Genomic DNA, 133,072 nt, shown 5'->3' on the forward strand with positions numbered 1-133,072 from the left:
TGGGCAGAGAACGTCTTCACTTTTTTCTCCTCTTTGCCTTTTGTTCACCTGTGACGATTTCGTGACAGCTTGGCCTGTCATTGCAAAGAGTTGCCAAACCCTGCTCTACACAAAGGGGAAAATTAGCAATGCTTCACGAGGAGCCAAGCTTTTTTCGTTACGGTTCTTGATGTGAAAACAAGCGTAGGATATTGATGAGGAGCGCGCCATCTTGGGAAGGTTTCTACGCTTGTCACAGTCTCCGATTAATGAGTCCATGTTATGACATACTGTGTGCTATGAAATGTTTTACAGTTAGAGGCCTATTCTGAAATGGCCAATAATTTCTGGAATCCAGTAAATGGGGCTGCTCTCTGAATGATAAGTAGTAGGCATGGGATCATCCCTCATTAGTATAGAATTTGAAGCAAGTCGCGACCTATTCGGCGTTATTACTCGGCTAGCATCGGATGAGATAAATCGAGTTGCACGAAGCGGATGACCAGCTTACGTTACTCGGCGTACCACGACGTGCGTGCCGGAATTTCAATGCACTTTTGTAGGATCCATGTGCAGAGACGTTCATTCTAAAGCAAAAAAGCGCTGCACGCTGCCGAGGCTTCTGGCAGACACAATTTACATTCCTGGTTGCACTTTGATCTTTGGGACCTTCTTTGATAACTTGTCACTACGTTTTACGTCGCTTTTTATAGGTGTATATTTTGTATATAGGTGGGCAAATCTCGTATTTACGCAGCCGAACAATGTTTGGATTTTACGTTCAGATGTGCTGCATTTTTTAGGCATCTTTATTATTCGTAGAATTTGTCTGTATGCAAAGTGAACAGAATAAATGATCAAAATACGACAGATTTTGTTTGCTGCAACGTGCCGAGAGTGACCGATAATAAATAAAACTGCGCCAAAAGGACACTGGGACGGTAGGAGAAGCAGCGAAACATGGTGCCGAAACCGAGTTGCTTCCTGCTGGAGCCATGCCTTTCCGTTTTTTTAGGTAATGTGAAACAAAGGTTTTCCCCAAGAACTCGGCCATGCGCGAGGCTCCTACTCTGCACATTCGAAGCTTGGCACTGGGTTCATTGGCACGAGTGTTGTCCTAGCACCAGGCTTTTAAGCAGTCTTGTAGAAGTCTTGTCTCCAGTATTGGGAGCGCAGGATCTTACAAACATCTTTAGCATGTCCACCTGTCCCAGTCTTTTTTTGTGCAGTTTTACCTCTTATCATGCACCAACTCGCCCAACTACACACCTTGGGACCCTGATTGCTCTATACTGCCAACAGCATAGAGCAGGTGCTTCCATAAATGGGACAGATTTTAATTTAATTCAATTGCATTTGTATATTTTCTGTCTGGAAGCTGTTGGAGGTCACAGTTTACTCCATCAACTGCCGAAACATACTGTCGGGCACCAATGAAATGAGAACGGCGTAACGCGTGGTCTTGCATGCTGTGCCACCTGGAGGTCCTTGAGAAATGATCTGTAACCTTAGTTTTTCTCCTGGGAACCGGTAATACTCCGAGGGTATCCGTCCTACTCCTGGTTTGTGACCCTCGCTCAGCACAGCCCAAGTGTCGGGCACTGAACCGGTAATTCCGTTGCAGCCATTGTTTGAAGCAAAAAACTTGAGAAGGAATGTCTATTGTTGTCCTCTTCTTGAGTCTTTGCCTCCGGAGGCCCTATGCTACACGGCGGGACCAAGCGGCATGAAGGGACCAGGACAACGCCGCCTGCTGCAATTTGTCAACGGCGCGGCACTGACCAGTTGCAGCAGACGGTGGTACGCGTCCGGATTTATTGGTTCCGCTCGAGACCGCTGTGTAGCACAAGGCCCCAGGTGGCAATGCCCGTTTCAAGGGCCATGCATTTTGTTTTCATTTCATCGGTGCCCTATAGAACAACTAGACCGGTGCAAACAGTGCTACATAGTCTTGCAAGTCATATGCAGCTCTACCAAAGGCAAGAGCTCGAGAGCATAGCGGCACAAAATGGGTTTGCACGGTCACTCGCTCCACTGTCTACTTTGTTCCCAGCAAGTAGTAGTGTGGCAGTATCGTTCAGCTAGGTTAACCTCAGTCTTCCCAGTAAAATTTTTCTCTTCTCTGCACTGCACAGAACTCGAGGTGAGAGTAAGCGAAGACTATGATGCCGAGAAAAATCGCTAGGAAACTCCACTGTAGATGGCGATGAAGCAGGAAAGCGGCGAAGTCGAGCGCAGTCTTCTCTTTGGTAACAGCCTTCATGTAGCAAAAGCAGCTGCGATCAGACAACACTGGGGTTTTATTGCGTAGTAGTTACATGTCCTTTGGGTAGCAGCACGTGATTCCCCCGCTGCGGTTGGAAGGACCGTCAAGCATCTAGGTGCCTGAAAGGATAAGCACCGATTATAACCCTGCCGCTAATTCAAGCTTGGTCGGCGAGTTCGCTTACGGGCTGCGGAGGTTCTACTGCTTGAGGAGCTGGTGACGCACGGCGAAGAAGGGCAGTCCGAAGCCGCTCCCGAAGAACAGCGCGAACTTGACGGTCAGACCGAACCTGTTGTTGATCTTGAAGGGCAGGTTCTGAAAGGGACAAACGCTATCCAACTGTTCTGTACGCATGCACGAGGAGCATTGCAAAGCAGCCCGGTAATTACGAAGGTCCGCAGGTATTTTTTTTTCCCCCTCTGAAGTCGTCGGTAGAGGGGTATCTTACCGAGCCTGGAATGCCTCCTTCGTCGTGGTGGTCGTGCCCGCTACGTCGAATCGCCGAAGTTGTGAAGTTACGAGCAGAAACGGCTAACCTTGCCAAGCGAGACATTTTCTCCTTGAAACGCAGAGGGCGATCGAACGCAACCTGCAGAAAAGAAAATTTCACAAAATTTATCCCCCCCTTGAAGAGGACGTGTACCTTTGGATGGTTTGGACTAAACAACGCGATCTTTACAGATGGCGGTAACGATTGGCGATAGGACGCAGGGACTAAACAGGATAGATGATAGAAATGCAGAGCCGCCAACAGTTTGTTTTTGTAAAATTTGTGGTAAAAACAAAATATATATTTGTTTCTATACCCCACTGCATTTTTTTTTTATCAATAACTACTGATTGGCGACTTGTGTCTGGAGACTGGAACAACGAGGTACCTCGTTGTCTACGAGATACTACGAGTCTGGAATCACTTTTACCTGGCCTGGAAGCATAGAGGAGCAACGAACGAGGTGGTTAGAAAGTAACAGGATACCTTGTTGGGCTGGTTGGTTCTTCATTATGTGGTTAGAAAGGTTAGAACACAGCGGCAAGAAAGATCATAAATATATTGAAAGCAACTAGCGTTGTGTGAAAGTGAAAAGGAAAAATTTCCACGTATTCTAAACGGCAAGTCTCAACCCTTACATAGGGTCTTTTTCGACGAATGACGACGAACGAGTAAAAAACGTGTCTGCAGCACGCTGCCGCCAGACTCTGCAACGCAAAGATGGCCGTCCGGTGGCTTCACACGCGCCGCAGCGAACAAGCGTAACGTTTGTAACGTTGGAACAAGCCTATGAGCGAGGTAGAAATGGTAGAAACGTAGAAACCATAGGTAGAAACAAGCGGGGAAGCGCGAGATCCAGCAGATCAGTGAAGTGATTCTGGTGCTGTTCTGGTGATTCTTCTTCGGTGCTGAACGGCCGACAAGCCAAGTCAAGCCCAAGCCTTTTAAAATTGACCGGCGTGTGGCGTAGTCAAAATGGCCGCCCAAAGCGTGGCGGTTAATTTGGCAGGCTCGTCAGTTTGGGCCCCGTTCAAAGACTTGAACTTCGCCGTTGAAGCCGTGCTCCTCAACAAGGATGTGGAAGCCGTTCCCGACTTCGTGGCCGCTCTCAGGCGCCACAAACCCGATTTCGCGTCCCTGCTGCAGAATCCTGCCAGGAGCGCCCAGCACCGGGATGCTGTCGCCAAGGCGTCCAAGGAAGGGATCCGCGTCGTGGGTCAGACGGCGCCGCAGGTGCTGCCACAGAGCATCGTGGATGAAGCGCTCATCATCAGCGACATGCTGGAGCTGAACGAGCTGGTGTCGCTCGAACTGCTGCTGGCGGGCCAGCAGCAGCAGCCGCTGTTCCCGGAGCTGACGCGAGGGCTGGTGGCGGTCCTGCTGTACTACGACGGGCGCCGGGCACTAGTCAACTCGCTGCGGACGCTCGTCCAGGTAACCGAGGGCCGCACCTGGACGCTAGGCCTCAACACCGACGTCGTGGCCACCGTGACCAAGTACACGGACGGCCTGAAGGACGAGGACGGCGTCTTCATGAAGGTGATGGACCTGCTCGAGAAGCTAGACCTCGCCAGGGAGCTGGACATGCTGCAGCGGAGCAAGGCGCTCGGCGGACCGCGCTACCGCAAGCAGGTCACCGACATGATCCAGGAGACGCACCAGTCGCTCTCCGAGATCGTCTTCTGCTGGAGCTGCCAGACGGTGCTGTCCAAGGAGGAGGCGCTGCGTCTGCTCAAGTTCGTCGCGTCGTCGGCCGACACCGCGGGCGACGGGTCCCTGCACGGCGTGACGCTCACAGTGCTCATGGCGCTCCTGTACGTGATGGACGTAAGCGTGCTGCAGACATGCGAGGACAGTTCTAAGGAGATCGACAAGCTGCCACTGGTGCAGAACCCGGACGTAGCTGTGGCGCTGCACCGCCACCTGTCGTCCGACGCCGCCTGGAAGATCGAGGGCCTGCGCGCCGTCGTCTGCTTCGCCTGGGCCCTGACGCTGCGCACTTTCTCGCAGTTCCCGCTGGTGAGCGTCGAGCCCGAGCTGGCGGCCTGCCTGGAGGACGATGAGAGGACCATGGACGCTGCCCTAGAGGGCCGGGCCTTCCCCAGCCTGCTCCACCTGGTGGTGCGCTCCCCGTTGCTCCACCGGGAGGAGTTCTTCCTCAAGCGCATGCACGGCCTCCTCGTCGACTTTATCGTCCTAATGCCCCTCCGGGTGAAGGAGCTGCGCAACCAGGGGGACGAGACGGCCCGCATCGTGAGCGCCTACTTGAACGACGGGCTCGCGCCCCCGTCCACCCTGACCAGACACTTCGAGCACCTGCTGGAGCTGATTGCAGAGGTCTATGCAAAAGACCCACTTGAGCTGCGCCTCTCAGAACAGTACTGGTGCCCCGGCGACGTCTCGGACCACAGCTACGCACCCAAGCCGTCTCAGCGTCAGGTGGCACTCTTCAAGTTCTTGCGCTTTTCTGGCGATTTGTTGCCCCCTTCCTTGTTCACGCCGTACGTCTCTGTACTCACTAGCCTTGCACAGTCAAGGACCGGTGCCCACCACTGCTTCAACCTGCTAAAGAACAACGGTCGCTACAGTACTGGACCCCAGGAAAGCCTAGTCTCCTGGGATCACTTCTTCGGGTCGCTCCGGTCGTACTACAACAGTCTTCGGCAAGAAGGTCCCCTCAGTGTCGAGTCCCACCTATACAGGCCACCATTTCCACGGGGAATATCTAGCGTCGAGGTGAAGGCACTCATAGCGGTCCTGCAGCTAGTGGAGACGGTCGTTCATTGGGACGAAGTGGCTCGCATCACGCTTGCGGAGAACCCGCACCATGTTCCGCTGGCGCTGCTCGTCCACCTGGTTGGGTGCGGGGTGGCCCCCGAGCTGAAGGCAGCCTTTCTGGGGACGCTGTCTGCCTTTGCGACGTCTCCAGAGGTGGCTCTCAAGATCTGGCAGTGCCTCGAGGGAGCCCAGATCCTCCCCGTCCGTCAGGGGGGTCTCGCCCCCAACCCACCACCGGGCATCCAGACGGAGCTGGAAGAAGTGGAAGCCCGCAACGAGGAGTTCCCTATCACGCGTGCGCTGCTCAAGCTCGTCTCTGCCCTGGTGGACCACCCGCTGCCATCCTCTGCTCACGGGGCGGTGCTCCTGCGGTCGGGGCTGGACCCTTACATGGACTTTGTGAGAGACGCAGTTTTCCTCAAGTTTCACATTCGAGCCTACAAGCAGGAGGAGGAGAAGTGGGAAGTGGCCAGGCTGTGCCTGGAGATCATTGAAAAACTGCTCAGGAAGCACGGTGTGGGGCCGGGCATCGACGCAGCCAAGCTTTTGGCTTCAGACACTCCCCCCCTGGGGACCCAAGTGGCCTTCAACCTTTTGGCACACCTCTTGCAAGACGGAACCTTCCTGCGTCTCATTCTCTTTGTCCTGGATGAAGGAGCGAGGCAGCTCGAGACCTACCTGCCTTTCCCCGGACAGAAGCAGCTCGAAGAGGCAGCCCTGTTGAGCCTGAGGATCTTACACCTTGCTCTGCTTCAACAAGAACCCTTCCTGCATCAGGTGCGGAATAGCAACGCAGCTCTCATTGTGAGCTCCATGAACCAACTTCTAATGGCTGCCAACCCTCGGACAGGCAGGCCAGACTACGGCTTGGTCATCTCGCAGTACGTGACATACAACACATTCCTTCCGTGGCACACCCTGGTTGCCTCTCGGATCCTTCTTTTGCTCTGTGGTCAGTCAAAAATGGCAGAACATCTTGCCACTGCATTCACTTTCGAGAAGATGCAAGGACTCCGCTTGATCCACGGCTTCGCAGAGTCTCTAGATGTGGACTTGGGTCCGGACCCTCCAGCAGGCAATGAAAGAGACTGGACACTGCGTGAAGTCCGCACTGCAAGCAGTCACACACTTCTCAAGATGCTTCTCAGCTGCCTTGAACACCCTGTTCTCAATGTGGGGCATTACCTGCTCGGCTTCGATATCAAACGTAGCATTGCCAAGACTACTTTGCAAGAGCCAGGTGTCCTGGGGTCTGCAAGGACTTGCCTTCATGCCATCCTCTCGTTTTTGGACAACTCATCGGAGGCCCGAGTACCCGGTGGACCCCCCTCGGTAGTTGAGTTAGGCTACAAGCTGGTTTACGTGCTGTGTGCCAACCCTGCGACCACTGAACCCACCATGCGTTACCTGCGGTCCACACGGGACTTCTTCTACAAGCACCTCCAAAAGCAGCCCAAAAGATACCTCAAGAGTCATGGGGACACAGATGTCAAGCTTCTCATGCAGCAGTCCTGGTTTCTACGAGCTGTGGCGCTAGAACTGCGCGTAACTGCTTCACAAAATCAGCGTTCACACATCCAAAGGCTCGTGACACTCCTCTTGGAAGACAATCCTCAATTGCTGACCTGCCCCATTGACGGAGCAGCAGAGCTCTCTAGCTTTCTGTCTTCAAGCGCTTCTATGCGTCCGAGTGCCTTTGCGGGCACCCTCCGGCGTAAGCTTCTCAAGCTTCTGGATGCTGTGGACACCATGAAGCACACTGTGCCCTCGGCTCCCACCTGGGAATACCTTGATTCTGTCGAGTTAGAGAGGGCCTTAGCAGAATGCGAGTATCAGGAGCCCGGAGGACCCATCATGATAGATGTCGGAGCAGTACACCAGAGGCTCTTGGAGGCATCTGCCAAGCTGCAGGGCTTTGTAGCATTGGGGCAGAAATCCATGGTGGTCCAAGAGGTCAAGGCAGTTCTCCAATACACTTTGGCCAAGAACCGTTGTTGCCAGGGCTCCTTTGCTAAGAGACACTACTTTCTGGCCTGGCAGCAGCTGGTGGAGGTGGTGGTGACTGTGTGTCCCCAGGACATCTTTGGAGGGGACCTCAAGATTCAGGTTCTCCTGGAGGTGGCTCAAGAACTCCTGAGAAGGCTTCTGGATGGGAACAGCCTGACAGATCTGCTAGCACCTTCTTCAGGAGTGCTACTTGTCCTCATGGCAGCTCTGCACCACTGCCTTCTCACCATGGTACCAACTTATTCGAATGACTGCACTAGAGGAGCTCAAGCACAGGTGAGGGTCATTTGCTTAGGATGAGTGGCCGTAGAGCAGACCATTGTGCAGGCTGTAGCATGGGTGAAGAAAGTAAGCTGTGTACTTCATTCTAGTTTTGCTCGATTGGGGCACGTAATCGAAGCCTTGGAGGGAAACACGGTTATGTTTATGTGCAATACTGCTAGTCCTTCTGGGCCGTCTCAGCAGTGTTCTATCTTAGAAAAAAGTAAATTAACTGTTCTGCAATTATCACTGCAAGTACAATCATTTGAGTAATGTTCCCGGTTAAACAGGAACATCATCAACAGTCATCCTGTCAACATCATGTAAAGAAATCTAGCATGTCCGAATGGCCAAATAACGCATTTTCAGACCTCGCTGCATTATCATCCTAATAAAAGGTTTGTCATCCAAATCATTCCATTTTTCAATTGTTTTTGCCAGAAAAGAGGATTAAAAAATATCAAGATTTCGATTGTAAGGTTTTACCCTAAACTGATTGTTAACTCTGGGGGACTTTCTGCTAGGAATTTTTTTTTATGAATCGCTTCAATAGAAGTTATGATTTCCATTTTATAGTTAATAGGAGTAAAAAAATTAACCTTCCATGGGCATAAGTTGATCTGTCTGGTACTGCACACATGGATGGCTATGCGAGACCAGAGACAAATGAATGCACATCTTATATGCATGCCTTTTTAACAGTAGGTGTAATTTTTTATCACACCTTTCAGAGAAATTCAAGGTTTTGAAAAGCAATACCACAAACATGATCAACAAGTGCATTCCAGTTCAAATTGGTGCTCCTGCAGTATTTAAAAGATTATGAGCCTTGTAATACTGCATCATTGAACGAGTACAAAAATCCGAGCACGTGGCAACTTTTTTTGTTTGTTTTGCGACTGTTAATAACTGACTTAAAAAAATTATTTTGAATTGTATTTCACACATTATTTACTAACATTTGATTGCTTCATGAATGTCCAATTTATGCTTCATGAATGCCCAATTTATGCGGTCACTTTAAAGTGACCGCATAAATTGGCTTGGTAACGTATCTTGCTACGGTTTACCACAGAGGTGCCCGAAGGTGATGGAAGAATTGCATCAAAGTTTAAAAGAACAAACTTACCGGAGTAAAAAGAAAAAACAAAAAAGATTTTTCCTACCTACAGCACCCCTCTGCTATCCACACACCCTCTGATTGGTGCAACAGCCGACAGATGCTGGCAGCGGCAATCTGTCTGTTCATCTGTCAGTTGTACCAGTCGGGGTGTGTGGACGGCAGATGTCACCATAAGTAGGAAAAGTCGGTTATCGGATTTTTACTTTTTACTTGGGGAAGTTTGTTCTTTGAAATTTGGATGCGCTTTCCACCACTTTCGGGCACCTCTGTGGCAAATCGTAGCGCGATATGTTACCAAGCCGATTTATGCAGTCACTTTAACCCCTTAAGTGCCCCCCGCCCCCCTTTTTTTTTTCCCGAAAAGTAACCTAAAAGTGCCATTATGTTTTTATTTAGAAGTTTTATTCCTCTTGATATACAGAGGAAATTTGAAAAGTTTATTACGCAAAAATCAGTGGCGACAATAAAAAAGAAAGCGCCAACTAAAACGAGTGCTGCCATCTTTGATCAGCGCCGCAAACTACTCAGATGAGTCTAGCTCATCCGTGGAATTGAGGGCTATCAAAAAAATGAAAGCCGTTTACAACTCCCTCTAACGCCGAATTAGAGCGCAGCTCTTGAGGAGGAGGAGGAGGGAAGGGTACTGGGGGGTGGGTCAAGTGACCTCGGGTGGCGGGGTCCTGTGACCTTGGGGGGGTCACGTGACCTTGTAGGGGTCATCTGACGTCGGGGGGGGGGGGGGGGGGTCACGTGACGATGCGGATGCCGGTGACGTCATCTGTGACGTCATCAGTGATGATGACGATGAGGATGTGGATGCTGGTGAGGTCATCAGTGACGTCACTGATGACGTCATCAGTGATAATGACGATGCCGATGACGTCATCAGTGACGTCACTGATGACGTCAACAGTGGCGATGACGTCAACGGGAGTCACGTGACTTCTGAGGGAGGGGGTCACGTGACCTGGGTAACCATCGTGACCCTCGTGAGGGTAACCCTAGTAACCCTTGTGAGGGTAACTCTCGTGACCGTCGTGAGGGTAACTCTCATAACCCTCGTGACCCTCGTGAGGGTAACTCTTTTCAGGGTAACTAACCCTTGTAACCCTTGTGAGGGTTACGAGGGTTAGTAACCCTCGTGACCCTCGTGAGGGTAATCCTCGTGAAGGTAACCCTCGTAACCCTCACGAGGGTTACGAGAGTTACTCGCGGTTACGCCGACGCCGCTCAAGCCAGGAACGGGCGCCTAAGAGCTGCGCTCTAAAAGTGAAAGCCGTTTACAACTCCCTGTAACGCCGAATCAGAGCGCAGCTCTTGAGGAGGAGGAGGGAAGGGTACTGGGGGAGGGGGTCACATGATGATGACAATGCTGATGATGTCATCAGTGATGATGACTAAGCGGATGCCGGTGATGTCATCGGGGGGGGGTCACATACCTCAGGGGAGTCACGTGACCTCGGGGAGGGGGGAGTCGGGTGCTTCCCCCCCCCACCCCCCCCGAGGTCACGTGACCCGGGGGGGGGGGGGGGAGGGGCTCGCGCGCTGCGTTATGGGACATTTCCTATAATGCACCGCGCGGTTACGCCGACGCCACTCAAGTGGGAAACGGGCGCCTAAGAGCTGTGCTCTAAAAACCACTGGACAAGTTGAGCTCGTCCATGGCACTTTTAGCCAAAAAGCGGCTGACAAGCTCAGCTCGTCCAAGGCACTTAAAGGATTAAAGGCTTCCCCTGGATTTGTGGGCATGCAGTACATTAGAAATTCATCTTGGTCTTAGCCTTCCCAGTAGGACATGCCGGTAGTGTTGATTTTCTGATCTTTTAAGGGGTGGGTAGGGGGTTACACCATGCTTCATAGGAAACAGTGCCAGATGTACATGTCTATGCCATTGGTATAATGGCAGTGGCACTTTGAACAGTGCTGCAGATTAATAGACATTTTCGAAGATGCATAGTAATTCAATCACAGTCATTAGAGTAATTTAATTATGTTTTAAGTGTTTTAATTTTATTCCTTTCAATAAATGTGATTGAAGTGGTAATTTAATCATTTTTAACCTTAATAATTGTGACGAAGTATGCTACCGCGAAAGGGTACATTTGCACAGTGGCTTGAATGAACCGTTTTCAATAGCTTCATTTTAAATTCAGCCTTGTTTTAAGTGCTTCCTTCAAGACCACCCCTATTTAGAATTTGAATCTTAGCAATATGACACATATTACGCAGTTCTCTGATCGGTCTGCTTCAGAGTTCTTTTAATTTTGAGATGACCATACGTTTGCAATGTTGCCCAAAAGGCAAAATATAGGTATCTAACTGGCAGCAAATGTGTTAACACATCTAATGCCAAACCGTTCTACTGCCCAGGACACCGCACTGCAGGTGTCCTTGACGACCTACTCTTCGTCCATCCTGGCGGTGCTCAAGAGTCTCCTCGAGTGCCTCATCCAGACTGGCAGTGGCTTCCAGCGCGTCAGAGCCAACTACTACGGCTCCCTCCTCAATTTGCTGCGGGTGGTCCACAGGTCGCCAGAGACCCAAGGAGCTCCCGGAGGTGGCGTGGACAGGGTGTTCGAGGACTCTTCTTCGGACGGCGAAAGGCTGCGCAAGAGCCACGCGGAGGCCCTTTTCAGCTACGGGGAGCAGCTGATGGAAGTAGTGTGCAGGGACGTGTGCGGGAGCCACGAGATCACCCAGATGCTGTCCCTGGCCGCGCTTGACGCAGTGGTGTCCCTCGACACCCACGGGCACTGGCTGTCCTACCTGTGCCGCAAGGGATACCTGCACCACCTGACGGACGGCGTCTCGTCTGCGGATGCCGACATCCGGACCGTGCTCGTCAAGGGATCTTCCAAGGGCAGTTCCTTGCGGAGCCTGTACGTCCTCGAGTCTAAGCTCTCTCTGCTGACCCGCCTGGCTGCGAGCCCTGCTGGTGCCCAGGCCCTCCTGGAGAGCGGCCTGGTGGGGAAGCTCGCCGAGTGCGAAGCTCTCGACCTGCACCCCAGCATCGCCGGAGGGCTGCCCGACCTTGCTTCTCGGTGGCCGTGTCCGCCGGCGACCAAGTGCTACCAACAGCTCTTCGTGCCGGTGGCGCAACTCCTGCTCTCGATCGCCGCGTCCCTGGGTCCCGGACACAAGGAGGCCGGCTTCCAAGTGCGGAACTTTCTGGGCGCGCACGCCCAGGTGTTTTCGGCCATGCTGCAGCCCAGAAACTTGGAGAACTCGGATTTGACGGCGCTAGAAGAAGCTGCGCTGGCGTCTGCGCTCGTGGCAGTGCTGGCTGACGGCGCGGAAGACGACGACGACGTGGCGCTGCTGGAGCATCAGGGGCACCTGAGGATGCTCCAGAACCAGATGCTCTCGTTGCTGTCGTGGCTGGTGCCCGAAGCCGACGCGGCGTCCCAACTGCCGCACGAACGAATCTTACGGCTGCGCATTTCCTGCAGTGTATTCCGCTTCTGTAGTTCGTTGTGCAGACTTGCGGGCACAAAAGACAGGAAGTGGTTCCGCATTTTGTTTGCACCGACGGCAAGCGTGGAGGCACCCCCGCGGAGCGGACGCAGCGGTGTGTCTGGTGCCGTCGCTGCTCCTCCTCCAGGGCTCGGGCTGCTGGTACGGGCGTTGCTGGCGTACTCCGCCGAAGCGCAGCGGACTGCGGTTGCCCGCGACTGTCTCGCCCGGAAGTTGGCCGCGCTCGACGACCTCGGGTCTGCGGAACTCGCCGAGCTGCTCCTCGCGGCGGACCAAGACCAGCCGTCGTCTCTGCAGCCGGGGAAGCTGCGCGAGGCTGCCAGGAGGCAGATCAACCGCGAGGCGGCGCTGGCGAAGAAGGAGTTATCGCTGCTTACAGTCGCCGTCGAGCAGGCGCTGTTCCTGCTCTGGAGACACCTCGAGTACTTCCTGGTGCAGTGCGTGCCGAGCGGGCGGGCCAAGAGGGGACTGGTCAGGCCGGCCGAGGCGCAGTTCGGAACGCCCATGCGCGAGGGCACGTTGGGGCGTGTGCCGGCGAGTGAAGCGGTCACCGTAGAAGACGTGGAGGCACTGAAGGCGGACGTAAAAGCAACCTTGAACGACGCCTTCTTCCGCGGCGTCCAAGTCAGGGAGAGCTACCTCCGGGAGGAGAGTGCGTCTTCGTCCAATCCCAGATTCTTCGAGGCTCTGTTGAGGAGGCTGAAGAGGCTTGCCACATTACAGGCACACTGAAGGTGGGTGCAGCAACCGGCATGTCACCTTGGAAGTCTGTCATGTGTGTCCAGAACGGAAAGAAACGGGGCTTGGGCTTGTTTGGTGGGCCAGTCTGCATCCTGGGTCTTCTGCAGTCCAAGATTTGTCGACGTGCACATGCAAGTCTGAGCTACGAAGAATGTTTGTTTTTTGGACTTGAAGCCTCGAGACAGTTTTAATTGCTTTGTGCTGTATACCTTTTGAGTTTTGTTATTGTTCATTTCATAATTCATTAACACATTGTGTGGTTTCTGTAAAAATAAATATCGAGAAGATTTTGTATGAGTCGTAAGAAATTGTTGAGTAGTGGGCACATTGAAATTGCTGATGACAAAGACTAACCTGGACACTTGGCGAAGAAGTCGGCAAGGCATTCGACCGCCAAGGTTGGCCGGCACCAAGGCCAAGCATGATGCCAGCCGATCTCGGCTTTTGGATTCCTTGCCAGCTCTAGATTAGAGCCCCTGGTTACTCTTGCCGATTCTCCTTCCACAGCTGTTCCGGTTTATAATGATGCAGGTTCGCTGGACTGGTGACCCTAGTTGAAATCATGCATTACTGATTGTCATCACATTCTTCCATCCTCATTCTTATCCCAATAGGGTAGCATTGCAACTCAAATAGGTAGGGTGGATAGCAAATATCGCAACAGCTCGGCAATAGTTTTGGCATGAAATACAACGCTACTGGAGTACTTAATTGAATGAGAATTATTACGTAGGCCCTACCTTTTTGAACTCTGAGAACGGTTGACTGATGAACCTCTTCTGGAAGTGGCACATTGCATCGGTCCTGTGCCTTTGTTTCCTTGGAGAAGAAGCTGCATTCCTTAGCTTGGGAATGACGCTGAGGGCGGTATTGTCGCGGGGGTGAGCAGACCAGATGGCTTGGCAAAGGAGGGACCGTGGAAGCGAGCTACGTGGCAGTTCAGTAACCCAAATGCTGGCCGTGTGCAGGCTGTGTTTATAAAGAAGCGTGCTTAGTCACGGAAGCCTATCCTTTGAAAGGCGAAGCATCTGCACGTGTGCCTTTCCACAGCCAGCATCACTGCCCTGATGCAATGTCAGGAATGCTAGTTGCTGTTCCAATGGACATCTACAGCTGTGGTAATCGTGATTTGGCTATAAGCGACATAATTGAGTGGAGTTCTTATACTGGATTCAGTATCTTTATACTCCTCCCAGTGATGCACCTACAGTATTTTATAGTGTCTTAACCATTTTTTGGTAACCAAGCAGTAGAAATATGAATACGTCTGGATGACTGAAAATGAAAGAAAAGATGGCAAGTGTCAAACATTTTGCAGAACCCATCAATTTAAATATTTACGGCGTAAGAACTTGTGCCCTTCCTATGTAAAATTAATGAATGGATATTCCTGTTGACTAGTTTAGTAAATAGTGAAAAACTGGTCTGGAGTATCTAATATAGTGTTTTGTTTGTGTACTTTTGCAGGCATTTTTTACAGCTCGGCAAGGAAGGCATTTGTTTTAACAAATGCTTTCCTTGCCGAATGGCAGACTTGCTTTCGACAATAATTATATTGTCGACTATTATATATAATATAATAGTCAACAAAAGACATAATACTATTTGTGCGAACATAAAATAATATTTAAAAAGTGTAACGACACACAGACAAGTAAGATAAAAAGAGAGCGCTAACTTAGACCTGAACTTTATATCCGTAGTCTTCCGTAGTATATATAACCGGTGGCAACAAAAAAACAAGCCAATGAAGAAATAAATGCACACTGTTAAAAGGCTAAAATAGTTAATCACTCATCGACCACAATACATACTGCTCCCCTTCGGTCGAGAGACTGCATTCTTTATCTGTCCATGGCACAGAAGAAGTGCTAGCTGACACACTGCAGCCCAAATCTACCAATTTAGCAAATTGTCGAAGAGTGATGTAACAATTCTTTAGTCTTTTAATGGTGTGTATCTGCGTTTCTTCATTGATTTGTTTTTGTTGACACCGGTTATATATACGACGGAATTAAAAACAGCGCGGAAAGACGACGACCAGACAAAGAAGTGACACGGACATAGCGCTACGTCCGTGTCACTTCTTTGTCTGGTCCTCGTCTTTCCACGCTGTTTTTAATTCCGAAATATGTACCAACTCGCCCAAGCCTCAACTTTAGTATATATACGGAAATAGCTTAGTTGTAAGTTAGTGCTGTGTCTCTTTCTATCTTCCTTGTCCGTGTCTCGTTGCGCTTTTTAAATATTATGAGTCGTCCACAATGGAGTCGTTCATTATACACGAACTCATCTCTGTTACGTCACGGCGTGGTGGTGGCGCGTCGGTCGCATTTCCGGTCTGAGGCTGTGGGCAGAAGTCCCCATGCCAGACGTGTATTCCTGCATTGTTTTGAAAGGAACGAGACAAAAACCTGCCTTCTCGTCAAAACGCCGCGACTGGGGTCGTACCAAAAGTGCCGAGAAAGGTTTGAAGGTCAGTTTTCCCGTGCTCGGTTCGTCCGAGAATATGGATATGTGCCGTGAAAAGGGAAAAGCAGACGCCGTCGGACAACGATTGCTTGGGTGGGAAGCACTTTGGGTTGAATTCACGGATAGCTGTGGTCATCAGATTTATTTGTTTTTTTCCAACATGAATGCCAGAAAACCGTCAAGTTGTGCGGACCGCCTGCAAACTACGTTCAGTGCGTCTTCAAGTTCAAACGGCCACCTGCTCGTTCGAACTGTCGTCTGCTCTTTCAAACGTGTCTGCTTGTCGTCTGCTCTCTCAGACGACGCCGGCCCGTAGACAGAATCTTGGCCTGGTACTTGCGATAAGAAGTAAGTGCACGCCTCAAAAGACCTAAATTTGAAGGTTGGTGAGCAGGCTCGATGTAAACAGTAGATACAAGGAGATGTTGATCATTGTTACCAGTGACCATCACCGACTTGCTAGGCCTGACTCGCATGGTCCGGTTCTGCTTTAGATTTTCAGTATCGACGTCGACCATCTCAGCTACGGTTCACGCTTTTGCAGCCCGAGCGACGTTGCGACTGAAAATTACGAGCGAATCTCATCATGCGAATCAGGCTTTAGCTACATTCTGCGGCGTCCACGCGGAATGAATCGCCGCATGTCACATTATTGACGCGAAGTTTTGCGGTGTAACGAGCCTTGTTAATTTCGCTGGGGCCGCTCAAGTAGTCAGACATTGCCAGGAAGACGTAGAATCAACAATTCGAAAGTGAAAAAGGGCAGGGGGACTCACACAGACGCCGATAACATCGCATTTCAATGGTTTGTTTATGGGCGACGGCGAGCTTCTTGCCCACACCCCCATCGCGCATGCGCGGCGCCGGTGGCGTCCGCTAGGGGCGCTCCGGTTTGTTTGTAAACATGAGTTGGTGTATAACTAGGGGTGTCGCAAACCGGCCGCGGTTCGAGTTCAACCAGGTTCGACTTTTTCGAACTTTTAGTGGAAAGTTCGACAAACCTTGTATCGAGGTTCGACCCGTGTGCGCATGCGCGTCAGGCTGGCTCGTTGGCTTCGGATTGGATGGTAATGGCTAAGAGATGAATTAAGTGCAGCGCTGATTGGCTATTTCAGTTAACACAGTACTAAAAATTAAGTCATTAACTTCTTCAGTGATTAGATTTAGTTTCTTTTAATTGCAGCTGTTCACAAAATAAAATAACCCTTTGCATAAAAAAAAATTCTCCAAACCTAGACATGCTTGTATCAAGGGCTGGCCACACTGTCCACAAAGTCGAACCGGTCGAATCTGGCGAAAAGTTTTAAGGTTCGTCGAACCGGTTCGACCCAGTCGAACCCTGAAAGTTCGACCAAAAAATCTGGTTCGGCAAAAATACCCAATTGACTCCGTAAGTGATGACGTCACAACATGGCGTCTGGGTCCAAACAAACCGTTGCTAGGGGCGTTGCTATGGACTAATGCACGGAGTCTCCACGTTAGGCTAGACTTTTGCTAACAAGTAAATAATTTTTTGTAAGCAACCTAACTTCTTGATAACTAATTGCGAAGATGTTCTTGTCTTCTCAGTGTCGCATTACAACGATGAAAGCCATTTCTGAAGTATTACACTCCGTTTTGCTTTGGTAGCAGACGACACGATATATGTTCTCTGGTTTCTGTTGCAGCGGGTGTCTTCAATGAATTGCGTCGGTAAACGAGCGACAAAAACAAGTGCATCGCCATGGCCGTAGAGGCCTCCGCAATGTGCGTTTTTTTCTGTGAAGAACCCAGCTTGGTTCAGAGAGATGAAAATGCCGTAAAATGAAACCACGCCATGCAGATCAGTTACGACGATGACCTGAAGTGCATTACCGGCGTAGTGCAGGCCGGCATGAGAAACAAATCGTACGCCGTCGAGATAAGTCGTTTGTTATTATAATTGAGGTTGTCGGGTTATTAAAGAATTGCATGTCTGTCGCCATTTCGCAGTATATTTTTTTCCTTGGTGTACATCGAATTTTGTGGATGTGCTCTTTTAGAAAAAATCTCTATCGAACCCGCGATGCGAGTACAATCTGTAATAAAGTCACCTTATTTTTTTTTTATTTTTTTTTATTTAGTTCTTTCGTGCTTTGGGGTCTTGCGGGATTCTGAAGAAACTGAAGAATCTTTCTCCACGCGATGCATGGTTACAACCTGGAACAAAGTCCGCGAAACAAAATCTGGGATCTAAACCGATCGACTGAAGTACTTTTCTCACGGGTGCAATGCAATATTCTGGGATCAACTCGATCGACTCCCGGACTTTCAATAAACCATATTTTGCATCGCACCCCACTATGAATTCTTATAAGCGTCTGAAACTCATTATATTTCAAACAGATGCAATATCAGAATATACTCTTTATTCACACAATTCAGACGCAGGCGCCGGCTTGGCCGGCGGGCGTGTGGCAGACGGCATACTTCTTGCATTCGTCGTCTGCTGCAGGCATCTTGAGGACCGGAAGTTCAGTCGCAAATATTTCAGAAACAAGCGATTACCGGCACATTTCTGTCGCAACATATACGACATTCAAGCTTTCTATATCTGTGATTTTTAGAAGTTTAAATCCTACTCCTGATTTTTGAACGGTCGGCTTTTCGTAGCGAAACCTAGCCACATGTATTTTTCTATAACAACGACCCTAGCAACGCTTTGTTTGGACCCATGACGTCACACTTACGGAGTCAATTCGTGCCCAAAGTTTTTGTCTATATAGTGGGTATAAAGTAATGCTATGACATGTATACACGAACTCAACTCTGTTACGTGTGGAGAATAGAAGGGTAGGAGAGGGCATGATGTCAGCCGCATAGCCTCCACAAGCCATGCTCCCTTGACGCCTCGCCTCTTTCTCATTTTCCTCCTTACTCTCCTCACTTACCATGCCAACGTGACCACATCACGTGACCGTAGCTAGCCTTCGTCTTGCTATGGGGTACTAGAATACACCACAGTCTAGCCTTTGATCTGATAAAACCTACCAGATGGAGCGCGCGCAAGCCTGCAAGGAGTCCTTCTAGAATCAACCATCCATCTCACACGCGACTTGTCACGCGCAACAATCGCCAGAGAGATCTGCGGTCACGCTGGGCACAAAATCGTTTAAACTTTTTATGACTAGACTTCACCAATATTGCAACGTGCCCCCTCCTAGTACTTCTAACCTCCTTGCTGTTACGTCACGGCGCGGTGGTGGCGCGTTGGACACACTTCCGGTCCGGGGCTGTGGGCGGAAGTGCCCATCTGAGACGTGTATGTATTCCTGCGTTGTTTTGAAAGGAACCAGACAAAAACCTGCCTTGTCGAAATGCTGCGACTGGGGCTGTACCAAAAGGGTCGAGAAAGGTTTGAAGGTCAGTTTTCATGCGCTCGATTCGTCCGAGGACGTGTGCCGTGAAAAGGGAAAACCAGACGCCATCGTACCACGATTGCTTGGACGGGAAGCATTTTGGGTTGAATTCACGGATACTTCTGGCCATCAGATTTATTTATTTTGTTTCAAAAGTAACGCCGGAAAATCGTCAAGTTGTACGGACCACCTGCGGACTACGTTCAGTGCGTCTTCAAGTTCAAACGGTCGCCTGATCGTTCGAACTGTCGTCTGCTCTTTCAAACGTTTCTGCTTGTCGTCTGCTCTTTTAGAGGACACCGGCCCGCAGACCAAACGTGGGCCTGGTACTTGCGATAAGAAGTAAGTGCAGGCCTCAAAAGACAAGTTTGAAGGTTGGTAAGCAGGCTCGACGTAAACAGTAGATACAAGGAGATGTTGATCATTGTTACCAGTGGCCATCACCGACTTGTTATGCCTGATTCACTTGGTTAGATTCTGCTTGCAATTTTCAGTATCGACGTCGACCATCTCAGCTACGGTTCACACTTTTGCAGTCCGAGCGACGTCGCTACTGAAAATTGCGAGCGAAATCTCATCATGTGAATCAGGCTTTAGCGTACATTCTGCGGCGTCCACGCGGAATGAATCGCCGCAAGTCAGATTATTCATGCGAAGTTTTGCGGTGTATCGAGCCTCGTTAATTTCGCTGACGCCGCTCAGGTAGTCAGACATCGTTAGGAGGACGTAGAATCAACAATTCCAACGCAAAAAAGAGCGCGGGGACTCGCACCAACGCTGACATCGCATTTCAACGGTTTGTTTATGGGCGACGGCAAGCTTCTTGTCCACACCCCCATCGCGCATGTGCGGCGCCGGTGGCGTACGCTAGGGGCGCTCTGGTTTGTTTGTAAACATGTGTTGGTGTATAAAGCATACCTCGGCAAACCTCACTCATGAGGGCCCTCACTCACCCTCATCTTCACAGGTGAGGTGAGGGTGAGTGAGTTTCTGAACCAAGAAAATTCATGAGTGTGAGGGTGAGTGAGGGCGGTGAGGGCCGTGAGGGGTATGAGGGGCGTGAGGGTGGTGAGTAGCGTGAGGGCGGTGAGTGCGTGAGGGGTGTGAGGGCCATGAGTGCGTGAGGGCAGTGAGTGGCATGAGAGGCGTGAGGGCCGTGAGGGCGGTGGGTGCATGAGGGGTGTGAGGGCCATGAGTGCGTAAGGGCGGTGAGTGCGTGAGGCCCCCTTCAGACGGAGCATCTTTCTCGGCAATTTTAGTGTTCATGGCGGGTTGTTCTCTAGCTTTCCCTAGATCGACACGAATTGCTGAGATCAGGTCCGGCTCGAAATAAGCAAGCAACTCGGAGCAATTCGAAGACGTTTGAAGCGGCTGCATCTAATCAGGGACGCAAAAGTTTCACGTGATACCTCGTGCTGGAGATGGTGACACCGAAAGACTTGGTTCTGGTTTGAAATCGATTGTTTTTGGAAGTAAACTGTTTCAGAAAGGTGCATTAGTATTCTTAACGGGATTTAGATGCATAAAAATAGTGCAAGAAAAATAAAATTTTATGATGTCAAATTCCAGCAATTGGCTGCTGCGTGTGATCGCGGGTGGCCCGTGTTGCTGGTGTTGCGACGTCAAGTTTCTGGGCGAAATCGCCCCATCTGAAGCTGGCCTGAGTGGCGTGAGGGCCATGAGTGCGTGAGGGGCGTGAGGGGTGAAGGCCGCGAGGGCGGTGAGTGCGTGAGGGGCATGAGGGCGGTGAGTGGCGTGAGGGCCATGAGTGCGTGAGGGCGGTGAGTGCGTGAGGGGCGTGAGGGGTGAAGGCCGCGAGGGCGGTGAGTGCGTGAGGGGCATGAGGGCGGTGAGTGCGTGAGGGGCGTGAGGGCGGTGAGTGGCGTGAGGGCTATGAGTGCGTGAGGGCGGTGAGTGGCGTGAGGGCGGTGAGTGGCATGAGGGCTATGAGTGCGTGAGGGCGGTGAGGGCGGTGAGTGGCGTGAGGGCCGTGAGGGCGGTGAGGGGCGTGAGGGCCGTGAGGGCTGTGAGTGCGTGAGGGCCGTGAGGTTCAGTGAGGGTGAGTGAAGGGTTGAAGGTGAGTGTGACTGTGAGGATGAGGGTAAGTGAGGGGCTGAAGGTGAGTGTAGCTGTGAGGGTGAGGGAGAGTGAGGGGCTTAGGTGAGTGTGGCTGTGAGGGTGAGGGTGAGTGAGGGCGACCTGAAATGCCGACCTCTGGTATAAAGTAATGCTACGTTGTCTGCCCTACACTATGCAGGGCTGACAACACTCGTCACCCTCCGCAGCACTAAGTAGTTCTTACAAGACTTGACTGTCTGAGAAAAAATTATGCTTTTTGCACTCGAAATCTATATACATAACAAATAACTGCAATTACCTTCACCACACAACGGGAAAAATTAGCGACAGTCCGCAAGAAGCCGAACCTTGTTAAACTACTGTTCTAGACATAAAAACAAGTATAGTTCCAGCTGTTAATTGACACGTCTCCATTATTTAATTTATGAACGAGGGAACAAGTTTACTGTTCCGTTCCACTGTGGTATGCTTGCTCCTGCCTTGGCTGCCAAATGATGGCTGACAGTAGTACATGTAAAAAACATAGGAACCGCATACCACAGGACTACAGTGGCCTAACAGGACCACAGCACCCCGTTGATGTGACGTCATGGTGGCGACGGTGGTGCTGTGGCTGATTTTGCACGTTCCACAGCGTATCGTAGCACCACAGATAGTTTGTTTTTCTGTAGAAACCAAATTTGAGCCGCGATATTTGTAAAACTACACACAATATCGAAGGAAAAAAACACCTTGCAATTCAGGGACATTGATTGAGCTGAAAACAGTCATAATTCCAAATTCGAAAATATTCACCGGAGCTGCCTTTTAATATTGGGCAGCTAAGAAATTTGCTGTCTATGGACATTCTCAACGTGCACAACTTGAAAGGTTCTACAGCAGTTCCACAGGGACTTGCTGCGGCACTGAATATAAATAGTAGACATATCTTGACGCTGTTGGAAGAAAAAAATGCTTTCATATCTGTTTTATGTTTTTCTACCACATTGTTGGAGATGAATATCCAGATGATCCCCATGGTTCTCCAGCAAAAAAATGCTCCAAGTGTCTGCTCCAAAGGACACACCGTTAGTGTTTTCCTGTGAAGTTCACTGTGGAAGCCATCACAATGTTCTGTAACTTACAAGTGTTTAAAAATTATAGAAGAAAAAAACTTTCCCAAACTTTGTTTTAAATTATGCATGTCAGAATGTGAGACTCTTAGCTTGAAACAAGATAATTCTGCACATTTTCAATGATTTTAAAGGCTAGAATCCACATGTTCAAGCTATGAAGGACTGTTGCATGAATCTTTTCCAGTGATGATGCCAGGTGATACAGCCTAACGATTCTAGTTGGCACGCTACATAAAACTTTACTACTATACAGGCTGTTTTTTTATTCTTGCAGATTGGTTTTAAAAAAAGCCATGAAAGGTACACTTATGCGGTTTGTGCGAGTGAGTTATACGCCGAGAGGGACATTTTGTGGGTGGCTAATCGTTGCGATGAGTCGGCTAATTAATTAAAATTCACTAATTAAATTTTAATTAGTGAAAATAGACATGGTTCCAATTAAAAACTTGTTGAGTGTCGTCCAAAATTCCTAAATCAGTCATTTTCAGAAACACTTTCAGCGCGTGAGAAGCGCAATAGTGCACTTAAGTTACCACTTGTGGAGCAGGTACAAAGCTAGCGGTTTCGGTAAGGCGTACGCGCAATTTTTCCGTCTCTTATATTGCCCCAGCCTTGTACCTGCTCCACGAGTGGTAACTTTAGTACAATACTACGCTTTTCACGCGCTCAGTCTTCCTGAAAATGACTTATTTAGGGGCTTTGGACGACGCTCAGCAAGTTTCTAATTGGAACCATGCGTCTATTTTCACTAATTAAAAAAGTTAATTAGTGAATTTTAATTAATTAGCCGACTTATCGCCAAGATTAGCCACCCACATAATGTCCCCCTGGGCGTATAACTCACTCGCACAAACCGCATAACTGTAGCTTTCACGGCTTTTTTTAAAACAAATCTGCAAGAACAAAAAAAAAAAAAACACCCGGTATATAAGAAACACTATTTACGAAGTAGTGTGCTTTCACAAATGCATAACACGACTGTTCCAGTCTGAACTTTGATTAGTGTCCAAAAGTAGTCCCCTGTCCACTTCGGGCGTCTACCAAGTCAACAGGCAACCTCCTCTGCCAGTTCGACAGGAGGCAGTTATATCAACTTGTACCTCCATATCCAAGACTAACACTGTACCGGCACTGAGCACTATATGGGAAAACTCTCGGTGTTGAGAGCTACTAAACATTGCTTATTTGAGTACATCCCTGTCAACTGAAATTTATTTAAAATACATCAGACTCACAACTGCCACCCTAGCACCATCTTCCTGGCCCCAAGTTCCCAAGAGACATTTTGCAAGGTGGTTGGGGAAACAGCTATTTGTCCCGATGTCGATCTTCCTGTTCATTGTGAATTTGAGCTTTCAGTTTGTAAAAAACCAGAACAGTGAACGCTAGTCTCGCTCACAAAAACAATGAAATTTTTTGCCAAGTTGCAGAGGTACATTCATGACAGGAATTTCTGGCAGACTCCAAGGTCCTCATGCTCTTTTCATGTGCAAAAAACGTTGGGCTTAGGTAGGCAGATGCACCTTTGATCCTACGGCCATGTTCAACCATTGCTCCTGCACAGCAACCCGTCAGAACCGACCACCTTTTTCTGTCTCAAGCTCAAATTCACCGGTTGCAATGTTACAGAACTCTAAGCATATTAGCGGATCCACTGGATGACAGGTGCAGCTACCTAGGGTGGTTAGAAGCATTAAGTGGCCGTCTTGTGCAGCAGATGATTACATACCATGGAAACCAGAGCTCCAAAGTGTGGCTGTAGTGAGATCATTTTATTAGAACATGGTAGTACTTTGACATATGAGCCCAGTCCTAGGAGCCAGGAAGGAGCTCACCTTACAGGCTTGTGATCTTTCACCCTTTTTCTCCAAAAACTTCCTTTACTCCAAAAACTTCCTTTAAACAAAAAACATGAAAAAACCAAAAAATACACTGACTAGAAATGCCTCCATACTTTTGAACACAGATTCGTTTACGTATACCAGACTTCTTGCAATATTTTGCATCCATATGTATTTCCAGGCAAGCTCCCGGCCACATAAAAATTTCTCGTAACCATTGGACAAATACAGATGCCTGAAGGGGCACTCCAAAGGCATGGGAATGATGCTGCTGAACGTCCATCAATAGTCGATTTAATTGAGTGCAAGTCCGAGGATGGTGCAGTGCAGATATCTAATCTAGAGCTGCGCTCAGTTGCGGTGCTTTGCAGCCACAGTTCAACAGCCTCACGCCATGGTCAGGTTGCCAAGCTTTTCAAAGGAGAAAAAGACTAGCCGGTCCTTTTTTTAAATTGCACAGTGAAAAGAAAGCTTGTGCATCAACACCTATAGGCTAACAGAACCCAAAACCATTTAATTTTTCCTCGAAGGACTGTCCAGAACCCCAATACAATATAATGATGTAGTAATGACCTCTGCTACAAAGACCCTTTCTCCTACAGATAGCAACCGTTTGCTTTCTGGAACCTCAAAAAATATTTTCTCCGAATATATGAACCCTCACTCCAAGACTTACGAGCTTGCCTGCACTCTGGCTTTAGTTCATATTTTTTCAATAGCTGGCAATTCTCGGAAGATTAGATCGATTTAACGAAACCCGATTTCACAAATTTCCCGATTTAACAAACAAATGCGGATTCCCTGCGCAGCCTATGAGCGAGGTCTTCCTTCCTCGATTTTACGAAGTTCCCGATTTAACAAAGTAATTAGCGGGTCCCGGTGACTTTGTTAAATCGAGGTTCAACTGTATGTGGGCAAATGAACTCCAACAATAAGTGTGGTTGTAGTCTGCTGACTAATTGGAGGTTGCAATGGTGGCTGCGAAAGCTGAAGGGCTTCATACCTGTATGGGGGCTACAAGGTACAGCAAGTAGGGCTACAGCTTGACCAGCCATGCTTTATACGCTCAAAGCTTTAAGAATAGGACCTTTTAAACCTTTATTGCACAAATCTAGACCGATGTAAACAAAATGCTGCCTGCCAGGGGCACCATTTTGTTCAGACTACTGTAATAGCTCGAGAGAATGCTTACTTATATTCCAGAGCAAATTGTGGGTAAATAAAGGGCGGGTTAACTTTCGAAGCGAGAACGAAAAAGTTAAAAATAATATTGTAGCCAAGCCGGGAATGTGCAGTCTTCTAAGGAATGTGAAAGTCGGTTTCTTTGCAGTTTACTTACCCAACTTGTCATAGATGCTATCATAATGCAAAAATTGCTTTATAGTCGCCAACCCATTTTTCGGACGTCTTCGTGGGATTACAGTCAACTCTCATTAATTCAAACTCGAGGGGGGCCGAAAATTTGTTTGAATAAAGCAAAGTTTAAATTATCAGGAGTTTCTTCCCACAGAGACGCATAGGATGGGACCTGCACGTTAGTTTGAATTATCCGAAAGTTTGAATTAAGAGATTTTGGATTAACGAGAGTCGACTGTATATCCTCTGCCCAGGGGGTTAATAACAAGGACTGAAAATTTAAACATTGTCCAAACCAGAAATTTTTTTGACATAGTTTGTACCATTTGCCCACAAGACTGCCGCCGTCGATTGAGCCGCCACCATTTTTCTTTCCCATTGTAGCTTTGAGGCCTCAATATCACATCCAACATCCTAGCAATAGAGAAGCAGCACTGAAGTCACGGTTGGACGTTTTTGTTCCGTTCTAGCTGCCATGCTGCCGTTTGGAAATGGCTCTTCTTTGCATGTTCCTTAGACAAGAGTGCTTTCTGCCGACAGACCTAGCATCGAAGTAACTTTGGTCGGTTCTAAATGGCCCCAACGAAGGCTTCGACAAGCTCGGCAAATACAGCTCGATAACAGTGGCTAAAGGAAAGATGGGGCGGTTCTGCATTTGAGAAAAAACACTTGAATTGTGTTCACTTGGCCGTTAGAATAACAGATATCACGATCATGTTTCAATGCAATGCGCCGGAGGGCCATAAGAGCAATTTCAAGATAGGGCTGAAGCCCCGCCTCCCTAGCCCTGGGCAGCCAAAAGATCCGTCAATGACGTCACAAACAGCAACTGTCTTTTGCGTTTTCTCGCGTCTAACAATACTTGCGCAGCAAATGGTTTAGGTATTCGGGTTAACGGAGTAAAAATACAGTGGAATTAACTTCCAACTCATTTTTTTCAAGAAGCTCCGTAGCGTCCCTTTAAAGGAGATGCTCCATTAATGCCCGAGTCCCCTGAGCAGCATAGTTTCTAGGAATGGACTATCTTTCGCTGGTTTTGGCACGAACAGAAAAGAAAATCATGCCTAGAACTGGGGTGGGGCTAAATTCCGAGGGTGACGCATCTCTTGAAATATTACGGTACAATATGCGCAAACTGGCAAAAATAAAAAAATTTTTAGCGCATATAGAACTTCATTAAGTGACCGTTAAATGCAGCTTTCGCAAAAAGTCATCCTTTACGCACGTTTAGAATGCATATTATAGTCCACCTAAAAAATATAACTCTTGAGTTTTCCACATGCAACGGAAGGAACCGTTGACTCGTCCACTAAGAGACGCCTCGAGAAGGCAAAGCTAAACAAAATGCCCAAAGCAGGAGCACACACCGGCAAAATGCTCACAAAGAGGAGCTAGAAACAACACTGTACACTCGCCAAACGTCACACAATGCAAGGAGGGGTCTTGTCAAGGAGATGACGGTGCATGTAGACACTGGATGAGCTACGCTTAGAGCACCGGCACACCATTTTCCGACTTTCTTACGGGCGCCACCATTTTGGTGCTTGGTGTGGAGCTTTAAACACGGTGTCGGGAGGTCCGGGCGACGTCGTTTCGCTCCGTCGCAGACCAGGGTAACATTTCTGAAGGACGGAAAAAAGATTCCTGCGATCTTGGATAAACCTTTGTACAACTGGCAACGACGACCTCAAGCACCGAGACGGCCAAAGTGTCCGTAACCCAAAGCGTAGCTCATTCGGTGGCTCCTCCCAGTGGTGGGAAAGCCAGATGGCCGCCCCTGGACCGGACGGGTCTCAGGCCAGGTACTTCTGGATGAGCAGGTGCAGGGTCCGGTTGGGGATGATCACCGTGTGCTCCAGCGTCTCGTTCGTCATGGGGCTGGTGTCCTTGCCGCTCTCCAGCCAGCGGGTGATGGCCGCCCGCTCGTAGCTGTAGCCATCTGCACAGAGAGACGTTGGGACTTTTCAACGTTTTCTTTGTTGGCCTAGAGAGTCATTCTGCAAGGGGTTCTCTAACTGGGTTCCCCGGAGCACTGTGGGGGTTCCCCCCATTTCCTCGGCCGTCTCCGATCCTAGCTGGAGTGTCCTTCCAGCTCAAAGAGTATTTTAGTAGACCCAAGCCATTCGTTGATGCGTAACAATGTGACAGACACTCCTTAGCGAGAGCATCATAGTTTACAAGCTCTGCAGGCTCCTTCACTGTTTTATTGCACCATTGCCTAGACTGGGAGGGGTTCCTCAGCTCACCATCGTTTCTCGTGATAGAAAGCTTCTAAAACGCCTGTGCTAGACTAAAATAATGACAGGCCGATACGCATTGCTGCACCCGCTGTTAAGGCCGGTGCTTGGCGCACGCGCGTCCTTCCATACTCGCAGGGATGCCGACTTTTTAGTTTTTGGCATCCTTGCTGTGATTCCCAATAACTTGCCGCGTGGTGCCGCTTCAGAAGCATCCGTGCGGCCGCGCCAAGCTGCGCCAGAGATCGCGCTAAGAAGCAGCGCTGGCTTGCTGGCCTGGCTGGCTGTGCCCGTGAATCAGCGGAAAAGAAGGATTTGTGTTTTTATTTTTATTTTTATGCAAATAAAAAAAACCACAGTATTTACTGCAATGCGATGCGTGACAACTGCGTTCTTAAAGTGTCTAAAAAGTGCCGGCGACGAAAAAAAAGAATAGCTGGAGTCGGAGTTGGCCAGAGAGTTGCCAAAAAAGCGGCGCTATGCGAGATCCGCAAATCCTTTTTTCCTGCTGATTCACGGGCGCGGCAAGCCAGGACCAGCCAGGTTAGAGTTATCGAGAATCGCAGCGCGGCTGCCGGACACAAAAGAATCGACATCCCTGCGACTGAGGAAGGACGTGAATGGGCCAAGCGCCGGTCTCGACAGCAGGCACTGCGCCATCAGGGGGCGCAGCAATGCTTATCGGCCGCTGCTCCCGTGGTCCAGGAACTTTTGTCCTCGACTGTACTAGTAGTTAAATAAATCAGTGCATAACAAAAAAACAAAAAAAAAGTTTTTTTTTTTGTGTTTGTGCCTTCCACCTGTACTTGTGTCCTTATTTACACTGTTTTATTTATTCTGGCTGTTTAGCACTACTACTAGGCGATGGTGTTATCATTACAAAATAGCTCACAGGGGGGGGGGGGGGGTGCAGATTCGTGGAGGGAGATTGTGCAGAGTTTCAACTGTGACACTCGAACCTTGAGAGTGGGGAGAGGAGGGACCACACAAAGGAGATTTCCAAACACAGGTGTGTTCCAGGAAAACGAATGTCACCTAGCAGGAAAACCAGTATCACTGGTGGCTCTTGTGATTCTATGTTGTTGGTTTTTGGCCTACTAGCAAATCAAATAAATATATGAAAGGTCAAACATTGCTAATTAGTTCCTCAACGTTCATTGGGACGGCAGAAAGGCCGTCCCGATGTCGTTCCATCACTTCCCCAAGGAGTAGGATTCTTCAGAGACCACTGGAGTCGCGAATTTCGCCTGTTCCAAACCTCCAATACTAAAATGTCATTGTATATCAACTTGCATGTATTGTTGCTTTTAGTTTAAATCATGGACATACACGTGACTCTTGTTCATCAACTTATAGCATTGCCCATAAAATAAAATGCAGTGGAATCTCATTAATTAGAACCCGAGGGGGACCAGAACTTCGTTAGAATAATGCAAAGTTTGAATTACAGGAAGTTTCCTTCCTAGAAACACATAGGACGAGACCTGCATGTTAATTCGAATTATCTGCAAGTTTGAATTAAGAGAATTTGAATTAATGAGATTCTACTGTAATTTAACATTTGTAATGCGCCAAATACAGATGCCGCAATGTCGCTCATGCTAATTCTTATTATGACGACTCCTGAGAAACTACGAGACACATGAAAAAAACCTTTATTGTACAAGATGTTTCAGCGAAAGCTTTCAAAAGTTCCTAAAAATAGGGTGGCTAAAAAATAAAGCAACTCTTTCCGGGAACAAACTGCCAGCCATGGTGGACGTCGAGGATTGCAAAAAGCATGGTAATTAGCTAAATGATCACCTAATAAACTTTCCAACGAGTGCAAATAAACATGGCTTCAATGAAAAACATGCTAAGCATCATCGAAACCTACCAAATAGACTAATTTTCGAAAGATATAAGGCAGGGGCAACATTTTACGGCGTTTCTAAAAAACACTAAATTTTGATGTGTTTCTAAGTTTCGGTTTTTTATAAGGGCGCATCCTTCCTTCATTTCATTCATTCATTTGTTTATTTTTTGTGCTCATGAACAGCTTAATGCCTCGATAAGGATGCACAACAGACTGATCACAGGATGGTCACAAACGCCACAAAAGTTGGATTAAAAACATCAACATCTGCTACGCCGAGGGAATTATACGAGTGTTGAATGCGGGTCACGGGACTGGTTGGGATGATTTGATTAACAGGAAAAGTCAGAGAAATCGGCAAAAATTGTCTCGGAACATGAATATTAATAGCTGGTGTGAGATCAGGACAATAGATTAATCCATGAATACATTTATACGGGAAAACTAGATCTTTTGCACGTCATCTAGAACTCTTTGCGCCCGTGGTCCTAACGCCTGGTGACCGAGGCGTGAAGCCGCTGCTCTGCCTCCCTCGTAGGATGGTGGGAAGCAGACGTGTTGCACGTCTCGGCCACTGGAGAGCAGGACCGCAGGTGCAAGGATGCGCTCCGATAAGAAACCAAAAAATGTGTCCAAATTTTGTGTTTTTTCGGTGTGCCGTAAAATGTTGCCCGTGCCTTATATCTTTCTAAAATTAGTCGATTTAGTGATTTCTGATGATGCTTAACAAGTTTATAATTGAAAACATGTTTATTTAAGCTAATTCAAAAGTTAATTAGCAATTTTTTAGGTCATTATCTAGATAATTTGTATGTTTTTTGCAATCCTAGACGTCCACTCTGGCTGGCAGTTTGTTCCCGGAAAGAGTTAATTTTTTTACTCAGCCAGCCTAGTTTTAGGGTTTTATGAAAGCCTTCACCGAAACACCCGGCATAATAAAACCTAAAATTCCTAGAACAATGCTTTTGGCGAAATTGTTAGTTATCACTCGGCTATTTTACATCATTAAATAAAAATCCCATATTGGTGAGCCAGTAGTTATCTTGAAAGTGCTTCGAGGCAGGTAAGCCCTCGAGAGTCTTTTCCCAATTCTGACCTACCGCAGAATTCCGCGCATCCGCCCATTCCACATTAAACGCCCATATCCAAATTTCTAAGATCTGAGAAAATATGCGCAGTACATTTATATGTAAAAATAATGACCGGACAAGCGCCCATCCCCCATTTTTTCGTTATCTCTATATTTTGAGTGGGCGCTTGCCCTGTATTTTACGGTAAGAAAACCAAGGCCCGTGACCGTGTGTTGACATAAGTGGGCTTACAAAGGCCTTCTCTGAGAATCTGGGAAGAGGTCAATCTAGTGCCACTCCACTGCGCTGACAAACGCAGTGATGTGATTGCTGCGCCAATTGTGCCAAACTGCGCCAAGGGGCTAATCCTGCTACATCCTGCTACATTTTGCCAAAATATGGGTAATCTGCGCCACGCCTGCGCCAAAGGACCTATTTCGGTTGCCTTTCAAAACCTAAACTAAACTGAGAACAGTAACTGAGCATGCGTGAGCTAGGTGGTGCAAGCGGCCACCCGACACAAAGTACCCTGCATCAATCGTCCATCCGGTCTTGCATGGTTTTTCCCAGTGGTTTGTCTCGCGTTTCGCGCTTTCGTCCCTCGTCGTCTCAGAAATCTCGTCTCGCGTCTTTTTTTAAAATTTTTTCAACGATAGACGCAGGCGTGTGCTGACGCTCCGACGCTAGTGTGCCGGGTGCCAGCCATGCCGTCATGCTGTGAAACAAAACCACGTTTTTGGGTGGCAAAAGTTACTTTGTGAGCTGAAACGCTCGCGCGAACACAGTCACCGTGGTCACGCGACGTCGGGTGTTGCCGTTCCCACGTCGCTGCAGATATGGCGCTTTCTAAATTTGTTCATCGACATTCCTGCCCTTTTCTAAATCATACTCTACTACAAAAGCTGCTTGTAGAAATATTGATTACCTAGGTTTCTCTCGGTGGGCTTTCTTTCGAGAGGGACCCTGGTACGTGAAAAATCTGCCGCGAAACAAAGTTGATGAAGAGAAGTGAGCTAAAGCAAAGAAGACAATCTGTGCATGTTGAACCCGAACATCGCGCTTGTTTGTCTCGAGTTTAGTCTTTGCACAAAGCGCTCCAAGAACTTTTTGATCCTGGCTCGTGAAGTCATGCATTGATGCGCTCAGGTTTTTCTTTTCTTTTTTTGTGTGCGTTTAGATTCTACCTCGCCTGCTGGCTTGGCAAGCACGCGCCGCCCGACTGTTCTTTCTTGTTTTTGTCGTACGCTGGACAGTTACATTTTGAATACTATTTTGGGAATCAGTTGGCGACGGAGGGGAATGGCATTATTTCGGTTTCGATTGAACAGCCGTTGTCTCCGCTCGCGCGACGAAGCACGTGCCACTGCAAGCCTGCTGAACTTGCCCTCACGTGCATGTGAACATGACAGCACCACAAAGGCACCAGCCGAGACGCTTGCCATTCATTGTTTTACTTTTGCTTCCTTTTGACGAAAATCTGGCACGTCGGGAACCAGTAAAACGGTGGCAAGCGTTCTTTTCGAGATTGCTCGGCACTGCCTACAACACTGTACACTTGTGGGATGTCTCAGCAGTAAAAACACAAACAGTGAGTTCCGTCACAACACAGCACCAAGTGCACTTTGTTTGTCGGAGCAGCAAAAGTGGCTCCAAAAGCCACTTTTGCTGCTCTGAAACACTGTTTTGGCTGCTCCAAAAGTCACTTTTGCTGCTCCAAAACACTGTTCTGGCTGCTCCAAAGGCCACTTTTGCTGCTCCAAAACACTGTTTTGGCTGCTCCAAAAGTGCTCCAAAATGGCTTAGGCCAATCACATCACTGCAAAAACGCCAAGGAACAAAATATAATTACAGTATTTGAAATTTGGTCACTTCGCTTCATTCGCCACCGTGCCGATAACGCAGAACCGTGACAGCCGCAGAGGCAAGGAGAGCTGTGAAGCGATTGATTCCGACTAGTTTACAAATTTTCAAATACGTGGCATCCATTCTGCTGGAGTGATCTAGTAAGAAAGCATCAACGTCCACACACGTGGACGTAGCCTAGTCGGGAGGAGAAACTACGTCACTTCTGAAGCTGACGCAGTCACATTCCCCCATCTTTGCAGCACTCGTGCAGGAATCAACTTCCAGATGGCCCACTGCTCTGCCGTGTGCTCGATGGTCAGCGATCCCTGCGTTCCAAGCCTTTCCAGACTGCTTTTTCCGACTGACTGTGCACGCGATTTTGACGAGTTTTCACGCTTGTTCGAAGTGTTCTCTTGACGTTTTGCACTCCGTATCGATTATATGTAGTGTTTCTGCCGATATTTTTAAGTTGAACCTATTAATTTGTTCAGCCCTTTGTGCACTAGCACAGCTGCAGCTCCGTGGTTCGGTGGTGAAGACTTGCAGCAGTATTTCCCATCAAATAAGCAGGTGGCTGTCAAAGCGCTGGTGTTTAGTCGCTTAAGGATTAGGAACTTGTTTTCCCAGGTGTCTCATGTCCTGTTTGATTCTGATGCTGTCGTTTCGCATGTTGGCACTAGCAACAGCAGCATTAGTGCTAGCGTGTACTTTGATAATTGTGAAATTTTGGAATGCAATCTGATGATGCAAACTGGCTTCCCTGCCATTCTTCCAACATGGGAAGGCAGGTTCATTAAAGTGGCAACGTAGCCGCGGTGAGATCCAGACATTCGTGCCTGCAGCACACATGCTCGCGAACCTTTATGATGATATAATCTCTCCAAAATTCTTGATCCACATAGTTTCCTCGGCAGCATTCTTAGGGTGACCAGACGTCCCGTTTTGGCCGGGACAGTCCCGTTTTTGAGGTCCGTTTCGGCCGTCCCGTCTTTTTGTCTCAATAAAGAATCATGTCCCGTTTTCACAGGAGTGCATAATTTCGAAATTTGCACAAAGCGAGTTGAAGCAAGCGGAAACTATGCCAACTTGTTACAAATATATTTAAAAAAAAAAAGAAAAAAAAAAGACGTAGGTACTTTAAAATATTTACCCAGTAAAATTGAGAGAACTGTTCTTGCCCACAAACACGTTTTTTGTATTGACTCGTCAATAGAAATATTTTTTTAGTATTTGAATACAGCACGCATGTAATAAGTTAACGCTTTGAAATAGTAGTTCTTGCATTAAATTTTTTCTCTAAATCTCAATCTTCAGTATGCCCCCCTCCCCCCTCCCTCCCTCTCTCTCTCTCTCTCTCCCCTCCCCCCTTCCAGGGTGGGGCCCCGTTCTCTGCCTTGAGGAATATGGTCACCCTAAGCATTCTGGCACCCTCTCTCATTGCAGTTACCAAGTGTAAGTCCAGCTTCTGCACAGCTCAAGTTTGGCCACTCCCAAGTTTGATTAAAAAAATATGAAGAAAAGGGAAGTGAAACACATTGTTTCTGATAGATGCTGTTAAAACCTTTATACATAAACAAATTTTGTGCGCTAGGTTGCCTAGGTTGTTAGAAGTGCCTTTGGTGCTCTTCAGTGATGCAATATCATAATTTGGGTGTCGTCATTTTCTTCATGCGTTGTTTCTCAAGCTTTCTCTACACCTTTAAAGGGAAAACTGATCATGTCCGTCAACAGCAGCTCCGTTTATTATATAAAAAAGACTCCTTCTTCAACCCTCAATGGTTTAGTTTTCTTGATCAAAAGCTCGTGGCAAGTGCTTCAGCATCGAATCCCCAAGCAGCACAGAGTTGGCCAGTCATCGGCCAATGGCTGGCAATGGTCCTTGGCCAAGTGGCCAGACAAAGGCCAGAGACTGGCCGGTGACTGGCCGGTGACTGGCCTTTATCTGGCCATTGGCCAATGGCCACTGGCCATCAGCCATCGGCCAAGCATTGGCCATTGAATGGCCACTCTCTGGCCACTGGCCAAAAGATCATCGCCAGACATTGGCCATTGTTTGGCCAAAATCTGTGCTGCTTGGGTCACCAGCAAACAAGACAGAAAGCATGTCAAAAATGCATCCGTGCGCAGAAGTCTAATAAATCCCCACATTAAAGTTAAAAAATACATACAAGAACACTACTAGATAAATGTCATCTTCCCAAAAAGCAGTAAGCAATGAAGAAAATGCTCAAAACCGGTCAGGAAAAGCAGTTCATCGTGAGCACAGGGCATTATAAGAGACCAAAGTGGAAGTCAACTCCTGCAGGGATGTAGACGTTATCGCATAGTATAAAAGGCATTGGGGTTTAAGGACAGCGAGGGCAAAAATAGACATTGGCAAGGTCGAGATAACCAGGCAGAGGTTATCTGATTGCTGGCATCAGTTGTAGGTATAATAAACATTCTTTTACTCATAAAGTTATTCTAATGTACGGTAGAGGTTTAACTGGCACTCGTGTCTATAGTACTTCTGGTTTCAAATAGACCATCTGCTATATCCCCCAAGCGCCCTGGCCCGCTCTAAAAGAAATATGGGAACGGTGTTCCTTCAACTCCTTAGTGATTGGTAATTTCGACCCTATCCTCGATTTCATAGCTTTTGAGCGTAATTCGGAGTCACCCTGAACGACCGCCTGACATACCCCAATAACCTGTCTTGTAGGATTTAAAATTTCTCCTCAATGTCAGCGTTTTTGATACTGTGCATGCTGTCCACCCTTCAACCTGGATGGGCTGCAGAAATCTCTTACCACTATTATCATTCTCGTAGAGCTTCAAAGCTCATATGAAGTTAGAAACGCTAAAAATGCTATAAACAGCCTTGCGGTTTTTGTTGTTGGGAATTCTCGGTTTTTTAACCAATTCCTGCTAAAACAACAATCACGAGAATGATAATAGTGTAAGAGATTTCTGCAGCCCATCCAGATTGGAGGGTGGACAGCATGCACAGTATCAAAAATGCTGACATTGACAGGAAATTCTAAAAGTGATATGACAGGTCCATGGGGTATATCAGGCGCTTGTTCAGGGTGGCTCCGAATTACGCTCAAAAACTGTGTAACCATAGAATAGGTCAAAATTAGCGATCACTAGGGAGCTGAAGGAACACCGCTCCCATGATTCCTCGAGTGCGGGCCGGGGCGCTTGGCAATATTGCAAATGGTCTATTGAAGCAGACATCAATCAGTCCACTATTGTGGTGGTCCTGAGCATTTGTATGGGAAAAGGCGTGTGCATTTTGTCTTTTTGCCGGAGAATAACTGGACATACCTTTGTTACTTTCGTTGCAGGGAATAGCAGGTAACTTATTAACATTATAAACGTGGAATTGCTTCAGTATTTTTCTGATCAGTGACCTATGTTCCACAGCAAATGTGTAAAGACAAGCGACGAATATAAGCATAACGGTTCAGAAGAACGTAGGGCATGTTCAAGGAGCACCAACATCCCAATGATGCGAATATCAATAACCTGAGAGATTTATATGCCGCTAAAGTGACTTCCCTTTATGAGCAGTGAAACGCGTAAAACTGTAGAAGTACACAGACTATAAAAGCTGTTTCCCTCTTTAGTATTGCGCCGATTTTACCGGGCAATAAGAGTTTTCTGGCTTTTCCCCATTTTAAGAGTTTTAGAGTATGCAGCTTTTATGTTTTGAACACTAGACCAAACTTACCTTTGAACCCATAAAGAGCAGAGCGAATAAAACAATTGCTATTTATCGAAACATGCACTCATTACTTGACTTTCACTTTATATTGCTTGTCTACATGCATGGGTATAGGTACTGATCCAGCGTTAGTGCATAGTTCTTGACGTCTCCCTCGATTTTTTAGACATTCTTCATTGCTTTGGCACGTAAACCCCAACGTAGAAAAGCGCCGATGCTGCATTCACGCCGACGGTGTTGGACAGTGTACATAAACGCACATACCAAGCTATTTTTGCACGATATCTAAAGCCATTAATTTGAAAACCTAAAACAAAAGAACCATAACTTATCAAAATTTTGATCTACACGACGGAGAAATGTTTTGAGCTATTACAGAATAATACTTCATAATATTTGCTTTATAACCAAATGCAGAAACAAAATGCACCCATCTTTTGCCACAGAAATGCATTACCGGAAGTCAATATTAAACTGGTTGCCGTCTGCTTCAATTTGAAAGCTTACACTAGCACCAGCTGAACCTCTAGTGCATGTTATCATGACTCTATGGTCTCTTGAAAGACACGTTGAACGAGGTCTGCGATTGCGAAGGCACACTTCCGTCGCGAGGAACGTGACGTTTAGCGGCATTATTACCGTTAAGGTGGGACACTACCCAGAAAAAACAATTTCTGGAAAAAAAGCTGATTATGAAAAAATTACATATTCACATCCACCAACATCTAGAGAGTACTTCCAGAAAGCTTCATTAGTTCACACTGCATAGTTAATTTTTTATAAATTATTTTCGGTCCACCAATGCTAAAGAAAAGGTAGGGGTTGGAGCAATTTGAATCAGAGGTCGGCATTTTAGGTTGCCCTAACTCATTCTCACCCTCACAGCCACACTCACCTAAGCCCCTCACTCACCCTCACCCTAACAGCTACACTCACCCTCAACCCCTCACCCACCTTCACCCTCACAGCTACACTCACCCTCATCCTCACAGTCACGTTCAGCTCTTCACTCACCCTCACTGAACCTCACGCACTCATACCCCTCACGCGCTCATGGCCCTCATGCCACTCACGCACCCATGGCCCTCAAAGCCCTCACGTCACTCATGCCACTCACCGCCCTCACGCACTCATACCCCTCACGCGCTCATGGCCCTCACGCCACTCACACACCCATGGCCCTCACGCACTCATGCCACTCACCGCCTTCACGCACTCATACCCCTCACGCGCTCATGGCCCTCACGCCACTCACGCACCCATGGCCCTCACGCACTCATGCCACTCACCGCCCTCACGCACTCATACCCCTCACGCGCTCATGGCCCTCACGCCACTCATGCACCCATGGCCCTCATGTCACTCACCGCCCTCATACCCCTCACGCGCTCATGGCCCTCACGCCACTCACACACCCATGGCCCTCACGCACTCATGCCACTCACCGCCCTCATACCCCTCACGCGCTCATGGCCCTCACGCACCCATGGCCCTCATGGCCCTCACGTCACTCACGCACTCATACCCCTCATGCGCTCATGGCCCTCACGCCACTCACACATCCATGGCCCTCACGCACTCATGCCACTCACCGCCTTCACGCACTCATACCCCTTGCGCGCTCATGGCCCTCACGCCACTCACGCACCCATGGCCCTCACACACTCATGCCACTCACCGCCCTCATACCCCTCACGCGCTCATGGCCCTCACGCCACTCACGCACCCATGGCCCTCACGTCACTCATACCACTCACGCACTCATACCCCTCATGCGCTCATGGCCCTCACGCCACTCACACACCCATGGCCCTCACGCACTCATGCCACTCACCGCCTTCACGCACTCATACCCCTCGAGCGCTCATGGCCCTCACGCCACTCACGCACCCATGGCCCTCACACACTCATGCCACTCACCACCCTCACGCACTCATAGCCCTCACGTGCTCATGGCCCTCACGCCACTCATGCACCCATGGCCCTCACGCACTCATGGCCCTCACGCCACTCACGCACTCATGGCCCTCATGCCACTCACACACTCATACCCTTCACGCGCTCACGCCCATTACGCACTCATACCCCTCGCGCACTCATGGCCCTCACGCCACTCACCGGCCTCATGCCACTCACCGCCCTCATGCCCCTCACGTGCTCATGGCCCTCATGCCCCTCACGCACTCATGGCCCTCACTGCCCTCATGCCTCTCACGCACTCATGGCCCTCACGCCACTCACTGCCCTCACACCACTCACGCACTCACTGCCCTTACGCAATCATACCCCTCACGGCCCTCATGCCACTCACACACTCACCGCCCTCACGCGACTCGCACACTCACTGCCCTCACGCCCCGCGTGCACTCACCGCCCTCACGCCCCTCACATACTCACGGCCCTCACTCACCCTCACAAATTTTCCTGGTTCGGAAACTCACTCACCCTCACCTCACCTGTGAAGATGAGGGTGAGTGAGGGTGAGTGGGGGCCCTCATGAGTGAGGTTTGCCGAGGTATGCTTTGAATGCATTTTTCTCCATTCCACTTTTCGGCATAAATTTCACTTTAGAAAAACTATTGTTTTCCTATTACACAAGGGAGAATTATTCTTAGGTGGTTCTCAGGGAGAGAATTTTGTGAGGAACGTGCCTGGCTGGTTAGTCTTTCTATTTTAACATTCTTTTATGCTAAACAAACTACATCTGTAAAAAAGTGCAGACATGGAAAAAGTTTTTAATATTCTTATGGGGCTATACTCATGAAAAACAATGGAATATGCAAAATAACTAGCTGGGTATGTGCTATGGGTATTCCTATGACTATATTACACATAAAAATCACAAATTTTTATTTTACTTTAGAACAACAGTTTTTTAAAGCAAACACACTGACTTCCATATCATGACACTTGTAACAAGTTTCAAATTTGACATAGGACAAGGAAATGTGGCAGGGATGGTCTTACCACTCATATAAACTTCCACTGCAAATTTGATTGAAATCAAGCAAGCGGCACAGAAGTTGACTTTTCTGGGTAGTGTTCCCCCTTAAAAGGCCTCGACGTTCCGTCTATTTGGTGGACAACCACCGCCGACAATAAAACCGCTGGCTAGAGGGCGCAAGGTGCCACCCCATCTAAAAAGCTCAGCCGCGCACATTCGTCCACGCCATGAGCAGGAGGGAACCTCGGGGCGTACCTGGGGCCACGACGGGGTCCCGCATGAGCTCCTGGGTGATGGGGCAGTAGAACTCCTCAGGGAGGCTGCCGTCCTCCTCAGGCATGCTGCAGTGCCGCCACAGCGGGTTCTTCAGGCTCTGGATCTCCCGCAGCAGCTTGTTGCGCTGGCCCAGGGCCTCTGCGGGACAATGGCAGACATCCTTTTTAGCCCTCCCGCTTTTCTCGACTCGCAATGAGGCCATAGGGCTGAACTTCACCGAAAAGACGACTTGCTTTTGCTGCATGTAAGGCTCTGCTACTCCCACTACCAACCTGGCAGAATACTTTGTTAGAGACGATTATTTATTTATGCGCCGGCTGGTAAGAGCTTGTAAGTGACGCAAAAAAGACTTCATACTTTTGCCATTTTTCTGCCGCCATCCCGGCGCTACTATCCGGGTTAGTTAAGCGGCGGCTTCCCTCTAGTTACCAGTCAAGCTATGGTTCTTTGCAAAAATCAATAATTTTCGGATCGCCAGATTGTTTTGCTTAGTGCGCTTTTCCGGGAAAGAAAACAAATAAAGGCGCGGCAAAATAAAACGCGCGTGAGTCCACGCGTGTTCGATTTTCAATGTTTTTAATCTACATACCTATATGGAGAGGATCTAAAACAAAAATAGGCAGCTTAGAGAAAAAAGGCGGAATGAGCAACGCGATCCGAGCATGCGAGCCAAGGAGGAGTTTGCCATATCTTGCACCCGTCGAGCGCGCATGTTAGAGGCCGGTGCGAGTGGACCGCGTCACTTCAACTCGAGCGTCTTGTGGATAGTTTAGGAACTTGAGCTTTATTTTAACTTCTTTACACCCGGGGCTTGTGCAGTTTTCTTAAAAAGAAATGAAGACCCATACCTCCGGTGACGCCGATTGCATGCAAGTTGAAGGACGTTGGTATATCTTTGTTTTTCTGACCAAGTCAGTTAAGAGTTTGTTAACGTAGAATCTATTGCCCCGCAGTTTCAGGATTCAAGGAAGACCGTCAGACGAGCGTCAACGTTTGGCTGGCACTGGTGTCCTCACCTCACTGAGTGAGCTGAACACAACACTGGTGGCACATCTGTGGCCCACACCTTGGGAGAAGACCGACAGAAAATCTCGCAGGCTCGTTAAGGCATGCAGCTGCCAGCTCCAAGGTTCCACCGGTGAATTCTTAGCGAAAGTAGCCAAAGAAATGTACTGCCTTCCTTTTTCTGGGGAAAGAAAAAAAAGAAATGCTGGGCAGCACAAGTTTTATCATGAAACCAAAAATTTATACTATTGAATTTACCGATCTAGCATTTATTGAGAACCACAAGTAACCGTAACAAAATCTGTTGGTGATTGCAGGGAGGTTCACGGTTTGAGTGGTTTCCACTTCCGACTTTAAGTTGAACAGGCTTCCGCCATTTGAGGGTGGAGCGCAGGGTTGTCGAAATTGGCACAGGGAAGCCGCCGTTGATGCCAGGTTGGAGTAATGTATAATATTTCGATGGGCTGTGGGTTCTTGTACGTGAGATAGACGAAATGGTGCCTAAACGACAGACCTCTCGAGCTCGCGAGGGCAGCCAAGAACAGTTTTCCGAATTCTAAGATAGCTTAACATGTGCAAATATGCGGTAATTGTTTGCCTGATTGGGGGAAAACTGTAGTGTTGAGCAAAGAAAAAGTTTATGCAAAAAGAGTCTCGAAAGAAAGAATGAGAATTGAGACCACAGGCGATTGTATCAGTCAGCCAACGATAACATTAGATGGAAGTCTCGAAAGTTCTTGCCGTTTTAAATTTTTCTTTTAAAGCTTTCGTTGCCGGGTTTGTTGTCGCCTTCTCAGGCATCAGTGTGGGGGGCCTGTGCACGGATGCATGAGGGTGCACTTGGTTTGGACTTTGGGGAAGGATGCTTTGCTTTGACTTGTTTCCTGTACCATTGTTGCGTACAAGAGGAGGTCTGCACCATGCTGGAAGGTCCCAAAGACATCTGCCAAATCCGAGACGTGCGTGTGGTGTTGTGTATGAGATGAGGTAGTTGCCTTGAACTGAGGTCGTGACGAGTTGTACCGTGGTGGAAAGTCACAAAGACTGCGAATTCAGGGAGACGTGTGTGTGAAAGATGATATTGTATAAACGGTTGTGTCCATAAAGTGTGGGAGCTGTGTTTGAGAAGTTTTGTGTTTGTCCCCTTGTCTGCCGTCTCCGTTTTTTTTTTTTTTTTTTTTTCAAATGAATAGACAACTGTTTTTCTTAGTTAGGAATATTTAGTTAGCTCCCACTGTAGCTCTTTAACCCCATTTCAGCCAAGGTCACCATTGGCAAGGGTACTGCAATCATTAGAAGTGGGCCATCTTTCGGTGTAATTGAAAAAAAATAGCAAACTGAGTAAAAAATAGGGGGCAAGTTACCTTTCAAGATATTACGGTACTCCAAAAACATTACCATCCATAGAGCACAACTTTCAGCTCCTTCTGCGGTTACGTCTGTTTGTGCATTTCCTTCTCATAGACGTGTGTACGGTAGACGTTTTCTATATTATCAAGTTCGGCAAGGTTTGGTTGGCAACACATTTCCTACGTCGCTTAAATTTGGGGGAGAGAGGTGCTTGTGTTCTCAACGAATTATACTCCCGAAAAACGTGCGCTTTCACTTTGAACTAAATAGATGAGGGAGCTATAATTTCTACCTCACTTCCCCGCAATGACCCATCTTCTATTCTGAGGATTATTGTCATCCTAACTGCATGGGACTGTTTGGATGCCACAGGAGCCAGGCAAAAGGAAACCCCCTGCCAAAGCGCCACACGGCGCCACAACACCCACGTGTTGAATGTAGCATCGAATTCAGCAATGCCATCTATCGCTCCCTCCCCTCTCAGTTTTTCAGCATGGGATTGGGCGTCATTCTACTGAGGCTGAGAGAGTTCCTCGAGCTTATTTTCGGTTCCTTTCTCGTTTGCTAGACAAGCTTTATTATGTTGCTCCGATTACCTTGTACACAAAAAGGCACTCAATTTCGGAGTTGGAGGTTTTTCTTTCTGTCTCGTCAACGAATTGGCTCCAAGCAACATCGCCGTGCCAGCTTGAATGGAAATGTTTTACCAGCGTGTCATCTGACAAAAACTTTACTTCTAGAGGTGGAAGTAACTAGGAACTGGGGGTATTTTCCTTCACGCCCGACGACCGATAGAAAAAAGATCTGCCCCCTTCCGGCATTACTGTGGCAAAGGCAGCGGCAAAGCAGAACGTATCGTGCGCCGCTTGGCGGTGATGTCGCGTCCCCGAAAGGTAGCATCACAGAAGCCAGTGCTCCAGTTGGAGAGGAATGTTGCGTTGCACACCCCAGCTTTGACCCATTCACGCAGTACAGTTTCACCGTGTTCGACTCTGATATGAAGATTTGCGTCGACTTACGGCCATGAATCACTGAGACAGCCAAGCCCGACAACCAATTCAAGGAGTAGCTTGGCACGCGGCACACCGACCAAACAAGTGCCAGTTACTCTAGGTTCTATCACTTGGTCAGTCTTCCAAATCTACTCAATCTTGATCCAAAGTACCTTTAAATACCGCAACGTGTCTCTAATATGATTTATTATGACTTAGGCTTTCCGATGTGCTGTCTGCATTTAACGCCTTTGCATCGTGGATTTATTTTTTATTTTTTATTTTGTGGAAGCGACTTCCGCCGTGCATCAATGTCAAAGCCCTTTCGGTGTTTTTGGGTATGCGATGATCATCAACATCAAAGTAAAGGTTTTGCACCTTGGCGATCGAAAACTTATATGACCCGTGGGATTTGGGTTGACTTGAGTAATATTTCGAGCGCAGCCAGCGTAGTTAAATGACGTTGTGTGCCGCCCCAATTGTATGGGGGCCGGCGAAGCCCACTCACCGATCTTGAGTGCGGCGCTCAGGCTGTCGTGAGTGAGGTGCAGGAGCTCCTGACCGTTGATGCACTGCTCCTCGAACACCTGCCGGTGTTTTCCGAGCCCAGTCTTCTCCAGCCACTCGCACACTTCGGACACGGACCACTTGCCGACCGTGGCCACACGGGGCACTGCTGGCACCTGCAGAGCCATGCGCCTTCATTGTTGTCATCCTCACACTTAAAGGGCAACTCAGCTTCATTTTTGTCCGTGAAGAAACAATAAAGTCCTCTTCAGTATCACCTAGGAAGACCACGCGTCAAGTATTACGACTTAGTTCTGTCAAAATGTTTCTTAGATGGTCCGACAAACTATGGAACGCACCAAGTTGCCGAAATCGTCTGATTCTAGCGGACAAATTGAGGTACAATCAACGGTGCAGTCGAGGCTACGGTGCTGATGTATCCAACATTAAGGTAAACATCCTCGTTGTTTGTTTATAGTTCTCCGGGCAAGCATAACAGGTGACGTCGGCAGCGTTTCCTGTCGGCATTGGCCAATGCGACAAACAAGTCGTCTGCTTCTTGCGCAGGAGTTGCGGTGATGTCAGAATGACGCCGAGCTCCAATTGGCTTTGATTGAAAGGATAGTGGGTAGGCCTGAATGCTAGATGCTTTGAGGTCTACCCACTATTTTTTTTTCAATCAGCCAATAAAAGCTCGGCGTTCTAACGTCATCGCAACCCCTGCACAAAAAGCAGACGACTTGCTCTCTGCACTGCGATGGCTCCGCGGTGTCCATGTAATTGGCATAACGCATCTGCACAGCATGCTTCTTGGCTTTGGGAGCCGTCCGGCCGTCCCCCCATCTCTCGTGTCCCAACCGTTTTTGCCGTCTCGCCGGCTGTGATAAGTGTCTCTCAAAGTTTCATCAGTTTCGTTCACACTAAGTGCACAGACTGATGCTACAGTTGTGCAGACGTCGTCGGATATCATAAGCAACCGAACGTGGAGGAGACTGAGGTAAAGACGACACTTGCGCCTTGCACATGCCCGCCCCAACGGTGGCCCGCACTGATCCCGCCCTTCATCGCCTGATAGCCATATTTTGGCGGTTCCATCGAGGCCTGTTGCCTGACAAAGCCCAAGTTTCGGTTTCTGTCCATGTTTAAAGTAAGATTTCACAAAATAAATGCCATTCCTTGCCAAGCAAATAAAGTAGTGCATTTTAATGTAAAATCACTCATACTCTCCAAAATTTTCAGAATTGAGGGGAGGTGCCCTTTAATTGGCATCTTAAAGGGGCACCGAAGTGCTTTTTGGGATCCTCATTTTATTGTCATAACTCAATCTACAAGCTCTAAGCATCCTATAAAAACCCAAAATTACATTCATGCGCAGCAGATTTGGGTATTAAAAGAGTAATTAGAGATCTCGACACTTACCGTTGGTGCAGAACAACAGATGGTGCTACTGAACCTTGCTGAACATGGTTGAACGACGGACTGAGCTTGTCAACCACACACGAGCGATGGGTTCCCACGTGGACAAGTGGAATTGGTCGGCCGCTCGTCCACGTGAAAACCGATCGCTCGCAAGTGGCTGACAAGCGCCGTCCTTTGTTCATTTATATTCAGCAAGGTTCGGTAGCACCATCAGTCGTTCTGCGCCAACAGTAGGTGTCGGGATCCTTAATTACTTTTTACAGCGGAGCTGTTAAGGGCTAGTTTCCCCAGTTTCGTGTCCGGTACCAAACAAATGTAGACGCAAAACTACACAACACTCTGGACAGCTACCGCCATTAATGAGCGACAGCGGCAACCAGACAACCAATCTGGTTGCCACCGTCGCTCATAGATGGCGGCGACCTTTCCAGCCTTTCCGTCAAGGTGCGCGATGGTCCAGTGGTTGCCGTCGTGCCCGTCTCCCCCACGACATTCGAGAGAGACATTGAAGCATTTATGATGGACGTCTTCGGCGGGGTCATGCTCGGCGACGACACATCTGCAGTAGTGACGGGCGACTTTATTGCTGACATTGCATGCCAGGAAGGAAAGAGGTTCACTTCATTTATGCTCGAGCGCTTCGGGCTTGTGTGTGTGCGAACGAACCTACAGAGCCCACGAACATGGAAACGAACATGTATACGTAGACCTTGTCTTCATGAAGAATGTGCCTGCCGTCAGCGTACATTTTATGGTGGTGTACCACAGCGATCACAAGGCCATGGTCACTGTGGTTACGAAGTAAAGAACAACCCTGGATCGGTATATATATGTCTGATTCTTTAATTGTTCAAATAACCAATTATCCAATCACACCTTAACCCTTACATTTATAAATACTTCATTCTCACCATAATACAGCTTTGCTGGTCTTCCTTATTCACCAGAGTGGAAAGGCCGACAGTTTTTTATTACGCAAATCTGCCGCGCATGATCGTAATTTTGGGTATTTTAGGATGTTCGAGCTCATGGATTGAGTTACGGCAATGAAATGAGGATCTCAAAAAGCACTTCAGTGCCCCTTTAAGGCTGGATCCACGGAGTTCTTTTAACGAAGATGCGCAGTATTAACTAGGTCCTGGAAATCGCTAACTTTTCTTAGGGCACCTTCGGCGGTTTCTCTGCCGAAGAAAACGCAAAATTGTACTCTGTGGTGCTGCAAGCGGTTTCCGTGTCGGCGGCACTCGAGCACTCGCGACGGAAAAGCGGCGTGGTCGTGTCTTAGCCTGATCGCTGGCTTAATCGCTTGTACAATGTCGCTGTCCGAAAGCGGACCACAGACTGTGGCATGTTTGTTGGCATCGGTACATTCGATGGACAATTCATCCCGCAGGACTGGGTAATGCCTCCTACCAGGCTATGCTGTAATGCCTCCAACCAAGCTATGCAGCGCGTGCTGCCGCAACTTCTGTGGAAATGACACCACGATGCTCGTGTCTGCAGCCACGCTGGCTCGGTTTAGAGCGGTCTGGCCACTGAATTGGCTTGGCCGCCTGGTGGCTCATTCGGATGCCACGCTCCTTCCCGCTTTATTCCGACAGCGCATGTAGTAGTTTTAAAGTGATTGAGTGTGTACGGGTGCAGTTTCAGCTTCGTCAACTCCAAGAGTTGCCAGACTTCTCGAGCACATAAAGAAACCCCTTCAAATTAACCAGTCCCAAAAGTCAAACTTGGAAGTGGCGCACATTTTTTCCCTTTTCCCATAGATTCATACTAGTAATTCCTGGAAGTGCACCCCCACTTCGAACTAACCAAAATTCAGATAAAGTGACTGAATTATCGAGAGCCGACGGTAGTGGATATCGGAGTGTCGACTCTTCCGATTTCGATTTTTAACGCTTCTCAGAATTGAATTCGGAAGATGAAAGCTCATCGTCCGATAAAGAAGCTCGGTAAAGTACCTCCGGTTTGGAGTTTGAGTCCACCAGGTGGAAGAGGACACGCCAAAATTAAACCGAATGCAGCAATTCCACTCCCGCACCAAATGCTCCCGAGGCAATTTCCTGCGCCGTTTCGATAAAAAACCGCCATACCCGCACACGCAGAGAGCCAGGTCAGGTGATATAAGAGAGGCTGCCTATTGTTCCAGCGTTGCTCCCATTATAATGTCAGCTTAAGGGTGGACACAGTACAGTGGCTGTGGTGTCAACACAGTCAACCACTATCAACTTTCAATGGCAAGTTCAATGAAGAAATAAAATTGGGGCAGGTGCTTCTTTCTGAGGCAAAGCCAAGCCTTTCCCAGAACACGACTAAGCTGAAAGGCATAAATGAAAGGCTGCAAAAGCTTCAAGAGATGGGCTTTGATAGGTTCTTTGTGTTCAAGATAAACTGTGCGCACTCTTGCACCGACAGTTGTGTCAATTTTTCTTTATATGAGAAATATCTGTTCAGTAATTTCTCACATTGGATTTCTGAGAAACATATATTTTTCATAGGTAAGCCCACAAAGACCAACATTATAAAGTGGCTTGTACAGTCTACAAAAAGAAAAGCTTGCTCTGCATGCTCAAAAGTACTTCGGAAAGGTGCTCAAAAAGGCCTCCGAAGTTTATGTCTACACGCTCCAAGCACTCCAAAAGCCAGTTTTAGGTGCAACAAAGTGCTAAGAATTTTGTTTTCAGGTGTCCCAAAACTTGCTCCAAATCCCAATTTTGCAGTAGCATCGCCGCGAACTGAAGAAAGGCAACAGCTTTCTATTCCCAATATTTCAATTTTATGCTTCTCAACCTGGACAGCTTGCAAGCACCGATGTATTCCCGTAAGATAATAGAAAAAAAAACAAAAAAAACTGCGCACTGGCTCTTCCATTGTACTATCCCTTTTGAAAAAAAACAAAAAACCCAACTGTCGGAGCACATTTTTTTGGGAAAAAAGCCACCCAGAAAAAAGTTTGAAGAGCTTAGGCGAGGGCAACGGGCCCTCCTGCGAGGGCGACCGGAAGCTTCCGCGGCGCGAGGCTCGCTCACCTTGCCGGCGGCAGTCGCAGGCCTCCCGGTGCAGGCGCCGTCCCCATGGTGGTCCTGGGGTTCCCCGAGGCCCCAGACGGCCACGGCCCGGTCGTTGGAGCCCGTGGCCAGCAGGTCCCCCTCCGAGGAGAAGGCGCAGCAGGGCACGTAGCGGCTGTGCTTCTCCAGCCGCTGCACCAGCTCCCCAGAGCCCTGGGGGGAGGGCCGCCCACCTACAATCCACGTTGCTGCCGGCACGTCTCCCAGAGTCTCGCGACGGGTGCGACGCTAGCATGTGGCCACGCCAGTCTCAGAGTGGTGTTGAGCTTCAGTGTGTTTCCCGCTCGAGGGATCCACAACGACGAGGTTGTGCGCGGGCCCCGTCTTTTGGGACATATTGCCAGAATGCGACTCTGATCGGCATTTTTAATGTCCTACGCCGCTCAGGAGTCAGAACCACTAGATAAGCTAAGCTTACAGTATCTACACCCTATTCCCCGACCGTCTCGTCTCTGTTGGAGATGCCACAGTTGGCAATGGCACGGTCCTTACTGGTCTGAAACTTTGGGCAGTTTCTGTCCCAGTAAATTTGGTCACCACAAGTGGCAGTCAGGTAAGTGGAAACAATTAAAAGTGAAAAGAAATGAAAAAGATTTAAACGGGAAGAACCTCGAAAAAGTTTTACGCTTCTAAAACAGGTGTAGCATCGTGGCGTTTCCATTATTAAAGAAATAATACGGTAGGCTCGCGAATATTTAAACTCTGATATTTCATACTTCCGGTTATTTCAAGCAAATTTCAAAATTTTGGTTGTCCCACTATGTCTTTAAATTATTCGTAAGCCGCTTAATTAGTACCACATTTTCGTGTAATTCACACTTTTTGCTCACGCGACCCCGTTGAGTGCGCTTCTTTCCCAGCACCAGTGCATTGCAGAGAGGCAACACCCGCGGAGATTGCTTCCGCTAGAGCCGTATAAAGAGAGAGCTTGGCCATTCACTGGGAAGTACAGGAGGCAAATGAGGAGGCGCCATTGGCCGAAAGCGGGCTGAGCGTGTTCCAGGGTGTCTCCACAAATTTCAATATGGCCAACTAGAAGCCGCGAATAATACCCTGGCAGTGGTCGCGAGAAACCAAACGAACAAGTGCGTTGGAGTTATTCACGCGAAGTCTTGCGGTGTAACAAGCCTCGTTAATTTTGCTGAGGCCGCTCAAGTAGTCAAACAGTATCAGGAAGACATAGAATCAACAATTCCAACGCGAAAAAGAGAACGGGGGCTCGCACCGAGACCGACAACGTCGCATTTCAATGGTTTATGTAAGAAGACGAGCTTCTCGCCCACAATCCATCGCGTATGTGCAGTGCCGGTGGCATCCGCTGGGGGCGCTCCGGTTTGTTACAGCGGAGCTGTTAAGGGCCAGTTCCCCAAGGATCGTGTCTACCAGCAAACAAATGTCGACACAACACTCTCAACAGCTACCACCATCTACAAGCGACAGCAGCAACCAGACAACTGGCTTGCCGGTTGTCTGGTTGTCGCCGTCGCTCATAGATGGCGGCCATCTTTCCAGCCTTTCCATTCTGGCCGCCGACTTGCGGCCGGTCATTACTTCATTCCCACCATAGTAAAGCTTCGCTGGTCTTGCTTCTTCACCAGCGTGGAAAGGCTGAAGGTTTTCTGTAAACATGACTTGGTCTATACATGGCTCTGGCTTCCCCGGATGCTGCTTCTCTGCAGTGCACCGGTGCTTGGTGAGGAGCACACTCAACAGGGCTCTAGCAGGCACACAGGAGCTATAAAAACGGGCACCACGCAAAAGTTTTTAAAGCAACTTGCATGGACGCTGTGACATGGCGGCATGGCACAGATCCAAGTAACAGCATCCGTGGAAGTTGCTATGAAAACTGCCGCACGGTGACCGCTCCCACATTAGACAACTTCTTGGCCCAACGTACAAACTTAATTTTGTTTTGAGTTGTCATGTCCTGTCTAAAAGTCCACGATTAACAACATTTTTGAGGAATAAATAAACTTACGTCATTAATTCAAAAAATGTTTTATATGTGGGATACCTGCGCATGATCAGTAGGCCTATGTAAAGGAAATCATCAAATATCTGCTTTCTATCTGTAGCCACTCCTATGGCAAATCACAATTTTATCTCAAAACAAATTAAGATGAATTTCTGATAATTCAAACGTCTTGCAATTCAAACAAAATTCGTGGTTCCTGGAGTTTGAATTAGCGAGACTACTGTACGATCCCTAGGCATCAAATATAGATGACGTTTCCAATCACCCATTTCTTCTATGGGTCCATCAGGCTATATGAAAGAGTAGACGCATTCGGCGAATTCGTACACATTGGCTTCTCCGAACCCCCGTCCACACCCGTTAAGTGATCCGATTGGTTAATTTCTGGTGCCAATAGCGCACTTCCGTGTCGGAGAGACTCCTGAGGCCATTAGGTAACGAGAGGCTACCGAGGAGTTGCGGAGGATGGAGCAGGAGGGCGTGATGTGACCCGTGAAGACACCTAAATGGGCCGCACCAATCGTTCTAGTAGTGGATCAGGATGGTCATGTTCGCCTGTGCGGTGATTTCGAGATACAACATAACCGCTTATAGTGCAGGACCGGATATAACGCGGTTTTTTTAAACCACCGGTTCGCCTCCCATAGAACTCCATGTAATTACATACCGCTTAAAATGCAGGTGCGCAAAGGGAAATACCGGTTATAGTGCGGTTTCTGGAACAGCCCGCCGACCGCGCCAACGACCGTAGCAGCGAGAACACTTCCCTGTGCGACACTAGATAACGGCGCGAGCCGCAACAACACCCTCGCGGGGCAAGGAGGTTGCTCGAAGAAGCGGGGAGAAGCGAAGAGAGAGGCTTCAGTTGCCATAGCAACGGAGGGACGCACGCACGTGTCGTTCACGTGCGTGCGTCCCTCCGCTGCGTTGGAAAACAACCGCAACGAAAGACCAATCGCAGGTCGAGGAGAAGTGTTTGCGCGCGTTGCATGCCGATCGTGGGCCGGCTTCTTCTAGCCGCAAACATGGCGTCGGTTGTGATCGTCGTCGTAGACGGCGTGGTGGAAGCTCATCGTTCCGCGTAAAAACGCTATCTTTAACTGAATTTTCGTTGTGTGTCGCTATGATAACCCAGCACGTACTAGAAGGGAAGATCCACCTACTTGTGCGGCAATGTCGTGGCGGCGCCAGTGGCGCTCTCAAGACGGCAGAAACGCCCGTGTCGTTGTGTTTGTTTACTTCGACTACAGTGGTGCTTTCTAAGCATTTGTGTTTTCGAACATCGCCCGGATTTCTTATTTGGCGCATTTCATGCGTGTGCTCAAGTTGAAGGTATTACTGGCGCGTACCGTATGAAGAATGCGAATTTTCACGCGTTTTCATCATTGCAGAAAAGTGATTAGGGTTAGCAATCCTGAACGCTCGCAACGTCCGTCCGCAACCCGCGACGCCGTTAAAAAGCTGCGGTAGGCAAAAGTCGCTAATTTCTTTCAAAACGTGTGACACACTTGAGAGAGAAGTGTACTAGTCTGGTGAAATAAAGACTTTCCTCAAACCAAGCTTTATTTTTCATCTAACATAAAATAAATTCTTTTACAAAGGTAAGTTGTCTCATGGCATGTATTTTGGCCTGAAAAACTGATGTTTTGGTTATAACGCGGTACCGCTTATAGTGCGGATTTTTGCGACTCCCGCGACATACGTTATATGCGGTCTACACTGTAATGGTCAATCCTGCGACAGTGTTGGAGACGTACCTCAGCCTTCGCATGGAGGAATTGTTTGCGAGGCTAGCAGGGGGCGCCAAGTGTACAAAGCTCAGCCCGAGATGTGCGTGCCAGCAGGTCAAAGACCGTGGAAGCGGGGAAAGCTCAAGGCGTCTTGGACCAAAGACTCCTCCTCGTCCTTTCTCATAATAAAGACGTTTATTCTCTCTCTCTCTCAAGCCCCGACATATGCAACACGGCAGGACACAGCCAGGTGCCTGATCTCCCATCTTTGACATCAGAGTCTTCCCGCCCAGTAGCTGTGCATGAAGAACCACGGCAGCCGGGAGCAATGGAACCTGGGGAGTCTCTCTGGCATGTGCCTACCACCACCCCTCCCAGTAGGAGCATCAGAGTGCACCGACCAGTGCTGCACTACTCCCCCTAGCTACCCAGGTACTGCTGTCCTGTTGCATTTATATTTTCCTACGAGTTGTCGTTAATCTTTTCGTTGGGGGTGGCAAGACTGTGATCAGTTTCAGCGAGCAACAACATGAGGACGTCACCAGAAAGGTTCATAAAAGCGCGCACGTGACTGGGCCAGTCAGTGCGTCTTACGTCCTCATTGTGGCTCGCGTGTCTTCAGTCGGGCAATGTGCTTGATGCGAATCATCAAACTCTAGTGCTTCACTTTGTCCCTAGGATAAACTTTCCCATGGCATGACGAAAAGATTCCGGATCAAGAGATCTATAGTTTGTTGCTGGTCAAGAAACGAGGTCAAGCTGCTCTCGCAAAGCCTCTTTGCACTCTAGCAGAGTGGACATGAGAGAGGAGTGTCTCAACACACCGCAGCTTGGAGCAGGTGGACTGAAAGCTCGCCTACAATCTGAGCGGTTTCATGACCAGCTGGTACGCGGATTCCTAGCAAAACGTGCTTGGCTGGTCCGATAGCGTCTGAAAGCAATATCGTCTCATGGTTCCTTTGTGCAGTGACACGGGAAATATTCAGGGAGAACGTAAGAACACTGGTGAAGCCAGAACATTTTTTCTCAGGGGCACAGGAGCTGCACAAGGCCCAGCTGCATCACAGCACAGAGCTGTACAAAAGACCCACGTGCACCCCCATGAGCTTACCGCATCCCACAAGATGATGGTCTTGTCACCACCCCTGCAAAAGAACGGGGCGAGTAAGCACAACCAGACGTGTGGATATTTTCCAGCTTGCAGGCCATACCGACGGAAACACCCGACCAGTCAAAATAGCTATACTCGCTTTCACCTCAAGAAAAAAGTATGTTTTGCGCGCATTGTTTCTACGCCGCACAAAGTAGTTCTTACGAGACTTGGTTGTGGAAGCAAGAAGCAATGCTTCTGGCGTATGAAGTGTGTACGTGCTGATAATATAACATCTGCTTGATCTAAAATGTACAGACGGGGAAAAATGAAGTGCGAACAAAGTAGAGCGTGACTCGCGGTACAGGCTGCACCGCCTGGAAGCGAGCATAGGGGCAAGGGTGCGTGGCCTACTCCGATGTGTTTAGGCCCTTCAGTTGGCACTCCCCAAGCTTCAGCAGTGTGCCAAAAGCTATCACCGCTATCTTTGCTCGCTCAGCGCGTGTGGCACAAGGAAGCTCGCTGCTAGTAGCGGCTCGAGGACGTGCTGGCTGAGCGCGCGCTCTAGCTGCTACTAGCGGTGAGTTTCCGGCTGTCGGAGGGCAGGACAGCTGCCGCCAAGATGTACTTTGATAAGCCGAAACCAGAGTATGCGTCAGAATTGAAGGGTACCGTGGTAAAATGCTCGACATGCTTTATACTTGTCTAAAAAGGGTCGATATAGGGGTTATTGATAATGCCCAGTAAGATTCTAATTGAAACTATGGCCTTAAAATGAACAAATATAAAGTTGCTCTCTAAAAAACAAAAACAAAAATGATTTTTTCTAAACGTTAATCTTTTTTCTAAATAGGCTGTTGGGCAGACACCAACATGGCATACATTTTTTTTCTGTGCAATGCTCAGATTTTGCACGAGCGATTTGGCCTGCACTTTTTGAAACACTCTGTATATGAAATCACAGATAAATCTATCCCATATATCATTTCCATAAAAAGCCTCTACATCAACAGCAGATTGACAGAATAGCATTTGCACTCATTTTATGCATATATTTACTTCTACGTGGTGCAACACAGCTAGCATGAATAATTAATTGACTAATTTCTGTACTTTTTCCTTAGAATAAAAAGGATGTCATCAAAGCTACTTTTGTAGCGGAAAATGGTCACACAGAGCACTAACCGAATCAGTCAAATTAGGTTGCAGTTATAAAACAATGTCATATTCGCTCTAAGTGTTGCGCAATGTATGTTAGGACTACAACTTCGATACTAATATGTTCTCTGCTCATGCCATGCTTGCCTTTTCACTGACCTAGAATGCTCCAGGAGAAAGAGAGCAAGCCTGTGCTCCAGAGAAAATCGGGGGACACGAGATAGCATGGACAAAGCTCAGGCGTGTGAACGGAGGAGGCTCAAACTTTGTATTCCACTCCCGCTCAAGCACTAGCTCAGGAAACTTGTAAGTACACAGTGCGGCCATAAGGGCCAGCACATTTGGCACGCCTCGCAAACTTTGAATTCCAAATGTACATACCCGAAGCTGGGCATGCAAATGACATTTTGTAAGAAGTTTTATGGCTATTTTTTTAGACCTCGACTCAGACTTGGTGAAATATTAAAAATTGTGCAAAAATGGCGGCCATGTATTTTCTATGTCCTATACCAGCCTGTTTGTTTTCTGCTTACTGGTTTGCGAAGAACTCGCTCCCAGGTGGCTTGCTGAAGGCAAAAGCGCTGAGAATGCCATGTAGAGGCTGGAGACGAGCCTGATTATTGCACTAAGTAATAATTTCAACAAAAATATATGAACGATGACCACTTGGGATCAAGCTCGCGAATCAGTGTGCAGACGACAAACATTCGTTACAGGACACTGAAAGTGCGCGGCCGCCGTTTTTGCACTATTTTTAGTATTTCACCAGCTTTGAGTTGAGCACTAAAAAAAAATAGACATAAAACTTTGTTAAACAACGTTTGAATGCCTAGTTTCAGGTATGTACGATTAGAGCTAGTATTTTTCAAGGCGTGCCAAATGTGCTGGTCCTTACGGCCACACTCTGTACAAAGACAGACACAAAGGAGGGGACATGGACAAGCGCTACCACCAACTAGTTTAAAGTAGCGCTTGTCCGCATCTCCTTCTTCGGGTCTGTCACTGTTTGCACTTACATGTTTCCAGAGCAATATGCACCGACTAGCCAAACAACTAGTTGAGATTGATACGTGCAGCAATGTTAGTGCCACCAAGGCATACAATGCATACCAAGTTTATCTGTGCAACATTATTGGGAAGCAATGCACGATACATTATGCATTACTGCTGACTTTGCCACAACAGTGCGGAAACGCTGCAAATTTTTTCTGGTGGGATGATCGCTTCGCTGCATTTACTTCCCCCCTAACTGCATTCCCCTCACAGGGCAACACCATCCCCAGATCTCTCCACCTGGGGACAACATTCTCCCCACAGGGTAACACCGTTTCTGCATTCCCCAACCAGGAACACCATTTTCTTCAAAGGGAAACACCGTCTCCGCATTCCCCAACTGCGGACACCATTCCTTTAGCAAGGGAATACCGTTTACGCATTTCCCAACTGGTACACCATTCCCCTCAAAGGAGAATACTGTTGCTGCATTCCCCTATTGGGAACACCATTCCTTGACTGGGGGAATGGCGTCCCCAGTCCCCTCCTTGGACAAGTGGCAACAACTCAAGGACAACAACCATTCCCCGGGGTGTGAGATGGGCACTCACGAGGAGGCAAGCAGGTTCCCGTCGTGGGAGAAGCGGCAGCACATGACGCTGGCCGTGTGGCCCTCGAGCACGTAGTGGGGCGTCAGGGCGCAGCGCTGGCCCATCTGGACGCGCCAGACGCGAACCTTGTCGTCGTTGCCGCACGACGCCAGGATGTAGGTGCTGTGCAGCGTGCCCTGCGCCACTGCACCGGTCCAGCCGCCAATCAACTCCGGCGATTAGATGTGGCCCTCGGCTCATTGTCGGTTGGAGGGGGGGATTCCCCGCCAATTGCTGGGATAATTCTAAAATTGCCATGCTGTGTACTCTGCCCAGTTGTCGCGAGATGGCAATGCTATTTGACAGCATGTAACGTGCTCTAGCGCTGCACAGCCAAAGTGAAAGCATCATAGATGTGCCCCGGCAATAGGGTGGGGTAATTAAGGTGCTGTCTGGAAGATATAATTTGGGGATTTCTATTCAATTTGCATAAAAAGATAAAAAGAAATCGGTACACACAATGCAACAGACAAGCTTCATGGAAACAGAGTGTACTGGCAGGGTTCGAGAGTCACTGACAGTGGCGTCTGGGGAAACCAGTGCCCCGGATGGCACTACTGCCTGACGAGGAGCGAGCTACAGAGGGGGACAGACAGCCTGGCAAGCTGTCTGTCCCCCTCTGACGAGGAGCGGCCTGTGCGGAGAGCGTCTGCTTCTTGAGCAGGAGTTGCGGTGACGTCACGACAACACCAAGCTCTGATGGGCTTTGGTTGAAAGGAGAGTGGGTAGACCTTAATGGCACATGGCTCGAGGTGTACCCACTATTTCTTTCTATCAGCCAATTAGTGCTCGGCGTTCTGACATCAGCGCAACACCTGAGTGCAAGAAACAGACGAGCTTGCACTCCGCATAGAGCCGCTCCCACGCCGACGTCACCTTGACCGCCAAATTTACACATTCGAGGCGTGGTGGAGTAAGCAAAAACTGAAACTACAGCAAATGCACATTCTGCTGCAGCTTACTGAGGGAGGAAGCTGGAAACAAATTTCTCAGCCAGGCTGAAAATGGCTTTGCACACTGGCTTTCAAGTGCTACCCAATGTTGGTTACACCACTGAAAATAGGCGTATGTGTCTGGCTGGGGCAAGACTGATTAAAAGAACCCAACCAAGCCCCAAATTAAGGGCCCAACGTTTCGAGATCTCCTTGGCCTTTTTTTCGGGGTGACCGTAGCAATGGTCGATGAGGAGCAGTATTAATGCGAAAGCATTAACTGTTCCATAGAGCAAAGTCAGTGTTGTCTGTAGCAGAAAAATGGCACCCAAATTCCCACTGGCTGCGACGCGTCATGTGGCTACATAGCAATGGTGTCATCGTTGCTAAGGAGCCAGCCGAACCGCTGGTGGCGTAGTGGGAAGGGGAACATGGGTATGTGCTGGCTTGACGTTAGGCCTATCGTTACGCTTTGAGGTCTAACGTCGTCAACCGGTATGCGCAGCTGTTTGACGTGGGGGGGAGACGCGGGTATGCGCTGGCCTGATGTTAGGCCCGACGTTAGGCCTAACGTTACGCTTTGAGGTTTGACGTCAACCGGTACCTGCAGCTAGGGCGATGATGATGATGAGAGGACACGTAATTTCAGCCAGTGCCGCGCCGAGCTTTGCACTCTTGCTGCTGTTTCACCCAGTGGCGCAGCAGACACCAGCGAGCCAGGGCGGTCTACGCGGCGCACTGCCGCACTCCCTGTCCAGCGCTGTGGCCGCTTCTGCTCCTCTCGACGCCGAGAATGCTTTTGCATTCACAACTCATAAGTGCTTAGGCGTCCTCGGAATTTTTTTGTTTTTGTTTTCTTCCATGGTGCTGCATTTCTCTATAGGTTGGTGATATTGCAAAGCCCAATGACGTAGGAGGACGGTGTAGCGCTGAGGGACCTATCTATGTTTTCTGGCATAGTTTGAATCTGCAATAATTCTAAGAAAAGACTTTGTCGGTGGTTCGGGGTGACTTTGGCGATGGCTGCAGTCACCCCCACAATAAGGAAGATAGTCTCAAACCACTTAAAGAATTGAAGTTTGCCGAGAAACTATCTCTGTTTAACTTTAAGTCAAATTGTAGCCGATGCTAAAATTCAGTGAAGCTAACCAAGCAAATGTGCACTGTCACGGTCTCTGCACGTTTGCCATCGCTGAGCAAACCAATCAGCAATCATGCACAGCGATTGCCATGAAATCCTCCACTTCCTCCCGTACGTGGTCGGTTTATATAGACAAAGATAAGGGGTGTCCATGACAATGCACTTTTGAGGCCGCTTGGCTCAGTCCGTCCGATCGTAGCGTCGGTTGCGGTGCGACTAAACGGGCAGGGAGATCCAACCATGTCCAGCTAGTTTTCCCCGCAGCTCCGTGTTTACCCAACTCCAGGCACTCGATTCTTTACTTTATCTTTCTTGATTGGGCACGACTTTTACCGCGCTCAGTCGAAAAAGATAAAGTAAAAAGAATGCACCAGTGCCGCATCCGCATTCGGCTTCACTGATCCAGCCCGAGCACCGGCCAAACGCCGACGCAACAATTGGGTATGTGGGCCGAGCGCCGCATCAAAACGAAATCAAATAGTCTACGTCGTCATTGACCCGAGGGTGTATTTCTCGATTTAGCCACTAGGGGGCGCGACGGCTGCATCTTCTCCCCAATACTCAGTTCTCGGATATTTCTCCATAATGGTCTTTTGTATCGTATTATGGGACACGGGTCGTACGGGAAAAAACACGCCCTTGACCGGCACGTTCACCGCGTCGTTAAGTCTTGTCTCTCAATTTCTGCCTGATGCCACCGTAAAAGTGTCGTTCTGCTGCAGTTCTGCTGCTCGAGTCCATAGAAGCCTCGATAGCTAGGGGTCGAGACGCAGCGACGACACTAGCGTCTGCTGCCCCTTTTTTCCGCAACTTGCACGCCCATCCACCATCGTAATGGTCGGGCACTCGGGAAGCCGTCTGTTGCCACTTGGGACGTAACCCCCCCCCCCCCCCCCCCCGGAGTGTGTTTTGGCACTTACGGCTGGCCTCAAACTGCGGGCTGAAGTGGCAGCCCGTGACCCCCAGGTCGTGGGCCTCCGGCCGGGTGAGCAGGCAGCGGCCATGGCCGTAGCGGGCGTCCCACAGCTTGAGGTCGCCCCCCGTTGCCCCCGAGGCCAGGAACAGGCTGTCCGGGGAGAAGGCGCACGCAGACACCATGGCCTCGTGGCCCTCCAGGGACCTGGCGGGGGGGAAGGCCTCCTTTTTCACCTTTTGACGGTGGGACTCCAGCTCGTCTCAAATACCATGCAGCCTGCTCTGTTCCGCTGTAACCAGGTTCTGCTGGCTACCTTGGCTGGGTTTCACCAAGATATTATTTTTTCTCTCAATAAATTGGCTTTTTTAAGCACATTTTTTATCAGTTTTTACCCTGTTAAAGGAGCTGTGCAACAATTTCACTGCTTTGCTTAAAAAATTTGGGAGTTGGCATCTTGACCATTTTGAAGTGAAGAACAAAAGACAGCTTTTGCCTGCATGTCCATGTTTTTATTTTAAAAATTGACAAAGATTGAGGTTTTTGGCATTTCTCATCTCCTTCACCAACTTCCGAGTCACATGCACTCTGACGTGACTTGGAAGTTGGTGTCTTGACCATTTTGATGTGAAGAAGAAAAAACAGCTTTTGCCTGCATGTCCATGTTTTTATTTTAAAAATTGACAAAGATTGAGGTTTTTGGCATTTCTCATCTCCTTCACCAACTTCCGAGTCACATGCACTCTGACGTGACTTGGAAGTTGGTGTCTTGACCATTTTGACGTGAAGAAGAAAAAACAGCTTTTGCCTGCATGTCCATGTTTTTATTTTAAAAATTGACAAAGATTGAGGTTTTTGGCATTTCTCATCTCCTTCACCAACTTCCGAGTCACATGCACTCTGACGTGACTTGGAAGTTGGTGTCTTGACCATTTTGACGTGAAGAAGAAAAAACAGCTTTTGCCTGCATGTCCATGTTTTTATTTTAAAAATTGACAAAGATTGAGGTTTTTGGCATTTCTCATCTCCTTCACCAACTTCCGAGTCACATGCACTCTGACGTGACTTGGAAGTTGGTGTCTTGACCATTTTGACGTGAAGAAGAAAAAACAGCTTTTGCCTGCATGTCCATGTTTTTATTTTAAAAATTGACAAAGATTGAGGTTTTTGGCATTTCTCATCTCCTTCACCAACTTCCGAGTCACATGCACTCTGACGTGACTTGGAAGTTGGTGTTTTGGCCATTTTGAAGTGAAGAAGAAAAAACAGCTTTTGCCTGCATGTCCATGTTTTTATTTTAAAAATTGAAAAAGATTGAGGTTTTTGGCATTTCTCGTCTCTTTCACCAGCTTCCGAGTCACATGCACTCTGATGTGACTTGGGAGTTGGTGTCTTGAACATTTTGACGTGAAGAAAAAAAACAGCTTTTGCCTGCATGTCCATGGTTTTATTTTAAAAATTGACAAAGATTGAGGTTTTTGGCATTTCTCATCTCCTTCACCAACTTCCGAGTCACATGCACTCTGACGTGACTTGGAAGTTGGTGTTTTGACCATTTTGAAGTGAAGAAGAAAAAACAGCTTTTGCCTGCATGTCCATGTTTTTATTTTAAAATTGACAAAGATTGAGGTTTTTGGCATTTCTCATCTCCTTCACCAACTTCCGAGTCACATGCACTCTGACGTGACTTGGAAGTTGGTGTCTTGACCATTTTGACGTGAAGAAAAAAAACAGCTTTTGCCTGCATGTCCATGTTTTTATTTTAAAATTGACAAAGATTGAGGTTTTTGGCATTTCTCATCTCCTTCACAAACTTCCGAGTCACATGCACTCTGACGTGACTTGGAAGTTGGTGTTTTGACCATTTTGAAGTGAAGAAGAAAAAACAGCTTTTGCCTGCATGTCCATGTTTTTATTTTAAAAATTGACAAAGATTGAGGTTTTTGGCATTTCTCATCTCCTTCACCAACTTCCGAGTCACACGCACTGTGACGTGACTTGGAAGTTGGTGTTTTGACCATTTTGAAGTGAAGAAGAAAAAACAGCATTTGCCTGCATGTCCATGTTTTTATTTTAAAAATTGATAAAGATTGAGGTTTTTGGCATTTCTCATCTCCTTCACCAACTTCCGAGTCACATGCACTCTGACGTGACTTGGAAGTTGGTGTCTTGACCATTTTGACGTGAAGAAAAAAAACAGCTTTTGCCTGCATGTCCATGTTTTTATTTTAAAATTGACAAAGATTGAGGTTTTTGGCATTTCTCATCTCCTTCACAAACTTCCGAGTCACATGCACTCTGACGTGACTTGGAAGTTGGTGTTTTGACCATTTTGAAGTGAAGAAGAAAAAACAGCTTTTGCCTGCATGTCCATGTTTTTATTTTAAAAATTGACAAAGATTGAGGTTTTTGGCATTTCTCATCTCCTTCACCAACTTCCGAGTCACACGCACTCTGACGTGACTTGGAAGTTGGTGTTTTGACCATTTTGAAGTGAAGAAGAAAAAACAGCTTTTGCCTGCATGTCCATGTTTTTATTTTAAAAATTGATAAAGATTGAGGTTTTTGGCATTTCTCATCTCCTTCACCAACTTCCGAGTCACATGCACTCTGACGTGACTTGGAAGTTGGTGTCTTGACCATTTTGACGTGAAGAAAAAAAACAGCTTTTGCCTGCATGTCCATGTTTTTATTTTAAAAATTGACAAAGATTGAGGTTTTTGGCATTTCTCATCTCCTTCACCAACTTCCGAGTCACATGCACTCTGACGTGACTTGGAAGTTGGTGTCTTGACCATTTTGACGTGAAGAAGAAAAAACAGCTTTTGCCTGCATGTCCATGTTTTTATTTTAAAAATTGACAAAGATTGAGGTTTTTGGCATTTCTCATCTCCTTCACCAACTTCCGAGTCACATGCACTCTGACGTGACTTGGAAGTTGGTGTTTTGGCCATTTTGAAGTGAAGAAGAAAAAACAGCTTTTGCCTGCATGTCCATGTTTTTATTTTAAAAATTGAAAAAGATTGAGGTTTTTGGCATTTCTCGTCTCTTTCACCAGCTTCCGAGTCACATGCACTCTGATGTGACTTGGGAGTTGGTGTCTTGAACATTTTGACGTGAAGAAAAAAAACAGCTTTTGCCTGCATGTCCATGGTTTTATTTTAAAAATTGACAAAGATTGAGGTTTTTGGCATTTCTCATCTCCTTCACCAACTTCCGAGTCACATGCACTCTGACGTGACTTGGAAGTTGGTGTTTTGACCATTTTGAAGTGAAGAAGAAAAAACAGCTTTTGCCTGCATGTCCATGTTTTTATTTTAAAATTGACAAAGATTGAGGTTTTTGGCATTTCTCATCTCCTTCACCAACTTCCGAGTCACATGCACTCTGACGTGACTTGGAAGTTGGTGTCTTGACCATTTTGACGTGAAGAAAAAAAACAGCTTTTGCCTGCATGTCCATGTTTTTATTTTAAAATTGACAAAGATTGAGGTTTTTGGCATTTCTCATCTCCTTCACAAACTTCCGAGTCACATGCACTCTGACGTGACTTGGAAGTTGGTGTTTTGACCATTTTGAAGTGAAGAAGAAAAAACAGCTTTTGCCTGCATGTCCATGTTTTTATTTTAAAAATTGACAAAGATTGAGGTTTTTGGCATTTCTCATCTCCTTCACCAACTTCCGAGTCACACGCACTGTGACGTGACTTGGAAGTTGGTGTTTTGACCATTTTGAAGTGAAGAAGAAAAAACAGCATTTGCCTGCATGTCCATGTTTTTATTTTAAAAATTGATAAAGATTGAGGTTTTTGGCATTTCTCATCTCCTTCACCAACTTCCGAGTCACATGCACTCTGACGTGACTTGGAAGTTGGTGTCTTGACCATTTTGACGTGAAGAAAAAAAACAGCTTTTGCCTGCATGTCCATGTTTTTATTTTAAAATTGACAAAGATTGAGGTTTTTGGCATTTCTCATCTCCTTCACAAACTTCCGAGTCACATGCACTCTGACGTGACTTGGAAGTTGGTGTTTTGACCATTTTGAAGTGAAGAAGAAAAAACAGCTTTTGCCTGCATGTCCATGTTTTTATTTTAAAAATTGACAAAGATTGAGGTTTTTGGCATTTCTCATCTCCTTCACCAACTTCCGAGTCACACGCACTCCGACGTGACTTGGAAGTTGGTGTTTTGACCATTTTGAAGTGAAGAAGAAAAAACAGCTTTTGCCTGCATGTCCATGTTTTTATTTTAAAAATTGATAAAGATTGAGGTTTTTGGCATTTCTCATCTCCTTCACCAACTTCCGAGTCACATGCACTCTGACGTGACTTGGAAGTTGGTGTCTTGACCATTTTGACGTGAAGAAAAAAAACAGCTTTTGCCTGCATGTCCATGGTTTTATTTTAAAAATTGACAAAGATTGAGGTTTTTGGCATTTCTCATCTCCTTCACCAACTTCCGAGTCACATGCACTCTGACGTGACTTGGAAGTTGGTGTTTTGACCATTTTGAAGTGAAGAAGAAAAAACAGCTTTTGCCTGCATGTCCATGTTTTTATTTTAAAAATTGACAAAGATTGAGGTTTTTGGCATTTCTCGTCTCCTTCACCAGCTTCCGAGTCACGTGCACTCTGACGTGACATGGGAGTTGGTGCCTTGAACATTTTGAAGTGAAGAAGAACAAACAGCTTTTGCCTGCATGTCCATGTTTTTATTTTAAAAATTGACAAAGATTTAGGTTTTTGGCATTTCTCATCTCCTTCACCAACTTTCGAGTCACGTGCACTCTGACGAGAAAGAGGGACGTGTGGGGTTCCGGAGAAGTGTTCTCTCTAGCGCCATCAGTGAGCAGCGAGAGCTCACCCGCTCGTGGCCATGTGACCACGTGCTTGCGCGGCACAATCAATATGGCGAGAGGGGGAAAGTCTCGTCCGGGTCCGGCTATCCCGTCCCCCTCCGGCTTCTGGCGGCTCTTTGCGGCAGCAGATTGAGCTCACGGTTTTGTTGACCTCTAATAGATGGCGCCACTAAAACTCCATATAGGGTGGTTTCATTTGAAATCAAACACGCTTGTCAGGGTGGGTATTTCGATTAAAAAAAATGTATATATGTGATTGCCCCTTTTCTGCAAAAAAGAAAACCGCTTTTTAAAATTAAAAAAAAAAATACTTTGCTTCACGGAAAAATGTTAAGTGTTTTTCTGTTTTTTACTCCAGGATTTTTCTACCCAGTTCTGTACGCTGGTATGAATACGAAAAGCATACCAAACTCGCAGTTAATTTTTGCACTCTTGTATGTTATTTCGACTATTTTTTAGTTCAAAGAAAAGTACTTTTGTAGTTTTGTTTATTGAGGTAAAAAATGCCAAATATCGTCTCTTTGACAATCTGGTGGCATCTTCAGAGCCTTGTAACTCATGAGTTATTATATTTCTCGCTTACCAATGTTATGCTGGTGCAGTCCTACACATGGGCTATTGACGGGCATAAGTTTAGTTTATTTTCACGCAATTGTTTATATAAAATTTAAAATATTGGCGAAAATGAGATTAACCAATATTTTGAACCTACTTTATCGAAAAAGGCCATTTTTTATTTTCTTCAATTTTTTTTGTTATTGCTGCCAATCATATGAAAGTCCGATTGGCTTGATGCGATTTCCCCCTTTTTTTGTTGTATCTTCTCTAGAAGTGATTGAAATCGCTCCCACTTTCTCGGAACGGCCAAACGCAGTTTCCGCAGGTTGGCTTCACTGCAGGCTGTACTGCATATTTTTGTGTTAAAATGCAGTGGGTAAATTCATTTTGATTGAAAACACTCATGCTTGGCTACATATAGTATTTTCTTAATTTTGTAATAATGGCAACTGACATTCCTTAGTCCAATCGTTAGCGGTGCAGTGGATGTTCCATTATCCGGTGCGTAAAGCCAGGGCATAAAGGGCGGAGAAAACGGAACGAGCTCTTCATGTAGCCAGACCGGGCTCATATATCTGTTTGTGCTATACACAGCTTGTAAGGCACGTACAGCACGCCCAGCCCTTTGCACTATTGGGCAGGAGATCGAACTATAGGGGGCGCTCTGACCCATTTGCTCCCCCACACCTCGGTGTTTACTCAACGCAAGGCCTGTGCACATGCCCACAGGCCTTAAGGGCATGTCCATGTCATCTCCTACAATAGAGCGCGCGGCAGAGTGTAATGTAAAAAAATACTAACAATCGACGAAGTGACGTTAAGTGCCGGATATCTCCCGACAGCAGTCGTCAGAGAATGCGAGCTTGACCCACTTGGGCTTTTGCGCTGAGCTGGGCACCGTGCAGGCTGCATTGTTCATGCAGGCTGGAGTGGAAACAAAAGAGCCCCTCCCCCCCCTCTCCGGAGAACACAAACTCCAGCCGAACGCCGCCGCCGCGTTCGGTTATGTCGACCGAGCGCCGAGCCATTGTATTTGTTGTCCCCATCCGTGTAGTTCTAAAGTTAACCGCTTGGGGCGTCACGGTCTGTCCTCCTCCCCGATAGGCCCATCTCCGTTACACCCAGGAAGCACCCGACACGGGCCGCCCATCCATGATGTGTCTTTTCGCGTGCGATCAAATAACCACGTAATTGCCTGTTCTTTATTGTCAGTGTGTATATCAAAAATATGTAATATCTCACGCCCCTCTTTAAAAAGGAAAAGCAGCTTACAGAAAGAAAGCGGAGAAAACGGACTCAGTTTACGTGAAGTGAAGACAATTTTTTGCAGGACACAATCACTAACTGGCGATAAATAGTCTCTTTTATTAATTAACGCTAATATATTTAGGATGCACTTGTAAAACAATATGTCGCTGTGCTTTAAATAGTCCAGTTCATGAGCAACGCAATATGCAATATTGGAACTTTTTGACAACAGCATCGGCGCTTGCCTCTGCGCAGACGATCGAGCGCTGGGGCGAGCTGAACTTTGTACTGCAGCAGTCGGATGCAGCCGAGAAGTTCAGTTCAACAGCGTGGTAAGTCGAGACGGACAGAACAAAAGCTGGAGCCAAAGCGGAGCGGTGAACCCGAGACGAGACCGCGGCCATTCTGTTTGAACCAGTGTGTGCAGCTAAAAATAAAAGTGTAGTGTTTTGTTCAAGACTGATCGATATCACTGATGCCAAGAAGCAACGAATGCCACATGCACAGAAGGCAGCACAAGCAGTAACTTAATGTCTCTGCAGACTTTTAGTTTCTCCACTTTGCCGCACCAAGCTTATTACAAAGATTGTACAGCCTTCTGGGAATATAGAAAAGCGATTTGACGATTTTATTTTAGGTTGCTACGCTCTAAAAAATAGGGGGTGTGCAGGGGTACACCCCTTGTCCCATATGAAACACCCCAAAACTGCATTTCAACGTTCTGTACACCGACGTCGAGCTGGCGATCCACCTTTTACGGGCGGCTTGATAGTTGAGCGATACAACTTATTAAAATAGCTAACATAGTCATTAAGGCTACATTAAAACAATCAAGGTCTTTTTGACCCAGCTGCAAAACCTCGGTAATCTTTTTTCTTTGATACGCACATTAGCTATTTAGTACGTTATACCCAACAGCTATCAAGCCGCTTGTAAAAGTTGGTATCACCAGCTCGACGTAAGTGGACAGAACGACGAAATGTAGTTTTGGGGAGTTATATATGGGACAAGGGGTGTACCCCTGTACACCTCCTATTTCTTAAAGTGTAGGGTAGATTTGCTTTGGCTAGGCACACATTGCTTTGGTATGGGAATAAATATATGTTTGTTCTATTTTCTCCTTCAAAATAAAGCACGTACAGCCAAGGCGAATATGTCTTTCATATTGCCGGAGACTGTACATCTCGTGCTAATGTCACCTTAGGTTCCTGGCCCGGTTCGCGAACTGTGCACCACACATGTGAGGAGTGTAATCCTGTGCGAGCACCTACTGAGCCCATTCTTCTTTTTTGTTTCCTGAATGTATCAATTTCTTTCTCCGGTAAGTCGAAAAGCACAACGCTTCTTGTCACTGTTTTAATTTTTTTTCGATGGAGTCCTTTGACGTCCGTATCAAGGAGCCGTGCTGCGAACTAAAATTGTGTACTGTGGCGAGGTGCTTCGAGCCTTACAACCTGTGTATAACACAAACAGATATATGACATTCCGTTCCCTCCGCCCTTTGTGCCCTGGCTTTAGACATTGGGTAATAAAACATCCGCTGGACCGCTAACGACCGGACTAAGAAATGTCAGTTGCCAACATTACACAATTAAGAAAATACAATATGAAGCCGAGCACGAGAGTTCTCAATCGAAATGAATTTACCCACCGCATTTTATCACACAAATAAGCAGTATAGTTTTTGCAGTGAAGCCGACCTGCGGAAACTGCGTTTGGCCGTTCTGAGAACGTGGGAGTGATTTCGATCACTTCTAGAGAAGATACAACAAAAAAAGGGGGAAATTTCATCAAGCCAATTGAAAGTTCATATGATTGGCAGCAATAATAAAAAAATTGAACGAAATAAAAAATGGTCTTTTTCGATAAAGTGGGTTCAAAATATTGGTTAATCTCAGTTTGGGCGATATTTCAAACTTTATATAAAAAATTCAGTAAAAAAAAAAAAAAAACAACTAAGCTTATTGTTGATAGCCCATGTAGGGCTACACCTGCATAGTATTTGGTAAGCGACAAATATAATAACTCATAAGTTACAAGGCTCTGAAGATGCCACCAGATTGTCAAAGAGACAAACAATGTTTGGCATTTTTTACCTCTTTGAACTAAATAATATTCGAAATAACATACAAGAGCACAAAAAAATTACTGTGAGTTTTGTATGCTTTCCATATTCATACCAGCGTACAGAACTGGGTAGAAAAATTACGGAGTGAAAGACAGATTTTCACCCTGCTCCACTCAATACTTTTTTGTGAAGCAAAATATGTTTTTAACAAATTTTGAAAAGCAGTTTTGTGCTTTGCACAAATGGGACAATTTCATATATTAAAAAAAAAAATCGAAAGACCCACCCCGACAAACGTGTTCGATCTCAAATGAAACCACTCAATAATAAAAGTTTTGTCGATGATACCAGGTTTTTATATTTATGTTGGAACAACAAGATTTATAGAAACATTACATTTTATCGATCAGGTATTTGCCTAACTTCTTATCTTTTTACAAGTCCCCCATTGACGTCACGCCGCATGGTTCTCATGGACGCCGCTCCAAGCCTGCAGGTCGGGAAATATTCAAATTTTTGCCTCGCGATTACACGGCGGTATAGCAACATTTCGAAGGAAGGAGAGGTGTTTTCTGTCCTTTGTGACAAGATAAACAACGTCAAAAGTAGAAGATGCAAATTCTTTCAATGTTAAAATCGTTGCACAGCCCCTTTAATTTATTTTCAATAGAATGAAGTCTGCAATGCTAACATGGGGACAATAAAATGAAGTCTGCAATGCAAACATAGGAACAATTTAATGAACTCGGCAATGCTAATGCAGGGGCAGACTGAGCCACTTTATCTTTCACTCCTTTACCCGCACCTCACCTCAACTATACATAACAAACCTTTACAAATGTCTACTTTAACAAACGACAGGTATAACAAATTTCTGTTTCTGCCGTAACACATTAGAGGAAACCACAAATTTTGAGCGAGGTGTTTGAAATGCTGGTTCACTTATAACAAACTCTCGATGTAACAAACAAATTCTGCAGAACTTTAGAGCTTGTTATAAAAGAGTTGTACCAAAGTAGAAAACCACAAATGTTTTGCGGAAAAATAAAATTTCTTTAGGTAGTTGACGGGCTGCCCATTGCAATTACATTGGCCGATTTCCTGGTTCTCATGTTTCAAATTTACCTCTCATAAGAGAAACAGACAAAGAAAAATCACTAGACGGATGTTTAAAGCTTTTGTTAGTAGTTATTGGTAGTTGTACAATCCATGACTTACTTGCAGTCTTGTAAATGATGAGATGAAAGCACTAATTCTTTGGTTGTATTCAATTACTTTTTATTCGAATTTTGCAGTGCTGGGAAGTACTTTAAGTACATCATACTGAAAGTACTACTTCAAGTAGGTTTAGAAAATTTGTACTTTAATTGAAGTACATTATCCGACTACACAGTTGTACTTTACTTAAAGGCCAACACACAACCTCAATTTTCTGCAAGGAAGATAATCCTAAGCTGCGAAGGGAGCCAAGTTGGGGCAAGGTAAAAAGTGGAGAAGATATTGTTACAAATGACAGATGATGAGGGAGGAGAAAATGAAATGAACTAAAACTTTAATGGGGGCCAACTTGTGCCAGAACCAAAAAATGAAAGCCGTTTACAACTCCCTGTAACGCCGAATTAGAGCGCAGCTCTTGAGGAGGAGGAGGGAAGGGTACTGGGGGGGGGGGGGGTGGGTCAAGTGACCTCGGGGGGCGGGAAGTCACGTGACCTTGGGGGTCACGTGACCTTGTGGGAGTCACGTGACCTTGTGGGAGTCACGTGACCTTGGGGCGTCACGTGACGTCGGGGGGGTCACGTGACCTGGGGCCACGTGACGATGCCGATGACGTCATCAGTGACGTCACTGATGACGCCATCAGTGATGATGATGATGCGGACGCCGGTGACGTCATCAGTGACGTCACTCATGACGTCATCAGTGATGATGACGATGACGATGCGGATGCCGGTGACGTCATCAGTGACGTCACTGATGACGTCATCAGTGGCTATGACGTCAACGGGGGGTCACGTGACCTCGGGGGGTATCCCCAGGTCACGTGGACCCCCCCCCCCCCGGGGTCACGTGACCTGGGTAACCATCGTGACCCTCGTGAGGGTAACCCTAGTAACCCTTGTGAGGGCAACTCTCGTGACCCTCGTGAGGGTAACTCTCGTGACCCTCGTGAGGGTAACTCTCATAACCCTCGTGACCCTCGTGAGGGTAACCCTCGTGAAGGTAACCCTTTTGAGAGTAACTAACCCTCGTAACCCTCGTGAGGGTTATGAGGGTAAGTAACCCTCGTGGAGGGTAACCCTCGTGAAGGTAACCCCTTTGAGGGTAACTAACCCTCGTAACCCTCGTGAGGGTTACGAGGGTAAGTAACCCTCGTGAAGGTAACCCTTTTGAGGGTAACTAACCCTCGTAACCCTCGTGAGGGTTACGAGGGTAAGTAACCCTCGTGGCCCTCGTGATCCTCGTGAGGGTAACCCTCATGAGATTAACCCTCGTAACCCTCGTAACCCTCACGAGGGTTACGAGAGTTGCGGTTACGCCGACGCCGATGCCGCTCAAGCTGGGAACGGGCCCCTAAGAGCTGCGCTCTAAAAAAAAAAACACACGTTGAAAAAGCAGCAGTGAGCGTCGACGGCGGCAGCAGCAAATGACGGTGCGTCGGCGTTACAGATGGCTGTTGGGAGAGAGACTCAGCGAATGAATGGGCAATATGGAGCACGGCTCCTTACCTACTATCCTTGTCGTCTCGAATATTTGACCTAAAATGTTTGGGAAAGAGCTAGGGCAAGACTGACAAGGCATCATTCTGCCCTCCTTATCTTTTATGCTCGGGGTAAAAGTGTACGAGAATCTTCTAGATGAACGGAGAAGCTACCTTCTCGACCATGAATGCGGCATTACTCCCCCTTTTAAAAGTGCATTGCCCCAAAACAATGCAAAAAAAAAATAAAAAATAATGGCAAGCTAAAATATATGGCAAGCTCATATATTTGTTCATAGCGGAGGGTAAGCTCCGTTGAGTGTCACCGAGCACCCGTGCACTGTGCGAAAGCAATAACTTTGAAGCTCGCGGGCGTTGCTTTTCCGCAGTACGCGGGTGCTCGCTGAGAAGCACACTCGATGGGACGAACACACTGCCATTATGCAAGCAGACCTGTCCCGACAGTCTGCTTTCATTATTTGTGCTTGGTTTTATTATTTTTCTGAGAAGGTTAAATTCGAGATTAAATAAAGCATATTTGCATACAGCCAGCAGATTTATAAATACCCCCGATTAGGATAGCTCCTAGGTGTCTCTTTAGATTTAATTTTATGCCAAATCTGTCATTTACATGCCACCCCAATGTAGGCACTGGACTTTCTGAGGCCACGGTTCATAGATGTAGTTATATTGAAACTAACTTAGCTTAGAAGTGGACAAGTGGAAGGTTAGGAACAACTTTTACGAGTTCAGAATTTTCGTTTCAGAATGGTACAGGGGTAGCAAAGGGCTTAAAAAAAGTATTCAATTAGAAAATATTCGGCCAAAACCACTATTCATTTCAAACTTCACCAATGTTTTACGGTATGTCTGGGCCTGTTTATAAATAGGCCCGTGTAAAGGAAAATGTAAAAAATCTGCTTGGTATGTATAGCCATTCCTATAGCAAATCGCTATAGATGAATTTCTGACAATTCAAACTTCTGATCTTTCAAACTAGAGTCTCTGGCTTCCTAGAGCTTGAATCAATGAGAGTCAACTGTATGTCAGCAGAAAATGCTGACATACTTTGTGCCTTATGTTTTGACGGGTGCTATTGTGAAAAAGTTGGTCAGAAACATTTGTGATAAAGTTGAGGTTTTCTTGAGAACTACAATAGATAGAAAAAAATTGAGCTTATGTTTGCGCTTAGCACAAGAACATATAGCAAATGTGAAAATTTAATACAAGTTAGATCAGAAATGACAGCAAAATGCTAAAAACCAGGGCTTCCCTTTAAAGGGATGCTGATCCGAAATTTGGAGCTAGCGGTGGGCAAGAAGTTGCCAAACTCAAAAACATCACTCACACACCGATACTACCTCCAACGAATGGCCATATTTTTGGAAACGTGCGCGATTGAACATGGCCGACGAGGCGGACAAACACGTCACATCACGATCCTCATTTCCCCGCCTCTCGAACAGGTAACCAAAGCAAGGAAGAGAAAAGAAAGGCCGCTTCCCTTCATTCTCAAGTATTCCAGGAGGATTGTGACGTCCCGTTCCTCGCTTGATTGCGCCCTTTTTTCCAAAATCACGGCCATCAGTTTGAGGTATTGATGTATGCGTGATGTTTTGGAGTTTGTAGCAGACTGTTTGATGCTTCTGCAGCCTTATGTAGCGAAATCCAAATTTTGGTACAGCATCCCTCTAAAGGGGTAAGGAAACAAAAATTTTGCACTTTTATTTCTTTGTTTAGATGTGGTCCATGTTGTGCCGGCCACCCAGAAACACTAGCCTAGACTAGTGTTTCTGGGCTGGAGGCAGAGAAGTTGAGAAAACTTTTAAAACGAATGAGCAGATTTTAAAATTGCGTCTGGTGGCGGTCCGCGAAGCTCCGTTGGAATGCTGTCACGTCATGAGCTTCTAAGAAGCAGCGCCAGTTTGCGGCAGTATGACCCTCTAGTGGAGTTACTTAGTCCCGAATGTGACTTGGCAGAGAACGCTCATAAGCTGAGACTGCAGCCAAAGCTACAAGCGCGAGTTCACCTGCTTTTTTGGCTTTGAGACACGCATTTCTAGCTGAGCGCTCGACTGTTCTGGGGAACAACGCTTCAAAGCAGCGACCTCGAGCTCTCGTGGCTGTGGCATTGGCTGCAGCCTCAGCTTCACAAGGCTTCTCCAACGTGCATTCCACACCATCGAGATCGCCATTCTTTGCAGACGTTAGGTAGAAGCTTGATCCGAGGGTGCGGGGACCTCTGCATTGCCAACTGTATGCCACTACTGGGTACTGAGTTATTTCTACTTACTGGTTCCCTCGAGCCACAACTTCTGCGGTGTGAAACTAACACGGAGACGCGAACGCTCATGGCACATAAAATACCAGCATGGCCGCAAATGATTTTACGGCAAGCTACATATAGGCCATTGGGCGTACCGTCCTCGGATATTACTACTCGGCAAGATTGTCACGCGTTAACGCCACCAAGCGGCAAGGCTTGCAACTACAGTACCCTTGACCGTGCGAGATCTATTGACGTCACGAGCGCAATAAGTATTGCGTTTCTCGCTGGCCAACTTTGAAGCGAAGGGTAGAGAGCTCGCGCTCCACGTCGTTCCGTTTCCGTACCTCTTTAAGGCTGGAGTGAAGTCAACTTTCCGAGGGAGGGGCAGTCGAGATGAATGTGACCAATGACGGCGGTTCCTCGGAGGTTGCAAAAAAATTAAAAGTTCTCTGGTCCGGCTCATTACAATGCAACGATTTTGAGTGACCTGAGCAGCCACGATCATTATGACGACAAGTGAGGAAACATTAATTGAAAAGACAAAGCTGCTTTGTTCCTGTTCTGAAGCGGAATCTTCTAAGCTCTCTTGTGCTGCTCAATTTGTGGACGCACGAGGAACCTCCCCTTCCTGCCTAAACAAAGCATGCCCATGCCTCCAGGTTGAAAGGTGATGAAGAACCGACCAGAGTGCTGATGTATTCGTGTGTATGCCCTGGCCCATCACTGTGCACTCGAACGGCATGCGTGTAAAGGTGCACACATCCAGCGGGCCGACGTGCTTGAGTGCAGATGCTGCGTGGCAGGCTGTGCTCGAATGTCTCGTCCGATGCGTACAGCAAGAACAGATTGCAGTAGGCATGCAGTAGTTGCTCGGGTTTGTTTGCCTAAACAAACCAGAGCGGCGTCCAGAAAAATTTCTTCTCGGCAGACGCTTCTCTTCCTTAGACAGAAAAATAAGCAACTACACATAATAAATCTCGAACTTAATGGGTGACCTAGAAGGAAATTTTGCTCTGCGAGAGGTGCCAGCCTGTCTGTGAGTTAATCAGCTATGCAGCTATGGTGGTGAAATTATTTTTCCCTCGAGAGCTCAACAAAAGATTGCAAGGATGTGTTTCACTTCTCAAGTATGGTGCTCTCCGACTAGACATGGTGTTAACAACAAGCTGAAATTGAAGCTTGGGCTAGTTGGTGTGACATTTTCAAGAGGTTAAAACAACGCAAACGACGAGGGACGAGAAGCAGAAGGACACATACACAGCGTCCTTCTGCTTCTCTCCCCTCGTCGTTTGCACTGTTTTAACCTTTAACAACAAGTTCCACATTCAGGAATATAGCAGACGACGACCCTGACAGCAGCCATTGACTCCTTCCCAAAGGAAATCACCAGATGGCTCGTTTTCTGTGCTCGACATGCTGGAAAATAGTCTCCGGACAGCGGTGCGCCGAATAGGGCAGTGTTGTTGCTTGCAACAGTCGCAAAGAATTTTAAAAGCCCTTTTGTGAAGTGCTCAGGACAGGTTTTTAATAGCACCGCCCCTGTTACAGTCTTTAACGTCGATGCTCTCGTCCGTAAGCACCGCGATTTCTCTTCGCCCTTGCTACTCGGTGTTGGAATGAGCCTCAACTCAATTCGAAAGCTCAAATCCGTACGACGGGTGATCAAAAAGTTTTGCCTCCTAGGCTGTAACTATTTTATTCAGTGATGAAATTGAAACTTGTCACATTCGAATGAAAGTTTTGAATCTCCTCTTTTGCAGGAGCACACAACTTTTTAAGTTTTGTGCTCCTCATCAGTGGCGATGCACTTGCGCTACCGGTGCACTTTTATCCGCAAGCTGTCATAGGTGACTCAGGGTGGCAGTTGATGACACCAACGGCACACTACATCACTAACCTCTCTGTTGGACGCAAACGTTGTACCCTTCAGATGTTCCTTTATAAAAAACAGCCGAAAGGCAGATGGCACGAGGTCCAGGCTATAAGGTGAATGAGGCAAAACATCTTGGAATTGCGGCTCCTCCGGCGCGGCGTCGGTCTCGTCAACAGTTGCCCTCAATCATCTACGACAACATACGGAGGGTAGTGCACCGGTAGCGGATTGCCGCCGGTGGGGGTCTTCTGAAAAGTTATGTGCTCCTGGGAAAGGGTAGATTTCAAGCTTTCGTTCGAATGGAACATCCTTTCAGTTCCATCACTAAATAAAAAAGTTGCAGCCCACGAGGCAATACTCATTGATCACCCCCCGTATTACGTACCTTTGTACGGTGGGCTTGCCGTTTTGTACGCGGCTATTAAATACGCTTCTGGGCAATTTTCACGACCGTAACCATTTGATATCAAAAATATGTAGGAACCATGTTTGAATACAAACAGGGAACCGTTAACGCTTTTCAATTTAAAATGATAAGACGCGTGACAGATGACAACGACAACTAGAGTGGCTTCTGCGAGAAAGACAGAGAAGTACTTCTTCTCTGTCTTACTCTCACTTAGTATTAAAAGCCAGTTGTGAGTAGCACTCTATCCTGTCTCTACGTTCTTCCTCCCTCGTCTTTGCACTAATTTTACCAAGATGTAGAGTCAACTATACTCATTTGCGCCTCAAGAAAAAAGGAAGTTTTGCGCGGTTTGTACGCAGTGCGAAGTATTTCTTACAAAATTTGGTTGGCACAAGGAGCGATACATTGGGCATTTGAAACGTTTACGTCTTGATAAGGTAACATATATCTAATCTAAAATTAGATATATGTTACCTATGGTTCTTGGGCTGAAAATGAGCATAGCCGTCCAGATGATTTTAATACGGGTATTTTCGACTTTGAAAGAATTTGCAGCTTGTAATTTTTACAATCTGTATCTTAGAAAAAGGGATAAAAAGCATAAGTTGGTTCTTTAAAATGTCCCAATTCCACTGCATAACAGCAAACCAAAAAAGACAGGAATGTTTTGCGATTTGCAACCACGAGCAGCAGCCATGGGAAGTATGGCGCCACGTCAGTCTGAGTGCCTCGTAATAAGTGGTCAAGATGTGCCTTTGTCTGCTTAATATAACACCATGTTTCATCAGTTTTGCCGTTTCGACATGAATAAATGCATCAAAAGCCTCGTATCCTCAACACAATTTTATTACGCTCTGTTGGTAACGCCATCCCTCTAAGGCACACAAAACCATTCTGTCCGCTCTGTCAAAGCACTGCTACCAGGATGTGCGGGCTGCCTACGCTCTCCGTGCTGGCTTTGCTATTTTGTGGCTGAATCGGCGCCGCTAGTGGCACCGATTCAGGCACTAAGGCACACAAAACCATTCTGTCCGCTCTGTCAAAGCACTGCTACCAGGATGTGCGGGCTGCCTACGCTCTCCGTGCTGGCTTTGCTATTTTGTGGCTGAATCGGCGCCGCTAGCGGCACGGTTCGCGATATTTCGTTTGACATTTCTTGACCATGAGCATTTTCCGCGACTGCAATGCCCAATGTTGCTTGCAGCAAACGGATGCGCGCAATGGGTTTCAGCAGCTTTCAATGACCCCCTCAATGCCTTATTTATTGTCTCTAAAACTTTATTTTATTTAATTAAAAAGAAACGGGCCAATTATACACTGACGAATACCCTTGGTTTGACTTTGCTCAACACATTTTAGAAGCTCGTTATCTCAAACACATTTGATCTGTTCATCAGGAAATTTGAATGAACACATTCAGACAGAAAAGGGAAGATGAAAGGGGTACACAACCTTACAAGGACCGTTCACTGAGCCTAGACACACTGGCTAAACCCCTCCAAGGCTGAACACACCACTGCATCAGGAGATGGGCAGAAAGGGAAGGATTCAATCAGATCGACTGTGTATTTTCTCCGTGCGTCGTCTGCTCGAAATGTGAAAACGCCGTCCTATGAAAAAGCTCTCTCACAGTGTTTCTCCTCCTGTCACGTGATTCCCCGCCGCAGTGTGAATGGTCAGCGACTTTTGCCACTCCGCCGCTCTGCCAAAGGCTCAAAGTAGGCAGGAGGCATGCGAAGATTTGGGAAACAGAGTTTTCTTGACCCTCCAAGTGTGCATATTGTATTATAATAACCAGAACAATGAGCTTATTAATTTCTATCGATTTGCTCTGTTTTTTCTTTATTCAAGCTCAGTTATGCTTGGCGAATTGTTTCACTTCACAGTTGTTATCAGTAGTTTTGCAGCATCGTCCACAGAATATGTCAGCTGCAACACTGCTCCTTTTGACTGTCCCAGTTGAGAGAAGTGCAGTGTTGCAGGGAACGAGCACTTGGTGGTTGCACAATGAGCCCAAAATTTCAATGGGAAATGGGGCCTGTATTTACACGTTTTCGGTTCCTGGTGCCAGAGAGCTCCTGTATTCAAAAGTCAGTCAATATTTTCCCAATGAAATTCTCACTCGTAACTTTTGAATAAAATATTGGTTTGTGCTGAAACTTTGGCATCTAGTTCGGACCTCTAGTGCCACCTTTGGGCAGAGAAAGAGCGTTCGGCGGTGCGCACCTAATTTTTCCAGGGAAAAAAAACGGCGTAAATATTTTTTGGGGACAACCTGTACCTCTGTGAGGTTAACACAGACCTTGGCTATGGTCTAGCTCTCACATGCATTCGCGAGAAATACTGCCGGCCAAAACTCCCATAGTCGGCCCGTCACTACACCCGGACCTCCCGTGAGTGGTAACCTCGGACTACTGCCGGGACTTCTTTGGCCAATCGCACTGCCAGTGGCCCCGCCCTGCTCCAACAGATCGGTATGGGTTTCCTTGGTCCACACCCAACGTCGATCACGAAGAACCGGTGGATTATCACGGCTGTAGACTAACTGACTCGATAGCCGAGACAAGGGGCTGCCTGTTTGGGACTGCTGCGCAATCTGCCAAGTTCTTTTTTGAATCTGTCAATCTCCGGCACAGTGCTCCAGAAGTCCCGATCACTGACCGTGGGTGTGTCCTCGTGGCTCAGCTAGCACGAGAGACTCCTCAATTAAATCACACCAGCCATCATGGAACAACTGCATATAATCCACAGACATGGGCTAACTGAGAGGCCTAAGAAGACAATCGCTGACACGATTGAAATGCCATGTACGTAGACTTGTGCGAGGAGCAGGGGCCCTCCTGCTGGCTCTGCTTGGAGGGAGAGACAATCATTTCTGCACATTCTCATCTCCTTCCTCAGTCTCGCACCGTTTGTTGTTTTGAGAATGATCTAAGCTCTGCCTGGTCTTTCGAGGAATCACGCAGATATTCTTATGGTCCTGCCACCCACCTGATGAGAGAGCGGGTGCTGATGTCCCAGATGATGACGGTCTCGTCGTCGCTGCCCGTCGCCAGGAGGGCCCCCGAGGGCGAGAAGCTGCACGACCGGATCGCAGCCGCGCTTGGGTGCTGCAGCTGTGCCATCATCTCCCCCGTCTGCAATCACGAGGACACTTTTAGGCAAATTTAACTTGACAAGGCACATTCGATTCAGTTACACTCTCTGCATTAGTATGGCCTCAGTTTACACTACCTTACTCAATTCAAGAGCCTATCTTCAAACATATAATGGACCTTATGTAACACAGCCAATCTTTGAGGATATAATAAACTTGAACCGACGAGGCTACTCCTTCTGTACCGGTGTAATTATAAAATAAGCCTATTGTATAGCCAGCTACTTGTTGGCAGGTTTAAATTAACTGTCCAGAGCCACAACAGATGCTGTTCCTAATACCTTAGGTGTGTGGTCCAGAAGCTCTGCTGTCATGCTGCGGGAGAGTTTTTTTCCCCAGGAACATACCGATCAGCCGCGGGCGTGTCCTCGGCACTGCGAGGCCAGAGCCACATGCTGGGAGAGTTTGGCAGTTTGGATGCGGATACAAAGTATGCAGATGTGGATAGGAAGCAAATGTTCAAACTGTTATCCGTGCAGGGCTCCAACTTTAAAGGGGCCCTGCAATCATATTAAGCATCTACCTTTTTAGCGGTCTCCACGTCTCTTGGGGTTGGGGCAAGCCAGCGGGCACGGAGAGAGTAACTAAATATCATTGCGTCATATTTTAACCGGACGACGCGGAAACCTCTTCCACCGACGAGGGCGACCCGCGGTACCAAAAGCGCGCAAAATGTGACGTCTTTGGTCCTGGGCTTGTCACAGGTCAAAGCCGCTAAGAGCTTTTTTTTAGTCGAGATACAAAATATACGTGCCGCGAACCGTTTCAATTATGTATGAAAGTAGTTTTTGTTCACTATTTTAGATCAGAAAAGAAACAAATGCAGTTTAGAAAGTACGGAAACGAGAAATGACCCGTCGACATACCCGCCACCAAGCGGCAGAAAAAAACGGCGCATACTAGAAAAGGTTAGTGGGATGAGGCTACGACAAACGAGGAGCGTAGAAAGGTCCCGGATGTACGCGGCGGCGCTGTGGTCGTATATTGGCTCAAGAATCCGACCGGTTCTGAGCGTTCCGAAAACCTTCGGCGCGGGCCCTGTTGGCGATTTGGCCATTCGGCGGTGCGTCAGCGCGAAGTAGCTCCCGTTCTGAACTGATCTTTACCCCGTGTTTGCTGTCGTTTGTAGCCAATGAAATGTTAGGCCGAATTAGTGTTTAGTCGCGCTGCAAATGCAATACGAGCTGCCCTGGCCGCCCGCTTCATACAGCCTATCCAACACGTGCTTTAGTGGCGCCCTCTCGAGCCGTCGACACGGAGTGCGGCAGCCATGTGCGCTCGATAAGCTCACTACTCCTCCTCTAGTTCAAGGCCACTCAAGGCAGGACCTACGATGTCATGAAGGAGGTTATTTTTTGCTTGTTTTTGTAATTCTAATTTGCCTATAACTTTTAAAATAAAGCGAAATTTGAGAAAAGAAAAGTTGGATTAAGTTACTACGTTCAGTACGCTCAGGTTCAGTGCAAATTAAAAACCAGTCCTTTTGCTAGTTACAGAGAGGACCGGCCACACTTATTTGGCCGAAGTCCGAAAATTGTTTCATGGGCCCTTTAAGTGTGAGCTCGTACCGAAAATGTGTGGTTAACAGTGCGTTCAAATATGGCATCCGGTGAATACCCTCTATACATGCTTTGTGCTGACCCACATGATCCATTTCGCACCACCAAGGAAGAGAGAGAGAGAGGGGGAAGCTGCTTTTGTATCAATTTAGAGTGACGTGTTAATCTTCTAGAAGGAGAATAGCGACGTCTGAGACACACCTAAGAAAGTCCCAGTGAGAGGGGAGTTCCTCCTTCCCCTCTTCTCTGCTGGTGGCCGGAGAGCTGACGGAATGAGGTCAGGTGCAAAGCATGCTTACATGTTCGTACTGCTACAAATAAATCTTAAAAAGTGACTGACAACTATTCTTTTAGGACCATTTGATTCCTCGTAAGTTTCTCCTAGCGTCTAGTTCTCGCAGCAGTGCATGCTCCGAGCCCACCAGTGCCGATGTCACGAGGCAGACAAAAAAAATTCACGCTTAGAAGCTTCCGTCTATCGTGAAGAGTTGACCTGGCAGAGGTTCGGGTATGGTTGCGGGCTCACCTGGGCGTTCCAGAGCATCACGGTGCCGTCAATAGAGCACGATGCCAGGATGGTCCCGAGCAGCGAGAACTGGACGGCGTTCACCCCGTACTTGTGGCCCGTGAGGGGAGACACGGCGGACTCAACGAAGCGACCGCTCTCGTCCAGATTCCAGATGCGGACAGTCTTGTCGTTGGAGCAGGTCGCCAGCGTGGTGCCCGAAAAGTCGCACCCGTTCACGTCGCCCGTGTGCAGCTCCAGGGTCTGCCTCAGCCTCCACTCCTTGAGCATCGTGGTTGTCGCTAGGGCTTTCGACGTCGCAAAAATTGCCAAGCTGCGTCCGCGCCCGCTGGGTCTCGACTGTCGATACTTCGATTCCAATTATGCCCCCCTCCGTTGGAGAAGCCTGTCTGTTGACGGCTGTTGTCTCTGGCAACGAGTGAGGATGAGTGTGATGCCACCGACCGCAAACAGCGCGCCGTTATTGATAGCGCCCGGGGTGACTCGCGCGGAGCCACAGCTTTCGATCATTTGCAGGGTCCACTAGGGTCTGTGCAAGTTAACCGACGATCCCGAACGAGAGTGGACCTCAGCGCAGAACGCTCTACGAACGTCCGATAACCGAGAAATTGTCTGTCCTTCATTTCAAAGCGGCGCGCCACCAAAATACAGATCAACCTCTGACAGCTGATCGCAGGTTCCAAAACTTCAACTAACTTCAGGCATCGACAACACAGCCACTCGACGGAGTTCCGCGGCAATCACAGCCATTTAGCGCTCCCAGGGCGGCGCCATTTTTGTTTTTCGAACGCAGCGCCCTCTCAACACATCCCGGAAGTTCAGTTCGCCGTTGCTAGGGTCGTTGTTATGGACAAATACATGTGGCTAGGTTTCGCTACAAAAACCCGACCGTTCAAAAATCAGGAGTAGGATTTAAGTTTCTAAAAATCACAGATATAAAAAGCTTGCATGTCATATATGTTTCAACAGAAGTGTGCCAGTAATCGCTTGTTTATGAAATATTTACGACATCAACTTCCGGTCCTCAAGATGCCTGCAGCAGACGACGAATGTAAGAAGTATGCCGTCTGCCACACGCCGGCTGGCCAAGCCGGCGCCGTCGTCTGAATCGTGTGAATGAGTACGATATTCTGATATTGCATTTGTTCTAAATATAATGATTTCCAGTAACTTAATAGAATTAATAGTGGGGTTTGATGCAAAATATGGTGTATCGAAAGTCCGGGCGTCGATCGAGATTATCGTCTGCTAAAAGGTCGCATTGGACCCGTGGGAAAAGCACTTCAGGCGATCGGTCGAAATCCCAAATTTTGTTTGTGGACTCGCGCTATGTGAGGGTGAGTCGTACCTGGTTGTAACCATCGCTGCAATAGTTACTGAAAAAAAACATGGAATTCTTTAATAACCTGACGACCTTAATAATAATAATAATAATAATAAACGAATTACCTTGACGGCGTACGATTTGTTTCTGATACTATCCTGCAACACGCCGGTAGTGCACTTGAGGTCGTCGTCGTAAATGATCTGCATGACATCAGAATTAGTTGGGGGGCTAGTTGGTTGAACATCTAGACGGTGGTTTTAAAAGCGCAAAGGACTAAGAAGAGAAGAAGGGGACAGGACAGAGCGCTTACTTACAACTGTCAAATTTAATAGAGCATCTAGAGAAAGACAAGGTGGAAGTGAAAAAGAAGAAAAGAAAAATGAAATAAAATTAAAGTCACTGCTGCTATTAAGAACATATTTGGTTTTAGAAATCGAAACAAAAATATTTTGACTTCAGCTGAAGGCAAAGTACTTGTCACGTAAAAAAAACTGTCTATACAGCAAAATGAAAAAATAATAAAAATTGAATAGTAGGAAAAAAGAAAAAAACATTACGCAGAGCAACCGGCTAAAGAGTCTCGAGGTAAAACACCGCTAGAACTGAAGTTCTTTTTGTGTTTCAAGTCTTTAGGGCATACACCGAAGGAACTGAAGTTCTTTCTGTGTTAGGGTCACTGATGGGGCGCTTATACACTTGTCGCCACTGGTGAGGATGACTTGAGCCTCGTACAGCTCTCTAATGTTTTTGTCACGGAACCGCTTCAGAACTTTGGTGTTGTTGAATGTTGGTGAGCATTTGCAGTCTCTGACATGTACCGCAAGATGTCCCGATGGTGCTGATTTCAGCGTTTGGGCATGTTCTCTTAATCTCGTCTTGATACATCGCCCCGACTGACCTACATACACTTTGCCGCAAGTAAATGGTATTTGATATATCACTCCACTTTGACATTCTACATACTTGAGTCGATGTTTTACACTGCATTCTTGCTGTTGATGCTGTTGGCAATTGATCTTAGGGCAGAGCCTTTTTAGTTTGTCCGGAGCTGAAAGCACGACTTGGACTTGAAACTTCGCAGCTGTTCTCTTCAAGTTGTGGGACAAGCGGTGTATATATGGCAGAACAGTCGGTCGGTGTTTCTTGTGTTTTTCAGTGTCATGTTTTTTATTTGAGGTCATCAAGGATTCCGTGACTTCATATATTATCGAACTGGGATATCCCGACGCTTTCAGTCTTTGTACTTGAGCATCAAAGCTTTCCCCCGTTGAGTGTACGCAAGACTGGTTTTCTCTGACAACCACGCTTGCTGGATGTATTCCCCTCGATCGAAGAAAGGTCTTTTACAGTAAGATTCGGCTCATTCCAAAATTATTAAAAGAGGAATTGCAAAAAATTGCCTGAATACAGCTCTTAAAAAATCTTGCGTACACTCAACGGGGGAAAGCTTTGATGCTCAAGTACAAAGACTGAAAGCGTAGGGATATCCCAGTTCGATAATATATGAAGTCGCGGAATCCTTGATGACCTCAAATAAAAAACATGACACTGAAAAACACAAGAAACACCGACCGACTGTTCTGCCATATATACACCGCTTGTCCCACAACTTGAAGAGAACAGCTGCGAAGTTTCAAGTCCAAGTCGTGCTTTCAGCTCCGGACAAACTAAAAAGGCTCTGCCCTAAGATCAATTGCCAACAGCATCAACAGCAAGAATGCAGTGTAAAACATCGACTCAAGTATGTAGAATGTCAAAGTGGAGTGATATATCAAATACCATTTACTTGCGGCAAAGTGTATGTAGGTCAGTCGGGGCGATGTATCAATACGAGATTAAGAGAACATGCCCAAACGCTGAAATCTAGGGTGCCTACATGTCTGTCTGTTTAAGGGTGAAGACATCCATTGTTGCCCTGAATGTGCCAGCGCGTGACGCCCTCGCGCACTCGGTGCTTGACTTGGGCGGTAAAATGGCGTCTATGCATTAGCCAAAGCTACGCGCTCGAGCTGAGTGACACCAGATTAGGCGCGCTTCAAAATGCATGAAGAAACGAAAGGCGGGAAAATGGCTGAGATGTCACCACTCAAGCAAAAGCGCGCGTGTGTATGAAGGCACTCTACTGAAATCAGCACCATCGGGACATCTTGCGGTACATGTCAGAGACTGCAAATGCTCACCAACATTCAACAACACCAAAGTTCTGAAGCGGTTCCGTGACAAAAACATTAGAGAGCTGTACGAGGCTCAAGTCATCCTCACCAGTGGCGACAAGTGTATAAGCGCCCCATCAGTGACCCTAACACAGAAAGAACTTCAGTTCCTTCGGTGTATGCCCTAAAGACTTGAAACACAAAAAGAACTTCAGTTCTAGCGGTCTTTTACCTCGAGACTCTTTAGCCGGTTGCTCTGCGTAATGTTTTTTTTTTTTTCTTACTATTCACTTTTTATTATTTTTTCGTTTTGCTGTATGGACAGTTTTTTTACGTGACAAGTACTTTGCCTTCAGCTGAAGTCAAAATATTTTTGTTTCGATTTCTAAAACCAAATATGTTCTTAATAGCAGCAGTGACTTTAATTTTATTTCATTTTTCTTTTCTTCTTTTTCACTTCCACCTTGTCTTTCTCTAGATGCTCTATTAAATTTGACAGTTGTAAGTAAGCGCTCTGTCCTGTCCCCTTCTTCTCTTCTAGTCCTTTGCGCTTTTAAAACCACCGTCTAGATCTGCATGACGTGGTTTGATTTTACGGCAGTTTCACCCTCTGAACTAAGCTGGGTTCTTCACAGAAAAAAACGCACATTGCGGAGGTCTCTACGACGACGGCAATGCACTTGTTTTTGTCGCTTGTTTACCGGCGCAATTGAAGACACCCGCTGCAACAGAGGCCAGCAAATCTATCATGTCGTCTGCTACCAAGGCAAGACGGAGTGTAATACTTCAGAAATTAAATATGCTCACTTTCTGAACCTTCTGAAGTACTGGAAGCACCGTGGCGAGTTTAGAGTGTGCGATGGGCTGCTCCTCAAAGGGAGTCACCTAGTCATCCCGTCGTCGCTTCAAGACGAGGTCCTCCTGGTCATCCACGAGGGTCACCAAGGTGTGAACCGCTGCCGCGCTCGAGCGCGTGACTCTGTACGGTGGCCAAGAATCAGCAAGCAGATCAAGTCTATGGTGCAGAACTGCGAGCAGTGTGCGACTACACGAATCCAACATGCAGAGCCACCTTCGTCCGAGCTGCCCTGGCAGCAGCTGGGAATTTACTTGTTTCAATTTAACGGCCAGGACTTCCTACTGATTATTGACTACTTTTCACGATACCCTCAAGTGATCACACTAAGGAGCACAACGTGCTCATCAGTGGTCGAGGCGGTAAAAAGTGTAGTGGCACGCTTTGGCATTCCAGAGCTCATCCGAAGCGACAATGGCCCGCAGTTTGCTGCTCAGGAGTTTGCCGACTTCGCACGTGACTATGGCTTCAAGCACGTGACGAGCAGCCCGTGCTATCCTCAATCCAACGGGGAAGTTGAGTGCGCGGTCCGGATGATCAAGGGCAGTGGCGTACCAACTTGTTTTTGAGTGGGGGGGCAAACCAGACCCCCCCCCCTTCCCCCCCCCCCCTTCGGGTCGCATATTTTTACTAGAGATGGGCCAAACTTTTCCCGAATCGAAAATTCGGCGCAACTTTTGCCGTCCTTTTCTGAAGATTCGGCAATGATTCGGCAAAAATGCAATATTACCAGACTTAACCATAATATTTAGTTTTTTTCTGACGAAAAAAGGTTAATTTTTTTCTTAACTTTAATACAACATGTAGTGTATGTTGACACAGTTATGACTAAATAAGGTGATATTCTACAAGAGTATCGATGTCGCTTTTGTGTGTTTACTAGCAATTTTAGTGTTTGCTTGCAGAAAGTGGCGTGAAAACAAGGTTGGGTATCCGGCGCAGTCCCGAATAACGCTACGAGAGTTTTGATTTTGAGGCTTCATCAGCGCACTCCTGCAAGTTTGATTACAATGTTAAAATAAAGGCAATCCCTGCGTTTTTACTTTTTCTGGGAGTCACCGTTTCGTGCGCAAAAACAATGCAATGGTTGCTTTGCCTTCACCAGAAGATATAACAATATTGTAAATATGCATGTTTTTCGATAGGAGTCACTTGACGACTGCTTAGCATGAATGTATGCGTTCCATATTCGCAACGTTACGTTTTTAATCTTTAAATTCCAGTTTCTGGTGTTAGGACACACACGGACGTTTAGGAAGTTGGGGAGAGTTAGGAATGTCGGATGTGCAACGTCCAGGGCATGATAGTTTGTTTAATTTTATGCAGATACATGGAAATTGCGAAATAATGCGAACTAAAAAGCAATATTATTCTGTTTTGGCACAAACTACTTGTGAGCTGAAAACAAGATTGTAATAATAATAATATTAATAATAATAATAATTTTATTTGCACATACTGGAAGGGGCCCATGTGGTGGTTTGCGGGGCGAGGCAGATAGGTGGCAGGGGCGGATCCAGACCTCCATTTTAGGGGGGGGGGGGGGGGGGCGGTTCCTCGGTGTAAAACGGCGGGGGGGGGGGGGGGGGTGTTTATATTTTTTGTGGAGTTATCGTCTTTACTGAACTTTGATAACATATTAGAGAGTTTTAGTAGATCGTTCCCATGACTCCGATAACGATACCCGATACTCCGCCACCGCCTCCCTTGCGCATGCATAGTATCGTTATCGGGGCTATCGGAGGTATCGGAACGATCTACTAAAACTCTCTAATATAGATCTTGAGAGCTTTTGCATCGGTTTACCTGTCGGGAATGAACTCTTTGGATTAAAACCTTTCGGGTGACCACGCTAGAGGTAAGTATCTAGAAAAATGTGTTGGCACTATCCTTTCTGAACACCATAACGCAAGGAATTTTGTAGTTCATAGGAAACGGGATTACTCCATTCGCGTGGCAGCGCGCTAGAAATAGAAAAAGAAGTTTAACTACTGGGGATGAATGTTTGGTGCTATAGCGGCTGTGACAATGGACTTCTTCCAAAACCGACGCGCCCCATCGCGGCGAAATACCACGCAGTGCACTCTGGGAACTAGTTGGCCACTCAGTTTCGGTTTCGACTGAGCAGCTTCATCTCATGCTATCACGCCGTGACCGAACGCGCTGCTTGCGTTTTCGATTATCTGGCTTTTCACGAATGAACAATACACTCATTCTCGAGCGATACAAAACGAAGACCGGGGCACTTTCCTTGGTTCGCGAAACACCGGATATTGTGCGTGCGTATGCGAACGTAGTAAGTCGTGGCTTAGTCACCTCACCCCACGAGTACATCTTTGAGCTCAATGTCAGTAATCCCGTCTAGTACCAGTGAACTACAACTGATATTTGTTCGTCTGGATCCTTACACGCATTTTGTTTGCCAAATGTCCGCTTCTCGTTACTTCATTGGGCGAAAAGTAAGCCGCATCCTCACAGGAGTATCAAAGCTGAACCCAGCGTTGACGCATAAACTTTTAAGAAAACGCAATAAATTCGACCTCACTACTGCACAAAAGTTACTATGATGTCTTCCTCGTGTCATCATATATCTCCCACTAGAATTTTATGCTCATAGAAGATTAACTTTTCACAAACGCTGAGATCGGCTAGCTACGACGGAGGCCCTAACAAGCGTCCTCTACTCCTCGCTAAGCCTTTTTGGACGAGCTTTTACTGACGCCCGAGATCTGTGCCGGGAACGGTGTGTCTGAAATCATCTCGGCATACTCAGGCAGGAAGAAAGCAAACACATAACAAATATTATGGCCATTAGCAGCCGTCAAATGCGCTTTGAATTCGTTCGAGCACTTGTCTGAAGAATGTCGCACCGTGCGCCGGACGGGCATGCATGAACCCCAATGCGGTGCGCATAGGGGTTCATGCCCGTCTGACGCACTACCGGCGAATGGTGCGACATTCTTCACACAAGTGCTCGACTTTTGCATTCTTAAAACGGCCTGTATGCGCTAGTTTGCCTATATGATTGCAGGATAACTTTATGCGCATACGCGATGTTGAATATTAGTGGAATGCAAGTGGGTGGGGGGGACTTACTTCGTGCAGTGCTGCGGGTCAGTACAGATAAGAGATAAGTGTGTTAAAATTGAGCTTTTCAATGGCACCTCCGAGTTTTACCTCGCGTACTCAGGCACATTAAGAAAAACAGTAATTGCAAAAAGTAATATTTCGCCTATGGACGCACGAAGCAAACTTCCCGGTCAACAACACTAATGTAAAGGCGCGAGCTCGATATATGCATACCTATTGGTTGCTACAGCTTGTTGATTCGTACACAAGCAAGATCTCCGAGCACCCGAGCTTCGCAGCGTCGAGATTCCCAGCATTGGCTCGTCCACATACCTCGATTGGAACGCTAACAGGAAGGCTCAAGTACAAAAATACGACAAGCATGTGTTAAGACAAGCTATACGTCTCGGGATTGTGCTAAAGCTTCGAGGTATGACCATTTAGGTTAATTTAGAGACCACAAATGACGCTCTCGGGACCAGAAAACAAACTCTTGTCGACGTGTCGATCGAAACCGAAACCATGCCACCCTCCTCCCTGGCCAACTAGTTCCCAGAGTGCAACGCGCGCAGTGTTGCATGCAGGGCTTTATGGAAGTAGTCTATTGCAGAGTGTGTAACTTGATGGCTCAGATATCCCCGGCGGGGCTACAACTTTTGGGCTCGTTACACCCGCAGAGCATGTACGGAGAGCCAACCTTTGCCAACTATACGGGGGAAGCTCATGCAGCTAATGACAATGCGAAAAATGTTTTAATTTAAAACTAGGCTGTTCTTTGATATTAAGCTTGGCATAGTAGTTAGAACTTTATATTCAGTGCCAAAATGCAGAACGTGGTTTTAAAACATACTTTTCCTTGTCGCCGGTTGCTTCAATGGAGCGAATACGTTGCAAACAAGCGACAAAAATGGCCCGGCGGCTTCGACGCTGCTCGCGGCGTCAAACCACTGTTGACGGAGCGAGCGAAACGAACGCTGCCAGGCAAGTTCGTCGGTTGTTTGCCGTATATTTGGAATGTCCAGAGCGCAGCGCGCAGCACATGCGGCATTGCCAACCCAAACTCGTGTTTTCACGTGTTCTGGATGCAACTCGAGAGAACGAAAGCGAATAATTGTTGAATATTTTTGAAAGCATGTTGCAGTTCGGCAACTATAACTTTTATATTTAGATGGATCCTTCCAAATTATATTTAATTGCACTTCGTCTGGATATTTTCTGTATGAAAGGAACACCTACTTGTTTCTGGGTAGTTAGCTTAAGGCCCGTTCACACTCTTGCGACTGCTTGCAACCTCTTAAACCTGGGTTCCTTAAAACTTCTTAAACCAGAGAACACACTGGCGCCATCTATTGGGAAGCAGTGTAAACTCGGCGGTCCGGCATATTTTTTTTTTATTTCTCGCGCAATATCCTTTCTTTTTTGGCTCGAAAAACTTTAGTCAATGTTATAAACGAGCCTTTCTATGGGTATTACGCACATTTGACCTCGGAAATCCCGCAAAACCTTCGCTTTTGTGAAATGCAGTTCTAGGGTCACCGCATAGATGGCGCCACAATGTCAATGTGTTCCCTCATTCTAGAAACATTTAAGAAGTTGTTAGAGATCTCGTCTCTCTCAGTCGTACTCGGTCGCAAGAGTGTGAACGGGCCTTTATTCGTCAAGGCCCGTTCCTTTAAGGCTCGCAAGAGTGTGAACGGGCCCTTCCCAATAGATGGCGCCAGTGTGTTCTCTGGTTTAAGAAGTTTTAAGGCCCGTTCACACTCTTGCGACCGAGTACGACTGAGAGAGACGAGATTTCTTGCAACTTCTTAAATGTTTCTAGAATGAGGGAACACACTGACATTGTGGCGCCATCTATGCGGTGACCCTAGAACTGTATTTCACAAAAGCGAAGGTTTTGCGGGATTTCCGAGGTCAAATGTGCGTAATACCCATAGAAAGGCTCGTTTAAACATTGACAAAAGTTTTTCGAGCCAAAAAAAAAAAAGGATATTGCGCAAGAAATAAAAAAAAATATGCCGGACCGCCGGGTTTACACTGCTTCCCAATAGATGGCGCCAGTGTGTTCTCTGGTTTAAAAAGTTTTAAGGAACCCAGGTTTAAGAGGTCGCAAGCAGTCGCAAGAGTGTGAACGGGCCTTTAAGGAACCCAGGTTTAAGAGGTCGCAAGCAGTCGCAAGAGTGTGAACGGGCCTTCAGGGTCGAGAGGACAGGTGCAGAGATATGATGGGGCAGAGCGGTTGTCCGGTCGGCGAATCTCAACTGGGCTAAAGGCCGATGACGACTGCAGCATGGATGTTTGGGAGTCGGTGTTCACTCGAACGGGCACAGGCACTGTCTATTTAATTTATGTATAGTCGCACTTTTGAAAGGGCTCTTTTTCCCCAAGTCTCTAGGTAGGGGATTCGAAGCCGCAGTTGCAAACCAGCAAGCCCCGCCTCCTGTTCCGTTCGACACACACATATTCGCTCCTGCAAAGCCGCACGAAAGCTCTGCCGTCAATCCACAGAAGCCACGTTTAACTCGAAAAGTAAAGACGGCGCCAAGGGGAGACAAGGGGTAGCTGGCGCCTTTCCTAAAATATGTCCCGCCACCCTAAGTTGAAACGGCATTGTATACAAATAAATGCCTACGGCGTCGGCTTGAGCACCCCGTGTAAGCAGCCTCCAGCCTTTAGAGTGCTCGTACCGTTTATCTTTCTTTTATTAGCTTCCCGCCGCGAGAAGTCGTACCGCAGGCAGTATGAAGCCCATTAGAGGAAACATCTCCCCTTTCTGGCGCTCGTCAGCTTCTTTCTGTATTCCGCGCTGCGGCCTATCCTCAGTGAGGGATGGAGGCGAGGACGAAAGCGGGCTTATGTTTAAGCCAAGGTCATGGGGAAGTCCGGAGCGTCTTCAGGAGAAGCTCAGACCCAGACTACACTGTACACCAGAGCATTTATTTATTTTTTATTTACATTGTACCTACATCGCCCTGTGGGCATTATTGTAGGGGGTTTTAGAAAACATTATAACAAGTGGAAAAAGAAAACGTCATTATCATCAATGGACACATCTTCCGGGAGATCGTTCCACTCTCTCGCGGTTTTGACAAAAAATGAATTCGCAAAACTGTCAGTCCTGTAAGTGGGAACAGCAACCTTTTTAGAATTATCACAACGGGTAGAAACGTAGGATGGCTCCATAAGATAAGTGGCTTTATCAATTCCTGTTTTGTTGTGAAAGACACGGTGGAAAGATTTTAGTCTTAGTTTTTTTCGTCTACATTCGAGTGTTTCCCATCCCAGCATGGCTTTCATATCTGTAACACTAGCATAAGGGTCATAGTTGTTCAGTGCAAAACGCGCGGCCTGATTGTGAATTTTTTCTAGTTTATTGATAAGGAAGTCGTGATAAGGGTCCCACACAACGCACGCGTAATCAAGGATCGTTCTTACCAAAGAAAAATAAAGTGTTTCTTTAACGCGTATCTAAAATTTCGACGGATAATAAAAACATTTTACTAGCCTTTCCGATTGTACGTTCTATATGGCTGTTCCATTTTAGGGAATCCGCAAATAGCACTCCTAGGTAAACATACTCAAACACAGTACATAAAACAGTCCCGTTGATTAGGTAGCTATAAGAATCGTGCAGCTTACTTCTCGAGAAGCGAATATGTTTGCATTTACTTAAATTTAGGCTCATTTTCTATTGATTGCGCCAAGAAGATAAAATATTTATGTCGGTTTGTAATATGGCCAGGTCGTCTGACGTGTTTATTTCCCTGTACAATACGCAGTCATCGGCGAACAGTTTAATATGAGACTGTATGTTTTCGGTGATATCATTTATGTATATGAGAAAAAGTAAAGGCCCTAAGACACTCCCTTGTGGCACTCCCGACGTAACCCGAGTTGATGTGGATATAGTACCGTTTAAAGCAACCCGCTGCTCACGACCTTCTAAATAATTTTGTATCCAATTCAGGACGTTGGGATCTATGTTTAGCAAAGCCAATTTATACAATAATAACTGATGGGGGACCGTGTCAAATGCCTTTCGAAAGTCTAAGAACACGCAGTCGACATATTTCCTGCTGTCTAGTGATCTGGATATATGATGATAAAATTCTACCAGCTGTGTGTTGCAAGAGTAGCCGCTTCGAAAACCATGCTGTGAGGGGGAACAGAAGTGTAATGAATCCAGGAACGAGTAAAGGTTACTGTAAATAATGTGTTCAAACAACTTACATGAGATCGATGTCAATGAAATAGGGCGATAATTTTCAACACTGGCTTTAGAACCCGATTTAAAAACTGGTGTAACGTTTGCCATCTTCCAATCCATTGGAACCATCCCCGTCTTTAACGTTTCACTGAATATAACAAAAAGATAACGCGCTATAGATTCACTGCACTTAAGAAAAATGACAGGGGAAATGCCATCAGGTCCGACAGCCTTGGTTGCATCAATTCCGCGCAGCAACTTCACTATACCATTCATGTCAATTGTAATGCTGGGCATTACGCTTTGCTGCGTTCGGTAAGCCACTGGAGATAGCAGATGCGGAGAGTCTTCCGAAAATACCGACTTAAAATACGAGTTAAAGCATTCAACCTTCGCGTTATCAGACACCACAGTATTACCATCAACTTTCAACGCAGGAATAGAAGTGTCTTCCTTTCTGTTCGCGTTGACGAACTTCCAGAATTCTTTAGGGTTTCTTTTTAGATTTTCGTTAAACTTGTCAAAGAACACTTTTTTGCTTAATTTTATTTGCAATTTGAGGAGCCTGTTAATCTTTTTGTACTTCTGCTCAGTTTGGACTGACCAACTTTTGGTCAGCGTTTTGTAAGCACGTCTCGCTTTACCTATAAGTCTGCGAATTTCTACATTAAACCAAGGCTTATTTTTTTTTACGCTTCCTCATTTGTTTTGATGGAATATACACCTCCGCAAGCTCTAATATTTTATTTCTAAAAGCATGCCATATAGTTTCGATGTCACTATTTTCGGACAGACGACTAAATGTATAAAAATAGGATTCAAGCTCTGCATCGATCGCTTCGTAATTACCTTTGTCGTACAAAAATACTTTCCGTGGACACTCCGCTTGCTTTCGCGTTCCGGGCACCGAGAGCTTAGCAACAACCGCGCAGTGATCACTTATGCCGGGAAGTACAGTGACCTCGGATACAACGCCAGGAAAATTGCATAAAATTAAATCCAAGACAGAATTCCCTCGCGTCGGTTTTTTAACATATTGTTCAAATCCAAATACACTGATTATGTCAGCAAACATCGAGTAAGCGCCGGGTCCATCTGTAGCAAGAACTTCATGAGACCAGTTGAACCCTGGTAGATTAAAGTCTCCTCCCAAGAATACACTATCTGGAATTGTCGTCAACAAGTCACCCAATTTGTCTATCGAGTACGCATCACTATCTGGGGGGCGATAAAATGTACCAAAAACTAAAGTGGTCCCCTTAGGTAAAACTACTCGACACCATACAGACTCAGTGTCGTTTTCGGAAAAAGCTAGTTCACTACTACTCCAGTCTGATGAAATTACTAAACACACACCACCTCCGTGTCTATTTCTATCTTTGCGGTATACGGAAAAACCAGGGGGAAAAACTTCGCAATTAGAAACCGAGTCATGCAGCCATGTCTCTGTTCCCATAATAACTTTGGGTCTGATTGTCTCGACTAGAGATAAGAAATCGTCCACTTTATTTTTTATGCTACGGAAGTTCACAAGTAATACCGAGACATCTACATCTGATAAAGCGGCATTTTGACAGATATCTCTCGCACTGCGTCAATCCTGCTGAATCGGTGGAGCCTTTTTACGAACGAGTATAGGCATGCTTTGTTCGAAATCCCAGGCGTACGTGTCTCCGTTGATAACGAGCTTGTCGTAGGTAAGATATACTTTGTTGTTCTTATCTTGTCGGTTTTCTTTGGAATAGTCCCATAGCTTGCGCCTTTTTTCTCTGACAAGTGCACTGAAATCCTCGGAAACGCTGTAAGCAGAGTTTTTGAATTTAAAGGCGGTGCGCATGATGTTGTCACGTTCTTTCCAATTTTGAAAGCTTGCTATAATCGGCCGACAGCTACGTTCCTTGAAAGTACCTAAACGGTGGGCCCTTTGTATTGAGGTGACATCGATATCTAGATTACCTTTACAGATGCGTCTAACAAGGGTTTCTGACTCCTCCCATGACTCTCGCACTGTGTCATCAGGTATGCCAAAAAACACCAAGTTTGTCCTGCGGCTCCGATTTTCAAGGTCGTCTAGTCTTGCTTCCAGCTTTCTTCTATTTACTTCAACATCTGAGATCCGTTGTTCAAATTGCTTGTTTTTTGCAATTAAATTCTCTATTTTATTGTGAATCTCTGTCTGTTTGCTTTCAATAACATTTAACTTCGCGAGGACACTTCTTTGACCGTTTTGCAGTTCAGTGAACATAGATTGTATGAGTTCCATTTGTTCCTTAGTTGCAGGACCAGGATTAGTTTCTACGTCGCCACTCAACAACAGCAACAAGAGCACAAATAACACTTTTTTCCTGTAATAGAGTTTGCGTCTATTACCCACTATGGCATGAAAGTGCTTATTCCTAGTGCTCGCAATCAAGAATAATTGGTTGGGTGGAGCTGGCAGGAAACCACCAACAGATCGGAAAGGGCCAGATGGCAAATCACTAACCTGCATCAAGAAAGGTTTTCGTGAGCACATGGCCTCGTTCCTGCCAGCTCCGAAACCCAGGGATTCCGTGACACGCGTCGGCTTATATGCTGACTCGAACAGTCCACTCGGTTGACTGGAGGGTGGGACGGGTGGAACCCTGAAGAACTCCGAAGAACTTGGAATCGTCTGACGGGAAGGCTGATAGGTCGTTGACGTCGCATGCAGCTGACGCTGCGCTGACGTTGGACTCAGGAAACTGATGCCAGCGGTGACGAGGCAGAACGGAACAATCGCCTGCATCAAGAAAGGTTTTCGTGAGCACATGGCCTCGTTCCTGCCAGCTCCGAAACCCCTTCTTGCTTCCTCTCTCAGTTGAGAAGAAAAGCAATTGGTCACCTGGTTGTACAAGCTGCATCCCCCCCCCCCCCCCCCCCCCTGGAACGTCGCCTCCTGGTACGTCCCCTCCTCACTTCCCTTGGCAATGAGCACACCGTGCCAATAAGATACCTTTAGTGAGCCCGTGGGCGACAGCATCTCAAAGCAAGCCAAAAAAGACATGCCAAAGACCAGCCCAGAACCACGAAGAAACCATCAAACGAAAAGTGATGAAAAGGCGGCCGCTAGAGAGGAAGGATAATCCGCTGTGTATACGATCGCACCCTTGAGGAAGGCTGCTTGGCGTCTGCGTTTGGGAGCTATCACGGCACAAATCTTCCCCAGACAACCTCCAAAGAGAGAGAGGGAGACAGAGATAGAGAAAGTGGACTAGATATGTTGAAGGTATTTTCCCCCCGTGCTCGACGTGCTGGCCTTGTTTGGAAGTGTGCCTGCAGTCGAGGACCCTGATATTTGGTGCGCCTCCCGACTGTCTCTCCACTTCGAAACCCCTGGCGCCGTCCCTATCGGGAAGACGTACCGTGATCTTGACGGAGATAAACCCCACTTTGGAAGCGCCCAGCAGGCGCGTCCACCCACCGCTGTTTTAATCTTTTGTCCCTCGCGTCGATTGCTTACGTTTTTTCTCCGAGCTGACGAAGAACCCTGGGGGGGGGGGGGGGGGAGAGGGGGGTTGCCTGGCGAGGCGTTTTGGGGGGAGCGATCGCCCCCACCGCCCCCCCCCCCCCCCCCCTTGGATCCGCCACTGATAGGTGGAAACCCTTACGCAGAGCTCCTGCCAGCCAAACTTATACATAGTTTTGTTTAACCCGAGACTGGGGTATTTCGGAAAAGGGACGAGAAGAAAAGAGGCCACAAGGAGGCCTCTTTTCTTCTCGTCCCTTTTCCGAAATACCCCAGTCTCGGGTTAAACAAAACTATGGTTAACTTCCACCAGCTCGCCTGCACCCTTACAATTTTTTCACGAACTTATACGTAGTTCAGCTACTTTACTCAAGTTACTGTAGTGCAACTACTTTTCTGGGTAGCTTAGAAACTTTCAATTACATTTCTATTTTGACTATGAGTAGTTTAACTACTTTTCCGAGTGACTTCTACTTGAATTACAAATTACGTTCGAATTTCAGTGGTTGTTTTGCCTATTAACAGAAATAAGATGTTGGAAGGTCAGCTGATATTTGCAGAGGGGGAAGCATGTGGCGTAGAAAAGATGGGGGTGTGGGGGGGGGGGGGGGAGGAGGAAAGTAATTTGTATAGTTCAAACCCCCAAAAATTTTAATGAGCCCCCCCCCTACTGCAACGCTGCTACGAGGCGCGGGGAGCGAACAGACACGACGCAAGAGAGGCCGAGTAACTGTGGGATTAGCGCCGAAGAGTGGCGTTTCTCTGCGTCCCGAAGCTCAAGGAGACTTGACGCATTTGAAGAAAAGGCTTGTCCCCGCTTCTCCTCAATGTAGGAATGCTTGCCGACTACAGGAGGGATACACACTACATCCTCACTCAAAAGAGGTAATAAAGTGCAGCACCCGCTCTGAAGTTCATCTGGTGCTCGTGTATAGCTTGTGCTGTCTTTCGAGACGTCATCTGGTCTTTCTCTGAGTGAAGTAATGGCGGCTATAAAACCGATGCAAAAAAGTGATTGTGTTAAATGGTTCGGCAGCGAGAATAAAGCAATTACTCTATGGCGTATTAGTTGCCGCCACTTCTAAAAAAAAAAAAAAAGAAGAAAAACTGATGCATTTCCAAATTTTCCGTTCTTTCCGAAAAAAACTGATGCACCTCCGATTTCCCCTAAAGGGCCGATTAAAAAACAAAACAAAAAAGAACGTTGTATAGGAAATGAAAGGGCATTCTGAAAGAGTGTGTTAAAAAGTACTTCAACTTTACTTTGGCATGACATTGTATTTATAGTACTTTAGTTCAAGTACATTGCATTCGGCGTACTTACTACTTTGCTTGAAGTACATAACCTCTCATTTACTTTGTACTTCCAGGTAGCTTTTAGACGTACTTTACGCATCCGTGTAAGCAATCAAACACTCTTTGCAAAATCAAGCTCAGGCAGTGCTAAACCTCAAAGGTGAAATGATACATCCGCAAGACGTCCTTGACTAAAAAGTAGTACACAACAATTAGGCATGCAGAAGCAGAACCAGCTATTAAAGCATTTATGTGAAAACACAAGCCGCTTTATATTCGGCTAGCAGAATTTCGCTAACGCATCAAAACCTTTTGTAAGTACTTCCTTGTTAGCATAGAAAAAATAAAAGTAACTTCAAAAGTAAAAATAGAAGGAAAGACACCCGATCGCTGGACTACCAACTGTTTTTATATATAAACCTCCTCTTCATCCTCTTCCTCTCCTTCTGCATAATTCACTTCGTTCCCCCCTTTTCCCCTTTGTTTTACGTTTTATTTTACAAGATGTTGACCCCCTCGGAGAAATAGTTTTTCGGTGCGCAACAAGGTGATTGAAGGTGCACTAACACACCCATCTCCTTTTTCTTCTATGGCAGCAGCTTCTAACATCTCCCGCGCGAGCTGGCTTTTGTGGCGTGCTACGATGTTAACTTGCGCGAGCTTCGCCGTGCACTTGCATGCTCGGCAATGCGCAGATAGGTGCCCCGGCGCTGTCAGGTTCTTTAGGTTGGTTGCGTGCTCACGTGTACGCTCGTTGATGCAGCGTCCCGTTTGCCCAATGTAGCAGCGCCCACATGTCAGTGGTATGCTGTAAACAACCTCTTTTTCGCACGAGGCGAATTGTGTCTTGTGCCTGGTGTTACATTGACTGATCTGGTTGGTCGATGACTGGTTGATCTTCCGGCACATTGAATACGCTTTGTTGGGTGCCGAGCACACAACTTGCACGTCTTGTCGCCTGGCGATCTTTTTTAACTTGTGGGTAACCCCATGTATATATGGGACCACCACAAAAGGTTTCCGTGCATGTTTCTTTTTTGCTGTGGGGTCGTCTTTCTTCTTGATGGTGCGAATGATTTTTTCGCAAATGGAGGCCAATAAAGACTCTGGGTAACCGGCGTCCTGAAGTCTTGAAACTTGTGTATTGAAGCTTTGTTGTATTTGGTGGGGGCAAGTCTTTTTGAGGCTGGCCAGAAGGGCCGTGGCGACTATTCCTTGTTTGACGATTTTGGAATGCTGGGACTCGAAGGGAAGAAACCCTTTATTTGAGCGCGCCTGGTACCTCCAACAAACATGATCTTTTTGAAACTCCAGCACCAGGTCAAGGAACCTAATAGTTTTTTTGATGGGAAGCTCATGGGTGAAAGTGAGGCCCATGCAGCTGTTTTGGAAGTATGTCATTATGGAGTCGAGGCATCCATTTTCTTCTTCAATTGCAGTGGAGCATAAAATAAGAAAGTCATCCACATAGCGAAAAATGACTGATATTCGTGGATCTTTTATGACTTTTTGGATAGTTGTTCCACAGGCAGCGAGAAAAATTTCGCATAAAAACGGAGCCACTTGGGATCCGATGCATACCCCACTCTTCTGCACATAGTGATGTTCTTGGTGGGCCACCACCGTTGCGGACAAGTAGAAGCCTAAAAGTTCCAAGAAGGTGCCCAGGCTCATCCCTGCTGCATTTTGAAACGTGGTAAGCCCTTGTTCCTCAATGGTGGTTTGAAGAACACGTAAAAGGTTATCGTGCGGAATTGAGTAGTACATATCCTGTACGTCAATCGAGAACCCAGAAACAATTAGGTTTCCTTGTTCATGAAGAAATGCGATCACGTGCTCTGAGTTAGGTATCCTGAAGGGGTCTTTTACTGGTATTTTGGAGAGTTGCTGGGCAAGGAACCTCGATACGCATGCTTGCCAAGTGTTTCTTTCGGATACAATAGCCCGAAATGGAACACCTTCTTTGTGAGTCTTGGCTGAGAAGAAGACAGATAGTTGGTCATTTTTTGCCCCTTTGATCCTGTTGCTGAGACTAGCTTGTTGGTGTTCGTCTAGCAACTTGAGAATGGCCTTCTTTGCTACTTTTGTCCTTTTCTCTGCTACTGGCATAAAATTCTTGATTATGGCCTGATGGGCTTTTTCTCCATATCTGTCGGACTCAAGAACGACAAATCCTCCCTCCTTATCGGAAATGCATAGCTTTAAATCCCGGCTTCTTAATTCTTGAATTGTAGACCCAAAGCTCACCTTTGGCTTAGCTTGGTGCTGAAGGCTGGAAAATACTTTGATTCCTTCATCAATAATTTGAGAGCTTCTTTCCTGTGGAGCTTTTTGCGGCAATTTGCCGTATTATGGCTACCTTGTCTACAGCTTCAAGCTTGGGAGCTATGGCAAGACCTTTGGTCCTTGTTCCAGCACCTTCCGAGCTTGTTCTGAAATGTGCACATTCCCCTATAAGCTGGAGCGGTGTCTTTTGCAGAACCGTCTTGCGTTGCCGGTGTAGTTCCAGATGATGACGCCAAATGGGGAGAAAGTTATTCTTCCAGAGGATCTCCGTTGTGTTTTGCGTCATGATGAGATGATTGGAAAATTCGTTGCGGGTCGGAGACTTGACTCGCAGAAAGTCGGTGAGTAGTCGCACTTGGCGCCATTTTTCAGATCGAAGAATCTTGGACACCCGTTGTGCGTGCGCGCACGCACAACGGGTGTCCAAGATTCTTCGATCTGAAAAATGGCGCCAAGTGCGACTACTCACCGACTTTCTGCGAGTCAAGTCTCCGACCCGCAACGAATTTTCCAATCAATAACTTTCTCCCCATTTGGCGTCATCATCTGGAACTACACCGGCAACGCAAGACGGTTCTGCAAAAGACACCGCTCCAGCTTATAGGGAATGTGCACATTTCAGAACAAGCTCGGAAGGTGCTGGAACAAGGACCAAAGTTTGCCATAGCTCCCAAGCTTGAAGCTGTAGACAAGGTAGCCATAATACGGCAAATTGCCGCAAAAGCTCCACAGGAAAGAAGCTCTCAAATTATTGATGAAGGAATCAAAGTATTTTCCAGCCTTCAGCACCAAGCTAAGCCAAAGGTGAGCTTTGGGTCTACAATTCAAGAATTAAGAAGCCGGGATTTAAAGCTATGCATTTCCGATAAGGAGGGAGGATTTGTCGTTCTTGAGTCCGACAGATATGGAGAAAAAGCCCATCAGGCCATAATCAAGAATTTTATGCCAGTAGCAGAGAAAAGGACAAAAGTAGCAAAGAAGGCCATTCTCAAGTTGCTAGACGAACACCAACAAGCTAGTCTCAGCAACAGGATCAAAGGGGCAAAAAATGACCAACTATCTGTCTTCTTCTCAGCCAAGACTCACAAAGAAGGTGTTCCATTTCGGGCTATTGTATCCGAAAGAAACACTTGGCAAGCATGCGTATCGAGGTTCCTTGCCCAGCAACTCTCCAAAATACCAGTAAAAGACCCCTTCAGGATACCTAACTCAGAGCACGTGATCGCATTTCTTCATGAACAAGGAAACCTAATTGTTTCTGGGTTCTCGATTGACGTACAGGATATGTACCACTCAATTCCGCACGATAACCTTTTACGTGTTCTTCAAACCACCATTGAGGAACAAGGGCTTACCACGTTTCAAAATGCAGCAGGGATGAGCCTGGGCACCTTCTTGGAACTTTTAGGCTTCTACTTGTCCGCAACGGTGGTGGCCCACCAAGAACATCACTATGTGCAGAAGAGTGGGGTATGCATCGGATCCCAAGTGGCTCCGTTTTTATGCGAAAATTTTCTCGCTGCCTGTGGAACAACTATCCAAAAAGTCATAAAAGATCCACGAATATCAGTCATTTTTCGCTATGTGGATGACTTTCTTATTTTATGCTCCACTGCAATTGAAGAAGAAAATGGATGCCTCGACTCCATAATGACATACTTCCAAAACAGCTGCATGGGCCTCACTTTCACCCATGAGCTTCCCATCAAAAAAACTATTAGGTTCCTTGACCTGGTGCTGGAGTTTCAAAAAGATCATGTTTGTTGGAGGTACCAGGCGCGCTCAAATAAAGGGTTTCTTCCCTTCGAGTCCCAGCATTCCAAAATCGTCAAACAAGGAATAGTCGCCACGGCCCTTCTGGCCAGCCTCAAAAAGACTTGCCCCCACCAAATACAACAAAGCTTCAATACACAAGTTTCAAGACTTTAGGACGCCGGTTACCCAGAGTCTTTATTGGCCTCCATTTGCGAAAAAATCATTCGCACCATCAAGAAGAAAGACGACCCCACAGCAAAAAAGAAACATGCACGGAAACCTTTTGTGGTGGTCCCATATATACATGGGGTTACCCACAAGTTAAAAAAGATCGCCAGGCGACAAGACGTGCAAGTTGTGTGCTCGGCACCCAACAAAGCGTATTCAATGTGCCGGAAGATCAACCAGTCATCGACCAACCAGATCAGTCAATGTAACACCAGGCACAAGACACAATTCGCCTCGTGCGAAAAAGAGGTTGTTTACAGCATACCACTGACATGTGGGCGCTGCTACATTGGGCAAACGGGACGCTGCATCAACGAGCGTACACGTGAGCACGCAACCAACCTAAAGAACCTGACAGCGCCGGGGCACCTATCTGCGCATTGCCGAGCATGCAAGTGCACGGCGAAGCTCGCGCAAGTTAACATCGTAGCACGCCACAAAAGCCAGCTCGCGCGGGAGATGTTAGAAGCTGCTGCCATAGAAGAAAAAGGAGATGGGTGTGTTAGTGCACCTTCAATCACCTTGTTGCGCACCGAAAAACTATTTCTCCGAGGGGGTCAACATCTTGTAAAATAAAACGTAAAACAAAGGGGAAAAGGGGGGAACGAAGTGAATTATGCAGAAGGAGAGGAAGAGGATGAAGAGGAGGTTTATATATAAAAACAGTTGGTAGTCCAGCGATCGGGTGTCTTTCCTTCTATCTCTACCTTTTCCTTAGTTCAGCTGGTTTTTTTCATAATGAGTAACCAACTAGCTCAGATTACACCAATCGTTCAAAAGTAATTTGCTACTTTTTTACGGTAATTAGTAATTTACTCAATTACTTTCTATTTGAGTAATTTCTACTCTACTCAAATTACTTTCGTGGATAATACTCAGTCACTTAACTTAATTACTTTTTTTGAGTAGCTTGTACATGTCTGCTGTCAGCCCGCCACCACATATGAAAAAAAAAACAAAAAAACAGAGAAATAAATGTACAGAATATACACACTACAGAAAGTACATAAAAAGGAAAGAAAAGAAGGAAGAAACCATGTATCACATTATGACGAAGATGCTAGCAGCATCTCATACATTCTGGCAAGCTCTCGTGACTCTGCCCCATTTGACGGTAGTGGGCTGTGCACTCTGATCGTAATTGTCAGTTGTCAGTCAATAGAGAGTTTTAGAATAGGGGCCCCCAAAGCTTTGGGGCCCCAAAGAAATAGGGGCTCACCACTGCGCATGCGCAGAACCCAAACTCTGTTTGGGGCTTTGGGTTGGCGCTTGGGCCCCAATTGCTTGGGGCTGGGTTGCGTCGGCAAACGTGGCGCTGACCTTTCCGCTCGCTTCGGAGCAAATTCGTCATGGTCGCTGCAGTATTAGCCAATTTCAATGCCAATGAATAGTGCAACCGCCTTTCGCTTTGGTTTATCTCGCTCAAATCACAAAGAATGAGCAGTGGGCTCGCCCCATTTTAAAGATCGTCCCCGACTGTGGCCATTTCTAAGCCTAAACATACGCGGTAACCGTTGACATGGCAACGTGCTACTCCGTGGCTCCGAGTAGATTTCGTTCGTGGCACGATACCTGCATCTTGAAAACAAGTATTTCAAGGCTTCAAAGGGAATTCGTCTTCTTCTAATTGCTGAGGGCAGACGTGTTTTCTTTTTTGCGCTCCGCCGAAAGCGATTTCTGTATCCTGTTTGGGGGGTGCTAGCCCCCCGGACACAACTCCAATCAACGAGGACAATGCATGGACCACCAAGGGACCCCCCGACCAGCGATTTTGAACCCCAAGGGGTCAATTTCGGCGAATTTGGAAATTAAGAACATGGATACCGTGGTAAGCCTAACCTCTGGCACCGGCGGTCCTCAGACCTCAACAGATCTGACGCAGCTGCCCACGCCCAACGTCACGACCATCAATATCCAACTTGACACCGGACTTCTCATGCATTTGGGAATTGCCAAGGAAGACAACGGAAAGTTGATAACTGGACTTCTAGTCAATTACGCTCAAGGGACATTGAACCTAACCAGAAGCTCAAGTCCGCAGGGCGCCGCGAATGAGCAGGTGAGCTCTTGTTTTTTACACGAGTTTCCGACGCTGGAAGAATCTCAAAATTTGGGAAAGCCCTTTGCTAAGGGAAGCAAAGTTCAGCCTGACGGCACTGGTACTGTCATGATGGGAGGGAATGCCGGAGACGACATCGAGTACCTAGTCGCGAATAAGCGCAGGAGGAAACGTCCGAAGTGGACCAATGTAGAATCGGACGACATAACAGCTGCGGAAAACACGCAGGAAACTCAGGCGTCCGTGCAAACCGTCGTTCTCAAGCCCATCTGCAAAGAGAACGTTAAGAACTTTACAGCGAGGGAAATTAGGCGAGCCGTAGCAGAGGCGGGAATCGCAGAATCCGAAGACTACAAGATTCAAATTCAGCCCAGAGCTAATACTATCGCGCTCACCACTGTATCATGCCGATATGGTACCGCATGCCAATCTTATCATTCTGCTTATGCTATGTCATCTATAGCACTGAGTCATGCCACAGGTACCGCCCCCCTGTTTCCGGCTATATAAGCGATGCCAAATAAACCTTGGATGTTGTTGCGTTCACGAAGTCAGCAGTGTCGGACTGACTTTCTTGTCAGCTGAGAGCCAGCTGATACATGGTGTCAGAAGTGGCCCACGCGACCACACCAGAACCGTCAGCAGGAGGCAGTCATGGAACCACTCAAGCAGCCCGACCCTTTGCTCCTGTCGGGAAACGTTCAGAAGAACTGGACGCTCTTCAAACAGAAGTTCGAGCTGTACCTGCAAGCGACGGCGCCAGACAAACCAAGAACGGAAGCTACCAAGGCGGCCACACTTTTGACTATCGCCGGTGATGACGCCCTAGAGATCTTCAATAACTTCGTCTTCGCTGAGGGTGAAAGCAAGGAGGATTACAAGACCCTTGTCGCAAAGTTCGAGGACTACTGCGCGGACCAGCAGAACGAGGTGTACGAAAGATACGTATTTCGGACAAGAACGCAAGACGAGGCGGAACCGGTGGAGCAGTTTATCCGCGTCCTCAGGAAACAAGCAAGGTACTGCAACTTCGGACAACTTTCAGATTCAATGATTCGCGATCAAATCGTCTTCGGCACTAACAACAAAAAGTTACGGGAAAAAATGCTTAGGGAAAAGGATTTGACGCTCCAGAAAGCAGAACAAACCTGCAAAGCCGCAGAAGCCTCCGCTAAACAAAATGAAGCATGGTATGCCCACGAAGAAAAGGTGGACTCAACCACAAAAGGCTACCAGCGCCGCTCAGATGCTTCAAGAACCGAACAGTGCTTCAAGTGCAACAGGAGGCACGAAAAGAGGAAATGCCCCGCTTTTGGGAAGACTTGCTATGCCTGTCAGGGGCGCAACCACTTCGCAGCTTCTTGCAACAAACAAGTCAGCGAGGTGAAGCACGACGACGAGGGCTTCGACATCTTGGACCTGGGTGTTTGTGGCATCGAGAAGGAACGGGACTGGATTGTCAAGGCCCAGCTAGCGGAGCAAGTGGTCTCGCTGAAGGTAGACACCGGCTCCCAAGCCAACCTGTTGCCCCTGTCGGTGTACAAGAGACTGCACCCTAAGCCGTTTTTAAGACCAAGCCACGCGGTCTTGCGCTCGTACAGCGGCAATATCATCAAACACTGCGGCGTCACAACACAGGAGGTTACGATCAACCAGCATCACTGTCGCGTCGACTTTTTCATTGTTAAACGAAGTCAGGCCATTCTCGGGCTACAGGCAAGTGAGCTCCTGGGACTGGTGTCCCGAACGGTGAACTCTGTAAGCACGGGCAGCGCCGTTCCGGTGACCCAAGAATTCGCCCACCTGTTCCAAGGCACCGGCTGCGTAAAGCGACGGTACCGAATGGTACTACATGACGATGCCGTGCCAGTGGTTCAGCCTGCACGACGGGTGCCCTTGGCACTGCGAGAGCCCCTGCGGGAAGAACTGCAGCGCATGGAGAAGGCCACCATCATCCGGAAAGTGGATGAACCCACTGACTGGGTAAGCCCTCTTGTTATTGTGAAGAAAAAAGATGGCAGCCATCTTTTTTCTTCACAATCATCAGATTCCAATGGACGAAGCTACGTCAAGGATCGGTACGTTCGGCACTCCGTTCGGTCGCTACCGTTTCCTTAGGCTTCCGTTTGGAATCTCGTCAGCACCCGAGGTATTCCAGAAAACTCTGAGCGAGATATTTGACCCATTACCAGGAGTAAGGGTTTACATAGACGATATTTTGGTGTGGGGAAGCTCTAAACACGAGCATGACGAGCGCCTCAAGGTCACTCTCCGTGAAGCGGAACGAGCGGGCTTGACGTTCAACTTGGCAAAGTGCAAGTTCGGCGTGCAGGAAATTTCCTTCCTGGGGGACGTGATAAGCGAGGTCGGAATCCGCCCAAATCATAGGTTGGCGAGTTGCCTGCGCGAGATGCCAGCACCAACCGATAAGCTCGGCGTACAGCGGATGTTGGGAGTGGTAAACTATTTTGGAAAATATTTACCTGCGCTCAGCGAGAAAACAAAGCTTCTACGAAGTTTAATACGTAAGGACACTGTCTTCGAATGGACAGAAAACCACGCACAAGAATGGACTGTGCTCTGCGAAGCACTCGGCAAAGAACCATTACTAGCGATTTTTGACCCCACAAAAGAAACAAAGATAACGTCAGACGCCTCAAAGGATGGCCTCGGATCGGCGATACTGCAGCGTCATGGTAGTAGCTGGCGTCCTATTGCCTATGCCTCCCGGGTAATGACAGAGGCGGAAAGTCGTTACTCACAGATTGAAAAAGAAGCCATGGGAATTACGTACGGCTGTGAAAAATTCCATCACTTCATCTATGGACGGCGCGTTTTCATAGAAACTGATCATAAACCTCTTATCGCTATTTCATCGAAGGACATAGGGGACATGCCACCAAGACTGCAACGTTTTTTCCTTCGCCTGATGATTTACGATTACAAACTACAGTTTATTCCAGGCAAAGAATTGGTCCTGGCTGACATGCTCTCAAGGGCGGCGCCTGCTGCGTCAGGGGACACCGCTGGCTTTATCGACGTTCAGGTACATGCTGTCGGCATTCTGTCATCCTTAGTAAGTGAAGCAACAAAACTGCGTTTCGCTGAAGAAACCCGCAAGGATCCAGAGTTGCAAAAGGTTGTCGAAAACATATCCAGCAATAAAGCCGTCGAAGGGGAACTTAAACCGTTCGCTTCGGACCTTTCCGTAGTGGAAGGAATTTTGTTGAAAGGGTGCAAAGTTGTCGTTCCCAAGAAACTACGACCGGAAATGCTCGGACGGATTCACGAAGGCCATCTGGGCTTAAACAAGTGCAAGGCTAGGGCACGACGTCTAGTTTTCTGGCCAGGCCTAAATTCAGACATTGAGTCGCTTGTAAGAAAGTGTGCCGCATGTACAACTTATGCATACAAGCAACCAAGCGAACCACTTTTGCTTCGTCAAGTTCCGGATTATCCCTGGTACAGGGTCGGTGTAGATCTTTTTCATTACGCCGGAAGTGCGTACCTCGCAGTGTTTGATGCACACTCCAACTTTCCAGAAGTTGAAAAGCTCGGCGACACGTCTGCAAGCACGGTTATCGGCAAACTGTGTGCCATCTTTTCAAGATACGGAATTCCGGTGGAGGTTTGCACAGATAATGGACCCCAGTTTTCGTGCCGGGACTTTGCCGCCTTTGCCAACCGATATGATTTTAAGCACATCACCTCAAGCCCCGAGTTTCCTCGTTCCAACGGTCTCGCGGAGAAGGGCGTACAGATTATTAAGAGGCTCCTAAAGAAAACTGGAGATGCGCGTGAAGATTTCTGGTTGGGCTTACTCGGCTACCGTTCTTCCCCTCTAGAGGACGGCCGTGCGCCGGGAGAGCTGCTGCAAGGCAGACGCCTGCGTACGCGACTTCCCGACTTCAGCTTACAGCCGGCATCCACCGTCAAGAAGCATCGCCAGCCAGAGACCGCGGGGCAGCGACTCCAGCCGCTCTATAAAGGACAAGTCGTCCGAGTGAGGAGTAAGACCTGGTCTTCAAAGGCTAAGGTCACGGGTACAGCGGCGCCCAGATCGTACAACGTGGAGACGGAAAGTGGAAGAACTCTACGGCGGAACCGTCAGCATCTTCTGGCAACACCGGAAACATTCAATCGCGACTCGTCAGCTGACAGCGATGCCAGTGACTTTGAAGACGCCGGAGCGGAAGTACAACTTCATCCAGGGGCTCAAGGAAGAGCCAACGAAACTCCTCGTGCGCAGACAACTCCTCAAACTGTTCAAGGAACACCAAACGCGGCTCCACCAGCGCCGAGAAGATCTACGCGAGCTACGGTTGCACCCAAGCGCTTGCAGTACGGGCAGCATTTCGAACAAATTATTTAGCATTGTTTCCCCTTGTCGTTTGTTAACCTAGGTTGTTTTATGTCTTTCTTACTAAACAAAGGGGGATGTATCATGCCGATATGGTACCGCATGCCAATCTTATCATTCTGCTTATGCTATGTCATCTATAGCACTGAGTCATGCCGCAGGTACCGCCCCCCTGTTTCCGGCTATATAAGCGATGCCAAATAAACCTTGGATGTTGTTGCGTTCACGAAGTCAGCAGTGTCGGACTGACTTTCTTGTCAGCTGAGAGCCAGCTGATACAACCACCAGGGACGAAAAGATAACAGAAAAACTACTCCAGGTGACGGAAGTGAAGAAAGACAAAGATTCATACGCCCTGAAACCGTACAAGGCAGTGGGACACAATCAAGTGCGCGGGGTTATCTACCTGCATGGAGACAACAGCTCTGAAACCTCAGAAACACTCATTCCAGATCTGGTATGTCGAACCGCGAAGATCGTCTTCGCAAGACTTATGGGCAAAACTAGCAACGTGGTCGTCATCACGTTCGAGGGCACTAGGCTACCAAAGAACGTAATGTTCAGCAGAGAGATCTTCACTGTGAGGCCGTACCGTCCCCGGCCCGTCGTATGTTACAATTGCCATGGAATCGGTCACAAGAGCGATGTATGCCCCATCAAAGAAAGCAGGTGCGGCCATTGCGGCTACACACACGAGGAAGATATGGAACAATGCAACAGGGAACCCAAGTGCCGAAACTGCGAGGGGCATCATGTCGCCACTAGTAATGCCTGCCCGAAAAGGAAGATACCCGAGAAAACGAAACTCCGAAAGCAGCCACCAAAACACCAACCAAGAGAAAGCTATGCCGCGGCAGCCACGGACAATCGAAGACCACCTGCAGAACAGCCCAGGGTCGAAGCCAAGCAAGGATCAACGCAAGGAATGATTCAGGAAGAGCAGGGCAAGTGTCTGGCCTGGATGCCCGAATGGGCCCAACCGAGGGCAACTCTGGTGCCGGCAACGCGACCGCTCAAATCACCCTTCGACGCAGAAACTGAGCACAACAAACTTCGAGAGGAGATATCACTTGGCTTCAAGATGATCTTCCAGACACTAGGCGAAATCAAGAAAGAGATAGCAGAGCTGAGACATGCACGACGTTAGAAGAATGACGACCGGACGAACAAAGACGGATGTGACCCGCATCGTACAATGGAACTGCAGCACGTTTACGGCAAGAAGTGCGGAACTTAAACTGCGCTTCGAACGACAAGCGCCACCAGAATTTCTATTACTTCAAGAAACGAGAAGCCCGGACACCGCTTACTTAACGCGTCGAGACCGTCCCAAGCCCCTGGGAGAGGAACCCGGTGACTCGGAAGGGATGGGCGGCTATCGGAGTTCTTCGGAATCTACCACAGGCGCAGCTTGACACCTCCGTGCTATGTTCTAGCGACAGGGAGGTCGTCGCAGCGAGAGTCAGACATGGCGGGCTCAAGATGGTACTCGCTTCTGTATACATCAGACCCAGAGCCAAACCAGAGGACGGAGAAACAGCAAGCTGGATCCGCGGCCTAGTTGAATTAGCCGACGGAGACCCACTGATTGTGGCCGGGGACTTCAATGCCCCACACAAAAAATGGGGGTACGCAACAAATACGAAAAAGGGCAGGGAACTGCTGGAAGCTATGAGAAGGGAAGGCCTGGAGCTTCAAAATGAAACTGGAGTGAAGACGAGGCTTGCTAAGCAGCAGAGACAGAATGATACCACACCGGATCTCACGTGGACCATGGGGAACCTGACCCTCGAGTGGAAGCCATGGAGGGACACGTTGGGCAGCGACCACTACCCCATCGAGTTGAAGGTACCACACTGCGCAGGGAGGAAAGGCCGAGAGATGAGACCTATCATCAAGTGGGATCGCTTCAGAGAGATTGTGACCCAAAATATTGGCAACGACAGGGACATCGAGGTCTGCATACAAGAGGCGCTCACGGGGTCGAAGACGCAAATCTCGGTGAAACGCGGGAGCCCCACGCCAGACACACATCTGTTAAATCTCTGGGCTAGCCGGCTCCAAGCCCTACAGAAATACAAAAAAGTTAGAACGACACCGCAAAAAATTAAACTTAATATAGCCACAGCCAAAGCCACCAGGTATTCCAAGGAGCTCGGCAGGACGAGATGGAGGGCACACTGCGGATCCTTCAATGAGAAGACCGGCCTAGGGAAAGCCTGGAGGACCTACAGAGGCATGGACGGTAAAAGGCGAAAGGCAAGGAATGCGGCACAAAACTTAGCCCTCCGACTAAACATAACCGAAGAAGAAATGGCAGTCAGGGCAGGCGAACTTTTCTTTCCACAAGTTAGCACAGCACCGCCGAGGACTAGCAAAACATCCGAAAGTACCCACATTCTTGAGGCAGCAGAAGAACCTGGGATGGAGGACCAGCTTAACATGGGAGAACTGTTGGAAGCCTTATACACGGCCAACACAGGCAGCGCACCGGGTCCCGACGGCATTACGTACCAAGCCCTAAGGAATCTTCCCGAAGAAGCCAAAGAAAAACTTCTGAATAGGTATTACGAAGTTTGGAACTCCGGAGTGCTGCCGAGACAATGGAAACTCTCGTGGGTAACGCCCATCCCCAAACCAGGCAAGCTCCAAGACAGGATAGAGAATCTAAGACCTGTCTCACTTACATCGAACATTTGCAAAACAATGGAAAAAATTGTTCTCCGAAGACTGCAGTGGTACTTGGAAACTCACAACAGGCTTGATCCCAGACAAACGGGTTTCAGGGAGGCGATGGGAACCCAGGACAGCCTCAAGCTCCTCTACGAGGACGTCATGGCCAACAAAAATCAGCAAGACCCACGCCTCGTCGTCGCCCTGGACATTAAGAAGGCCTTCGATGCCGTCCCACACTGGGCAGTCATAAAAGGAGCTAGGAGGTGCGGAATCCAAGGAAAATGCCTAGGCCTTCATACAAGACTTTCTGCGGGGCAGAAGGTTCCAAGTGAAGATTGGTAACACTAAAGGACCCGACACCCCGAACTGCAGGGGTGTACCACAAGGAGCAGTGATCTCACCGACACTCTTCAATATGGTGATGGCAGAGTTACCTACCAGGCTTCGGAATATCGATGGTCTGGGCTTCACCATATATGCAGACGATGTCACGCTCTGGACACGCGGAGGCTCCTTGGGAGACCAAGAACAGACGATGCAAGAAGGTATAGATCAGGTCGCTCGATATCTCTCTGAAGTTGGGATGGAGCCATCACCGGATAAAACACAGTACATGGTTGTGGCCAGACCAAGGGACCATAGGAAAGGAATAGCCGACCTGATACGACTAGAGATCAATGGACAGGAAATAAGTAGACGCCCACACATCAAGATACTGGGAGTCACCTTCGAGGAGACGGCGCGCACCACGAGGTGGATACCCGAGCTACAGAAGTGGTGGGCACAAGGTCTCAAGCTCATCCGAAAGATCACAAGTAAGTCCTGGGGCGCTGACGAGAAAACCCTCAGGATCTTAACGGAGGCAGTACTCACACCCAAAGCATTGTACAGCTGCAACTGGCTCAATCTGACCAGACAACACTGGAAGCAACTTGAAAGGTTGAACTACCAATTGATGAGGGCAGTCACAGGCCTTCCAAAATACACAGCTATAGAAGACCTGAGGAAAGAAGCCCAGATGAACACTATCGAAGAGCGTGCCGAGGTTCAGAACATTGCCCAATTTCAACGGCTCGAGAGAACAGAGCACGGACGGAAGCTCCTAGCAATTCTAGGATACGACATGCGAGACAGGCTCCCGCTAGAGGAACCGCAGCCTCCATGGCAAGATAACACCATCACCGACCACAAACCCATGCCGAAGACTCTCAACCAAGGGAAGCGGGCTCGAGCGGCCAGACTACACGCAAGCTGGTGCGAAACGCACGCGACAGAAGATGAGTTACGGTACACGGACGCCGCCAAGACAGAGGACGCCACGACTACGTCGTGGTACGATCCACGAAGAAATGAAGAGAGCACCGAAATACTTTCCGAAGGGACTTCTATCAGAGAGGCAGAACTGAGGGCTATCTTGGCGGCGGTGAAAGACGTGCTCAAGAAACAGACCCAGCCAGGCAAGGCACGAATTTTACGGACTCACAAGAATCAATACGTGCGTGCCGATGCAGCAGAACAAAGAGTCGCACGGTAAAGCAAATAAAGAAAATGGCAGTGGAGCTCCGCACGAGGGGCACCATACTTACAATCGAGTGGCTACCCGGACACAGTGGCATACCCGGGAACGAGAGGGCACACCGAGTCGCAGCGGAGACAGCCTGTAGCACTCGCTCCGCACCAGGCTCAACCTCTCGGGAGAAGATGAAGGCGGGAGCAATAGACCCGGAGGAATGGGCCGAACTCGCCAAACTGGAGAGAAAGGCCTACCTTCGCAGCCAGCTTCCGCCGACAGACAGCAATATGCTGGTAGGATACAGTCGGTGGGAAACCGTCAGGATTCGAAGAATAAGAACGAATACTGCACTTACACCATCCAAACTAGTATTTTTTGGACTGAAAGAAGATATGGACCCAACCTGCACGAGCTGCTCGGAAGGAGCCGAGGCAACATTGCAGCATCTGCTCTGGGCCTGTAAGGGCCTCGAGCATCATAGAAATGATGCTCTGGACAAGATCCAGGGCGTAGACAAGCCTACGACGCTCGAGGAGTGGACCAATCCAACGGGCACTCCTCAGCACAGGAAAGCCATCCTCGACTCCTTGATACAGTATATCAGGGAGTCGGGTGTACATAGCCTCATCTAAGACGTCACTACCTTGATCATGAAACCTCCCTCACCCCCTCACCCTTCACAACCCTTCCCCTCCCGTCTCAGGAGCACAACTCCATAGCGGGTGAACCCCTCATCAAATAAAAACATGTCTCTCTCTCTCTCTCTCTCAAGGCTTCAAAGTCGCTCCAGCTCAGATCTAAATAGTGCAGCTGCTCGCAGAGTATGCGCGCTCGCGTTCGTCTCAGTCTCGGCATAGTTCAAGGCCTAAATCTTCGGCTGCAGATGGTCAAAGCGCACACGAACGCCCAAAAAGTTCGAGAACGAGCCATACCTAAAACAGCGCGCAAGCACAGGAGGAAGAAAATAGAACACAGGAAAAGAGCGCTGACTCCCAACTTATGTATTGTGAAAGAAAGAGAAAGAGGAAGCTTCAGACATGAAGCCCACGCGCACCCACAAGGTAAAAAGAAGAAAGAATAAGAACAGGTACATTACTAAGTTGCAGTAGAAAAGGAGAAAGCTGACATTATAAGGTCACGACGAAAAAAAGATGAGAAAAAAGAGGAAAGAAAAACAACAACGTGGGTGACGTGGACTTCATATCTAAAGCTTTCTCTTTCTCTTTTTTTCACAATACATAAGTTGGGAGTCAGCGCCCCTACCTGTGTTTTGTTATCCTCCTCCTGTGCTTGTGCGCTGTTTTAGGTATGTCTCCTAAGTACCAACTAGCTCAACTCTCTATGTTACTACGAGAACAAGCGCCCTATTCGAGCGCTTCGGATTGGATTGTTTCGGCTACACCCAAAGCGGGGTGGCCGAACGAGTTTAGGCCGATCTAAGGTCAGAAGAAAATGGCGGAAGAGAAGGCTCCCGCGCGCGTTCGCTTCTCGATCGACGATGACATTTATGTGCTACGCGAAGTGTACGCCACTAACCCATTCCAGGATTCCAGGAGATGGACTTCAATTGCCGAAAGGGTCTCCGAAACAATCGGAAGAGAATTCTCAACGCGGGCCATCCTCGACCGGATCGACCTGCTGCTGGCACAGTTCAATACGAAGCACAGATTTCCCGGTGACTTTTCGTAACGTAACGTAAAAAAAAAAAAAAATAAAAAAAAAATAAAGAAAAGGTTTGCGTGAACGAGCTTTTAGCCACGGAGTAGCAATACGTCGCCATGTCAACAGTTACGAGGTATGTTTAGGCTTAAGAACGGCCAGAATCAGGTACGATCTTTAAAATGGGGCGAGCCCACCGCTCATTCTTTGTGACTTGAGCGAGATTAAGCAAAGCGAAAGCCGGTTGCACTATTCATTGGCAATGAAATTGGCTAATACTGCAGCGACCACGACAAATTCGCACCGAAGCGAGCGGAAAGGGCGCCGCCATGTTTGCCGATACAACCCGGCCCCAAGCAATTGGGGGCCCCACGCTATTTCTCGAATTTCACGTTGGGGGCGCGAGCCAACCCAAAACCCCAAACGAAGTTTGGGTTCTACTCATACGCAGTGCTGAGCCCCTGTTTCTTTGGGGCCCCAAAGCTTTGGGACCCCCTATTACAAAACTCTCTCTAACTGTCGTGCTGCTTCAGCTACAGGATGGGCTAAAAGCAAGCTACACCTACCAGCGTCGTGCCTGCGACCGGGGAATGGCCCCGTCGAGTTCGCAGATAATTCCATTGGCTCACATGATAGCCTGGTATTTGAGGGCGTGCACTTTCTTGTGACCAGAGAAGTAAATCTTCTGATTCGGAGACGGTCGGCAGATAGGTCTTGCTGTGCCGTTCCAACTGGTGTTACCGTCCCTATTATTTGAACCGCAAGCCACAATAAAGTGTCGTTTCAGCGCAAATGTTTTACGTTTTCATAATTTTTCACTGTTAAGAAGTTAGTTCGTTGTCCACAATGAAGCTGCACGCGAAAAAGGCGAGCGTGCCGCGTTGCGTCATCACAAACCCTATTCTATAAGCACGCTGCGTGAGGTGTCGTTGCGTTGGGTACCCCAAAGCGTTGTGTTCCCCAAAGCGTTGGGGCCCCCTATTCTAAAACTCTCTAATGTTTCAACTACCTCGTTGCATCAATGAAAAGATCAAATGAAAATCACACTCTCCAGAATGCACCGCATCATTTGTCGCTTGCGCAGTAGACTAAATTCTGGTCGATCTTCTGTTCTTGAGGGAGAAAGTATTGAAGAGAACCACACTCGCAAAAGCTCACAAACGCAAAGTTACCGTGTCGCCTACTCCAAACCTCGCAATAACCGCTGGTTGTACTAAACTGTGCGATGGTAACCGCGCGACTGCGCGGCCTCCACTCGCGATCCGTGGCCCCGTCGCGTTCGTGCGCGTGCGCAGGCATTTGCCAAATTTTTGCCGAATCTTTGCCGAACTTTCTTTTAAAATTTCGGTATTTGCGGAACTTTGCCGATCGTGAGTTCGGCAGATTCGGTCCATCCCTAACGTTTACGGTGTGTGTGTGTGTAGGCGTTGTAAAAGAGGTTGGGAGGGGGGTGGGGGGGAGGAGAGAGCAAATTATGTATGCGCACCGGGCGCTTTGGTCAGTGGCTCCTTTTACGGCGCAGGCGATAGACCCCCTAGCAACGACGCTCACGACGGATTGGCTGCTCGGCAACGCGCGGGAAATTAAATTTCGGTGTCGGATGGCGCGTGTATCACTCTAAGCGCGTTAACCCACTCCCTCGCCTACGTTCACGCCGCTTGGAGGCGACAGTGTGCGGCTGTTAATAACAAAACTATCAACCCACTTAACCCCCCGTACACGCCGCTTTGCGGCGTCCAGCCGGCAACCTGAGCCCAGCTGTCCCCCATGCACCTCCGTAAATAGAGTCCCATACGATTTAGTTCAGCGATGTTTCATTAACAACGCTCTTTATTTTTTCAGTGTTAATAGTAAAGAAGAAATGTCGTAAATATCGCCAAATGCCAGGACAAAACAAAATGTTCGAGGAAAAAACATAAAAGAAGTAAGCCCACACCATGGATAGAACCCGGGTCTAATACGTATGAGGCAGACATCTTACCACTAAGTTATGCTTCCGTTTCGGAAACTCGCATTGTAACCGCTGTCTATGTTGACGGCGGCAGCTCTTATCTCCACGAACCAGCCAATACGGCGTGAGCACCGTTGCTAGGGTTTGTATCACCTGCGCGTTAAAATATGCCCCGCGTGTCGGAGGGCGGTGTCCTTGGTATTCCTTGGGCGCCGCCGGCCAGTGTTTGCCTTGCCCAGTGGCGGCTGTTTCAGGGGGGGCAAAACACATGTTATGCCCCCCCCCCCCCCCCCTTACTCTGAGAACTGGGGGGACAAGCGCCCCCCTTTCCTTCCCGGTTGGTACGCCCATGATCAAGGGCCTCTTCTCCAAGAACGACGACCCTTTTCTGGCGTTACTGGTCTTCAGAAACACTCCTGGGCCATCCGGGTTCAGCCACGCACAGCTGTTGATGGGACGACGGCTGTGGACCAGCTTACCGAAGCCGTCAGAGAAGCTGAGACCCGAGTGGCCATCGACGGAGGTCTTCCTCAACAAGGACAAGGCAGATAAGCGTCGGCAGGCCACCGACTTCCATCGTCGACATGCGGCGAAAGAACTGCAGCGTCCGCTCGCTACAGGTGAGGACGTCTGGGTCACGGACGTCCAGTGCGGTGCCAAAATTCTGAGCGAAGCGCAGCGACCACGTTCTTATGTGGTGGAGACACCCCGAGGAGTTCTGCAGCGGAACCGGAAGCATCTGGTGCTGTACAAGCCTCCAGTGGCGCCTGTTCCAGAACCTCCTGATCTACGGGAGTCGAACGAGTCACTTGCTTATGGACCTCTTGGTCTGCAGCAGCGGACTCTCAGCCGTCCAGCAACCCCTGACGTCGTCAGTCAGAGACCCTTGGATCCTGAGTCTGAAGCAGTTCAGAGGTCTCGATATCGTCGGGCGATAGTCCGCCCTAAAAGACTCAACCTAACTACGGTCTGTGCTACGAGAGGAGATGTACACTTTCCAACGTTGTGGTGTTGTTGTGGTATTGTTGTGGTGGTGTTGGGAAGAGGTGATGGTTTTAGGGTTTTACGTTTTAGACGTCACCGGTATCTTGGGTCTTTGTTAGAAGGAGAGATGTACAGTAGCGTCACTTACCTAGAGGGCGCCACGTATTTGTTAAGTGGGTTATAAATAAAGCCGCCGGGAGCGAGTTGCTTCTACATCGTCACCGGTTCTCGGACCCTGCGTGTCGTGTTCCACTACAAACTTTCCATAAAGTTCTTTGTTTCGCCGATATAAGATGCAGGACATTTTAAGCAGGGGATCCTGTAAACAATTCTGTAGTATTTCAATTTTTTCATTTAAGTATTTCTCGCCACACTACCTAGATGGCGCCACTGTACCACCATTGCGCCCGTGTTATCAGGGTTGCGTCCCCGTGGCGCTCAACCCCACGTTGTTGACCGTTAAATAAACAGTTACGCTTCAACCACCGACCGCGTCGGACGTCTCTCTCTCTCCGTCCGGGGCTCCCGCGCCCGGCCCGCCGGTCAGCTCTTCGGCATGTGAGACTCCTCGTTTTTCCGCAGGCCCACGCAGGCACTGCTCTTCTTTATTTTCTCGGGTGTCCGCATTTTCTTTTAATTACTACATTTTGGCGACGATGATTTTCTTTTAATTACTACAAATTCCCGGTGCTTTTTCCTTCGGGGGTCGATCCTTTGGTCTTGGCATGAATCGTCCGAGAGTGGATACCGGTTTGTGAGCCACGTGAATGCCTTGTTTTGCGTACACCCGTGATAGTGCTTCGCTACACACAGCGAAAAAGTACACCCCTGGACGTGTAAACCGTTGTCCCAGGGCGGACTCCCCAAATCGTGTTCTTTTTACACGCGAGGTTCGGTGTATTTCGTTTGCACCCGAGGTCTCGTGTAAAATGAACATCTTTGAACGTGTACTTCGTTCTGCGATCACACGTCTAGGGGTGTTTTTTTACAATGGCGGCCGTTTGACGTAAGACAAGTTCTACGAGCGAGGCCCAGCGCTTTACACAGCTTTTCGCCGCAGCGAAAGTGTAGTTTGCACGTGTTCGTTCGTAATCGTCCATACGCGCTAAACTACCGCAGGCATTCACCCCCAAGCGCCGACGCCGTATCCATTACGGCGATTACGCGACAGTTGGAGCGACCATCGACTGCATCCAGCAGCGTGTTTCTCCATCGAGCAGGTCCGTTCGCGTGGCGGTTCAGCCGATCGCCGAGGCCTCATGCCAGTTTCATTGTCACCGACACCGGTTATTTCCACAGGAGGAATCTTTTCGCGACCACAGACATGAACTTTATTGAAAAAGCCCGTTTGCCGTGAGCGACGACGGATTGCTCCACACCGACCCGACCCTACCCGACGTCCCGCTCACCTCCTTATTGCGAGCAAAGTTGTACGCGACGTTTCGACGTATCCACTCATATCTCGTGTGTACGCAAATTTTGCGGCTTTCCGGGTACAAATCGGCTACTGAAACGGCCAGCGAACGAAGACAACCTGAACGCCGGCGATATGCGCCATTTAAACACGCGCTTACTTTTCTACTAGTCTGTAGCTATAGACCGTTTTACTGAAAGAGGACGAGAGTAAAAAGGGGAAAGGGCTACCGGCGCTTTCCCCCTTTCTGATTGTGTAGAAAGAGTGAAAGTCCCGGATGAGAGGCTTGGCCGGTGTTGGGTGTCTGCTGTGCCCCAACTTCGTTCGCGCTTTCTTTTCTGTTTTGAACTCGCAAACTTAATTAGAGTAACCGGCTTCGATGGCAACAGTTCCCCGGTCATCGGGACACCATTGCTCGGTCATAGGGTGCACGAATAACGACAGAAAGCGTCGAATACTGTCCGAGGACCTATGTAGCTTGCAATGAATCCGGCAAGGCGAAGCGGCTGCAATGTCTTTAAAGGAGCTATGCAACAATTTTTGTACTTTGCGCAAATACCGCTTAAAACGGATCCCTAACGTTAATGACCTATAAAACATGCGTTCGTTTTTCACCCCACGCAATAGAAGTCACTGAAAAAAATTAAAGAAAAACGAGCAGCGTTCACCCCCTCAACTCGCAGCCAGAACAAGCGGCCACGTGATCTGGAGCCGATTATATGCCGCCAGTGTTGATCATAGCCACGCGCTGGGGTTGGCAAAGCGCAGGACACGCGCCGAGTTCCAGACATTGTTATGGCTCGGCTGTTGCCGTCGTTGCAGCGATTGGACACGGGTCACAACCCGAATGCTTCTCGAGCTAGCAATTGTCACGAGCCCAAGTCGAGTGCCCACGCAATGCTCGGGTCCAATCTATGAACCGCATTCAAATATCGTCACTTGGGTGTACTGCGATCCCCGAGTTACGTCATCAAATTTTGCAAAGGAGAGATTGAATGAAAATGATCGCTTTTGTCCTTGAAATTACACCGCAACAAAGGAGTTTCTTGGCCAATGGCGTTGCGTGTGAGTATCCTTGAGTCCCAGGTGTGCCAGTAAGCTCGTGTAGAGAGAAAAACATTCCAATTGAATATTGTTGCACAGCTCCTTTAAGCTCCATCGCTTTCCACATGACCCCGGTCTTGGCGGCAGTGGGTTGCGTTAGTAAACCGAAAAGACATATCCTCAACACCATCTTCTCGACTGTGTTCGGAACAGCTTGTGAATGGAGCGCGCACCGAACGCTGTACCGCCGATGAACATGGGGTACGCTCGCTAGGTGCGTGCCAGTTTTCTCGTTATAATTGCTGTTTCAGCTTGTAAAATTTTGTAACTGAATTTATCTTAATATTGATAACTTGCAGTGGTGACTGACTCGATTTCATCATTTACAACACTTAGTTGAAGGCTTATTTCCGCCGCCGGGTGAGGCTAGAAATTGTTGAAAAGGTAGTTCTATCGGTTTTTCTGAATAGCGATCCCCTGTGCGATGCCAGAGAGCCGGCAAAAGCGCTCCTTGGCGTGCCGCTGGTGGGTTTTTTGGGTTGTTTCCGTTGATTGGGCGATTTGAAGCGCTGGATAGTCGCTCCAGGGTACGACTCGCGTGTTGCGATCTGCGTCTTCGAGCCCAGTGTGTACGTTTCTTTGTTCGAGTCATGGCATCCGCCAGTGCGGCAACGGGGGGAACAGCGGCAGCGAACGTGTCAGTGATAGAAATTGGAGGTTAGTACTCAAAATGTTGCATCAAATAGTAAAATAATTCGTGGCTGCTTGGACGCTTTCTGCGGTTCGATATAAGCACATCTAGAACGTCTTCGTCGTTCATCCACAATGAAATATGAGAACACGGACATGCAAGATAAAAGCAGCGCAGCAAAACGATCTGTAGCAGCTCCGGGTGTTTACAAAAGTTAATTGAGGTTCCCGTTTCGTGCATCGCTTGCTGATTACTAAAAACGGCAGCGTTGAAATGGGTCTATTGCAAGCAAAAATTTCTGAATGGTTAATCATTTCCAGTCACGCGGAAAGCGGTGGAGCTTCAAAACATTGCAGCCGCACCTGCCTTGCCGAATACCATGCAAGCTACGAAGTCCTTGGGCGGTATTCGACGCTTTCTGTCGTTATTCGTGCACCCTATGACCGAGCAATGGTGTCCCGATGACCCGGGGACTGCTGCCATCGAAGCCCGTGGCTCTAATTAAGTTTGCGAGTCTAAAACAGAAAAGAAAGCGCGAAAGAAGTTGGGGCACAGCAGACACCCAACACCGGCCAAGCCTCTCATTCGGGACTTTTACTCTTTCTACACAATCAGAAAGGGGGAAAGCGCCGGTAGCCCTTTCCCCTTTTCTCTCTCGCTCTCAAAATGGCGCTACCCACGATAAAACGGTCTGGTGGTGTGGTTCCTTACACACTAAATGGACTACGTACGAACAAAGCGAAAATAAAATTGGGCGGCTGCTTGCGCCACCTAGTGAGTATGCGGAAAACTACAAAAATGAAAGGCATTTTTGGAAGTGACTCGCTCCAACGGACGGCGGCATATCAACACATACCACAAGACCAACATACAAGCATACACATGCACAAACAACGAACAGCCGCACTAACCACCCGACACCCCTACTCAATTCCATCAGTAACCCGCTCGGTATATATAGCAGACTTTTTGTTTTAGACGAAGGTCCGGTGACCCCCACCGTATTTTACATGAACGTAACGATACTACACTATTATTACTTATATAGTACGGTGACATAAATATAATTTGGGAAGGTACACATTTCTCTTAGTCTGGATTATGGGTAAAAGACACCTTATATTAAAAAAAAAAAAAAATGTTTCGAGCTAGCCAAAATGTAGCAACATCTGGTTTCGTTTTCGGAAGTTCGAGCGCTTAAGGCTGGAATGCGCTAACGAAGTGTGTGCTTGATTCTGTCAACTATACTCCATTGTATGACGCTCTGAAAGCTGCTGGCTGCAGCCCCCGTCTTGGTTTAGGGTTTGATTTACACACGCTCCAGTGGAAATGAAATTATGCGCGCTCGAGTCGATATTCTTGACAGCGTGAAGTATAGACCATTTCACCCTCCGCCGCATGGGCGCTGCCATCTTGGAATCACGTGATGCGGCCGCCATTAGGTTGCTTCAACTTGTTGCTCCGCTCTTCCGTCCGCGCCTTGGCGGATGCGTTGAATTCGTGTTTTTCGTCGCGTTTCACAGCGTCTCTTGCCTTATTCCGTAAAGCGTCGTCCGATACTTATACTCACCATGCAATTGCATTACATCATTATGCGCGCAACCTCTGTAGTTGATTTTGTAACACGTTTTGAATATTCTTTTACCGTCGGCGTGCGGGATACGTGTGAAAAGGTTTTATAGGAACAGGAATCACCGTTAGCACTTGCCAACATTGAATACGTTTATGACGTGAAGAGAGTCTCAAGGGTTCAAATACCAATAACTTATGAGAACTGAGGTTTGCTTACTAATAAGGGTGGAACATTTGCAATAGGAAGCCCAATGTTATTATATACATGAGTGCGCATTGGTGTCAAGGAAGGAAACAAAAACAGTCAGCGTAATTAGCCACGTGTTTTTCCTAAAGACATAGTGTTTTGTAGTTACAACAGATCGAAAACAGTTTTTTTTAATCGCACTGGGGAACTTGTGGGACAAGACGCGGGAACAAACATTTAGTTTGAATTATTTTTTATGCCAGAAATAACAGTACCTTAACATTAGGCAACTTGTTTGTTCGCAATATCACACCTGTATCTGCTTTACGTTCTTAATCGCGTGTGTGCTATAAGAATTTGCTTTATAGGTTTAGTTATGAATTCCACGGAATTGTATATCGTGCTTGGTCCCATGTCTATAGTCTTTCAGTTGCTTAAGTCGGTTTTTAATATAACCATGCAGTTTCAATTAATTTATTTCAACACAAATATTTGAACTCCCCACGTAAGAAACTGTCACAGACAGCTTGATAGTGCCTATGATTCACAAAATGCGACGCGGAAAAGAATCCTTCTGCATGAAAATCACCCGAGTGCATCCGGTTGTCGACGGCGAATAGAGAGTTATCTTTCAGTAGCTGGGGACGTCAAAATGTGCAAAGCGCATCGTATCAAATCAGTGAACAGCTTCCTACACAGGTCCATTGGGTGGCGCCTGGCGTTCAACTTGAGCCAAACTTATCGGAGATCATTCCTTTTGCGCTCTTCAATTTCATTCGGCAAATTTTGCGGAAGATGAATATCAGACTTCATTTGAAGTCTGGCATTCACTTATCTTACCATTCTCATAGCTTGAGAACATCGTAAGCAAATGTAACAAAAAGTTTTTTCATAACGCCAATATTTTGAAATGCTGTAAATGAGTACTTTAGTTAAAGAAATGTTCTAGTCAGCCTAGGCTGGTCTATCAAAATATTTCTCGCGGGCTTAATTTCTTTAAATAAAACAGGCCGAGACAATATCACTTTTTTATATTATCTACTTGATTATATGAAACTTTTCTAGTCATTATAAAAGACGTTTCCAGTCTCGAAGTTAGAAAAGGTTGGCGTACGGAAACCAAGCAACGAACAGTAAACTTGTCAGTTGATCTGTTCTTGGTGATTCAGCAGATTGTTAATCCTGTTGTCGACCTGCTTTTTTACTAAGCACTCATGCAATCTTGGGGAGGAGATCGGACAGCCACGTCACTAGCGGCATGCTTAAGCTGTGTGGACAACAAACTGAATTTTATTGTTTGTTGTTGATCAGAGAAGTCGAAGATGACAATTCGAAGGCCGCTCCTCGTGCGTCCAAAGCACAGGTCAAAGCGAAGCGCTCATGCCCAGACCGTGCAAGGCGAGGTTCAATTTCTTTTTTGTGTTAGTAAACACCGCGTTGTGTGGACAACAACCTCGATAAAGCGCCCCCTATAGTTCGATCTCCTGCCCAATAGTCTGTTGCAATTTAATATGACCAGTTGAATATCTGACTTGAGCGCGAGCTATCTACCTTCCGTACCGCTCGGTGCACGCACAGCCAAAGCAAGGCGGCAGGCAACGAGCGCATGCTGCAGGCGGAGCTTGTCCTGCTCTTTATTTTTTTTTTCTTCTTCTTGAAACTAGTGTCTGCGGGTACGGCCGTAGACAATGGTACTCCTCTCTCTCTGTGCACCAGCGCAGTTGTTTTACCACCGAACCTGGCCGAAATCAACGATGGACGGAATCAGACGCATGTAGTGTTCGTAAAAAAAGATCGCAATTTAGGCTCGAAACCACTTCGTGGTTTGCCAAGTGGCTCAGTACTATTGTTTCATTCGCTGTGTGCTACTAGAAATAAATTCATATCACAAAAATTAATCGAAAGTGGCATGAAACAGCATCACAATCGCGTGCACGTTGAAACCGAAACCGACCAAATTGAAGCAACCTAATGGCGGCGAGTGCGCTAGCGCCCTCTACCCGCCGGTCAGGCAACTACTGAAATGAAAAGGTCTATAAACCGCATGTAAACGATTTTGCGAGCGACGAGAAAAGCAACGGCGACCCGCTTCGCTGACGCTCGGTCACTCGCGCGACGACGCAAGCCGCATGAAAGCGGAACGATGTTTTCTAGAAATCCAAAAACCGAGTGACGCCCGAACGAGCGATAGTAAGAAATCTTCGTCAATCGTCGCTGACTCTCGTCGCTGCCGCCGTCGCTCGCTAAATCGCTTTATGCAGTTCAACTTTTATACTCACGCTAGTGCCGACTTGCATTATCCGCTAAGCCCAAGCAAGCGATAAGGATATTCAAATATGTCACAACAGTGGCGTGCATTCGCTAAGAAAACATATATCTCAAATTCCTGCAGTTTGACGTCGGGATCCGTTACTTGTTCTGCTGTCACCTTGGCGACACGGTCACTAAAGAGAAACTAGTCAGTTTGTTTTATCGGAAATTATGAAAACCTTATTTAGCCACTGTTAGCACAAGCGCTCTGGCATTTCATATAAACAGTTTAGAATAAGCTGAACACAAACAGGTAACTTAATTTAATAACTTAATAATAATAAAAAAATCTTAAAAAATACATATATATTTTTAAAGTTTGTTTCAAATAAAAAACTGAAAAAGGAGCCTTCAGTTGCACTATCACGTAAATACTTTGGGAAAAAAATATCTATTGAGAAGCATGTTTTGCAATCTCTAATTTGCTTCTTTCAACTTTCCAGTTACTTTATGCGTACTTGCAGATTGTATCCTGACAAATTTAGACACAATTGTATAAAACTTAAGTCTATAAAAAATAATGTTCAATCTTAAATATGCCAGCTTTAAATTTCACATCTATTATTACACGTGATTTAATTACATGCTGCTTGATGCTTGCTGTGCCGCCCCCCCCCCCCCCCCTCTTTTAAATATATATATCCTGTATATTTGCTGGTTAGTTGTAAACCTTTTAATGTCGTGTTATTTGTTTGTTGTAGGTGTGTGAATGCATATGTTGTACCCTACTCCTACTTGGGCCTTCAATTGCCTGTATCCTCTAAATAAAAAAAAAAAAAAAAACAATTGAGCAGTAAAAATTTGGAAGACAAAGGTAAACACAGATACAGATATGGGCCTCTTACGGTCTATTGGTTCAGCCTCCACACCGCCTAAAGGCGGCCGTGTTGCAATATTACGAACCAGCGCACAGGTAGACAGATACCCAAAATCCAAACACAAAAAACTTACATCAGCACTGTGCGAGTGTATATTTTTGTGTATTTGGATTTTGAGTAACTGTCTACCTGTGCGCTAGTTCATAATTATGCCTTACCAACTCGCCCAATCTACCGTATTAAGTGTTGCAAAACACTTAGATCAACTATAATGCTAATGACTGCAGTGTATAAAAGCAAGCTACTTGTCAGAACGAGCTCGACGGTACGAGAATAAAGAGAATGTTTTCACAGTTAAATTCAGAGTCTGTTGCACCATCTCTTATGTTCTCAACATCGAAAGTGCTACAAATTGGTGACCTGGACATGATGATCGACTCCGAGCACCTGCTATCCAGGGGAATGTTCTTCGTGGCCAAGGACACGGCAACGGCTTTGCCTTTTCGGACGAAAATGCAGTAGGCGCACCTTCAACTTTCACAGTCTCCACATCTGCAGCGCCTTTGCCACTGCCTCTGCTCTGTCGCATCTAGCGCCGGCATCTCCCAGCAATGGGCTGCGACCACCTTGCTTGCCCCACCGGCTCGGCAAGTGAATATTCATCGACATTTTCACACTGTTCACAAGGCATGTTGCTAGCCGACCAGGGTCTCCTCATCGTTGCCACGTCAGGCATTCGCTCTCAGCTCGGTTCCTCATCTTAGGGGATGTTGCATCGGCCTCGCAGTCGGCCGGCATCCCCCTTTCAGTCCGAGGCTGTACTGATCGAGCCGGACTGAAAGCACAACAGGGTCGATTTCCCCCGTCTGCTGCCTCATTTCCTGACCTCGGCGTCGACTACCATGCACGGCTTCCGAATGCTCTCTTTCCTGCTCTCTAGTATGTCATCCTGCTTGCGGTACATGTCAACAGCAACACCTCTCTGGAGCCGCAATCACTTCAACGAAATCGTGCCATTCCTCACAGTGCAGAGCTGAGGGCGATAGCTCTGCGGCAGTCTATCGGTTCAGCCTTGGCACCGCCAAAGATGGCAATGCTACTCATACTCGTTGCCGCGAGCTCAACGACATGAAAATAAACAAAACGTTTTTATTGCTTGGAGTCGGTCGCAGCATCTTTTCCGTCCTCAACATCATATACTCTATAGGTAGTAAGAAAGAAACACACTTCAGATGAAAAGAACAAATGCTCAGATCACACATGCCGCGGGTGTCCAAAATTATGCATCATGTCGAACATTGTTTTGGTTTTTGAACAGAAGACGAACATCATTATCGTGCAATCAAAATGAATACTTACGAAACACCTAAGTCCCAGTGTAAGTGCTCATTGCTGATCCGCGGCTGTGGCATATATTTATTTAAAAGTGCACCGATGATAACACCAGCAGGTTTGGCAACAATACCGAGATTACAACGCTTGTTACCCTCTTAACAAAGAAGAGTTGTCCATTATAAAATACAAAATAAAAAATACCGGAAACAATGCAAGGTACAAATCTGCACAACAGGCTTCCGAATTCAACTAATTCGTCGTACTGGAGTCTGTTACAGTAATAACAGCTTTGGATGGGCTGTGAGGACAGCATTCGCACTGAACTGGGTGCCTTGGTGACTATCACCAGTGTTGTGGAGTTGCCACTCCAGAGTTGGAACGATTCCACACTTCCACAACCCTGGGATCGAATGCAAATAAAATGCTGGCAGCACTGGAATGGAATGAAAATGAAATTAATAGCTGCATTTTGCCCAGAATAGAGTAGGAATGGAATAAGGCTTTGTTCTAATGCGAGCTGCGTCGATGCCGTCAAAGGGGCTTTCGAAACGGCATCATTGCACTTAGGTAACTGACGGTTTGGTAATCTGACTGCTTATGTTCCCTCGAGGATGAAAGTGGCAACCCCAGTGAAGCAACCCAAACTCTAGAGTTGTAGGCGGACAAGGCGTCGTTCCTGGCGCTGCGAGATGCAATCATAAGGCTGTTGGGACTATGTGTGGTGACAGCACCAGTTGCAGGCAACCAGGCAGGGACAATGTCACACCGCCCGCATTTCGTTAATACACGTGGCTCCTCACTTATTTTGTATCTCGTAAAAGTGGACGACATATACGGTTCTTTTGTGGAGAAGATGGGTGACTTAGGTTTCTTCTCTGTTATGAGGCCTTTACGCTCGGTGGTGCGATCGATATCTGCAGCGCCCCCATACCAATTGCCACTAGTGCTATGTGCGACCACCGCTCAACTTAGTAAAATCAATGATTGCAGGTAGGGTTTTGCATAATTTTGCAGTTGCCTACGCATTTCACAACGCCAGCTTTATGCCGACGTTATTTTCCGGTAACTTACTACTAGCTGTCAAGTGCCATTTTTCACAATTGGGAGGGATTGAGAGAAGTGGAATGGAGCAGTTCAGCCTTTCCAGGAGTGGGGATGGGCCCAGTTTTTCCTTTCCAGGAGTTCGAAGGAATGGAATTAGTATTAGAAAGTCCAATTCTCTGGAAGGGAGTTGGGTGGAATGGGGAATCTTTCTTTTGTTTGCATGCCTAGAATGTTTGAGATGACTCGAGAATCTTGTTTGTTCAAGCTCGGAACCTTCTAGATACCTACGGGCTTACAAAAAGAGCTTCGCATGGCTGCTCAAGTCAGTCGTCCTTCCGTCGCCGTCAAAGTATGTGCGGTCTTCGTTACTTTATGTTTCTCGGCACAAGTTCGCTGCATTAAACATTAATTTTAAGTTTTATTAATCAAGTTTGTTTTTGTTCATGACATATTGGTGGATGTGCAGGGTAACGCAATCTATGCCCATGAAGCGTACCATCTGCGAACACTATAACTCTGAAGACGACGATTGTGAAGGCGACGTCCTTGAAATCATCCGAGGATGACTCCAACTGTGACATCAACGACGACCTCAACTATGGCCTCAAAAACGACCCGGACAATGAACTTGACAAAGCCCCTGGCTACCACACTTAGACGAAAACATCATGACGACTTCTACGCTGATGATGAAACAGACGACGACTCCAAAGACCAATTCCGGCTACAATGTCAGCAACCAACCTGACTACGGCCTCGATGACAAACAGTCTTCAACCTTGATGACGAGACTGATGACGACACTGAAGATGACCCCGGGCGAAGACTCGAACAATGACATGGAAGACGATCCCGACTACGGCTTTGTCAGCGACCCAAGGACAATCCGGACGATGACTTCAACGACAACCACGACTAGAAACTTGACGACGACCTTGATAATGAACCCGATGACGATACCTACGACAAGTGTGGTATCTGCCACGAAGACGAACAGGACGACGACGCTTGGTTTGTCACTCAACGAACGGAGGAAGTTTGCCAGCTTGGTCGCATTTTGATGCAAGCCACATCTTCCTGACAATGACTGCTACAATCTTTGTCGCCACGACGCCCAGTTTCAGCCTGGCTACCCACTGTGAATCTAAACACCAATTCATCGTCGCAGCAAGGAACTGTTAAAGTGGTGCTTCGACCCCAAGGTTATTCGCTACATGAGACCTAAGTTGTAAGTCGTTGGCCAATGGCACATCAACATTGTCACGCCGCCCTCTGCGACCCGAAGGTGATTCAAGTCTTCCGACTCAACTGAACTAGGTATGCTCGGTAGGACTGTGAAAATCTGCTATTTACGTGACTCTGTATTTTGACCTAGCCTTGTTTAAGCTGTTAATTTCATTTTGTGTTGCATAGAGACGACGAGTCTTTCACAAGAGGGGAGTAATGCCACGTGCAAATAGCAGAGTCAGCAGCGCGATCGACTCTCATGCCGCTGACCCCGCCAGCGCATGTCCTTATCTTTCTTTTGTTTGCTTGACTGGAATGATGAATGATGAGATGACTCGAGAATTTTCTTTTGTTCGAGCTCAGAAACTTCGATACCCACGCGCTTACAAAAGGACCTTCGCATGGCTGGTCTTTGTTACTTTATGTTTCTCAGCACAAGTTCGACGCATTACACACTGATTGTAAGTTTTATAAATAAGTATGTTTTTATTCGTGACAATATTTAGATGAATTTTGATAATTCAATCTTCTGATATTTCAAACTAAAGTGTGTGGCTTCCAGGGCCCGTTTTCTCAAGCGCTAACCGCGGCTAAAGTTAGCCGCAGTACCTAGGAGAGGAATTTTGAAATCACGTGACTTGGCTCGGTAGGGATGCAGGGAAACATCGCGGTGCCCCGGTGAGTGAGCGCCGCTCGCTTTGAAACTAATATGTCGTTGTAGCTGCAATATTGGGCACGTTAGTCAGCAACGAATGGTGCCCGAGGCTTTCGCTTTGCCTTACCTCATTTAAATCGCAAAGCATGAGCATATGACCTTGTTGCATTTTTTAGATAGTCTTTCCATTCTGGCCATTCCTAAGCCTAAATAAACGCGAAAAATGTCGGCATGGCAACATTTTTGGAAAGTGGATTGCCTTGACTCAATCGGTCGGGTATTAATAGCACACAAAAGCAGACAGTGTCCCAATAGACCATAATATACCTTTCTCTAAATTTCCCAAGCACCGAGGTGCATACTACAAGTGTAGTTACACGCGTTGCACGTGCTGGCGTCTGCAGTAGTAACTGTTCTAAAGCAAAAAGTCTAAAACAAATTTTCTCTTGCGCGCGCGTTCGTCAAACTTTTATTATGATTATTTACTTCGAATCTTTTATAAGAGGAAGGCCAGTGCGCGTGGGCCGTAGAATTACACTTCCAGCGTTCTTCTCGATGCTTGGGTAATTTAGAAAAAGGTCTATTGAGAGGCTGTCTGCTTTTGTGTGCAATAAATACCCGACCGATTGAGTCAAGAGAATCCGCTTTCCAAAGACGCTGCCAAGCCGACAATTACCGCGTTCATTTAGGCTTAGGAATGGCCAGAGTTGAAAGGCTATCTAAAAAATGCGGCAAGGGCCTTCCTCATGCTTTGCGATGAAGTGAGGTAAGGCAAAGCGAAAGCCTCCTGCACCATTCGTTGCTGATTAACGCGCCCGATATTGCAGCTACGACATATTAGTTCCAAAGCGTGCGGCGCTCACTCACCGGGGCACCGCCCCATGTTTTCCTGCATCCGTATCGAGCCGCCAGTCACGTGATTTCAAAATCCCTCTTCTAGGTACTGCGGCTAACTTTAGCCGCGGTTAGCGCTTCGAGCAAACGGGCCCTGGAGTTTGAAATAATGAGAGTCGACTGTAAAACACCATTTTTGCTACCCCAAGTCGCAATTTATTTTAGTGTATTTTCTGGAATCTTTTATTCAGACCGAACACTTCTTTTTCAATACGCTTGTCGGATTTCAGTTGCACTTGTTTTGAATGCTCATAAAATTTAGACTATTTTGTATGGCCTAAACGTAGCAAGTGTTCAAAACAAATACAACCTAGTGCATCAGATACACAGAGAACACAATATTAGGAAATGCTACTTTTATTGAACACATCTGGAGTTTCTGTTGCATACATACAGCACTGTGAAGAAGTACACCATTCTTATATGAAAATAAGCTTCCCACCAGTGAAATTTCTCAAGTTGGACAGCCTTGTTGTAAGTCAGGCACGTTAAAGGGAACCCTGCCAAAGTTTTCATACACACTTTTACAAAGTTGTTTCATCCGTACAGTAGCGAATTCAAGGTATATGAGTAGAAACTTCCCAAAATGCAAACATTATGTGAAGAAACTGCATTTCAAAGTTGACGTCCTTGCAACCCCACTATCGGTAGCTGCTCTACCGGCAACAATGAAAAGAATTATACAAAGACTGCTGAGGCCACATAACGTAAGACATGGTGTCCAAGATTCGCCATGGACGGCATTGTTGGTAGTTGAACTCGTTTGTGCTCACTCTTTTACCCAGTTTGTCAATTGACAGCTATTTACAGTGCATGATAGGAACTATTTGTGCTGTAGAGATAAAACATGTACATGTTGCCCTCCCCCTCCCCCCCCCCCCCTTCCCCCCCCTTGAATCTGGCAGGCGAGACCACTCAAAAATGTTCGAGAGTAGCTGTGTAGAACTGACATGTTCTAACATTCTGATGATACAATTATTCATACTAAAAGGCATGCTTAACCGAAATTTGAAGCTTGCAAAACAACACTGGAGCGGTAGGCGGGACACTGCAAAACCCCCAAAACATCACACATAAAGCATTATTTCTAACGGATGGCCGTATTTTTGGAAACATGTGGGATTCAACAAGGCCGACGAGACATGTGATGTCGCGATTCTCATTCTTTCTCCACTAGGCTTCCTCCCCTTAAGCAGGTGAACCGAAGCGGGAATGAGAGAAGCGAGGCCGCTTCTCCTCATTCTAAAGTGTACCAGGAGAAGTACGACGTCACATTTCTTGTTTGATTGCACCCTTTCTTTTCCAAGAATACGGCCATCCGTTTGAGATATTAATGTAAGAGTGATGTTTCGGAGTTTGTAGAGCTCTATTCAAAGCTTCCGCGGCCTTATTTTATGAAATCCAAATTTTGGTCCAGCATCCTTTTAAACAAGATTTTTCAAATTTTAGCATAATGAACATACAATTGGACAACTTGCTAACTTACAACGGTGCCCTCCCGATGATGCCGTACAAAGGTTATGTCACACGCACCAACCGAGAGGATTGCTGCAAGTCCATCCACCCTCAACGTTTAGTCACCTTTGAGCCTGAAGAACTGCTGTATGAGGCCCGTCCAGCCACTGAGCACACAAAGAGAAACACGGGAAATAACACTCTGTGACGAGCGAAGTCTCTGGGCGGAAAGCCCTCCATGTCAAACGAGCACTGTTGGGTTACGGCAACGGCGTAATACACAGGTTGCGCTTCTTCGATGCCTTCACCGCTGCGGTGGGTGGTCGTAGCTAGTTGCAGCAGATAGTGTAACGTTTGTTGCTCGTACCATAACACCAGAGCCGCGTAGTATTCTTGTTGCCGAAGTTTATAAGCCTATGTTCCCGGTCTACACACACTACACAAAGCCAGCCACGAGCAAAGCTAGCTAACCCCGCTTCTGCTTCGGCGACAAGCCGCAAGGGCGGTGACACCGCCACTGAAACTTCTGCCTCGGCTCTTCAAACAGGGCCCCTCAGTGCACAAGCATGACACTTGCTAGGCTGCTCTGCCTGTACCAAGTGACACGCGCCCGCATGTTGCCTCTCATAATTCTTCTGACTGTACGTGCCCCGTATTGTACACGGTCATACTGTGCACACGGCGAAAGTTCCCTTTTGAAAGTGCTCCACGGTCGGCATATAATGCTGTGAACACATAGCACATGACCACTATAGGTGATGACACTTGGAATACTTGTCATTCGTCGTTGCGGCGCAGTCGCTTTTTCAGTCGTCCTCACAAGAAGCAAGGAAAGGCAGGCACTGCTTACAAAATCAATACATATTATAACACTGGCTGTGGCAAACTAGTTTCAAAGATGATACAGTCATGTCTTCTTAATATGGACACCTCCGTACTATAGACAATTTTTTTTTCTATATTGTAAGGTGTTTATATGAGAAAATTAATTTAAAACAAAGACTGGATAACAAGCATAGCCAAACAAACAGTTTATTCAGCTAAAAGATAATGAGATGCGAGTTTGCTCCACCGCTTTAGAGCCGTTTAACATGTAGCACTACTGTCGTTTACAAGAGCAGAAGGCTGTAAAGTGATGACCGGTTAAATAGCAAAAGATGTTGCACTGTATGCACAAGCCGGATGTAATTGACACTTAGCTGCCGGCAGTTAGGATCCTATAATCTTTTTGGGAGACGGTCCATTCGTCACATGCACACTCGCCACAGGACGATTGGTAACAGGGCGATTCGTCACGCAGGAACATTCGTCATAGGATGACTTGTCACGCGGCCACCCGGTCCCACAATAGTTCGTCCCCCCCAAAGTTGTATTGTTCAATTGGTTCGGGCGGACAAAGTGGCTCACCTCATATCTTAGTATGTGCTTGGCTTCTCGAAGGCGAAGCATTTGTAACAAACGCTTTAGCTTCTGGTTTGGTCCCGAACATTGAATGTGGGTTCGGCCTCACAAAGTGGGTCACCTCTTATATTAGTATGTCTTCCGCTTCTCAAGGTCAAAGAATTTGTAACAGACGTTTTAGCTTCTGGGTCCGTCCCGAATGGTGAATGCGGAGGCCATACAAGAGCGTCTATTTTTGAACTCGGACTACATTCAAAATAATGGAGTTGATCGCAACAGAGAGAGGTCGAGCCATGATGCTGCAGGAGGGGTACTCGTATACATTCAGCAGAAAGAATTTCGATACTTATTGATTTTGTCGAATCGGTATGCAAGGCAAAAGTGAAAACTGATTTGGTTGCCAGTCGGATTATTGCTCGTTCAAGCCAGCAACTGATATCAACCTGCTGAAGACTCGTAATATAATGAAAGGAAAAGCGGAGGAATATTGTAAGATTAGTTTTCCTAACCATTGGTTTATGTGACAGTGGGAGGTCGTGAAACTCTTCATCAGGGAATGTGGACAGTTGCTGAAATTTGCGACTTACTATCGTCCCCTGCCCGATCGATGTGACCAGTTGCCCGCATGACGAGTCATCCTGTGACGAATTTTCCTATGTGACGAATCGTCCTGTGACCAATCGTCCTGTGACGAGTGCGCATGTGACGAATCGCCCTCATCCCAATCTTTTGATCGCAGACGGGAATGACATCTGGTGCCTACGGCCGGCCGGAATAATGTCTTGCTTCGTGATAGAAAAAACACAAAATAAACACAGAATGGAGAAACCGAGTGTCACAAATTCAGGCTTCTCTTTATTTTTTTTAAAAATACTTTTATGATCTTTTTCTTGGACCACTTTAAGAGTCGGTACGGTCAGGAAGGGGGAGTGCGGTGCCGTTTTCAATCTCAGTTCGTCCCGTCGTAGTTCCTTTCTAAGTCCCTAACGGATTTGCTCGTTTGCGGAATGGTTTTTTGTTGACGGGCGGCGTAGATCATCCCAAGTCACAGTTTGTGGCTTTGACCTCGCGGACGGAGGGGTGCGTATGCTGGCTCGCATATGGTGCCGATTTGACATGCAGAGGCGCCGCTGGGATACAAAGATGTTTACGAAGGCTAGCGTGCTCTTTGAAGGCGGCGGCTTCCCTCAGTCTGCCGCCTGTCGTGTTCTACGTATTGGCGATAATTGATGTTTTTGGACTCGTACGGGGGAATGGATGGGCACACATGTTTGGTTGTCGAAAACATGTAATAGGTTTTGCCATTTGGGTCGATGCTGTGTAGCTTTGTTTTTCTTGAAGGTTGACTGACCCGAAAGGCGGGGAAACGGGAGGTTGGTCGGTAGACGAGCCTATAAAAGGGGGTTCGGGAACAAAGGAGGTAGTCGAACCCCGGAGCTGGCCGGGTCGCTGCTCGACGCGGTTACTCCCTGCAGATGAGTCTTGGAATGTGTAATTTTTGGCTTCTGCCCTGTCTGTCGGGCAAGTGTTCGAGTTTGTTGTGCTGAAGCGCGCGTGGCTGTGTCGTGCGCGGTGTCGACCTCATCAAGCTTCTAACCGGACCGCCGGACTCCGAGACGTCGTTCTTCGGCCGACAACTCCAGACTACGGACTGCTCTGGACTCAGCACCTACCGGAAAGCTAAGCCTGGTTTTCTACGACTTGTATACTTCATCCTCT

General features: G+C 47.4%; 5 protein-coding genes across 5 annotated transcripts; 3 read left to right on the plus strand and 2 right to left on the minus strand.

The window, feature by feature from the left end:
- The first annotated feature begins 3,458 nt into the window (after window positions 1–3,458).
- On the plus strand, window positions 3,459–13,411 carry LOC8033527 (nuclear pore complex protein Nup205). The gene is made up of 2 exons (XM_029988413.3): window positions 3,459–7,796; window positions 11,275–13,411. The coding sequence occupies exons 1-2, from the start codon at window positions 3,711–3,713 to the stop codon at window positions 13,108–13,110; spliced, it is 5,922 nt and encodes a 1,973-aa protein (XP_029844273.2). The 5' UTR covers window positions 3,459–3,710; the 3' UTR covers window positions 13,111–13,411.
- Window positions 13,412–23,915: 10,504 nt separating this feature from the next.
- Window positions 23,916–80,764, minus strand: LOC115327397 (WD repeat, SAM and U-box domain-containing protein 1). Its single transcript, XM_029988412.4, has 9 exons — window positions 79,441–80,764; window positions 77,190–77,335; window positions 58,226–58,425; window positions 55,194–55,377; window positions 52,453–52,486; window positions 47,598–47,789; window positions 43,151–43,325; window positions 39,275–39,433; window positions 23,916–27,298 (listed from the first exon to the last, which is right to left on the minus strand). Exons 1-9 carry the CDS (start codon window positions 79,708–79,710, stop codon window positions 27,153–27,155), a joined length of 1,506 nt encoding a protein of 501 aa, XP_029844272.2. The 5' UTR covers window positions 79,711–80,764; the 3' UTR covers window positions 23,916–27,152.
- An 11,231-nt stretch (window positions 80,765–91,995) lies between these two features.
- On the minus strand, window positions 91,996–92,532 carry LOC115327393 (the record flags this gene model as incomplete). Its single annotated transcript, XM_040210378.1, has 1 exon — window positions 91,996–92,532. A coding segment is annotated over one exon (537 nt), but the record flags the coding sequence as incomplete, so codon positions are not given.
- A 10,145-nt stretch (window positions 92,533–102,677) lies between these two features.
- LOC120839961 lies at window positions 102,678–104,140 on the plus strand (the record flags this gene model as incomplete). Its single annotated transcript, XM_040210377.3, has 1 exon — window positions 102,678–104,140. A coding segment is annotated over exon 1 (1,323 nt), but the record flags the coding sequence as incomplete, so codon positions are not given.
- Window positions 104,141–106,675: 2,535 nt separating this feature from the next.
- Window positions 106,676–107,670, plus strand: LOC115316125. Its single transcript, XM_040210358.3, has 2 exons — window positions 106,676–106,684; window positions 106,843–107,670. The coding sequence occupies exons 1-2, from the start codon at window positions 106,676–106,678 to the stop codon at window positions 107,668–107,670; spliced, it is 837 nt and encodes a 278-aa protein (XP_040066292.1).
- The last annotated feature ends 25,402 nt before the right edge of the window (window positions 107,671–133,072 follow it).

The sequence above is a fragment of the Ixodes scapularis genome, unplaced genomic scaffold (genome assembly GCF_016920785.2).
Source record: "Ixodes scapularis isolate PalLabHiFi unplaced genomic scaffold, ASM1692078v2 PGA_scaffold0__279_contigs__length_252992795, whole genome shotgun sequence".
NCBI classification, from domain to species: domain Eukaryota; kingdom Metazoa; phylum Arthropoda; class Arachnida; order Ixodida; family Ixodidae; genus Ixodes; species Ixodes scapularis.

Excerpts from the sequence above, each read along its gene's own strand:
- LOC8033527 (XM_029988413.3), top strand. The coding sequence starts at position 3,711 with ATGGCCGCCCAAAGCGTGGCGGTTAATTTGGCAGGCTCGTCAGTTTGG. Across the intron at positions 7,797-11,274 it reads CTAGAGGAGCTCAAGCACAG|GACACCGCACTGCAGGTGTC; the intron begins GTGAGGGTCATT and ends TCTACTGCCCAG.
- LOC115327397 (XM_029988412.4), bottom strand. The coding sequence starts at position 79,710 with ATGCTCAAGGAGTGGAGGCTGAGGCAGACCCTGGAGCTGCACACGGGC. Across the intron at positions 77,336-79,440 it reads TGATGCTCTGGAACGCCCAG|ACGGGGGAGATGATGGCACA; the intron begins GTGAGCCCGCAA and ends TCGTGATTGCAG. Across the intron at positions 58,426-77,189 it reads AGCACCCGCTCTCTCATCAG|GTCCCTGGAGGGCCACGAGG; the intron begins GTGGGTGGCAGG and ends CCCCCCCGCCAG.